Genomic DNA, 117,562 nt, shown 5'->3' on the forward strand with positions numbered 1-117,562 from the left:
ACTGCTTAAAAAAAAATTAAAATCCACTGTGTCACAGTTTTGGAACTCTGTTCTTGGTGATAGCATATGACCCAAGAAAAGGCTTTAGTTCTTAAAATTCAGAGAGAAGAAAATGACCAGCTGAGTAAACCTGCCATGGTTTCATTTTAGTTTTAAATTTTAAAACAAACAAACAAACAAGTCAAACAGAAACCCTCAGTCAGTGCTTGTTGTTTTATTCTAGTTTTGCTGTAATTTGTCTTTGGTATTAGGATACCTAGATTGATTAGATCATCTCAGATCATTTAACAGTGAAGCGGATCTATTTATTTATTTTGAAGCGGTCGTTTACTTCCTTTTTTTTCTGTTCTTCAGATTTATGTTCTGACCTTCCTCAGCTAAAGGTGTTGGATGCTTTCGCTTAAGTTCTCTGAGGAATTTTTTTATATTAGTTTTTGTATCAAAGGCAATGCCAGAGAATTCAAATCACTTTTATTTCAAAGACTTTTAACCTAGCTAAAACATTACATTAGGTACATGAGAACACATGGCATTCATGTGTTTGTCCCTCCCCTCCTCCCTCCCCAGGCAATATTTCTGTTATACTGATATAAATGAAGATACACTGTAAACGTATAAAGATATATTTTTTGTACCATTGTCTCACAATGCACTTTAATGCATAGATTTAGCAGAGAAAATGGGAACAAAATAGCTGGGTGGTCATCATTCTTTCTGCCATTAGCAGAGTACCTTTGCACAGGTCTCAAACACAAGTGCCTCACCCCCCAGCTTGGGTGCTGCAGCCCCACGCACACCCTGCTGCTGGACCAGCTCCGAGTGCTGCAACGGCTTCCCCAGGGCAAAGCCCCCTCCAGGCTCAGCTAACAACCATTAATGACTGTGCACAGCTGTGTGACTGCAGCTCTTGTCTCAAGAAAATGTCTGGGAAAAGTTTTTCATTTTTCTCAATGAATCAGTGATCATTTCTGTTCCCTCCATTTAGAAGATGAGGATTAAGAGGAACATCATACCACAGTAATTATTAGACAAAAACAATGGATATTAAGCCATTATTTGTGCATTAGCAAATTTTCCCCAGGTAGGCTCTATCATTTCAAGACATTTTGTTTTGTGTTGTTCTTCTTTTTTTTGTCGAATCACCTCTAAAATTATGAACACTCCAAGAATAAAACATCCTGAATAGTAAAGCAGTTTGAAATATTCATAACTAAGAATGCAACTGGTAATGCTCATAAACAAAGTTGTTTGGAGACCCCTTTATTAATTTTTAATTTATTTTCAGTCAATTCCTTATTACTTCCAAATTCCTGTAGGGGATTCTGTTAATTAGTCATGTGTAAAATATTCATTAAAAACAGCTTCCTATTTTCTTCTTTTATTGCAAATTTACATTTCTAATCTTATAACCAAAATAAATGCCATTGGGTAGAGAGACCACATTAATTTTGATCAAACCATTGAAATAGAAACCCAGAGAACAAAAGATATGGTAATAAAATCATAGTTATATTGTGCTTTCAACTCACTAGAACAGGTATGCATATTTTAAACTGGTGTCTTCTTCAGATATAAACAACAGATATTTTAGATTATTTTAGGACTTCTTGTTAGGGGAGACAAAAAACATCAAAAAGCAAATGGGAAATCACAGTCTTCCACTGGCACTTTCCATGGGCACTTACCTTTCTGAATTTGATAAAGGTACTGTTTTTGAAATCTGGCCCCAAAATGGAAGGAAAAACATTTTCAAACAAATTGAAGTTTTTCTTCAATCTCACTTTTTATCTAACGATTAAATAGAGGAAATGTGCTCTTGAGATTTAGTTGGATCTCAGAGGTCTGAAATCAATTTTTATTCTGATATATAGTCACTGCCTGGCAACTGCATCCCTCTGGACCTCAATTCTCTCCGTGTAAACCCTGACTCATATTTCTGGCCTTGTGAGTTCTTAGGTCTTATACTCACCTTTAAATATGTGATGAGTGGAAAGGTTTGATTACTGTTAGTAGTAGGAATTAAACCTTTGCACAAATGTTTCTGGGTCAGAATCTTTGTGCTCTCTGTTCCAGTGGGTAGGAAAAGGAGATGTTTGTCTTAAACTGTATCAAGAAATGTGAACTCCACCGTGTTTGAACCATGATCTTGTAATATTGTGTTTCTATTACATTATTGCATTTACATTATGGTATGCTATGATATAGGTCCCTTCTGTGGAAGTAAGGCTAAACCAATATTTCTTCTTTTTCCCATCTACTTTGGTCTCTGTCAGCATAAGCATAGAGGAATAATTCCAACAAACCTGTGAGCATCAATAAATGTTCTGTGTGCAGATCAGAAGCCAACCCCATAGCCTGGCATAGATCTCCATAAAATCAGGGGCTATTATTTCCTCTCAATGGGGCACATCTCCCACTGATATAAGGCATATGGTTAATTTACTAAAATAAAGCCAACTTGGTTTCTTTCTCTTTTGTTGTCAGGATGGCTGACACTCCAAAAAAATGTTAGTATTTTTCTTCATTTTCCTGGCAAATAGACACTAAAAAAGCAGGGGAAAATACTCTGGAAATAGTACCTACTGTTGAGAAGAAAACTCTGTGAGATAAATAATGGCAAAATATTGTCCAAAGTCACCATCTTGACTCTTTAATCTCTTTTTACACTAAACACAGAGAAGCTGATGCAGTTTCCTGCCAGGAAGTGGAGTCAGGAAAAAGTAAAAACACATCCTGCTAGAGGTGTGGGAATACAAAATTTTGTATATATAAAGGAAAAATCAAGAAAACATTGAACAACAAAGACTATTATTCCAGTTCCAGCAGATCTGGACTGGAACTGAAATGACTGATTTCTGAATGAGCATACTGAGGCAAATCAGCATAACTGCTACTGCCAGCATTTCTGGGTTTGAAATCTTTCTTCCCCCATGAAACCAATCCAGTGGTAAGAAAGTAGGGCTGATACAGAGTGTTCATAAGGTGATCAGTGTCTCTCGAGCTGTTATCCATTCTTCTACAAGTATCCTGAACACCTGAAAGGTGACTAGCATGGGAAATAGTAAGACAAACAGTCCAGAGGCTGTTCCCTACCTGTGGAGAAGCAGCTAAGTCTCAGTGCAGCACTAAAAATGCCAGGGCTGTTGAACCTTCCCCCTACCCAACTGCAAATTAATTATTTCAGTCTCCAAGTAGTAATGTACTTTCCTCTTCTCTAAATCCTAGCCTGGGCAATAAAGTGGAGGACAAAGAATAGGGCTGTGTGGAATGGTGCTGCTGGCATGCAAAGTGGAGCCTTTGTAAGACTGTTGTGGAGAAGGAGGCTCAATGGCATCTGGACTAGGGAAATCTGCATTTCATGTTAAATTTCCATTTCATGAACCACTTCTCCCATGTGATGTCATTCACAAAAAATCTACAGGACATAGAATGCATATTTTGTGGTATTCTAAATGTAATTGAGGCCATTTAGAATTGCTTTGAAGCTTCTTTCTGAATTGGGAATGCTGCTGACCTGAATTCTCTGCTCAGTACCACACACAGTCTGTCACACTCCTGGAAGCGGTGAGGAACTGCAAGTGCTTCTGCTTGGTGGTGTTTTGTACTCAGCTCAAGCTGAGAACACATTACTATGCAAGAAGCATAGCTTATGTCCTTCTGTACTGATCCCAGGAGGAAACTGGCTTTTCAATGGCCATTTCATGTGTATTCTTTCCCTTCTTTACTCACTGCTTTTCCCCCATCACTATATTTGTAATCATTTTCTAAGCAACACTTAAAAAATTGTTTTATAAACTGTGACTCACCATCTCTTCCATTCCTTGACATAAGAGTTCATAACTGCTGCTCCATCAATACCCAGGGTCCCTCTCAGATGCTTTTAATGTATATAACAGTAACTCTAAGGAAATATTTATTGCTGCTCCCAATTCCAGCAATAGATTTGACCAAGACCAAATTAATCACTGCTTTAAAATCACTAGAGATTATGTAGTACGTTGCTGGCTGAGCTGAACCATGACTCCGCCTGATAATACTCTATCTGAAAACTAATCACTATCCACCATATCATCATCTTGAGCCAGAAATTCATCTCCATTATCTCAGTGGCTCTTCTGATTGCAACTAGATCAAAACATCTTGCTGCAGTCCAGATTAATTTTACCTCATTCTTTTTTGCTCAATTCAGTATGTGGAAAAAGTCGATCGGTAATGTTAGCCTGAGTTCAGCAAACACAAGCTGATTCTGCTGAGATGCTTTCCACTCCATCAGTTCTCATAAATTAATTCCTCTGTGATCCTTTCAAGTTCTTCACCTGGAACAAAAGCCAGGTTAAAAGTTTACATGTCCCGGTCATTCATTATTTCCTCTCTGTTTAAACTCAAGAGCTACATTTTGTTTAACTTTTGGGTGGTGGAGCCTGATCTGCAAAATCTGTCAGATGCCCCCTGCTATCGTCTCTGCTAGTTGCTTGTCCCCAAGTAGCAAACCCCTTCAGATCCTGAAATCTCCTTTGGTTAACTTAAATATATGTTTACATTCCCTTCACTGAAGATCAGTTTTATCTTTTTCCTTTGTTTTCTTCGATTTTGCATCCAATACTTCTTTGTTTCTGATTAATTCCTATTATAAGTGTGAAGAGAAGTGTTTACACAGTAGTTTTGCCATGCCTAAGTCCTTGGTGATAGTTTCTCCTTCTCTCTTATCCAAAAATCTTACCCAGTCTTTTGTTTTTCTTTCCCCTGGATGTTTTTGAAAATTCTGTTCTTTTTTCTTTAATATTAGAGCACAGGAGTTCATCATATTTTGAAGCATCTCATTTTCCTCCTTCAGTTCTTGACTGCTAGCAGGTATTTTAGGTGTTGTGGGGGCATTTTTAATCATGCTCTCTCTCTCTTAAGAAGTCTTATTCAAATCTGTTCTGTACTTAATACTCTTCTGTTCTGAAGGAGAAGGTTTTTAATGTTTCAGTTGAAATTCTTCAAATACAAAATCTACAATACAAAAATGTTAAATAATAAAAAGTGTGACTTTACATCTCAGCAAAAGTTTTAACAAGGGACTTCCATAGGTCTAAATGAAATAATTAAGAAAGGAGCCATGAAATATATTATTCCTTTGGCAAAGTTGCAGAGTACATCTCTTTGGAGACATTGTGTACGTATTTGCACAGAAACCGAGACAAGTTCCAATTAGGCTCACATTTTGATTCCTTTGCCCTTTTAATCTGGTCAGCCAGTACAGGGACAATTTGGTAGGGTTGAGAGCAAGAATGGCTGTTTTAATTCTCTGTTTGGGGTTTGGTGAAGATTTTCTATTTTTCAGTGTTTTCTCTGTATTGATGTTTCCTTTTACCTACCTCTTTATTTATTCTTCATTTCATACTAGTGTGCTAGGAGGATAATTGTGCTGGGAATTTTATACAAAACACATGTTAATTTTTTTCAAGGATATTGTGCATATGCTGTAGGCTATAATTGTTTTGGAAGATTGCACTGAATTAGAAAGAGTACTTCGATTCAAAATGAGACAATATTGTGCCCTCTAGGACTCTCAAGATGTATATTTAGATCCTGCCTTGACAAAGACTTTGTACATAACCTTGGCATGTCCCCTCATCTCTCTGTTCTTCATGTTTCCTGCTACCCAGCCAAGACAGAAACACCCCCCACCTCTCATCTCTTTGGGGTAGACTGCAGCATGCTTTGGTGTTTTGCACAATTTTTTCCCCAGAACAATCATTTTGATTTTAGTGGGATATCTTCGGTACATGAAAGCTCTGCCAAAGGCATTTTTTTTTTCTAGCACTGGACCTCATCAGATGCTTAAGAGGTTTATAAAGCTTTATCCAAAATAATTTTAGTGCTATATGACATATGCTCTCTCCAAGAAAATATTAAATAAATTTGTAACTAATGTGTCTTAATTAAAAGGTTTAATTTAATGATGTTACACTCTGAAATGAAAACTATCCAACAATTTTCTTATGAAAAGGCAAATTTTGAGCTTTTCCCGTGTAAGCTTGAATCCTTTCCCTTAGCTCATAACATCACTGTCCAGTTGTTTTCTTTCACAAGTGTATATCCCTGTCATGAGAAGGCATGTTATTTCTATCCAAAGTGCTTAATATACCATATTGTAAAAACTTTCCCAAAAGAATCAATCTTCAGCCTTAAAGGTTATTTCACTTTAGTGTGCAATATACCCCAATTTCTGCTGTTTGATCTGTTTGAGCCAGGGAGTTGGTAAGATTATACATGGTTTGTACTGCATGGATTTTTAATGTTTCACACATTAGCTTTTAAAAATTGCCTTCGTATTCCCTGTATTGATTTTTGTGGCTCCCAACATACAGCACCCGCTGAGTGGCTTTGCCAAACTCTCCTGATGAAAAGATGATATAGGAATCCTCAGCAGGGGCAAAGACAACCATAGATTAAAAAACCTAGCATCCAGTTGACCATTTTTCTTAAGCCTCATTGTAAGCTTTTTCTATTTTTTTTTCTTCTTTTTATGATGGCATGCACACTATAACTGCCTAAGGGCATGCTTATTATAGACTGTATTTTAAAGCTGATTAAAAATAAATTCTCCATGCCTGTCTGAAACTTATTCCACAGAGAATCTTGTTTCATATCAGACGAGTAAAAGGATCTGTTGCTTATGTTCACCTTTTACCTCAGCCCACATTTAAAAACTGATATCAAGTTTCCATTACACTTTGTTTATTATCCAGTCTTTCTACTTTTATCAGAGAAAGCATTATAATGACTGTGACTTTGAAAACTTTTATAATTAATGTGCGCATGTGTACATTTATATTTATATATTATTATATTTTATTTATACTCCATATAAAAATTAGGCTATCAAGTCTGACAGAAAGATCTTGGTACCATAATAAACAGACCTCTCTTCACAATCATTCTGCAGCACACAGGACTTGGCAAACTGTCAGATGGCAGGATGAAGAGGTAAAGCGCAGAATCTGCAAATTCTGGCTGTGCACATGGGAATAGGTTCTGGGCTTTCCAAGAACTTGTGGAGAAAATGAAACTTGGCAGGATCAATTCGGAAATTCATTTCATCTGTTTTCATTTTACACTGTCTGTCATCTAGTTTTTGATCACTAAATGAAAAAGAAAAATGAAGTTCTGCCATATGCATTCTATAAATTTCAATTTAGCTATCAGGTGTCACACCTGCCACAATTTTGCTTTTTGCTGCATTTCAGACAACAGACATAATCATTTGTTTGTGTTACCGATGTTGGTTCAGGAAAGTTTATTTATGGTGGTATTTGCAGTAAATCTGCTCATTTCCAACCATTGCTGTATAAAACTACCACTTGAAATATAGACAGTTATGTCAGCCTGTATAGGAAACATATTGTACAGTGTAAATTAAAGGGCACGATTTGTGATCTCTGCTCCTCCACTGAAATGCCCTGAACCCTGAAACTGGCCGCTATGACATTTTGAACAAAGCCACACTCTACAAGTTTCAGGCCCATTTCCTCTGCACGGGGAGGAGTGGTTCACATGTCCCATGTCTGCTCTGTCTGTCTGCACCAAGCATGCATTGCCCTGCAAGGACAGGTGACAGCCCGGTTTGCTGCCCTCCAGGGGACTCCTTTTCCCTGACCCCACAGGGTTTGTTTGGGTGAGGTCACTGATGGGCTCTTGGGTGTGGCCATTCCAAATTTCATGTTGCTGCAGTTGCTCTGCAGAAACATTGGCTGGAGCCTTCCCCACATCATCCCCCTCAGGTGCCACAGCCCCACCATGGCTTTGGGCTCTGCTCCCTGTGATGCTGCCCGCACCCACCCCACACCCACAAAGCCTCAATGCACCTGCATTGTAGCAAGTCACTCACTTTTTATTTAATATATCCAAACTTGACTGTTCATACCTTAGAAGGCGGACTCTGTGCAGGGTAAATTTATTCTGTTATTAGCCAGCAGGATTAATAGCAGGAAGTTATCTCTGCATGAGCTAATATATTTGTGCTGGAACTTCTTGACCAGTTGTGGTTGCTTTTTTCTATAGAAAAACATAAAAACTAAAGTTGAAAAATTCATAAATAAATTAATCTCCTTGCCAAGTATCAGGAGAAAGCTAGGGGCAGGTAAATTTTTGTTGGAAAACTCTGATTGGGTGGCAATGAATTTTTCCTTGGCTCCATTTCAATTTCTCTGAATTGTTAGGGTCAAGAAGAGATTGATGGAAATTTAAATAAAAACTGAAATAGAAGTTAAAGTGCTTTGCTCTGATTCAATATCTTGATATTCCAGTATTCCAAATTGAAAGGATTTTCTGCTTGAAGATTTTTTCCTTTACTATTTTAATTTTTAAACTGCTATCTTATGTTTTCAGGTAGTTCATGCTTTCTCATTCTGACTCAGGTGGTTTGGAATTGTTTTGGGCTTTTTGGAATTGCTGGAAAATCAGAAAAGGTTCAAATGGTTCTACACAGAGTAGAAACATAAGCCTATTGATTTAACTTTTTTTATTTTCTCTTTTCATATTCTCTTCTTTAAAGAATAAATATCTGAGCCATAATGTGAGATCAGGTATACAATGCAAAATGCAATATCTATTAAATATTATTCCAGTAATAAAACACGAGCCATATAGCTGTCTTATTAATGAAACAGTGTGATACCATGTGTCATGCTGTACACCTGAGTATTGTTATGTTGGACTGTAGGACCATGAAGTCTTTTTTTTTTTTTTTTAAAGTTTGGAGGTAGGAGGGAAGATTAGCAAAAGAATTCTAGTTCAGCTTTAACCATAATTTTTAATGACATTTCACTGCAGGGTTTTATACTTTCCCTTGGATAGGTAAGGAATATAAAAACCCTCAGTTAACTACAGTAATTTTGCTAAGTTCCAATTTATGTTCTGATAAATTTTGGTCCAGGATTTCAGAAAAATGGAATGCACATTGAGGAAGTAAGACAGAGGATTCATAGGGTGACAGTGCATATCTGTAGAGAGACTTACTGGATATATAATTTTGAAACTAACCTACTTGAGTTATAATGAGAAAGCAGCTGTGGGGGAAGTTGGCACATTAAGCATTAAGTTGAGCATACTGATAAGCAGAGGGGCTGACACCCTCCTCACACACATACACCCATACATTCTGTCATACTCATCTAAAGGGGAGCCCACCTCTCAGTGCAGGATTTATAAATCTGTTAGCTTCTTAGAGCAGAAATTTGGGAAAATGGCGATGAAATTAAAACAGCAATTAGCGTAAGGGAGTGGCATTTTTTTTCTTATTCTTTCTCTTTGATTTCCTGGTATTTTACAGCCTGTGTTTATTACAATTTATTGTAATTTCTTTCATAGAGCAATGGCAGACCTCTACATGTCGCTGGTATGGAGTGACTGTCAGCCCCAGTGCTGCTGCTGCCCAGCTCTGCAGCCTCGGCAGCTCAGCTGTGCCGGCAGTGCCAGCGCCCCACGGACAGGCACGTTCCTGCTCACCTTGTGAGTCACACTCTGCCGTGTGCCTTTCCTAGGAAATCTGCTCAAGTGTAAAAATATACAGTGTGTTATACCTGCACCTCTAAGGAAGCTGGAGCACCATATAGCTATTAATAAAACTGTTGGGAGTCAAGTATATCAGAGCGTGTTTCTCTGGCTTTTTTAGAAACTGACAGATTTAATCAATTAAACTCCAATGCTCTATTCATAGCTCAGGTTTTTTATGGTACAAAGATTTGCATTCCAATTAGTGCTTGCAAAAAGTTTTCATGTTAACCTGATCAGTAGTATTTTCCCCTCCCTGGTGTCTATCTTATTCCATTGAGACTGCAGCGATATGTCAGACAGAGCATCTCTGTTACCTTCTGATTGAACAAAACTCTCTTAGGGTTCCTTTGAAATCTTGAGGGCTTGTCACTTGAGGCATTATTTTTTTAAGCATGAACAAATCTTGTCAGCCTAAGCTGAGAAATAAGCTGTATTTTATCAGTACTTTGGGATCAAACTTCACGTTCAGTATTCAGCACTGGGTGCTGTGTGTGAGACAAAACTAGAGGTTACACTGTGCTTTAGGAAGACCACCTCTGGTGACAGGGGGATCAGTTTATTACTGTTTCCAGAACACGTTTACAAAAAAAAAAAAACCTCAAATACTTTTGCTAGTGTGCTATATAAAATGCTTAATATCTTTCAACACTTGCTTATTTATGTAGGCATATTATGTTGAATTAGCTGCAGCTTCTTTGACTTAAAGTACCTTGAATTCACACACAACTTTTTAAAGAGAATTAATTGGCATCATAGGTCTCTTGTAATTAATCCTCCTTAAGACTGAGGTAATGCTGCTTTGCAGCAGGTCTATCACTTACCCAATTACTCACTGATTGCTGTGCACTCTAGTCTTCCATCTGGACATCTGGAGAGCTCTGGGACTCAAATAGATGCTTGTTCAGTCCCATCTGGAAGGGTGTCACAAAAGCAAATGTCTACAAGATGTTGTTGGAGTAAATAAAACTGAGATGGTAATTCCTGCTCCTAGTCCATGTGCCAAGTCAAAGGAAAAATATTCTGTGGTAGTGACTGAAGACAAGATAGGACCAAGCCTCAGTCAGTGCTCCAACACCTTCCTGTTTTCTTGGAAAACAGAGAGCACTTTGGCAAGATGTTCTATTGCTGTACACTTCCAGTGTGCTTACCAACATGCTGGAAAATTTCTCAAAAATTGTTGTAGCCAAACAGGAACCCAAGAAAAGGTGACCAGTTCCCAAGATACCATAATGAGAGAAAAACATCCTTTCTACATAAATGCTGAGATCTAACCAGGAGGAAACTTTCCACAATGATCATAAACTATATGACCTTGCAGACAAGTGAGAGCTCTTCATGCACATCATTTCTGTGTCTGTATTGTGATGGTTGATAATGTCAGGGCTGGAATTTCACACCCAAGACTGAGCTGTGAATCACTGCTATAGTGCAGAGAGAGAGCACTGGGGCTGAAACTCTGCATTGATGGGCTAGTGCTTGAAGTAGGAGCACTTCTTAAGAAATTGTAATAATTTTAGAACATTCTTTATACTGAGGGTGTAAAGTGAGATGTGTGGGAGTGGGTGTCATGAAGGACAGCTCATGGCAAAACAGAGAGTCTGTTTTAGCATACTTATTTCAAGACAGGTGTTATGCATTGTCCAGGTCTTCCTCCATTTATGAGGCAGTCATTTCTCACCCAGGGGCAGCACAGCATGTTACAGACCTAGGCAAATGTCCTTAATGTCTGTAGGGGACATCCATGATACCCAGTACATTCCCCAGTTGTTGCTGCTGCTTTTCAAGCTTTTCCTTTTTCAGTATTTTAGGCAAGAAGGGTATTAAACTATAAGGAGATAAAAGTTTTCATGTGGATATTCTGTACCTTCTAATGAGCACCAAACAGCTTAGTAGGATCATCACCTTCTCCGGCATAAAATTCTTCAGCAGTGCTTTTCCTCCCAGGAATTCATCTTACCAGACATTGACAGCTTGCCAAGGAAAGCAGCAACGTTGCAGTTTCTGAAGGTATTTGCAGAGAGAGGCCTCCAAAGAAAAAATGAAAAAAAAAAAAGACAAAAAAAGGACAAAAAACAAATGCAAAAACAAAAACACAAACAAACAAAACTCAAAACTACCAAAAACACAACAAACTGCACACTGCTTTTTAGTTCATCCTCCAGAGCTCTTCCTTCTGAAATCACAATGTTGCTCCTCCAAAGCTACAAAGCCAAATCCATCTGACTGCATGAGTGCCAGTACAAGACATTATCTTGTTTATATTAAAGACTGCTGTAAGTGAGCAGTGTGTCTTCCAGGCTGCTCTCATGGCAGTTTAGAAATGGAGCTGGCAAAACACAGCTGAGTTATGGGAAAAGCATCATGGCAGTTTAACACAGACAGTCTCAGGCCTACTGCCAGTTGTAGGAGGCATCTCATAAAGCACGGTGAGAAAAATCACAAAGCTGACATGCAAAAGTTTGCACTGGGTTCCTAGCCAAAATTGCCAACTATGAAGTCAAAAAAACAGAATCTGTAAATGAAATGGTTAACATGGGAATTTCTGTAAATCAGCTCTAGGAAGTGGAGTGGAAGCCCCGCTTCCGTTTAACATAGTCTAGCACTGACTTCTTTGCCTCGTTCTAAAATTCCCATGTAGGCAAACCCAACATGCTAAAAAAATACCAAGAAAGCTTAAAGTTTAGAAGGCATTATTTTTATGTAGAGTAGCTTAAATCAGTTTCTTTTGGCCTTCTATACCTTACACCAGAGGGCAAGAAATAACAAAAAATTGTTATTTCATCTAGTATCTTGAACACACAGATAAATATATCTTTTAAATATATGCTTAAAACATTTTTTTCTTATAATGTAGACCATTGTGAGAACCCTGTGAAAAGAATAAATTACAAGCATGCATAACAACCACATGTCAGTTTAAAAACCATGCAATAGTCAAGCATGAAGGGGGGAATTAAAGGATTATATGTGGAAGAAGTAACTCTAAAATTGATATTATTCTAGGTTTAAGTCCCACCATTATAATTGTTTTTAGTGGTGTTTTTATATGCCGTTGAGTAATAGTTTGTCCACACCCTGGCTTTTATGTAAGGAACTGCTTGCACAGCAATTGTGCTGATAATAACCTCTAATACAGCTGTGGTCACTTAATTAAACAATTTGGAAGCTTATTTTAGGTGACATTTAAAATTGAAATTTCAAGTACGTTATTCTATCATGTTCTCTCTTGGTATTGTTCAGTAAAATACTGTATTCAAGGAAATCCATGAAATTACAATTCAAAGACTGTGATAAGAGTGGATTATTTTTGTACCATTTTTAGCTCTCATTACAATTTTTGTTGCAAGACTAAGTCTACAGATTGAGTATAAAGTATATCAAGCTTTAAATTCAGTGATAAGTCATTGTTAGGACAGAGAATTTTGTGATAACACAGGCAGTAGATTAATCCACTCTGATGACAGCCTTGCTAGTCTATGAGGAACAGAACACAGAGCAAGATTTATCCATTGCATTGACAAGGACAGTGAGGGGAATGGGAAATGGAACAAAATTAGTCCATTTGCATGACAGCCTAAGACTATAATCATATGGTTCCACTCAAATCCTACAGTAATGGAACATAAAGAAAAAAGCATGAACAAGGCACATCATTTTAAACTATATTGTACTCATCAACCTTTCCAGTGTCTGCAGAAAACATAATCAGGGAAGAAAAATTAATTTCAGTCTGCTAAATTGCACTGTAAATACAGAGGGGATACAACAGAATTGTTCAAACTTATTCATGTGGCTTTCATAAGTTTGGATAAATGCTTTCTGCTCTGTATTCACTAAGATGAGACTATCAGACTAAATCCCCAGCTTGCATAAAGCAGCATCGTTCCCTTGACTTCAGTGAACTCAAAATCTCAAAATCTCCAAGGAGACCCTCTTCTTGATAGGGAGGCTTCAAAAATACTGAAATAAAAGATAGTTCAAGATACCTAGGGGAGAATTTTTTAAAATGAAGATTGACAAACAATGTGAAATATAGAATAGCAAATGTATATGTTCATCTTCCACAACCCTGTAGCTCTCTGAAACACACTGAAACTTCTCACGGTCATCTATTTATGCAACCAGGTGTTTCTAGGATCATGGCTTTGAGGCTGTAGGGAAGGGCTTTGTGAGCTGAAGTCCAGCATATCATCATTTGAACTAATTAAAGCAACTGTGACGAGTGTAAGGGTTATAACATATCTACTATATAATGCATGTAGTGTAAATCTATAGTTGGTTTATTCTTTAAGAAATTAAACTGCAAACTAAAGCATAGGCACCAAGTAATTATGATGTCATTATTGGAAAGCTCTTAAATGCTTTGTCTGAAGGTCGAAGTCACAATTACATTAATTTAGTCATGAACCTTTGCACTTTCTCATCTAAACAATGGAATCTCATTTTAATTTCCTTTCTTTTTCCACTTTAAATACAGGCATTTCTGTGAAGGAAGTTGCATATGACTATCTGCACGTCTCCTTTCCTGAAATCTTATGAAAAAAGCTGTATCATATGGTGGAATCAGCACTGACTGTGCCACATACATACAGCAGCAGTATGTTTTGAAAATATTTTAAATATTTAATCTGAAAACATCTGATTTAGTAAGTGAAGACTTCAGTGTACTGGTGAAAGCAGTTCATGAATAGACTTATCGTATTCCAGTTCTTTTAAAGAACAACTCCTATAGTCATGCGTGAGCAAAATTTCCACTAAATTTAGCTTGCAGGCAGGAGTTTATTCAGGAAATGCCTGCCACACCTGGGTGTTCACACACAGAACTGCATATGACTGAGGCAAACACATATTTCTTGCTCTTTAAGTACTGCAAAATATTCCATCCTGGTTTTGTCATTATACTAATGTGTGGAGCAGACCTTCAAACAGTTTAGGCTGATCACCCAAAAGGCCAAATTGTCCACTGTGAGTGTGTGTGTGTGACATTGTGTTCACGTGAAGCTAAATGCAGAACACGGATTTGAATTTACTGAAGAGGCTCTTTTCCTTATATATACATTTAACAGAGCATTGATACCATTTTAAAAGAATAAGGAATAAAGGATGGGGGCAATCAAATTAAACTGCTCACCAGATACCTCCATTCTACCTCCTCTTGGCATTTGGCAGAAAAATCAATTTAACCACTTGGCTACAACATTTCTCATGCACTGTGTCACAGTACTGCAGATTCCCTGCCTCATTCACAAGCCTTGCTTCTGTTTCTCTCTTTTTAGCATCTACATGGATTCCAAAGATAACCTTGATCTAGGTTAGCGCTGCTGTGCAACCCATAACAGAATTTCTAACAGACTGGATGGGTTCTTAACTGCTATTATAAAAATAGCTCATTCTTTTATGGTCTTGATTTATGATACATCTCATTATGTTGTTTCAGAAATGCACAGGGTAATGTTTAAAAAGGAGCTGTGCTTGATGTAAGCAGTGCAACCTCTGCTGTATGGGTGAGGGAGGCTCTTGCTTCTTGAAATGGTGAAGGTGGCCAGGGACCCACGAGGGGTGGAGACCTGCCCAAAGTTTTGTCTGGGTGTGCAGCTGCTGAGCAGAGCAGGGCCCATGGCCAGCAGCCTGCACATGGCTCAGCTGACCATGGCCAGGCAGGACCAATGCTGGCAGCGAGTCCATGATGCCCTACCACACAGGACTGGACCAGGATGCCAGGATGCATGGAATAGCCAATCCATAAGCCAAACTAGCTGGAAATATGGTCAGGAGCCCATGCAGATGGCAACAGAAGGCTGGTTGGGTCTGCAGGTCTTTGCTTGGAGCTGGGTGAATGCCAGTGCAGATGTTGAATGGGATGTGTCAAAAATGCAGTTCTCTCCTTATTTGCCTTGTGTCAGATTGTCTCTTCATGAGAAAGGGATAGGTCTTTCAGAATATACTCTTAGCTTCTGGGATTCTGTCCCCTCTCCAGAGATATCTCCTCTACTCCTGAAACATGAATTTTGTCTAGAAATTTGCAGGTGGAGATTTTTGGAGGGATTATTTGCATATGGGAATAAAATGTGAATCTTCTGTATGCATTCACACTAGTAAAGCTTTAGCACTCAGTTGTTTGCAGAAAGTGAACAAGGGCTAGTCACGAATGCTGTGGAAATGGAATTTGCTTTTAACTTCAAATGAATATTCATGAATAATTTCCTCCGCTATTTGCTCACCAGTCATATTTAATGATATGGGAAATTGAATGAATAACAAGGTGCTGAAATTTGCTGACAATACACAATTATCTAAGTTAATATAAACCAAGGAGCAAAGTAAGGAATTTCAGGAGGAGCTAGTAAAACCTGAGTGACTGACTAACAAGATACCAGATGAAGTTCACTGCAGACAGGTACAAGATAATGAGCACTGTAAGAAATCATTTAAACTCCTTATTTGTATTGATGGGGTCTGAATTAGCTCTAACCTCTGGGTTAGGATGGATGCACAATCCAGCAGCAGTGAGGAAGGAAAAGTGCTGTAAGCCAGGGGGGAGGGTAAGTCCAGATCAGAAATATCTCTTCAGTCTTACTGCAGCCATGAGCAGGGCTCATGTAAAATAGAAATAGTGACCTCTAGACCTGTATGAAGAATTCCAAGCTAAGAAAAAAATAATAATGGCTATGATTATTTATAATTATTTATTTATAATTAACTTCTCATTTTGGGGAGGAAATTACATCAATTTAAGCTAAAAGGCAACTCTGAAAGGACAGAGTCAAACAACTCCAGATGAAATGGCAGGCACATGTGAGAAGGGGTCTGAAGGATGCAAGTTAAACTTGCAAGTTTACTTTCAAAGGCAAGAGAGCATCAAGAGCACCAGTGTGCTCAAAATATGCGATTCTGTGAGGGGCCTATTTTGAGTTTCTTCAAGACATGCTACAATCCAATGCGTAGCATGAAAGAACAGACAGAGAGGTTTAGCAATGAGTTATTAGGCTTATATTAAGGTGTTAACCCTTTCAGCATACTTTAAGCTTTAATTTTAAACTGCTTCAACAGGACTTGCCCACGCTCAGCCATCAGTGCCCCAACACCAGAGAAATGTGACCCTGTACCATGAGTGAGGGAGAACATGGCTCTAAGCCACTGGCTCAAACAAAAAAGTCTGAACTTTTCCATTGCTGTTCCTAACTCTCTGCTGTGAGTACTGGGGTCCAGAGAAAGCCCTTTCTGGAGTCAGTTCACATGAAGAACATGCCTAACCAAGTGACTGGTAAGACAGAAAAGCAGGGTTGCCTGAGGACCTGTTCCTCATGTTCATGCTCTTTCTCAAAGCATTATCTATGCTGTCATTGAATGGAGAGGCTTCACTTTGTGCTACAGCCAACTTTTCTCCAAACATTACAACTTCCCAGCAAATTCCCATGTTCCTGAAGGCTTCAAGGAAGGAGATGATATCACAGAGAAGGACTGTTACAGAATAATTGTTTTATTGGCCCATGCACCACAGAGTACTTTCTGCCTAGGAAGGGGTATTGCAAAAAGTCAGCAATTATATGATTGTTGTTTGTAATGCAGATGTTTGGGTTTGACTTAAAGCACTCTTGGCAGCTCATAGGATGAACTTTTCACTCTCAGTCCTAAATGATCATTCATTGTTTTCCTCTTCTGAGTATTATTTCATCTCCTGTCATGGTGCTCAAGCATTTTTCCTTCTGCAAGGGTTCTCAGATAGGAAATGCACAAATTCTTGAGGAGTCACTGGGAGAAAGGATGAAGGAATACAGCTGGAGTAAAGTGGTAAGGAAGGAAAGAGGGCAGGGGGAAGAGGGCCCTGGCCTTGGCAGGACTGTGAGAAGTGAGGCAGAACGTGACAGCAGCAGAGCGCCAGAAATTTTATGAGCTGTTATCCAGGACATCTGTAACTGTGAGGGACTGAGAGGATGGAAAAGAGCATCTTCTTTCCAGTATTGAGTATACCTCATTTTGACCACAGTCCTGTCCATCCCTGTGGCCAGATCTAGCTGGCAACACCTCCTCCTCTGGTCCCTTTGACCCTCGTTTCTGCAAGATACAACCCCAAGGCACACCAAGGTTCCTGGGAAGTGCAGGACCAAATCCTGATATCCTCTTTTAGACTCTAGTCATTCTTCAATAGACATGGAGGTTAATTGGTAAGGACCCAAACCCGTGTCATAATTTAAACATTTTTCAGAGTGTTACATGAAGAGAAAAAATTCAATGTGTCTTTTGTGGGATATTGCTCTGCTGGGAGATTGACTGTAGTGTTTTGAGGGTAAACACCCGGACAGATCAGGACAGGGACTGCCAGTCTAGGACTCTGTGGTAGGCAAATGAGAAGTGTCAGAACTCTTCTCCAATGTGAAAAACACAAAGATGTAATTGTGGGCCTGTAGGTCCCAGTCTGGTTTCCTGCTGGTTAAGATGTTATCCCTGTAAGAGCCCTTCACTTCTGATGCTCTGGTATAAAATGAGTGCCTTAAAAGAAACTGGTAGTCTGGCATTTCATTGGTGCAATTATTCAGGGAGTTCACTCTACCCCTCCTGCAGAGATGTGACTATTGTTACAATTTCACTGTAGCATGACCAGGAGAACACAAACAGACATAGAAACTGAATTACTTTATCCATTTTAGCTGGGGGGATCTTTATACTCAATGTGTATATCTCTGCTGTATTTTAGCAGATGCAGAAACAGAGCCCAATTTCAGGGCAGTTAATCTGGCTTTCAGAAACATTGTTTTCACTTTAAATTCCCTTATTTCATGACTTCATCCAAGGTGAAACAAAAAGAAGAAAGGAACTGGCTCTGAGCACTGAAATGTGCCATTTCCTTCAGATGGACCTAGCTACGCAGATTTAGGAGGATGTGTGCATGCATATGTTTATGTGAGTTTGTGTGTTTATTGCTTCAAAATTGCCTAGAGTTACATCATCCCAAGAGATCTATTCAGCCCTGTATGCTCAGATGGAATATGATGTTTGCACATAAAATGATAAGGATTTGTAAAGCACTCAGACAGGAAGGTGAGGTGAGACAGATATAAAACAGATGCTGACACTACTTTTGAGCTGGAATCCTCTGAGATAGGCTGCCCTGTGATTGACTAGTTTGTGTTTGACAAATACTTTCCATGGATTTTTTTATTTGAAAATAATTTTAACCAATAATGGAAATTCATTATTTTGCTCTGACATTTAAGTACATTTTCAATTGTATCCAGATTTCAGTGACTAGAAAGAAAAAACCCTATAATTGTTCTAGTGACAAGGATAAATGAAACGTTTCTGAAGTATTATAAAGACCATCTAAATTCTTGAAGTGATAGGACTTGATTTGAAACCAATAAATAAATTTGATATAAAAAACCACAGCAAGCATGACAGAAAAAACTTTATCCAATGCATTTGTGCATCTTCTGTCTGTTTTACATCATAGTTTTCTTTTGGCAGAAAACTTGATGACTGAAGAGAACAGTCATTTGTAAAAAAAAAAGCAAAGACTGAAAGATCATGATCATAATTTTATTATTGGCATTAAATATTTATTATCCCAATTCGGTAACTGATACATCTAGGTGCTTATGTGATAGATAAATATGTGTGTGCATGCACATGCCTTTAGCTGTTCTGCACATACAGGGTGGATTATACCACAGCACACTGTGATGGGTGAGATACTGGCATTTGAGGGTGCTGAAAATACACAGAACACACCACCAAGGAGGCTGAAGATGTATAAACCCTATCCAGAGCATTCAGGATCTCTCAGTCTGATACACCCTCTCACCATCTCCTTTAGGATGACCTGTTGTGGTCTGAAAGTGGGGCCAGCAACCTACGGCAAACTGCAAATTTGGTGAGATTCTTTCCTGTATATTCAGCTAGCAGTCCAAATTTGATCACGCCAAGCTAATCAATATCTTTAAAACAGTAGATCATGCTTCTGCTCATTTAAAAAAACACACCTGACACTAGTACTGTTCAGTTTTTGCTCCTTTGTTGGCACTATAGGCAGTTTCTGGAATGAAAGCAGTGCTCTGTATTTATCTATATTTATCTTTTAAAAGCTACCTACGACTGAGCTCTAGGAAGCCATCAACTGGGCATGTTAGTTTCATAACATTGTTTGCACAATCAACATCCCAATTACCTTTAAAAAATGAATAAATATGTTTTTTCATGATGCAAAGCTTGGAAAATATCCAATAATTTATAAAAGCAGGCTGATGTCTTCCTATCAGGTCACCAGCAAAAAAACAAACTTGAGAATTCTACAGTCACACTTAAGATGTTGTAATCACAGTGATCAATAATCAGAAATGTGTGGTTTGAAGTCAAGCATGTTAACCTGTGTTATTCATTTACTTATATCCATTTACTTAAGTCTTCCTAACTCAGTCTTGCAAAGATAAATGAGCTCATTTATAAAATGAGTAACGCATCTAAGTATAGAACTGGGGCTTTGCTCTCCATATATAAGAATGCAAAGACTGCCTTTTGAAATATTTCCACAAACCATTTATTTTTACTGTTTCTTAATGAGGGATTCTGCAGTACTGACATTCCACATCCTGGTCCCCATTTTACTTAGTTTAGACATATTCTCCACTCTCTCAGGAATATGCACATTTGTGCATATCCCTCCTCCCTGCCTATAAAGACAGGCACCCATCAATACTTCATCTTTGTGACACCTCAATATTTTTTTCTCAGCATTTTTTGAAATTTTTGACAGCACAAATTTGAAAGTGTCTGCTTTTTCATGTGTTCACCTGCTCATCTCCACTTGTTTAACTCCCATCCCTGTATGCCAATAGATATTATCAATAAATCCTCCTGGTTTAATCTCCAAAATGTTTCAGAAATCTCTTCGTTCCTCTTCATTCTCCCCATAAAATCTTTGTCAAGTCCATCCTTCTTCACATCCATTCCTATTGCGACCTTGCTGTCTTCAGCCTCTAAATGACACTCACATTAGCCAGTTTTTAAAGTAGTGTAATGCAAAAGTAATCCACTGCTCTCAGTATTGAGATCTCATTAAGATATTCCTAAATCCCTCTTCTTCACTGTCTCCCTATTGCCTTCTAAATCTGATCGAAGCTGCTCTTATCACCCAGAGTTGCTCTTCACCTAGCCTACCTTCTCCTGTCCTTGCTCTGTTCTTCCACATCTTTCTTCTTTATGTGCTCCCTCCTCACCCATTGCCAGTCACAGTGTAAACCACTTGCCAGTTAGACCTGTGCACTGCCTTCCATGTCATCCATGATACCTGTGAGTGCAGTGAGTGGTTCAACAGCACCATTCCAGATGGAAAATATCCTGATGGGATTGGCATAGACCCCTTTATAAGTTTGAGTCAATGACTAGTGAAAAGGTGTTATCAAGTGCTTTTCTAGCAAAAAGAAAAGGAGGCATTTGTCTTCCAATAATAAGATTATGCTGTTTCTTTCTGAGTCATCCACAATGTCTTCTGTGTCCTTAGGCCTTGAATCAGAAAAGGAATTAAAGTTTTTACGATAAGTTTACTTTCACTGATGTTGCAAAATTGCTCTCCAACCAGCCTATCTGGACACCCCTCGCAGAAAGCTGATGTTTAGACAAATTTGAAATATATATATCTGACGTTTAAAAAATATGTTTCCTGCTCTTAAGACCTGAATCTTAGGTTGTAACTTCTTGCTTTCTTGCTTACTGTTGAAATCTTTTTGTGGCTTTTGTCGAGGCAGAGATAAAAGCACACACTAGTTGTAATCCATAGTCGAGAGAGGTAGAAAGATTTTTTATTTTCTCTACTCCTATACCTCTTCACAATGACTGTGGCCTAATTGAGATTGGCTGCTTAGCAAACAATGACAAGGCTGTCTAAGAAACAATGACCACTCAAGCAGTAAAACAATCAGCTATACAAGCAAAAGTATAGTTGCTACATATTATCCACAAGTTCTTCCTTGTGCACTCTTAATGTCCCATAAGAAGAATATCCTCCCCTTGTGTCGAGAACATCTTCTCTTGTTGATTATCTTGGCCTTCTCTGTGGGTTTCACTGAAGCTGCAAAATATCACTGCAACATTCTCACAGGTAAATTCTGACTGGTTTCAGGTCTGACTCTGTGAGACCCCCAGACCAGCTGTCAGTCTCATCATCTTTTATCTTGATTTTGGGGAGTAAAAAGATATGGAACAATGACATATTTTCTGCATTATAGGTTTTCAGCCCCTATTAGTCTGCTGAAGTTTAGCAGCAGGATCTGTAAGTTATTACACACCAGCTGAGCTTACAGTACAGCACATGCCAGCACAAGGGCAGGACATGCAGATCAAAGTTGTCCTCAGGTCATCTGATTTTCTGTTCCTCTGTGTCTCCATGCATTAGATTATGGGAAAACTTAACAAAACAAACTGATTCCTGGTCCCTTCCTCTCTTACCCTTTAAGTCCTCCCCCCATCACAAAGTCAAACAGAAGGGAAAAAGGTCTTCCTACACCTGGACCCTTTGTTCATTATTCTGCAGTTCATCAGAAATTAACATCCGGTTCCTGGAGCTTCCTCTCTCTTTGCCAAGGTGCTCCGGAGGTACTTTGTGCCAACCAGACACCTACGTGCTATTTCTACATGCCTCACACCTCTCTGGCTTGAGTAGATTAACCCACTGAACTTCAGCCAGCAGTGATCATGAGGCTGGAAAATGGTGGTGAGCAAATAGATCCTAAAAAGTTTACAAAAAAATGTTGCCACATCTAGAGATAATTCCCAAGAGCAGACTGACGCTTTCCCATCACCAAAATCCCAGCCTCAAAACATTTTAGTCAGACATGATATGTTTTGTCATAGTGACATTCCACAGCCTCATGTGTTTTATTTACCTTAGAGAGATTCTCCACTCTCCCAGCAGCATGGCTGTTAGTGCATGTCCCTCAGCTTGCATCTGTAAGGACAGGCACACATCATTGTTTGTTTTACAGTGCTTCAACATGAGAGTCATCACCTCCAGGAAGCTGGGAAATGGCTGTAGGCACATTGTCCATGGCAAGATTAGAGGAAATATTGCCATATCAAGCATGATATTATAAGTACATGCTGAAGTGTCATTAGGATGTCATAATGAGAATAAAACTGCTCTCACATTAAGCACAAAGACATGCCAAATGCTATATTGAATATGTCCTATTACGCAACCCATGAACTCATGGAAATTTGGTCTCCTTCAGTTCCCGAGTTTCCTGCCTCTTTCCTCCCTGTCTATGTCTTTGTTTTCCTCACAAAGCCGAGTTCAGAGATTTCCTGTACCTCCCTCACATCCCATTACCCTTAAAGCAACATTGCTTGACTGTAGTAAAGATCCATCTCAAAACTGAAGAAAGCAGTAAGAGCAACAGAAGTTAGCCAAGACTGATTCCAAACAAAGAGTCTCAGGGCTAACATATACTCATGTCAGCAGGAAGAAGGTGGAAGGAAACATGTAGACCGTTACCTCTGAGCTCATAAACGCTGAGCAAGTTACTATTCTCCTCCACCTCTTCCTCACCCTCCCTCATCTGCTCCACCTGCTCCCTTCTGCTGCTGCTCCTGTACTGCCAGCAGGCTGCAGTCACCCCTTCCAGCTGCACCCTCCCCCTGCCCCAGCCACTTCCCAAACATCTCCATGCTCCTCTAACCTCCTCACCCCTGAATCCTCTGATATCCTCTGCAAGACGCAGCCTCTTGCTTCCCTTTTACTTTCTCATTGTTTTCCCATTTGCCAGAAGACCAGGTCCTCAGCCTCTCCTGACCCTTCCTGTCCTGCCTGTGAGCCTCAGGAACTTTTGGAAGCGTGAAGCTTGGGACGAAGGGCAGTGTCAGGGCTGCCCCTGCACCAGGACACCACTTTCCTGATAGGCATATGTGCGTATTTTGCACACGGTCAGATATTTTAAAGCGGGAAGGTTTTTCTGTGACACAGGGGCTCTGCACCAGGCACAGCACAGCAACAGCATCACCAATGAAACTGCTTCCATTCCTAGGTAGGTGAAATCTCTGTCTCTGGGGAGCATGTGGCTGGTGAGAATGGAGTGGGATCTGGCAGGGAGAAATTATTATATCGGGGATGGTTGAAAGCTGCTGGATACACAGGACTGGAAGTCCCTGTAGCTTTGATCAGTTCTGCTACAGTTGGATTTGGTAATTGCATGGTTAGTACCATCCCACAACCAAACCCCAAAACACCTGTCTTTATCTCACTGTGGCTTTTGTACTGAAAAAGACAGAAACATTGTGGGTTTCTGTGCATTTGGTTTTGGGGTTTTTTTCCTTATCTCTCTCCATCTGCTTGGGAAATTTTCGGATTTCACATGCTGAAAACAGTAAAATGACAACAGAATCCCACAAGTTTCTGTTTTAATCCCTGTGGAAGAAGATCTCTCTTCTCAGAAACATAGAGAAAATGTGAAATTTGTTGACCACTAAATTGACTTGGATTATATATAATTATTTTTAAATTGTCTGTAATTTTCAATCTTTTGAATTTTTCATGAAGTCTTAATTTGTCCAAGAAAACAGCATCTCAGTGAGATTTCATGAGGCAATGAAACTGTAACATTAGGCTAGCAAATATCCAGAAGAACATTTAGGTAGGGAAAAGCAGAACTACAGGAGACAATAGCATCCAGTAGGATCTCTGTGTTCTGCAACTTTCACTACGTTCTGCTAAAAATTTATAAACTACAAAGTAAAAAACTTACTTTCCCTTCTGAGTTAAATGCCTCATATCTTATCTGTTGGGTGTGTGTGATAGTACGGTGATCTGTAAGCTTTCTCAAAATAAGAGATTCCTTTTTTTCTTTGTATTGAAAACCATATACATTCATACAATGGGAAAGTAGTTATGGTCTTTTAAGAGATTAAATTTAAATAATTTGCCACACCATAAATAACTTTTAAACTGAGCTTTCATAATGCTGTAAATATGTGATATTTCATCTTAATCTACCAGACCATGCCTGTGTGTTAGCTACAGAACTATGGAAGTGTTTATAAAAATAAAAAGTCTGCTATGGGAAACCCTCTTTGGTATTTTTCCCTCGGAGGTGTAGGACAGTTTGGATTATGCTCAATACATAATTCAGAGTGCAAATAAATGCTTGTGCTTTACTGGAAACTACTAGAGAGCTTTGAAAGCCATCCAACTGTTTCCCCTAGATCACTGAGTAACTTCTAAGCTGTTTACCAATTTTATACTGGTTAAGAACACACTAGAGTTCTTTATCTACGGTGTCTGGTGTTTTACCACAGAAGCCCCTGTAGCTGGTGGCTCTTCCCTATCATGCAGTACAGCTGAGTCTGTGATGTTAAGTTATTGGAATACACCCATTTTGTGGAAACCTTTGGCTCAGAGCTCAGAATAAAGTTTTTAGACAATGAAAATAAGTCTGATTTTCCTTCGCTGCAGTTCTGATTTCCAGTCTGCTGGACTATGGCTGCACTTCTCCAAGCTGCAACATGACGTGCCACAAAGACGCCAGGTGTGAAGTTCAGGGTGGGACAACAGGCTGCTATTGTTCCCAAGGATACACAGGAAATGGCATAACAGTGTGTAAAGGTAAACAGATTGTACCTATATGTTTTTTTGTTATATGCTCGCTTGGAAAACTTACTCAAGAGCCCACTAGTTCAAGGATTAAACTTTATGTCACAACAGTGTCGTACACTAACATGCTTTCAAAGACAAAAACGTTACCATTTTCTGAGAAGTTGTCCAAATTACTCTCAGCCTACTGTTTTGATACAGCATGCCATGCATCTCAGTTGTGCGTGACCTGCTTTCCAGCTTTCCTTTTCCATGAGAGTTGATAATGCATCTTTGCTGATTTACCTTCAGCAATTTCCCCTGTAACTCAGGATTTCTGAAGCTTACAGCTGTTGTGGTGGCTACTGTACAGCCCTCAGCTCCCTGCCCCACACACACAGCACTTGGCCACTCTTCCCAGCAGCTGATCACCATCAAATAACAGCTCCTGGGCTGCTCTAGAAACCCAAGGAGGTGTGTATGCCACAGAGACATGCCAGTGTTGATTTTTCTACTACAGCTTCTTGCAAGAGAAATATGCCAGAAATCCTATTAAGGGATCTGCTTTTGGATGACTCTATCTCTCATCCAAAGAAAAGGATGTTTTTCCTGCCTTCATTTTTGAGTTTTCTTCTACTATGAATATCTCTAATACTTATTTTCACTGTTAGGTATGGTTATGTCCAGCTGCAGACAGGCTGAAATTCATATGAATCTTGTCAGTTTTCAGTACCCTGAGAAGTAGTTATGAGTAGCAACCATCTACCAGGTCAGTTTTTGTGTTTCAAGTGTTTTGGGAAATTTAGCAGTTACTGCTTAGCAGGAACATTTTGGTTTGGTATGAGTGCAGGAAAGCAGCCCACAGGTATTTGGGATTTTTATAGCACATTTGCCATGCTTTGCTTGGAAGTATGTTTAGGAAAATTTAGAAATTCAAAGGCACTTTTCTAAGAAACATGTCTATCCTTTTATGAGGTGGTAATGTTTAAACAGAAATATAGATGGCTAAAATAATAAAAAATAAGAAATCAAAAAATCATAGAATAATTTAGTTTGGAAGAGACTTCTGGAGGTCATCTCATCCAGCTCCCCTCTCAGAGCAGATTAAACTTAGAGCAGGTGTCTTAGAGCTTTGGCCGGCTGAGTTTTGAGTACCTCCAAGGATGAAACCTGCACGTCTCTGGGCCATTGTTTCAGTGTCTCACCACCATAATTGTGAAAACATTTTTTCTGATGTCTGGTTGAGGTTTTTCTGTTTGCAGCTTGTAAATGTTCCTTCCCATGTGCACTTACCACATTTCTAATAATAGTTTAGCTTCATCTCCTCCATAAGCCCTCGTGACCTCCCATTAGATAGTGTAGGCAGCATTATTATTTGCCCTTTGCCTTCCCTTCTAAAGTCTGAACAAACACTGTTCTGTCAGTTTCTTATTTGCATCAAGTTTGATGTAGTTTCTAAACATATTTCTTGAATTTAGTGTTATCTTTGCCCTGATAGGTTAATCATTATTTGTCTATCAAGCTGTTCAAAAGAAATTAAGAAATGGCCTTCACAACACTGGTTTTGCTCTTGCACTAGTTCAATTTTAGTACCATGAAAAAGTCAGCTGATTTGAACGATAAGTGCACATCATGTTTGCAGAGTCAAGGGCCTACATTTGTGAATAATGCAGAGAAAGGAGAAAACCAAGTCAATTTTAGCAATACTACCTGGAATAAATCAAACTAGCATTTACTTACCTAGCATCATCTGGTACCCACTACATTGTCTGTACTGGTCTAGAAAGTCTTTGATCATGAACCATCAATTAAATTTGCAGTAAATATACCTGTTTTTCTCACTGCCATGACTGATGTTGTTGAATCCCTCCATTATATATGTACCCATTATAATGTTATTAAATCCAAATTTGTGAGCACAGATTTATCTTACCTTCCATGCTCTTTTTTTCTCATACAGTACTTTTTCCTTACTTTCTCTTTTACCTGTATTTTCTTATGGAAATCTACATTCAAATTTCATAAAAACATTTATTGAGCACTTAAAGAAAATTCAGTGCAGTGAAATATGCATTCACAAATCTTGTTAATCCATTAATTTTTTATTAATAATTATACCCAGTGTTTGAAAACTCAGTCTTTAAAATAAAATTTCCAATGTCAGTCCAGGCAAACAAGATACTAGATGTATTTGTGGCGCTTTGCAGTTAAGTGGCAATGGTTTGAAGCAAGCCTCATGTCAGGAGACCAACATTTTCTCTGGTAAAATACCTCAACAGCCACAAAAGTCACTTACCCTCCAGCAAAGCAGCAAAGTTTATATCAGAACTGTGTGGCTGCTGGCCCTGAAAGAGAGACAATGTTTCTCTAGGGCAGCATGTAACACGGTGCATTATTAATATTGTGCAGTAGTCCTCTAATAGCATAAAAAAGTAACCAGAATTTTAATTGGGTAGGTTCTATAAAGGATTAGAAATATAGGCTACACCCTATCATAAATAGTTTAAAGCTGTGAAAACGTAAAGCAAAGCCTCAGTTGTTTAATGATGTATGAGATCTTGCTGTTCTGTGTGGCGAAAGCAGCAGGTGTATCTGCTGTTCTAGAGATAGCTACCCATTTTTATTCAGTTAATAATCTTGGGCTTTTACAATGATAGTGCAGTCACCTTCAAAGGAGATCATCAATTATGTGCTAATACAGGCATTTTCTAAAGAGCCTATATAGTGCATTGTGTTTACATATTTGCCCTTTTAGTTATTTAGCTGGGTTGTCAGAGTCATAATTGCTGCCAAAAACATTAGTAATTTTGCACAACTTAGATCCAGCTTCTTCATTGTGCTTATCCTGGTAGACAATTAAAGCAGAATAGTCATTGTTTTGGGACTTTATTCAGAAACAAGCAATTCAAATTCTTTCTCCTTATAAACGCGTTGAACAGCAAGTGTTAGTTTTCAGGTTAGTCCTCTTAAACTTTCATAGTTGAGAAACTCTTCATTTTTATTTATAGCTATATTCTTACAGTTTTTGAAAGGTTTACATTTGTTTCTCTATTTTCACTTGCTTGTAACACCTCTTAAATACTTGTAAAAGTTATTTCTTTGCTAGCCCTGTGTTTTCAATGTGACACACTTAGACATTTTCCCTTGAGTTTTCTGTGCTGCAAAAGGCAATAATGCCCTCTTACATTTATTTCCTAGCACCATTATTGATGAATCATGAATCACTGATGTCAACATACCTTAGGAATGGGGTTTGTTAGTTTTGACTTTGCTCCCTTTGCCAGCTGGCTAAGTGACTGCAGAGAGCTCAAGATTATTGGATTTGCTGTGTGTAGATAAAGACACATAGATATGAATTTAATTTCCTGGTGTCAAAGTCATGGCTTTTAAAATAATTATCCTCTTACAATCTTTCCCACAAGATTTCAACCACTTTAAATTAGGTCATGTTTTGGACTTTCTGAAGGCATACTTTGGCCACTCTAACAAAAAGCTAATCCTCTTCATAATCTCATTGTCTTCAGCAAGAATATGTGCAGGAATGCACATAGTCAGGAGAATAACTGATTGTGGCATCTGGCCTCTTTTATATATTGGAATTATAGCCTACATAGCAATAAATTCCCTCTGTACAGGATCTTCCAGAAAGCCATAAATGAGTCACCTTGTCAAGCTTTACACCTCTGAGGTACAAAATACTATCCCAGTCTTTCTACATTTTCTTTTGTATTTATATTCCTTGCTTTATGTAGTATTAGATGAGAGAGAATGACCTCTGTTAGCACATCTATTTGCTTTTTAGGACTGTTCTTGGGCAGATGTGTATTCTGTACGTAATGCATGAGGCTTTAGCTTGACAATACCACACACCTAATTGAAGTAACATGGGCTAAAGCTCTTGGCATAAAAAATAAAGATATACCCAGAAACAACTGTTTTATAGACAAGTTAACTTCCTCTCATGCAAAAATGCCACAGATTTTTTACAGATAAATAGAATATATTTGCCATAGTTGTAAATGCATTTCTTTATATAAAAAGAGTTGAACATATAAATTAGGTGTTGTTCATAATTCCAGCTTTCTTCCAAAAGAAAATTAAGGAAACAAACAAAATTTCAGATCCTTTAGAAAAGATAGGGGTAGAAGTAAAACTTCATAGAAGCCAATATTTTATTTTTAAAACAAAGGGGAAAATGAGTTGGCATCAGTGATGCTTTCCTAAGCAGCTCTGCTGTTTCAATGCTGGCTGCTTCTTGATTGCTGACTGCCAATTTGCTGCTTTGCTGGCACACTGCAGGAAATTAAAGTAAACAGTGTGATCACAGTGTTTACTTTAACTTTGTAAAATACGGAAGGAAAATGAAGCAGTGCTGTTTGTTCCAGGAGGGTAGGCAGGCAAGCAGGAAAAGCCTGAACACAATATCCCTCCCAGATATCCCTACACAATATTCCCTTGTAAATGTCACTTGCAAATTACACTGCAAGATTAATCAGTCTTACTTGTAAAATAGTTACAGCTCTTCCAGAAATATTGAGCAGGGTCTTAGGCTGTCAGAGAAACTTTCTGTTGGAGTAAGGCAGTAGCTCTGTTTCTAAAGTGCAGTGTGGGAGGATTTATCATTGTACAGAGGTAAAAAATACCTCGGTGCAAAGTGGTATTTTGTATCAAAATACAAAATCCCTGTTAGAACACAGGGCAATTTGTATAAATCCAGCTGAATCAAATTGAAAGCATGCTCAATATCTGAACACAAACATATTTTCTTGTTTTATGGAGGATCAGACAACCAACTCTCTGGCTTTTGCCAGCTATAAAAAGGAGTTTTCCTGTGAGACCTCAGTTCATTTTTCTAACGTGATATTGCTGAGTCCCACCATTGACTTTTATTGCAGTCACTGAATTTGTTTGGATTCACTGGTGTCACTGTTACCATCCTGCAGCACCCAATTTGTGTATTGTTTTGAGGGATTTTTGCTTTCAAATTAAAATGACCCTGTAAAGCCACTGTGTATAATCATTTTATTCTACCCAGAAGTGCTCTTCAATAGAAAATTATCTAATTCAAGTGCTGGTTCACCAAAGGAGAATTTTTTTTTTTTTTTTTTTTTTTTTTTTTTTTTTTTTTTTTTTTGTTACCAGCAGGCATACATCACTGGATGTCACTTCTGTGTTTACCAAATAATCTGAAATCACTGATATGGAAGATCCAATCCACACACTTCCTAAATTTATTTCACCGCTATCAGTTACCACAAGCTATAAAAAGGCAAATTGCAGCTGCTCTAACATAGCACAGCAGGAGAAAGATATGCCTTAGCCAAATGCTAATAACAGGGCTCAACTCAGCATGTGACAGCTTGGAAAACTTGGAATGTGCTATACAGGGGGCCAAAGATGACCACTAATTCCCAGCCCTTCTGACATACTCCTTACCATTTTTCCTTTCCCCTTCTCCTCCTGCATCTCCTAATCTCTTCTTCTTTGCCTCTATATTCTGCTGGGGCTTTTACGTGGTTTCAGGGTGGAGCATGGTAAAAACAGTGTGGGCTGTGTGAAAGAGCAGGAGTCACCTTTGAATTCAGAATTCCTACTGCAGGTTTAGGTGTCTGGCATTTTGGTTATCCCAAGATTTGTTAGGAGGCACCTCCCTGTTTGTTGCATATTTAGATATTATATTTAACTAAGCCTGTGGGTTCAGGGTTCCTCTTCAGGGGACAGAATGTTTTCTTCCCTTATGTCTTCTTTGGTGATAATGTAGCTGGATGTTTTTTCACTTTTCTTGAAGTGCAGAGATTGACTGCTGAGCTGTGAGATGTTACCCAGCTGAGTTATCTCAATTTCACATTCCAGATTAAAACTGTAGGCAAATCATGGAATTGAAATTCTGGACAAATTAACTGGGAGGATTTGATTTGCTGGTGCATGACAGTCCACTTGCCTAGGAAAGTGCTGGTGTTAATGTTAACTCAGTAGGTTCCTGGCCATTTGGGGACCTACAGCTTTATGTATGGTTTTTGCCTTTTCATGTGCAAGATGTCACACTTTTCTTGGAGTTTGGGAAGGGCTTGATGTCTGTGATGTCTGTAGGCTGCAGGGGACTAAGCAGCTGCTGTATGGTTGCCTTCCAGCCACAAAGGATGGAGTTATGTTTATGTTCCTGAAAATAGCCATACCCTTGGCTACTAGCATTAGTCAAAACAGCTTCTGTAGCCTTGAATTTACTTTTAATAGCTACTATTTAAATTATATTTTACTTGAATTTTTTGAGAGTAGTTCAGGCCTTTGAAAGGGGAGCATGTGTTACAACAGTGCCTGGTGATGCGTGAGAACATGAGTCAGAAAGAAAGCAGTGCAGGATGTCTGCAGTCATACAACCCTGTTGAATAAGGCATGGTGGAGGCTGTCTCACTCCAGTTGTCTTACTTCTGTACATGGCTGAGTCCAAGACATTTTGACTCAAAACATTTTTTGCATCCAAAGTGTCAAATCCGGTTTTCTCTCTCACATGAAAAAATCCCCAGTTTCCCACCCAAATGAGAGAGGATCTTCAGAGGGTTAGCTCTTCTCCCTACTGCCAGAAAATACAGTTCACCTGGGCTGAAGACACAGCCCACAATAACCATTTGTAAGATTGACACTGACTTTAAGAAGCCTTAGACAAAGTCCATTTCAGGGACTTTTTAGATAGACTCATTACACTCACAGATTGGAGCCAAACAAAAAAAGACCCCTCTATTTTTTTCATGTCTTCTGTTTACATTTTCTTGAAATGGTACTTTGAGCATGACTAAAATGCAGTAATGCATTTTTGAAAGGACCAGAAAGAAACAAAACTTCTTTTTGTTATATCTTTAATGGTATCCAGACTCTCTTTTCAATTAGTCCTGTTAGTATCTAAAAAGAGTTTTTTAAGTGTGTGTAGATGATGTAGTAGAAAAAAGTTATTTGTCTCTCTCAAAAATTTACCCAAACTTTTAGACTGATCGTCTGCACTTGGATGGTTTCTTACTTGTTTAATTCAAAATATGTTTTAACCCTTGCCAAATAATGCTGATTTCCTTTCTTGAGAAAATACTCCTTTCATCCTGCTTTATGTACTAGGAATCAATATGTTACAAGTTTAGAGGATGTGGGAAAATTCATTTAAGGAGCTTTAAACTTATTATGTCAGAGTTTGCTTACTCTGTGTTTACCAGAGATATGATTCCCTTCCTGTGTCTCTAACATCTGAAGTATTCCCAGGAGGTCCAACAGTAACAATATGTTCTTCTCACTTGCTGGTTTGAAGTAAAAGGATGAAAAGTATTTCCTGAACATGTATACTCATACATGTATATTAAATACACAAGGCCATGTACACAGGGAGCTGTGTATAGGTAGGCATGTGAATAAAAAGCAGACTTTTCTATGAAAAAAATGTAAGGCAATCTCAAAATTGTCAGTTTTACTCATTCTGTGGTTGTATAGACAAAATTAGCTTTTCCTAAGGAAAGACCAGGACTTACTGTAAAGAAATTGCTTCCATGCATTCCATTTCCTTGAGACTTCTCAATCCAGACTTGCCCATGGTAGCGGCTGCTGCAGCCATCAGACTCTGAGCTGCCTTTGGGGCTATGAAGTCAGTGTCACCCACAGAGCAAGGGATGTATCATCAGGAATTAAACTCATAAAAGATTATGTCATTTCTGCACAGCTATGCTGATTAACATATAATATCCCACTAATCTTGTACACTCATTTAACTTTTTTCTCTCTGACTCTATATTGAAGTCATAGAGTTCAATTGCAGAAAAGTGTTCCACTTAGGATTTTGGGGTTTTTGCCTTTTTTTAAATTGTTGTTTTTTATTTTCTTCTGCCAGAACATACTAGTCAGGAATGGTGAAGTTGTATGTAACCACATTTGAAATGTGTAATTTATCCAGGATGATATGCTGGTGCACAATTTTTCTGTGTATGACTGTGAAAAATTGCCGACTGAGCTGTTGGCAGACAGAATATCAAACCCAGCTCAGCCCTGTGTGTATGAAAGAGTTTAAGAAGGTAATTGACACTTTGGGCCTCTATTTGCCAAAGAAAGAGATAATGACGTTCTCCAAGAAGATTAGAATCTAACCAAACATTGTGCTCTAAATATAGAGCACAAAGACAGGGGATGTGTGTGAAAATGCTGCTGGGCTGCAGGAGAAGGAGGGGGATGAAGGACTTCAATTTTGTACTGTATATTTTTTAGGTACACAGATTTAATTTAGAGATTGTGGCTTGAAAATGAAATTTACAGTATGTGTGTTTTTCGGCGATAAGAAATTGATTTTGTGACCTTGGTACACACTAATTGAAATATCTGGCACTGTGTTTTGCTGGGGTCAAAGAAAGCCATATATGCCTGGAACCACATTCTTCTTTCACCTTGAACTGTGCGGTTAATCACAGCCCCAATCACAGGCAGGAAGGAAGCTGCAGTTCCACTGGGGTACAAGGAAGCTGAATAATCTCTGCTCATTGTCTAAGGGATAGCTTGTTGTGTGATTACTTCTGGCTGGGTTTAGGAGATTCACAATTGCTTTAAAATGGAGAATTCTGGTGGAATTAACATTCAGGGAGCACCAGAGGCCAAGAGCCTCACCAGCTGCAGTACCACAGCCAGAGCAGACACACTGAGGCGCAGAGGGTTCTCCTTCCACCTGCCCATCATAAACCTGGCTGCTCCTTTAGGGCTGAGACAGCTCTGTCCTGTGCTCGTTGCCACTGTGCCAGGATGGGAAATAGGGAAAAGCTTCTCTGGCTGTGCTCTGCTGTGTGCTGTTCCAGCAGCAGGGACCGCTCTGCCCCCGGACTGCTCCTCCTGTGTATCCTCCTGCTCAAAAGGCAGGTTGCAGCATTAAGGAACAGCAGTGATGTCCCAAGGGACTCCACTGGTGGGGTTTTAATATGTCTGCTTCATTTAACTGGGTTTTTGTCTTAGCTTGGACATGTACAGCTGTGACACTCTGAGGTTGTCTATAAACTAGTCTGGCAGGGTGTCCCTTTATTTTGCTTACTACTTAATGTTACACATTTGGTAGGTTGGCACAGGACCTTGTTTTTCAAAAGGGAAAATGAAAGCTCCTGAAAAGCCTTGACAATAAATGGTTATTTGTTCAGAACAGCCAAGTCTAATCTTTGTTTATGTTACTAGGCTTTGTGTAATGTTGTTGCAATAAAGAAAAATAGTTCTTCAGGATATGCACCAGCTTTTATGTTTTATTTGTAATGAAAGCTATGCACATAGGCAGCAATCTACATAAGTTACAGTGACGGAGAACATAAGCTTGGGTGGTGACTTGCATGTTTATATATTTGCATTTTATTTGCAGCAAAGTGTCTGAATCTCAATTTTAAAAAATGTGAAATTAGTCTGAGGTATTGCAGGTTTCATTCGCAGAATTTTACCAGTGGAAGACTAAGAGAAAAGGTGAGTTCATCCTGCACTAGGAGACCACTGCTTCTCTCCTGCCCCATCTGTGCAGATGAGCTGTGGGTCCATTCCCACAACCATTGTCCTGTCTTCTCATGTTCAGTCCCCAGCTGGGAAAGGGTACAGTAATCTTCACTGCCCTCCAACATTATAGTGGGTTTTGTGTATCCCCAAAGCTCAAAAGGGCTGAGGGTAACACAGCTTTGTCTCACAGTTTGCATCAGGAGTGTCATGGGGGGCAGGGAGCTACGGCCGCAATAATCTATGCATCCCATGACAGTCTTCATCACTGATCCCTGTAACATCAGAGGCCCTAAAGACATGCCAGAGAAACTTCAAGATGTTGGCATGGACTGAAAGAGAAGTTCAGCTAAGTTCTGCAAGCCAAAATAGGAACTCTGAGTCCTGCATTTGTTCCTTTTGGTGATGGGAAAGGAGTAGGTGGAAAATTGTATTATGATGAAGGCTTTGCCTTACTTTTTCTCTTGAATAAATCATTTTCATGGGTAATATTGATCCTGAGGAAGCTCTACCTTTCCAAAATCAGCCTGTAAGGAGTTCAGAAGGGAGAAGAAGCTGGAGGTAGTCAGACGAACAGTTTCAGGCCCTTTGTTCCTATCCAAAGTGTTCCATTATTTAGAGCTATGATGAAGCATGCATCAATTCATAAATATGACCACTGTGCAATATAAAAATATCAGTATTTCTCTCCCATTGTGTAAGGGATATCTGGTGCATACAGAAAGACTTTCGTCTCCTTAGCTACCACAGAGAAAATGGGAAAGGCAAATAGCCTTCAAAAGTGACTTGAAAACACAGATGAGAAGTTTCTAAAACTTAACACAGCTTTTCATCTGAGCAGATCAAAATAGAAACTGTGCAGGGTGACAGTTGTAAATGATGCAGAACTACAATTTGGCTTCTTTTTCAGTGTTGTCATGCAAATCTTGGTATGGTGATTCCATAACTCTTTCATCATACTCAGCTCCATGTTTAAGACCTAGGAAACTCTTAGTAAAGCTGTCTTTAGAAAATGAGGTCACTTCAGGGATGTACTATATGGCACCACTGGTCTCACAGAAGTCAAATATTCAGTCCTAGGTGTGTCAGGACACAGCAGTGGGGTACACAAGTGTTGAGCTCCATTGGTATCATTTTGCACACAAGGCCTGAGATTTAAGTGGATGTCAAAGGAGAGACTGGGATAATATTTACACAGCTGTAGACTGCAGAAAAAAAAGAACTGCTAACTGAACTTTTTGTATTTCCTCTTGAATAAACAGGTAGTATGTTAATACCACCAAATGCTTCTTGTTTGAGTGGAGGGATGTGCTAAAAAAACCTCTGGGCTTTATTCTCTGTTCTCAGAGAAAGATACTGCAGCTTCGTTAGCTCCAAACTGCTCTTGAAACTCAAGTTTTGGTCTTAGACTGATAACCATTAAGAAAACTTTTAGCCTGGCAATGGCACGTTACCCTCAAGGAATGCCATGCAGACAGCAACATTCCATTTTGAGCTTGATATTCAAGCTAGTAAGGAGTCTGTGCTGCAATATGGGCATCTGGCTTTGAGTGCTGCAAGAGACATCCAAGAGCACAGCTATTGCTGCTGTCACTGGCAGCATGGTAAAAACAGACCTGCTGCCTGTGTTCTTGCAGCAGCAAGCAGTGGCAAGAGCACAGATGAGTACAGTAAGGTATTTTATTATAGTTTCCTGCAGAAGGGGTGATGCTGATGACATTCCTCCAACAGGGAGGTAGGTGACTTACGTTTGGGTCTTTCTAGTCACAATGGCTGTAGGACACAAAGCCACAGTTAGGGATGGATTTTCCAAAGAAATATGTGTTGAGCACTTTTGAACTGTCTGGCACTATCGGAGGTGCCTAAAGGAGGACTGGGTTGTTTCAAAAGAATACTCCCAGCTGTGGATGCCAAGCAATTGAAAATCTGTCCCTGAAGTGCCTTTTATTTTCCTATCATCTGATGGCAGTTTGGGCTTTTGATTGATTTATTTCTTTATTTTTAACTGTAAAGACCTTTTAATTAGGGAGAGGAGCTATGTGAATGAGCTGGAGCTGCTGGTGGTAGCAGCTCCTTGCCATTAGAGATTGGGTCATTAAATAAGTAGATAATATCCTCCTTATTGAGAAGATTTAGAAAATCATAAGGACTTTGCATTATTACAGTGTTTAGCATTCACAAATGGACTAAAAAACCCCATAATGGCAATTTTCATTAGCTGCAATGCATGTGGAGGCTTCTTTTCTTTCTTTGAACAGCCAAGCACTAAACAATTCCTAAATCCCTCCTTGTTACTTATGTTTTCTTCTTGGTGGTTAAAAACCCCATAAAGCAGAAATTGAAGACTTGCTATTAGAATACTTGCTGACAGCTCCATTCAAAACATCCTTTCAAATAGTGCTATATCACATTGTGATTCATCTGCTATTCTGATAGAGTTGCTTTAACTAGTACCTTCCTTCTTAGTTAGGGCCCATCTCTTTTTACTGGAAAATTCTTCCTTTAAACACTTTACTGACTCTCTGCTGTAAACAAGCCTCTTTCTGGTGCGGTACTGTTTGTGCTGCAGAACACATGTAACCCCTAAAAAACATGGTGACAGGCTTATTGGGGATGAAAAAGGACAAAACAATAAGAGAAAGAAACCCTTTTCCCCCTCCTCACCTGTGTTGTATGGGTGTGAGCGCCCTGTGCAATTAGCACAAGTCAGGGTTTCTGGCTCAGCATCATGTCCCCACATCCCTGTGTCCCCAGGAGGGCACACGGCCCTGCAGGGCTGCCACACCTCCTGGCACTGCCTCTGCCAGGGCCAGACCCTGTAAAGCAGCACCCCTGCAGCACCAGTATGCAGCCTCCACCAGCTGAAGACCAAACCTAGGAACATCCTGGGGATAAGTGGTCCCCAGTGGAGCGGGGTGAATTTCACTGTTGAAGTTAGAATTATTTACAGTCACTTTAACAGGACAACAGCTGCTCTTTACCTAGAGATGAGCCAAGAGCACTGAAAGAATTTGGATCTGAATTGCAGATGGATGGATTTCAATTTGATTCAAGTAGCTGGACTGCACAATTCTGTACTGTAAGCTCTCAAAGTCAGAGCTTGAGAGAAAAATCATTAATTTGGAAGCTGATACCCTGAAAGACTTTTATGAAGCAATAAATTTTCATAGCAGACACAGATCAATTTAAAAGTAGTAATCAAGAGCCATGTGCTACGTGTTCACAGACAAAAAATGTAGGGAATCCAGCCAGAGCCAGACACTTAACATTCAGAGCATTCAGACTAGCACTGAAGATATTGCCTCTATGGAAAATAGTAGGGTTCAGAATTAAAGTATTGTGAATTTGTGAGATAATCACAGTGCTGTGCAGATATAAAGATGCTGCTGGATTGCTGCCAGAAACTAGCTCAACGTAACTTTTCTAGGTAAATTTGGGTTTAACTTCTGTAGAAACTTTGGAGCAAGGAAGAGTCTCTGCAAATATTCCACCGAAAAGATGTGTTAAACTCTCGAGACAAGAGAGAAAATTATAATATAACAGGACCCATCAAAAACACTTTTTATCATATTTGAAAGGCATTCTCTAAATTCAAAGTTACTACACAAGCTTTCACCAAATGAGATTTAGGCGCAGGGATTTTTCCCTTGCCAGTCCTAAGAATTTTTAGGTGTAACATTCCATTAAAAAATAAAGCATCCACACATTAGTGCTTTGTGTCACACAAGTAATTGCATTGTACAAAATCAAAAATTTATATTTACTTGGATGGTACTACAACTAAACTTCTCCTGGAAATTTTTAACCTTGCTTCCTAAGTAGTCTCTTTGGCAATACTTACAGGAAAAAAATAGTAGCCACTAGCAGTAGTAGGTATTTCAAAAGGTGGATTAAAATGATCTCTTATCACATTTTCAAACATTCAGGATTTGTACTTGGAGCCAGGCATGGTTTTCACTCGTCTGCTGAAGTCATCCTCTGTCATGACTTAACACAACCTGAAGAGACTTTTGTGTGTGTTACTTACACTTTCTTAGGTTGATTTGGCTCCAGTTTACCATGTCAGTCGTTACCAGTCAGGAAGGAAAGTAGGGAATAACATCATCTTTAATGGATACCTTTGTTTTAGCTGACATGTTAAGGCTTTTTGTGTGTCATGGTTTAACTCCAGCCAGTGACTCAGCCCCACACAGCTGCTGCTTTGCCTTCCCCAGTGGGGTGGGGGAGAGAATCAGAAAAGTAAAAGTACAGCAAAAGCTGTGCACACAAGAAAAGCAAAACAGGGCTTTCATTCACCACTGCCATGAGCAGGCAGGTGTTCAGCCATTCCAGGACAGCAGGGCTTCATCATCTGTAACTAGGGAAAACAAAAGCCATCACTCAGAATGTCCCTTCTTCCTCCTTCTTCCTCCAGTTATATGTGCTGAGCAAGACACAATCTGTTATGGAAAAGTATGGTGTAGTTAAGCACTCTGCACATTTTGTCATTAAACTAGATAAGGACAGTGGCATATTTTCATGGGTGTTTCCATAGCACACAGAGCACAGTGCTAGGAAAAAAACTTATTTTTCATGAGGAGCCTGGTCTAGTGAAAGGTACCCCTGCTCATCGCTGAGCCGTTCGAACTAGATCCTTCAAACCCGAACCATTCTCTGATGGTTCTATGATTCTGTAACATAAGACCTATTGGGCACATGCAGAATTTATTTTTGCTTTTATAACTCTAGACAGATTCCATTTGGGTGGATTATTTTGCTCGTGGAGAGTGAAATTCCTAAAAGGGCTTATCGCTTCTGTCAATTTTTATTACTTCTGTTCTCATCATGTTGATAGTACATTCAAAGAAGTCATGAAAAGAAAATGGTGAGATTTTTACCACTGACTTCTCCCCAGAAAAGAGACATTATAAATTGATATGAAGACACATGGCTTTGTATTACATTGCTACATGCCACTTTGTAGTATGAAACTACACAAAATCTTAGAAAACCCCAAACATTGAAATTTATTGAGATTAGAAAATGAGCTATCTGGGATCTTTGGGAGAAATATTATAATTAATAATTACCTCCTAGCTGATTTTAATGTTATTTCTCTGCTTCAGCCTTTGACAGACCAGAGGCAAACTGATTTTGGCTGGACTGTCAGTGGCCTTCCATTATTATGAGTTGGGACATAAAACCCCTCCTCACATATTTGTATAGGTGAGGCTGGTCACAGACTGTTCCTGTTCCCATCCTCTCTGCTTTCCCTCTATAGAATAACTCTGTCCTGATTGATATGAAAAGCATCTAGTAATTTAGTATCACCCATGAATTTAGTTCTCAGAATGATCATCTCTTTTTCCAGGGCATTAATAAATATGTTAAATGAAACTGGGCTTAACAGGAGCTCCTGGGGAACCCCAACTGGATACCCCTTCACAGCTCAGTGGAGTGCTGTTTGTCATGACCCACTATCCTTTGTTTACATTCCTGCAGCCAGTTTGCAATCCCCATGACAGCACTCTTATCCAAGACATTGTAAGATATTTTTCTAATAAGATTTTGTGAGCCTCTGTATCAAATGCTATGCTGCATCCCAGATATATTGTACTCTCAGCCATTGCTGAGGTTCACAGCTAAGGTTTTCAGGCAAAGGGGGTGGTAAATCCCAACTCATACTTCAGCAATGGTAATTTCATATGGGCAGTGCCACCCAAAAATGAGGAAAGGCAGAGAGATGGGACTAGCTACAATTTAGGAGATGCAGTCAGAAGGAAAGGACAGAATGATATGGTGTAGCTGATAGCAGGGGGAGGTCTGAACAGAAGAAAGGAGAAGGGCAAGCCAAAGAGAGTCTCAGAACTGAGAATCAACTTGATGGGGGAATTCTGGACCTGTCAGCTCTAAAGGAGGATCTCTAAGCTGTCATTAATTCAGTGGTTTTGTTTGATTCTGTTCAAACCAGGAGCCATGCCTTACTCTCTTTCATAGTGATCCTTCTGATGCTGCTGTTTGCATCACATGCCACTTGTGGATTTGGGAAACAATTTGAAAAGTATCCAGCAATTCTCTGCATGAATTCAGATGGAGGCATCCTTTGTGTGCATTGTGCAGTTTGTATCTGTAGGACATCTCATGCCATCGAGGCCATGTGGATTGGTGGGGCCAGGAGCTTTTGCTCTCATAGCCCCATGTTTGGGGCTTGTCCCTTACTCAAAACAGAAATACATGGACAGACCTAGCACTGGCTTTACCAAGAGCTATTCCTGCCTGAGAATGGCAAGATCACACTGAGGATCAAATCCTCTTTCTGAAGGGATTACATTTCCTGCCAAATATGTGACATGGTTCAGTTTCAAGCACATACAAAATAAATCTCCATCAAGACAGACATTTAACAGTGGCTTAGTATCCAGGACTGTCATGGGAGACAGCTCTCAGCATCCAATCTAACAGGATCTTCTGGCCAATGTCTGCAAGACCTTGGGCTCTACCTCTCTTTAATTTATAGGGATAGTAGCTAATTAAGCTTTTGTATTAATTTATATGTACTGCACAAGTGTGGATAAGAAGAGTTAAATTTTTGGGGGAGATGACTTCTGAGAAGCCACTTCAAAAGACACTAGTTTTCCTTCCTGACAGCTCTTGTCACTGCTTGCAAATCTTCACTCTCTTCTTTGTGTCACTTACCCATGTTCATCCTTGGACTTTAAAATGCATTCATCAAAGAGATAACAGGTTTCATTTTGTACATCACCAAGGATTATCCTGTGAAAACAATGCTGCTGACAATATGTGATGGCTGATTTTTAAGGAATGTGTGGACACTTTGTGCATATTACAAAAATTTTAGTCCAGCTCCTGGAAAAAAAAAAAGAAGCAGTATAATCTCGCTCAAGAGATTCCTGTTTCTGGCAATGCTGGGTGCCTGTTCTGAGAGCTCCCAAAAGTCATACTTCCTGTGCTGGGACAATCAGAGGCAGATGTTGTTATTTCCACTCTGGAAACTAACTGCTAATATCACTAATACTCTGCTCAGAATACTCACTTAGGAAAGTATGGGTAGTAGTTTAATGAGATTTTTTTTCCTTATGAAAATATGCAAAAACAAAAGAAGAAAGAAAAAAAAATATATAAGGATGTTTTAAACCAGATATGGCAGCCTTTAAAATTTTGCACCACCTTCTTCCTCTCAAAATAAAGAATGTGTAAAGCAGACTAACTTGGGGTGTGTTGGTATGGTTATGTGATCCCAAGATCCAATCCATACTTCAGGATTGCACTGATTGGAAAAATGCTCTCATGAATAAAATAATGCAGGATAAAGAGTTGTTTATGATTTCTTTTCTCAGCAGATTAGCTATGTACATCTTGTAACACAGGCTGGCTCTGTGGAACATCAAACACTTCAAGAAACCTGTTAAAAAATGAATTACATTATCCAGCCAAAGCAATATCAGAAACATCCCAGAGTCTACACTATCTTAATGTTGATTTAAAATCATATATTCATATTACCTTTTTATGTCTAGTAAAGCAATGTGATGGAGCCTTTCTTTTGCCAAAGTTGTATTATCTCATTTCTCTGAGTTAGGTAAACTGTAATGTGTCTGCTTTACAGATGGGTAAACTTAGCATAAAGAGAGGGAAGGCACTGTTTTGAGTCAAGAAAGCCTAAATGTAAGCACTTTCATCTATATTGGTCAGCCATAGTGGCAGTGGCTCCTAAAATGAGCCTCTTTCCATTCATTCATTTATATGACAGATTATTTTACTTTAAACAATTCTTGGATAAAATACGTTAGGCATCCCTAGGGCAGGAACGTGAAATCAAGACTGGCACAGGAGACATTAACTGCCCAGCTGGAGAGATGCACTCCTGTGCTCAGGGTGATTGAACTGCTCTTGCCAACTGAAGTAGCCTCAATAAGAAGGATTGGGTGAAGTTCTGCCAGCAGCTGGGTGATTAGGGTGTTTTTCAGGACTAGAGGAGGGCAGGTTTGTTTAGGACTGCCTCAAAACTTCTTCATGCTAAAACACTGTCACTGAAGAGCACATTGCCGCTACCTACATGTCTTCTTTTCTTCTTCCTGTGTTTCAATAAAAGTGACTGCAGCTGTGTTGATCATAGCACAAGCTCCCATAGGTGTTTATAGGACCTCAACCCCTTGTCAAAGAGTTCCCAGTGGAACTGAGGCATCATTACAAAATAAAGACTGGTCTCCTTATTGTTGGCAGGGCCAAGACAGTCCTGAGCATATCAAGAAGCACGACACAGGCATTTGTCAAAGTGCTTTTGGTGCCAAAATCATTTTTTCAAGTTGTGATTAAAGAAGTAGTCACAGAGAAAGGAATTAGAGTACCCCAGTCAGTAGCCAGTCTTTTCCAGCCAGCATTTTGAGAAATGTTGTATAAATTATAGTATAGTATAAATTATAGGCATGTAAATTACAACTAGTATCATGAAACATTGGACCTGCTGGGGGTTTTAGCCTGCATATATGGAATAGTCAACATACTGTTTCCATCATTTTAATAACCTATATGGAGCAGGTGGCTGATGCAGTTAATGCTGGCATCATTTTTCTTTCCCTATGTGATGACAGTTCTGTCATTTCATTTTGACTATTTAAGGCTATTAGGAAGCATTTTTAGGCAATCATCTAGCATAGTTATTTTCAAGCATGCCTAAAGCATATAGGGTGTCACCACCTTTCCCACTGCATATTTCTAAATAAGTATATAATATATTCTGTGTTAATCTATGAAAAAACTATGGACAAGATCACCAGCTGTGATAAACTGCCTAGCTTCATTTAGTTAGATGGAGTTATACTCTTTTGTTCCAGATGGAGATCAAGTCCAACATTGTACAATTGCAAAGATTTCAAAGAAGTGAAACATTTCTAAGATCATTGAAATATATATTTTGCATTTCAAAGATAAAATACCAATATGTCATCAAACCATTTAATTTTCTTCCAAGTCTGAAAGTAAATTGACGAGAGATCAGCAATTGGCAGGAAAACAAATGAAACATATTGAAAGAGCCAATTTGGTGATGTCGAGGGAGGCAGATGTGTCAGTTTTACATCTGCTTGAGCAAAGTCCTTGTTGTTGTTGTTTTTCTCCCTCCACCTTTCAAAAAATATTTCATTACCTAAAGGTTTCATTATTAGATAATTGAATAATCCTTGATAAGTGGCCAAGTAGCACTCTGTTCATTTAAGAGCCCCTTTCATTGCCATGCTGTGATTCAGGCAGTTGCAGTTCATTTGTGGAAGTTTCTGATTTTTTTTCTCAGAACTCATCACACCTGACACACATGAGATTTCAATTGCAGATGAGTAGTTTCCTGGGCCCCAATATTCCAGATGCCAATCTACTACCTCTTTCCTGAACTAGTTGTTAAATGAGAAGGAAGTGGAAACAGCACTGAGATTTCCACTGACAGTCTGTTTCAGGGTATAGGCAGACAGCATGGCAGGGAGCAGCAGCAGCAGAAGGAACAAAAAAAGCAGGAAGGGTAAGTGCTTCCATGTTTTTAAATACAGACAGCAAGGTGGGACCCTTAGACTGTTATTTTCTCTGTGAAGCAGGTAGACAGACATGAGCTAAGCCTGTCAGTAGGTGTTAGTCAGAGCTGCAAGTCTGAAGTGTGTCAGAAGCTGTTTGAAGAAATATGTACGGATAATGAAATGAGTGATTCCCTGCCACTGACTTTTGCTCGGTTATTTGCTGGTCTCTGCCTTCTTTATTGTTAATTTATAATTTGTTACATTTGTTTTGAGGAGGTTTTCAAAAATGCATCAACAAAAAAAGGAGGCATTATTTAACTCAATATTTTATTAATTTTCAAGAGACCTGATAGGTGGTATGCTCAGGATGTGTCTGCAAAATTGAAAAACCAAATTTCATCAGAGAAATAGTAGGACCACTGGATTTGTAGAACCTTTTTGCCAAGTTATGTATCTGTGAATCAGACCTCATGTATGCATTATCCTACAAAACAGGAAAGTGGAACCATGAAAATACTTGACTTTCTTTTACTTAGATTAAAATTTCTGTTGCCAGTAGCTGATGATACTTTTAAGTATTAGAGTTGTTAATGTGATTTCAGAGCTAAAGCTTTAAGTAAAAAAAAATACTGACTATTGTAAAAGTATTCATTTCATATACTGGAGGCATTTCTAAAGACTGAGCACTTTGGCCTTGAGGCGCCCATTGATGCATAAAAATAACAAGAAATTCTGCTCAAAACAGACTATCACAGCCCTCTTTTTGTCTGCAATTTTGACCTTGAATTCTACATTAGAACATTTTTTCCATAGGAGAAGGAACTTTTCTTTAGAGCAGGGTTTAATCTGCTTGAGAAGGTTACTACAGGGAGGCATCTGTTGACTGGGCTAGAGGACCTCACCTCTGTGTCTGCAGATCATCTCCAGTGCTCAACAAGGGAAACAACAGTACAGGGCTTAGAGACAAGCATGAGCAACGTGTAACTTCTCTCCAATATCAAAAGGGTATTCAAGGTTAAACCTCCCAGCCACTCAAATCCATGACAGAATTTCTTTTTTAGCTCTGCTTTTTAATGGGGTAATAAGGTACCTTTCTAACTATGCAACTTAATCTTGCACCATCCTTCGCTCAAAGTAAAAACATTCTGGAGAGCAGTGTTTGAAAGGAAGTTTCAGTTTGTTTCATTTCTTAGGATTCATTATGTGGTTTAGGCTTACCCAAACAAGATCAAGGTGCCAAATGAGTTCATATTGCTATCAAAGCAAATGTGACCTTTAAGGGTTTGAGCTTGTTTTGTTTAAATCAAAACAGACAAGGTAAATGAAAGGATTTTGTAGGTGGGGAACTGAGACAAAGGCAGGCTAAGTGATTCCACAGGCTTCCACAGGCTTCCACCCACAGTCTATAGGAAAGTCAATAAATGAAAATGAAATCTGTAAGTCTCTTAAGGTCACACAATCAAGGGCACAACCAGCTCACAACCTCCGGTTGTGGAGGTGGCTTCAGGAGGATGTATGGTGGTTGAAAATCTGGAAAGGAGACTGCTGTGGGAAGGAAGTAATGTACCTTTTGCATCTGGGAATTACTTAGGGGCTGGAGGCTGGGGAGGTGGAGGCATAGCAGGGAGAGGTGTCATTATGTCAGGGCTGTTGGACTGAGCATCAGTCGAAATGCCTCGACTCCCTAGTGGCTCATGACATGTGTGGAATTATGAAGCTCAACAGAGATGCTGGTATTTGCCAGAACAGTTTACACCTGCTTACTTTGCTCTTTGTTATCAGGGGCAACCCCTTGCTGAGTAGCCACCAAAGATGAGATTTCCTGATGGGTTAATGACTTTTAATTTTGCTGTTCCTTTTATCATTCCAACAACATCCCCCATCACAAAGCGGTGTGCTAGAGCCCTGCTGGCGTAAAAGGTGTGGACAGTATTTGTCATGCAGTCCACTGGAGAGTCCAGAGCACTTCCCTGTGCTTAGTATAGATGGGAAGTCTTCAGTAGCAGTAGGCAAATGTTGAATTATTAAATTATGTCTACAGCACTTCATATAATTTTTGCCCAAGTGAGAGATAAGCGAGATAAGCCTGGTGTCGACAAGCAGACTTTTCCACCTTCGGAGTTTGGTTAACAGGCTGGCTATTTTGAAATTCAAGAAAAGTCCACTCTCTCAGGAAGAATTTAAATAGAAAATTAAATGGGTTTGCATATTGCTCTGCATGTCAGATTCTTTAGCTAGCCTTCAAAGTCTGCATGATCTAACCAAGCATGTGGAAGCAAGATACATATTTCTGAGTGCTATAATTGTTGTTATTGTGAAAAATTATTAAAGGTAAGCAGTTACCCCAAATGTTATTTCAATTCACTAAATATTCTGTGGATTAATAATGCTGTATGGAACAGGAATGGCTGAAATCATTTTTGGGTGGCTTCTCAGCTGGCTGCTTTCAGAGGCAATTCACTCTCTGGTGGTCTTTCCTTCCTCAAGAAAAACTATTTAGACATGAGATGACTCCACAATTATGTCTTGGCTAGAAATTACTGTGGCAGAAACTCTGTTTGCTCTTCCCATTCCTTTCTGATAAAGTGCCATTAGCACATCCCTTGACTCACTCTGTGAGATGTTTGTGGGCAGGGGTGTTGTGAGGGAACATAAGCTGCTACCACAGCCATTCTCTAAACATGCAGCTGGAAAGGACAGCTCTGCTCTGGTGACAGAAAACATCAAAGCAACAAAACATGCTATTTTATCTGATGGGGGTAACAATATCTCAGTTAATAAAATGGCTGTCATCCCTGTCTATTGTATAGATAAGGAAGCTGAGGACTTTGGGATGCTCTTTGTTGGTATGCCAAGTTGCAATTATCCTATGACAGAGCCCTTCTGGACTATGATTGATGAAACATTTTGAGGGGAAAGCACCTCAATAAGTGAATTTCATTGGATTTGATGATGACATTGCTTGCACAATGGCTGGCAAAAACATTTTGAGTGGAACTAGGAAAATGTGGCCTTATTTAATCTGCCTGAGATGTCCTTGCCACATTCATTTATTTGTATTTTATGTTGGATGTAAACAAGTCTAATTCTGAAGTTCTTATGTTGACCTTTTCTGGCATTGAGATCAAAGTACTGTCTGCAATAAAGATGAGAAGACTTTAAAGACTTCGGTGGCTTGTCAGAGTAGGGTACATTTAAACATAAAATATCACAACACAGCAGCCGTTGGCTAAAACAGGCACCAAATGAAGTTCTAAAGAAATGTGTTGCTCCTCAAAAAACCCATCGTTATCTTGCAGTTTAATGGCCTAAAAGTGGGGCCTGCTTAGAAAACAATTTTTACTTCTTGCCTGAGCCTTAACTCACAGCGTGACTCTGCCAGTTGTCTCCACCAGCTGTAACGTGGATGTCACCAGTTAAGAGGAAAAGCACGCCCTTTCTTTACTCAAATTCCTACCTAGATTTTAGGACTCCTCTGAACAATAGGCAGCCCTCTGTAAAATATCAGCCTTCCCAAAGCATGGCATGCTGTCCAATCCCCAACATGCCCTTTTCCCTGGCTCCAGCTGTTCTGTATCCCAGATCTTTCAGTGAGTCTCTGGAAGAGGTCCTGGAGGTTAACTTTACAGTGGCTGATCTGGAGCCAATGCAGCTGGTGTAAGAATTTGAACTCTAATACATTATTTTCTTATATAACAGCCTGACCATTTGAAAATAAATGTCTTTTTAAACATTGCTTTTTGTGTCCATAGTCTGAATTTAGATTTGAGATGTAAACCTACTCCAAGTGAAATGTTTAATGCTTACAATAACATAAAATTTGCAAAAATTCCAAGCACAGAGAACCTTTCCTAACAAATTGAAACTGGGATTTTCAGTACTTTGACTGTGCTAGGACTTTTGGAGCAAAACTGAGGATATCCTATAGAACCACCTGTGCTGGTGCATTCACATACGGGTGCAGAGGACCAAAGGCAATGACTTCTTTTGATGAATAAAACATTTGATACATGATATAATAGTTTCCCTGGATTGAAAACAAAGTAACCATCTTTACTGCAGCTTGCAGCAGTGCGCCACATTTCTAATAGATGGCCCAATTTTCAGGAATACTTAACATGCTGTAGAAATCTACCCAATGTTTCCACAAGTTCAGTTGATTCGGTAATTGAAATATTTATCTTGATTGTTTTTGCTTGAACTTAGTTTTAGGCACTTACTTTAATGGGTTTATTTCAATATGTAAAGGGAAGGTTCTTTTTGTATTTTTGAGTGATTTTCTAGGGAAGCAAGTTTTTAGCCTCTCCAACTGAGAACTTTGCAGCTGCATAATACTCAAAGAACAATACTAGTGAAAGTTTCTGCAGTGCCTCCCTCTCGGATGGAACCTCAGCATGGCAGTCTGTGGAAATCTGTTGTGTTCTGTACGCATTTATTCAGTACCTTATGACAATCCTCCTTTTGTGTCATCTTAGTGTGTAAATTATACCCCTCACCTTACTCAGTGGCAGCAGTGTTTTCTCTGTGCTTTGTAACTGGGACTTTGTCTCCAAGTGTCTGCTGCGCTGACAGAGTGCAGTGCTGGATAAACCAAGTGAAGCGACAGCGAGCAGTGTTGTGGCTGTGCTGTGATGGCCTGGCTAACAGAGACTGGATTTCAGGGGCTAATTAACCTGGCTAGACAGTGGCATTACTGTAGCATCACTGCCTGCAGTAGGACACACCTCTGAGCTCTTGAAGCCCTTCAGTGTGGCATACAGCACATCTCCTGTTGCCAAAAGATACACAGCATTTATACAACACATTCACACCCTCCCGCCTGTCTGTATTCCCAGACATAAAATGCACATAATAACACTTTATGTGGGAGGTTGTATTATGGCAGACAAACTTAAAAGTGTTTTCATCTCTGACTTGTGCTGCATTTCAACTTTTTTCCATGGTATAAGTATTACTTCTGTCCAAACTAGATATGTTTTTAATGGAATGTTGTATTTTTGCCTACTGTTTTGTTTCTTTGGGATAGCAAAGTCCTTAACCCTTGTTTCTAAGAATAAAAACCTTCACTAGAAAATGATAAATTTATGTAGACAACAGTGATTATGAATAAACAGAATATTTCAACCTAGGATGTATTAACTAATGAAGAGTAGGGTTGTTGGTGTAGTCAGCAAGGGAAAAGCCGCTTTAGATTGATTTAGGATGCTATGTACTCCCCTCACACTCAAAATTCATTAAGAGACCTGAGTAGGTTAATTCATTCTGCTGTTTGACATGAAACTAAAGTTTTACAGATTTTATGCCTTAGAAAAAAGGGTCCAGAAAGAGCTACCCAGACTATTTGGCATGAGGAGACTATGGGTTCCATCACTTCAAAGCTGTAAGTTTCAGGAGGGAGAGATGAAATTTGGCCTTAAGACCAGTCTGGTTTTTGGAAGAGGTTGCTGCAGAAAGGAGGAGGGCTAGATGCTTTTCAAATTAACAAATTCCACTAAGATGATATTTGGCTACTATATGGGAAAACTATTATAATCATCCAAAAACCTGCAACCTTTCAACTGAGCCAAGCAGCACCACAGACCTAACTTCTGAGTTTTATAACCTCCCGTTCCACTTGCATCATTACATTTAGCTTTAATTCACATCAAAAGATAAAAAAAAGGGGAGGCAGTGGGGAGTACACAACATCAAAACCTGTATGATTTTATAGTGATCCCCTGGGGTCAGTCTCTGAGAATATCACTGTTGGTAGTTAAGAGGTTTTCACCATGGAGTTAAATACTTGCAGCATTGACAGTAGCTGGAAATACTTCAGTGGTTATTGTTGTAGTCGTTAGTCCAGCTGAAATAATGCTGGCATGTTTTCCCTCTGGGTAGAATTCCTCAGCCTAATTGTCTCCTCCTTGCCAGACCATATTTGATATCTTCAGGTTTGGAGACTGGATGTTTTCCAGCAATTAATGGCTTTTCTCTGTTATAGATTGAAATTATTTCCTTTTGTGATTTAGTCTATTATCCAGAAGTGAAGCTATTGAATTCCAGAACACTTAAATGGGATAACTCACAAATAGGGCTAATATAAAAAGCACAGTCATCAAGCCACACAAAAGCTGTGTGGGACACTGTACAAGATGGATATTTCACATGTCATTTTTTACTTTAAAAATAAAATAAATAAATCCATTCTTTACTATTGTGGTATCTTCTTCTAATGACTTAACCTTAGTATTAGCTTAGAGCAGTATAGGTTCAAGTGTCTCATAGGGCAGGATTATTAGGTCACCTCATCTAACCTCCTGAAGTGTACTGGCAATCAAATTTCATTAAGATACTCCTGTTTTTAGTACTGTAACTTGGGTTTGACAAAAGTACATAGTGATCTCTGTGTCTCTGATGCCCAGACCACACTCCTTAAGGTACTTTGTCCACTCAGAGCATAATTAGCCTGTGGTTTCAGAAATCAATGAACACTGTTCCACAATGGAAAAAAAAAATAGCTTCTGTAGTCACTGTTTTATGGCCTTCCATGTTATTTGAGCTATTACTTCTCTCAAAGAAATTTTACCACATCTTTTATTGAATTTTTCTTTTTAGATCCGAAATGGAACATACTACACATCTCAAAAGCAAGAAATGTTTTTAATACTGTTTCAGATATGTTACAGGAAATTATCTGCAATAAATTTGTCCTTTGGAAAATAATGTAACACAAATGACACCTGGGCTTCATAAAGTACTACCTCTTTTTAAGCAGCAGATTCAAAAGCATAAAGAATTGTCCTTTCTACATGTCTAGCTGTCCTTGTTGCCCAAATAAAGTCTTCATGCTACGGTTCTCGAATTAGGATTTAACAAAAACCTTCTCAGTAAAATTCAGTTCTTTTCTCTTCCAAAAATGTTGGTAAAATGGTAAATGTAAACTGACAGAGTTTATCTCCCCAGGACCAGGAAGGTAGTCTGGAAATGTGAGATGCAGGAATTCGTGTTCACCCCAACCTCCAGCTTTGTGTTTCACTTGCTGTTAGATGGGCCATTGTTGAGGAAGCTAGAGAGATCTCTGCCTCTGACTGATACCCTCGTGTAACTGTCCATAGGAGACATCCATCTAGTAGCTTTTGGGATTTAGATGTGAACAGAGTAATCCTGATATGGTTATACTGTCTTTCTTTAAATGCATTTAACATCTGTTGCAGGCAGATCCGATAGATCACAAGATTTGGTGCATGGTAATGTTACAACATCTTTGCAGCTACTGGAGAGCTATGTCCTCTACAAGAGCGTTTATGGCTCTGATGTATCATGCAAAAAATTGTGTCATACTGTTTATGTGTTTCAGAAAGTTCTGTAACAGAGTTTTGAGAAATTAGTGTTGGAAATAACAAGAACCAGGTGCATTGGTAATTTAACAACTTTGAGACTTATTTTCTTTAATACCAGTATACAGTGCCTGCTGGAGTATTGGACAGATATGTGTACACAGAATAAATAAACACACATTATTTATATGAACTGAAGAAAGAGATAGTGTAATCAAGACTGCACTCTCACATTCTCATACATCGACTTTCATGGGTGGTGCTGATTCTATGCCATCATTATAGGAAACGGAAAATGCAATGGGAAATCTGCAAGAAATTACAATGCAAATATTGTCTGGCTGTAGTTTGTTTGGAGTTTGGTTGGATTTCTGGTTTTGTTTGTTAGTTCTTTTAATGCAGTTTTATTTGCTGAAGTGCTGAAACAGAACTTCTACTTGGACTTCCATTTAGTTCCGCAGAGGGGGCATAGCTACATGCTGGCAAATCCCTCTTAGTAGGGGACTGCGGTGTGCTGCTCACTTTCCTTTAAGCAAAAATATTTTGATTGTGCATGTGCTGTTTTACTCTTCAGTTAAAGGATGATTTTCAGTGAAAACAAGCAAATTATCAACAAAAATGAAAGCTAGATTGGAAATTATGTAATTTAATAACAGTGAAGTTTCTAAAACACTTCTGCTGGTAGTGTTCAGAAAAACATTGACACCTGCACACTGCCAGCAGTTCAAATCCAGCATATCCCCATTCAGCTGCATTTCACCTTGTGTTAATTCCTTGTTTTTGAAGGAGGCAAACCAAGAAATTAATGACATGTCTCAATTGCATTCTGTGTAATCCTGAAGCAGCAAGCTTGACACAGGGTTCTGCCAGGATGTTGAGGTTGGGTTCTGTAATTAGATCAGTGTGGGGTGAGGAAAGGAAGAGCAACGTGATCTTCATTCTTGACTTCTGCTCTTGGCAGGTTTTGCCCCTTTGCTCCTATAACAGCAAAGGTGTAGGTTAATGGGAGTCACTCCTTGGGCATTCATGTGTTTGAGGTCAGGCTCTTTTACAGAAACAGACTTTTCATACACACAAGCATGTTCACTTGGAAATAAATGCAGAAACAGTCCTGGTACTTCTGAGCCTGCCACAAGGAGCAATGGAGCAAGTCAGCTAGGGGAAAGCCTGCTTCAGAATTAGATACAAACCTGAGCTTGTCTTTCACTTCAAACACACCTGTCTTCCCACTCTAGGGAGGAATTCCTCAACCAGGTCTTAACTTCTGGCTCCCAAACATATAATATGAACCACCCCAAACAAATGACAGTCAAGGAATCCCATCAGCTCCAATTAAAAGTACCTTTAACAACTAGCTCTGTGCTTTAGCAGTTATTTCATGAATCATTGCAGAGCCCCACATACTTACTCATTTTTGTCCATCACTGTGTGCCACCTGTGCAATGAGCTCACACGCCTTGCAGTGTCACTGATATTAAATATTTGATACTGCCCTTTGTGCTTTGCAGAGGCTCCCAGGGCAGCACAGGTGCATCTGGGTTCTGCTTCCAGCCCCAGCTGCCTGGCACAGAGGGAACACAGTGCTGCTGCTTCCATATGACATTCCAGACCCCAGGATGTAGTTGTGTGTGACTGAAGGAGGATAAGCCCATATCCTGACATAGAACAGCACAATTTCTTATCATAGCCTTTGCTGCATGTTTGTAGTGAGTTTGATAAAGCTCATCAGATAATGCTCCGTTTTCCCCTACCTCAGTCAAGCTGCATTGTCTCTCACTTACACCTTCTTCACATCTTGCTCACCCATACCATGATGGCCCCACTCTGGATTTCATGTATAACATGTAAAGCGCTGATGCATTTCCTGGCTGTGTTTTCTGAATAAATATCTTCCTTTTTTTGTTTTGAAATTTAGGAAAGTGTTGCCTGGAAGCCTTTCTTCCCCCTTAATCAGACTGTTTCCTAAGCTGTTTTCCTTCTGTCTAATCTCTTGCATGGGACCAAAATGTTTAGATTTGAATGGCGACATCTCACTCATTCACATCCTGTCAGATGGGACCATTGTGTTGTTTGAGTTCACAGTATAGACAACCAGGAGCTGCATGTGACTGGTACTGAAATTTGGATGATTTTTTATCCACTCCTATTCAGTATCTATTAGGTAATTTTCCAAATAATTCACCTAGTCACAACTTCTCACCTCAAAAGGCAGTCTTGGAACTCCAACAGACCATCTTCAGCCTGTTTTGGGGCTTTTTCCCGCCGTACTATCGCTGACATTACTCTGCTACAATCTCTCTCCTTCTTTAGCTTTGCATTTTAACAGCTCATCAGGCCAGTTTCTCAGCTGGTAAATTAGTGCCATGTTCTTAGGAGAAAGGCAGAAGGGGGTCCTGGAGTGGTCCAGATACAGGGAGGTCATGGTCTGCTACCCTGAAAAGTGAGTGGAAGCTTCTCCTCCGTTGTGCCTGAGCTGCCACTTGGGCTGGGCTCTACACCCACACACTGACAGGCACCTGGGACTCTGCTCTCCACAGTCAGGGGTTGCCTGACCAGCTCTGAGAATTACCTGCCGTAGAAAGGGTGAATCTTCATAGCACTCCCAGCTCTTCCCCTCATGACCTGGTCAGGGAAGGGGTGTCAGTCAGATAATAAATAACTAATTTTTGGTTTGGACACCCAAACTGATGCTCTCCACTTGCAGCGCTGAAGCTTTCTTGCTGAGTGGCTGTTGGTCAAGGCAGCAATAAGGTCTCTTCTGGGACAGTGGTGGGGTGTTGATGCACTGCACATAGACTTCTGCTCTCCAGAGATGCAGGGGAGGCAGTGATGGGGAAAAGGTGGGACAAGAGCACTCAATATTTATTCCCTCCTTCAACTATTTATTCCCCACTTTTACTTTTGTTTCACTAATTTGAGCACCTTGTTCCTTTTTATTCTCAAATTCTTGCACATGCTTCTCTGGGTAAATGGTTCGTTTCCAGTCAAGGACTAGTAACTTTAATGATATATACCCCACCACAACCCCCTTCTTCACATATGAGTGATCACAAATTATATATTTCCTTTTTCTGATATTTCACAAGTGTTGAAAAGGCAGGACATTCTGCGTGGCTAAACAAATTTCATCACTGGCTCTTACCCGATAATAAATGCTGTTCATGTTTAATTTATAATGTCTGGAAATATCAGCAAGAGATGAGGGAAACAGTTTAGATAATATATTAACCTCTCCAAACCTTTTCAGTTCTCTGAAACTCAACCTGAGGGTGACTTTAATATGTAGGAAACTTTCCATTCCTTCTTCTTTTAGACTGTTCTGTCCTGTTCCTTAAACTGAGACCAAGAGAATTTTTCTTTTTGAGGCCCTTTAGTTCCTCCAGACATGAAAGAAATGCTGATCTGAAATCATCTCTGTATATATGGATAGCCTGTGAAGAATGTGAGAGAGAGTATTTGTATGCTGGGGTAAGACTTTATAGGAGACCAGCTAATTGCAGAGCCACCAAGTTAAAACCAGTTAAAAATTCCTGCCAAGCTACAAAAACAGCCTGAGAAGGCATTGTGAAAAGCTCTTGAAGAGGGTAGGGAAATGTGAAATTTTAACAAAGCAGAGTTTGCAGTGGCAAGATTTCCTATGCAGCAACTGCATGGTTCCCTGCCCAGGTGTAGGACAAAGATGAATCAGGCCCATTATGAAAGCAATTCATATTTAAATGAGATTTCCAGCCCAGTTTCTACAGTCTCGAGTGGTTATTCTAAGCATCTGCTCTTTCATGCTGATTTAGACCAAGCTCGAATGCTGAATCTTTGGAGAATCATAAACAAATTGTGTTAAATTGCCATTAACAGAAACAAATCACAAGAAAGGAAAGGCAAGGTTGTTAATGGTATCGCTGTTCTTAGCTCAGGCTTTGATGGCAGTAGATGCAGTCCTGCAGCACAGAAATAATGTATGTAAGATCACCCACTGCTCTGAGACCTCCAGACAAGCTAAGCACAGCAGGGTGAGTAGCATTGGAATTTGTTTTACAGGAAGCCTTTCATTTCCTTGCTTTTGAGGGGTTAAGTGAGGCACTTCAAGCCCTGCTTTCCCATGAGGGTTACACTAGGGAAGGGTAGTTTTCGTTTCCCCAGGGGCTCCATAGCAGCTCTAGCAGCAGAGGCTACTGTCAGAAGAGAACAGCCGGATGCAATGAATCAATGTATTCCCCAGCCACCCCGGCTGCATTTCCTTCCTACCCACTGCTGCCCACCTCTAAGACTGCTCTGTCCGAGAAATACAGTGTCCATCTTGACAGATGGGTATGCCCCAGAGGCCTCCAACTTTGATTTCCACAGATAGGGCTGGATTGGGGCAAAATTAATTGTTGATATTTTAATTGCATTAACTTTATTTCATACGGGGAATGCACTAAATAGGATGTGCATATATTACACACAATGTAGGGTAGGAGATGCTTGTAGTCCTTAGTAACATCAGGCTTCATTAAACTTATGAAAATCACACTATTGGGCCTATGCTTGTTACAGTGTGCTTTTGGGAAAACTTAGGTTATCAAATTCAAGCTCTGGTTTGGAGTCCTTAATTCAATACAATTCTTCTATTCTCTTCACTTCTACAAAAATCTCATTTTGCATGGATTGGGGAGGACTGAAAGTGCACAAATCATTCTGTTTAACTTTGGGGACTTCCACCTCGTTTGTTTGTTTGTTACTTGAAGTGAAGGAAGGAACAATTTATTTCAAAATTTATAAGAAGGAAAACAAGAAAACTTCTGTGTGTTTGTGAATCAATATGACACCCCAAAACTAGCTCTTCATATTATATGTCATCATAATATCAAAAGTCTATCACGGAGATGTGCCATGAAAATGCAATGAAATTAGTGCAATGAAAGTCTTTCATAGCTGTTTGATAAATCCATTACCATAAGACTTTTCCATGTGACATTTTTCATGTAAAATACACAAACAGCATTACAAAAATCTTCTATCCAAAACCGATAACTCAAAGAATTTTCCAGTGCTTGTCACAAAAATAACAAATTTTGTAATTTTGTAGCTCTTTTCCAATTGTAGGTTATAATTTCATAATCACACATTATTAAAATACCATAAATGACATGGTAAATCTTGCACTTTAATAAGGATACAGAATACAACAAAAGAAATGTTCCAGGTTGTTTTTTTCCCCCTATAGTCTTATCAGATTCCTCTATCTTCCAACTGCACCATGGCCCTAAAGTCCACAAATCATTCTTCCTGTCTGTGTTGTGTTTTAAAGTTTCTAAAAGAATTTAATTATCTCTATACAAAAATGTACTCATATTAATGAGCACAAGTGTTTTAATACAGGATTAACTCAAATCAAGCTCAAAATATTAGCTCAAATCAAAATGGAGCTCTATAGGGGTATATCAGTTTTTCACTTTTTTCTTTTTTTTTCTTTTGAAAATCCTTAATACATTCTCAAGAGACTAGTAGAGTCACTACATGTGGCTTCTAGTTGATTCTATCTAACCATAATGACATTTATGTACAGTAAAATACATTCTAGCTGTAATTTTAAGGTAAAAATGGAAAATGGATTTTATTATACTGCCCCATATAAACACCCTACCAGTATTCAGGTACACATTCCTATATCCTCCACATATCTTTGAGTTACTTAACACAAATTTCCTTGGAAATTATTTATAACCTTCCTTACATTTTGATTGGTAATGACGAGATTTTAGAGCAAACCAAATCATAGAACTGCAGTGTAAAAAATAACTAACCAAAAATGGAAGGTGACCCAAAAAAAACCCCAAGCCTACCATCCCAAACAACCTGCTCCCCACTGGCATTTCTCAAGATAGTGAAGCTGTTCAGGAAATGCCTTGTGTATCAAGGAGTCTTGAATGCAGCATTTATTTAGCCATGATAATTAACCTTGTCATTTGGCCAGTCCTGTCTCTAAAGTCTCCAAATTTTTCATAATTTACTGGAGACAAAAAATCTTTAAAGAAATGTTTATTCCCAACATAGTGCCTGCAGTGTTCAATGAGTATCTATGAGCATTGAACACACATGCTGTAATTAAATTAGGTAGCAACAAAGCAGGTGGATTATATGAGTGCTGTCATTTAAAGTATCCTTTCTGCATAGGCAGAAAATTTTGTTAAAAAAACAACATTTTTTCATCTATAAATCCCTTTTTTTTTTTTCCTGACATCCTTTAAATCACAAATTCAATGATATTATAAATCATGTAAAATTTGGAATATTGCTTTAAGCCCCTGGGCTTCTCATTGGAGTGCTGTCTGAACAAAAAATTCAGGTTGTTTACACAGAACTCGATAATATTTTTGCCATCATTTTTTATCTTGTAGGATATTTTGTGTAAAAAATACATTTAGATAGACTGTACATGAAAATCCTTTCTGTTTTTTTCAAACCTCTTCTCTTGCCTTTCTCATTAACCTAGTAGTTTTCCATAGCCTACTTACGTCAGTAACTTTTTCATCATTAATTTCAATGGAAGCAGGATGTGGTCCAGTAAATTATCCCCCAGCATGGTCTGCTCAGTATTACATTAGACCATGGGAATAGTGAAAAGAAACTCCATATGAATTTAACCCTTTAAAATATTCATTCCTGTGTTTCCAATGTAAGTTACTGCTGTTTTTCAATGTTCAAAATTTTTCTCTAATGATCTGAAAGATCCCTCAATAAGCAAGCTCACTAAGGCCATATAGTCACCGTTAAATCCCTTGCAGACATCATAAATATTGAGGAAAAACACCAATAATCCAGTGAAGTTATTTTAGCATAATTGTAGAGAATTTATTGATAACCACTGTATGAGTCATTTTAATATTGTTTATAAATCCTTTGGACCACCTGAAAAAGGTAATATTGTTGGATATCGAGGACTATAGCTGAACTCCTAGAAAAAAAATCCCAAAGTTCTTGTATGTAGCCTTTAGACTCCTTAGCTCTGTTATTCCTCTGCTTTAAATCAAGCCGTGCCATCATCAGTGACCTTCTACTTCTCATCTTCCAAGACTACTATCCCATGAGCTTTCCAAAGTCAACACATACTCTTTTCTAGAATCTGTAATATTTTCCCAAGACCAAATTTACTTTACAACAGTAATAGGGTAGTCCACTCTTTTTTTGTTGTCATTAAATGCTAGAGTCTGGGAGCAAATTTGGGTTACAAAGGAGTCAGACACACACAAATTACATTAGAAGTGGACCTTGTTATCAAGATTTGCTAAGTTTTCTGGGACCTGGTCTCTGCAATGCTACGTGACAAACCAGATTTTTCATATTCTCATGCTTTTCTTTTGAACTTGGATCAACACCACACTTTTTCCTCCCTATCATAATTCCACTTAGGCTAATTAGGTTTTACTTTGGCATTCTTTAAGATCCAAAGCATACACATTCTCTGCTGTATTCTCATGAATACCAAAGCTGTAGAATAAATATTGTTGACGTGTGTTGGCAAAGTGCTTTTATACTTGGATTCCTCATTAAATTACATTAAATTTTAGTTTTAATGAGCATAATCCATTTTATAATGTTGACCCAAATTCCCCTGAGGAAAACTGCAGCTCTGAATTGATATTTGCATGTTTGAGTCAACTGAGTCACATTCAAAATCATGTCAGAATTTAAATCTAAAAAAATATCTTGTTCAAGTTATGCTGGGGGTTGTGGCTCAGTTATATCCCAGAAATGTATTCCTACAAGGCTTTATGGCTCTTGCTGTACTTTAATCTTGTCACTGCCCAAGCTTACGTGACACTTTCCTTATCTGCACCCTATCTCTGTAAACAGCTTATGAGAACACTGACCATCAGGAAGCAGGAGCACCTTTCTAAAGCTCATCCTTGGCTGTCTTTTCTGAAATCATATTTCTTCTCCCTGTCATGCTCCTTAATCATTTCTCTTCTGCAATAAATTGTTATTTCTCTCCCTGTTAGAATTCTTTCCTGTCATTCATCATGTTAGGAGTACATTTTGCTTGAGAACAGGAACAAAATCCCAGTACACTTCAGGAAGTCTTTAACTCTTTTCCTTTCTCATGATGCAGAAAATGGAGAATTCCACTCAGAGAGTCTCCTTCTTTGGGAGACTTTCATTGATTTCTTTGTTTCAAAGTTTTAAGGTACTTTAAAAAAAATGGGCTATTGGAAAGATGGATTTATCAGTATTGTGAGTTTCTCTCAGTTTGATAAGTAGTGTGCCTGGATAAGAAAGCTTTTGAAATTTTTTTCAAGTTTGGTCTGAAAATTATTTAATAAACAACAGAAACCTTGAAGATTTTGAAGAGGAAATGGTTTTATTGAGTCATTGCAGGACATCAACTGTGCAGTTCAAAGCATGAGCTTATGATTTTGTTTGACCTTTGATTAAGACAGCTGGATCCCCATGCCCATAATGACAGCACATGCTGAGGCTCTGCAGAGATTACATAGTCTCAAACTTGTGTATGTCATTCCTTTTCACTGTATCATTGGAGGCCTGGGATTAGCCCTGCAAAATTGTTTGTGTGAATTTGCAGGTACAAAAATGATGACTTGCAGAGCAATTGCTGAGAAGTAAGGCTCGAGACATGAATCTTTCTCATCTCTTTGTCAAGATCTTTGAGATAACTAAGAAAAAACAAAATGCTTGAAGACTCAGGCCAGTCAGTAGGATGAATTTGCAATTTTTTTTCCCAGTAATGCTGAGAAATACCACATAAGGTCTTTTAAAACAGGCCATAAAAAATGTGCAGTTAGCTATAGTGCTTCTGCTTTGATGTTAGAGAATGAAAGGGGTAATGTCTTTATATTCTTTTGACCTCTGTTTTTTATAATTCTGAATTCCCTGACACATCCTCAGAGTGACTTTCCACCTGTAGATTTTTGGACAGGAAAAAACTCTTATTTAGTACAACCATGGCAGAACATGTGTTTGCCTCACTCCTTTATTCCAAGTGTATATCCAATTAAACCATTAATTTCAGTATCCCACTGATTCTCTCACTTGTTGATTCACACAGGATGAGGACAGAGTGCTGCTGAACACCTGATTACATCCTTGGCAATGGGAAAACTATATAGACAAACACCAAGAGTGCCAGCTCAGCATTCCAAATTTATACAAGTGAAATACCAGAGCCAAATTAAGCTTATACGATACTGTTTTCTTCAATCGTCAAATATAAATATATTTCTCCATAATTTATGTCTTGGCAGATGATAATGAGTGTGAAAATGCTACTCAGCCTTGTGGAGAGCATGCCAATTGCACTAACACAGAGGGAAGTTATTACTGCACGTGTATGCCTGGTTTCAAACCCAGCAATGGTCAACAAATTTTTGTTCCTAATGATGGAACCTCCTGCGTGGGTAAGTTATTACTGTCTGCTAGATATCTTTACATTGTCACTCTTTTCCTATTGCTTCTCTTAATTATAGAAATCTAGCAAAATGCATTCATAATTTTGAAGTTTGGAGTCTGGGTATAAAATTCCTACAATTTGGACTGGAACAAGCTTACTTAATGTTCCAGCTCAGGCCCACACTTCTCCCTGACAACAGAGCAGCTGTCATTGCTTTCAGTAACACTGCAACCTTGACTCTGCTTGCAATACATTTAAATCCACATGTCACAGATTTACACAATAAATATATATTTAAGGCAACATTGGAAATCACCAATTCACTCACTTATGCCACTGTTTCACTGATCTGTGAGCAAGGTGGTGATATTCTCAAAAAAAAAAAAGTGACAAAATAGTCTGCATTCAGATCTGGATCAACAAAATTCTCTGTACATTTGACCTAGTATACTTCAAATATCTTTTGTTTGGAAACTTGGTTGGGATATTTTGGTAATTTTTCAAGTCTGATCAAAAACAATGAGCAAGATCAGTGGTTCTCCTACCCCCTGTGCCATTCATCAGCCTCTGTTTCTGAACATGTTCAAGATTACAGGGGAGGAAAAGTTCTCTGGAAAAAAGTTATTTCTGAACAACCATGCAATCCTTTAGGATTTCCTCTGAATGGAAGAACTTTAACTATTTCTCTTTTTTTCAAACTCCTGGTAATTTTCTCTGTATGTTGCAAAAGTCCTCAGGGAATGGGAAAATGAGAAATAAATCTATTGCCCTCTACACCTTTATGCTGACTGTGTCTCATTCTAGGTATGTCTCCTGTGAGTCTGTGAGTGCTGACAACCTCTCTTCTTACTGCTCTTAATATCAGCAGAGTGGTTGCATATTAAGCCAGAAAGTGATCTAATCGACATTTCTTGCCCATTGCTCACATCCATCTAAAAGTGCTCTGCTTTATCCAGCTGCTATGAATCATTCTTAAATTAGCTGGGATGGAGACAGTTAGCACATTGAGCTGTAAATATTCGCACCATTTCTGCTCCAGGTTTTGATTTTTACGTTATGATATTTCCTCAGCTTCAGAAGTTTGTCTTCAAAGTTATTTCTCTGACTGGTTTTGTGTCACTTTAACTTCTTATCATTAGCTTGATAATTTCTCTTTTTTTCCCTCTTTACTGGGCATATTGATCTTTTTTTATCCTCTACTAGGGTTTAGTTTAGTACTTCTTCTTTTTGAAAATCCACATGGAGGAGCGAAGAGCTTTCAAAACTCACACTGAAATAAAAAAATTACCTGTGGGCACCTTTTCTCATTAAACAAGTGTACCAATTACTTTACCAAGATGTGAGTCCTAAAGACAACCTTTTGATCCACAATTAATTTTTGGCTTTATCCATCAGGGAAACCATAATAGGGTATTTTGTACCCAATGATCTGCTGCTGCGGGTAGCAGATATGACTTGCACAAAAGCAGCCGAGAGTTGTGTATTCAGGCTGACAGCTGAAGCAAATGCCAACATTTCATCGTAAATACAGTGCAAGTTATTCAGTACAAATCACAGAACAGAACTACCAGGTACCCATCCTAAACAAGTTTATAGGGCCCCACAATATATTTTCAGACTCTGCAAAGTCTTAAATCTTCTTTTTAATGTATGTATCTATGTACATGGCAGGAACTTTAAAAAAACAATGTTTGAATTTTGGAGAGTATGCCATTATGAGCCCTCTTTGTTTACTCCCTCAAACCTATCTGGATTTTCCAGTAGTGCAAGTTTGGTACACAACTCTGTGTGTGTGAGTCCCTTTCAAAGTCCATGCACATACATGCATGTTCTCTTTTTGGAAACTACAGTAAGCTCCCAAGTAAAAAGTGATAATGTTCCTCAAGGCAGTAGATTAAAAGAAAGCTTGGGACAATGGCTTTGAGAAAGGTTGGTTCACCCTTAATCCAGTCAGAATGTTGAGTTTTGAGTTGAGGGTCAAAAGTATTTCACACATGTTATCAGGTAGAATTGGTGAAGAAATGACAAAGAAACATGCAGACAGAGAAGGAACTGGAGGGAAGGAAGGGGAAAAGAGGAGAATAGAAGAATAAAGGAAATGGAGAAGAAAAAATAGGAATGTAGAAATGTTACATTTCTGAAGACATTTTTCTGCTGTCCTGAAAGTGAGTTATTAAAATCTATTGTTTGATTTGTGTAAAAGCCATACTTTTCCCTAGACTTCACATTTTATTGAATGTTCAGCTGCAGACAAAAAAGTGAAATATAAATCTACTTTTTTCACCCCAGTCAACAGAGTAAAAACATGAAAATGGCCATCTGTGAAATGAAAGTGACATCCACGCCACTCTGCCTTTTCTGGGAACATGCTATTAGTTCTCTTCAGGTATTTCTGAGAGCACTGGGAAGGCACCCATTCTCCATCTCATCCTTTGCTGTGACAAGGGAGCTGTACAGTGGATGGAATCTGGCATTGGGCCACATTGCTAACTTTTCTTTTACCTTTGCCATTCATAGCTTTTTACATTTCTACTTTGTGTGTGCTGCTGCCTTCCACAGTATGGAGACACGGGGAGGGAACATCTAGTCCTTTGCAATTGGACTTTTCAATCACTTGCAAGCTACTAATAAGCAGAAGGTATAATGTAGACATCAAGCTGTCTTGACTGGCTGGTGAAGAATCAAAGCGATGTAGGTACAATCCTGTAATTGGCAAGACTGAACATAATAACTGTTCTCAGTACTTTTAATTTAATTGGAATTTCCTTGCCTGCTGCAGTAAATGAGGAGTGACAAAGCACAGAAATAAAATAAAAGGTTATAAATCTATTTTCACACTAGCCTAAGTGGTGTTGTACATACTATTTTTCTGATCGCACCTTTTATAAAAGCATCAAAGTTCAGCTCCAGGATTTGTTTTGGATATTTACTGAAGGGCCAGAGATTTTTTTACAGAGCTATGGCAAATGCTCATCTGTTTAAAAAGCTGCTGTTCCTCAACCTTTGCTCGGGAATGCTGTCTGTGAAGACTGCTCACACAGGCCTTGGCACCCCACTCCTGTTCCCACAGCACACTGAGGAGAGTTTGGGACCTCACCCCAAAGCTCCACTAAAATTGGATTGCTGAAAGCACTAGCAAGCTGTTGTCCATGTGTGGTCCAACAATTGCATATTTGGTTAAAAAGGCATAACTACAAAATATAAAGAAACAAAAGCCTACAGCTACTGCACACAGCATTTCAAAGCAGGAACTTAAAAGCTGCATTCTTGCAACTGTCACAAACTGTTGGCTGCCCCTGAAAATCTCATTGATTTAAAAGGGAGAGGAAGCTGATTAGTACCTTGCAAGATCAGGCATATTGCCTTTTAATTTTGTTATCCAGGAGTTGTTTTTTTTCTTCTGGAAACAGTAAATTAAATAGGCGTGATATGGACTCATTCCATATGGACAACTCAACTGCAGAAAATCTATTTGCATATACTCAACAGGGTGTCTCTATCAGACTTTAAATAGCAGTTTGGCTGCCAGAGATGTGCCAAAATACTTGAATTTCTGCTGTTGTTTTGGATAATCCTGTCTTCTCATTAAAATCTCCATTACACTTAATATCTGATATAATTACAAAAGGAATTTGCATGACTGCCCAATAATCACAAATGAATGATTTACTGATCTAAAAGTCTATGATAAGAAAAATGGCATTACAGTTTTGAAATACTTGTATCAGTAAACCATATGGAAACCTGATACCTAGTAACAGTATTCTGAAAAGCATTCAAATATTATTTTTTTTGCTTATAGGTTATTGTAAGTTTTGGCAAAGACTGTTGTCAGTTGCTGGTGTTTTAGCACTCCATTACACGATGAATGGCTTGTTCAGATGTACATGTCTTCCATGTAGTTGACAAGGCCAAAGAAATCTTTGGTCTAAGGGTGATGTGTTTTCTTGTTAGACAAACTGGCTTTGTCATGATTTTCACCCTTGCCACTTCAATTCATTCAAAGTCTCTCTCTCTCTTACACAGAGTCAAACAACAAGGCACTGACAGACACCCACTTGTTTCAAACAGCTTTATAATTTACTGATGTGAGAGGTTATTTAAATGCCAAGAGTAAGAACTTTAGCCTTATTTCTTTAAATGACAGCATTTAATTATGAGGTATCCTGTGTGCAGCACTACATCACACTATTTTCCTTCCCTTTTGCCAGGTTGGTTCATGTATAAGGTAGTTAGGTCCGTGACTATGAATACTGAGGTCACAGAAACCATACAAATACCGATAATGCAGAACTCAGTTCCTTAAAGAGAAACATTTAGGTCATTAAATATGGAAATAAACTATTGCCCTAATGCAGACAATCATAATTTAACCTTCTGCTTTAAACTTCCATGCTGGCACCAAGCCATTCAAACACATTGCCTTCTTGGTGGCTCTTCCTGCAGAAGAGTGGTGGTTGTGCTGGGGAAGGCAAATGCACCTCCAGCCCCACATCTCCTTCCTGCCTGTGTAGGAGTCTGAACAGCTTTTCCGTGGGAGCTTCTGAACCTCAGGCTTAAAACACAGCCTATCAGAGCTGATGGCTCATTGAGAAAAATAGATATATGAGTGAGGTGGGACTTCAGCCTTGAATCCCAGGGAGACCTCTGTCCAAATAGACACATGGCCCCCCAGGTATCCTTCAGGTATTTTTTTGAGTTCCCTCAATATATCCATATGCATGCAGTATATCTTTCCATTTTTTAATAATAACCTTATTTCACAGGCATTATTGCTCCTTTTTGTGGTCCTTTTTTTGAAAAGCACCAAGATTCTTGTATCAAAAGCAGAGTGCAAAACTAGTTCCTATATGCTAATAGTGTATTTCCAGCCACCCCGTATCTGCTTTCTGTTTGTTCTTAACACCCATCTGGCTGAGAGGAGGCTTCCTATCAATTCAGATAGCTCTTCTCGTCCACTGATCAATTAATCACTGCTTTTTTCCACCAATTTCCTTCCAAAATTAAGCATCATACCAGTTCTTGACAGGAGCTGTCATCCTCTCTCCTCCATTCCCTCTGCTATCTTTCCTTTCCTTCAGTTTGGTTCTCAGGCTGTTACTTTAAACCTGCTCATGTACCACTTCATTTTTCAGATATACCTGTCCCAAAGCTGTTCACTTTTTTCTCCTTTCCAGCACTTCACAGTCCATTACTTCATTCTCCAGAATTATTTGGTATAGTTCCCAGTTTGCTTTCTCCACTGAGTTATTTGATCTTTATCCTTAGCCAACCAAATAATGCAAAATAATCTGTACTTTAGCCAGGGAGTTAGTACCCAGCTCTCCTAAATTAATCAATTCATGGATTCCCTTACTGGAACTCATTGGTTTTACTTTTGGACTGTGCCCCACCCAGTTACTGAACTTGTCTACCTAATGGCAATTTATTTAGAAGCACAAAAGACATTTTAGGCAAATGTAATTTAAATGTGGATTAAAAAAAAAAGGATATGCCGAGCACTTTAAAGGGCACAGAGTTTAATTCTTAGATTAACAAGATGGACAGAGTGAGTCTTGCAGCATCTTTTTTAAAGCTGCAATTTAAAAGACAAGTCTGCAGGTTGTTTTTTTCTTTTTCTAACTGAGCTGCGAAAATCTATTTAGTCTAATCTCTGAAAAATGGATTTCAGATGATTTGCATCATGCCAACCATTTTGTTATGATAGAATTAATATGGTTTTAAAACACAAGCAATGTAGTATTATATAGTAATAAAAGTGGTGGTATAAAAATATGATCAATTATGATTTAGCCTTCTAATCCCTAAGTATTATAATTGGCAGGGGTTTTGCCATTAAGATTGCAGGTTTATTTTTTGCTTTTTTTTATTATATGAAATTTTATTATGAAACTGCTTGTAGTGTGTGGGGCTATTATCAACAAAGCAGCAAGGTGTTAGTCTGTAAATACTTAATAAAAATTCAATTTCTCACAATATTTGCAGATGTAGATGAGTGCAGCAATGAAGGAACTCTTGCCTGTGGAGATCATGCAAAATGTGAAAACGTGGATGGAGGCTTTAACTGCTCCTGTAAGGAAGGTTATCAACCATCCACAGGAAAATTGCAGTTTAAGCCAAATGATGGCACTTCCTGCCAAGGTACATGATATTATAAAGGTTTATGTGTTATTATAGAGATACATCTTCTGAGAAACCCACCAGTGCCAATTTATCTTCAGTTAGAATAATCAGCAAGACATGAGAAAGAGGCAAGGCTGTGGCATCTACAATTCCTGAGAATAGAATAATTTTGTAAATATATTTTTGCTAAACAGTGTGATGAAATCCATTTGAAATAATGGTTACCCCCTCATAGTTGTCAGATCTGTTCTCCTCTCTGTAAATTCAAGCTGTCTCTACTCCACCTGTGGAAGTCCCATAAAAGGGACCAAGCTCTCCACCTGAATAAAACAGCTCATTCAATGCTATAACTTTGACCAAGATAAAGCCTTTGAAGTTTGAGAATGGTGTGCTGTGATTTATGCACATAAATTCAGAATGCTGGGGGTTTGGAGAATGACCTAGACAAGAGATTTTGCTATTAGTATATATTGAATATTGATTGAACTGCAATGTAGAATTAGTTTCCTTTTTATTTCTACAGAAAATCCAAAGGCCAAGTGCGAGTTATTCAGAGACTGTATAGCTGAACATATTAATAGAACTTTAGCCAGAGTAAGTAACATTGGTTTGTAGATTAATTTTCAAACCCTTTAATTGTTTCTGTTTGAAACTGCTATTTCAATTATAATAGTTCTTAAACAGCTTTTAACAAAGGCTTGAAGCATACAATTGAACTTAAGCATGTTTACAGAAGTCTTTTTAATAATTTCAAATTATTTGAACTGGATTGTATGTTCTAATCATGATAATAACTTGCTGGGAATATACGTGTTCTCTTTCCAGCAAAGTGAGTCATGATGCATGAAAAATTCAGAAGTGTGGTAATCACTCAGATGTTTCTGTAATTTCTGGAGTTACACACTGCTGCATTTACTGATGTGCAATTATTTGCTTGTTCAGAAGGAAAGGCAGCAAGATAGCTTACAAAAGTAATGTCAACAAGTGACTAAATAGAAAACGGAGCCATAACATCTTGGTACGCTGGTTTATTTACTCCTCAAAGGAGAGTGTGTAAAGTGATACAGGATTTATAGAAACAAATACTCTGGACTCCATTTTTTTTCACCAGAAACAGAGATTCCTGAAGAAAATTACAAATATGTTAATGAATGCACTATTCATTATTCTACAGCTACGGTGTTGTCTAATTTTAAAGGATAAATGAAGCACAAGCATAAATAAATTAAAAACAATTGTATATGTTTGCATCTGATATTAAGCAGTTTGATTGTTACTAGATTCAAAATTTAAAGAATCCTATTAACCTAGTGTTATATATACATTGTGTTAACATACTTTTTATGTTTACCTGCAATGCAATACATTATATCAAATATAATACCTGCTTATCACACTTAGGTGAAAATGTTACAGTAGAATCTTAGAGTGAGATTTTTTAAAATATGTACTCAAACTAAAATTAAAGAGTCAAAATACTTTCATGTAAATAACTGTCAGATTTTTAGCCTGTTTTCCAGTTCTATTCAGTTGCAGTCAAAGACAAAGTAAGCCCCATAAAAGCTGTTCAACAGTAGAGAGTAGAGATCATACAAAATCAAATGTTGGGTGTTTTCTTAATTAGATTTCAATACTGTGAAGTAAGAATTCTTTTCTTATTCAGCCATGAGACTGAAATGTGGAAGCTCAATCTTCATGTCAGCCTCTCCTGCCTATATTTTTAAACTAGCTGTTTTATGTAAGTGCATTTAGCAGTTTATAAGCTGAAGCACTGAAGGAGAAATAGGCAGTACAGTTCACTCAACTACATGCTTTATAATTTGCATTTGAGAAAAAACAACTTAAAAATATACAAATACTTCCCATCTGTTCCCACCTCTTCAGATAAAATTTAAAAGAGAAGTCAATAGATTAATACAGAAGCAGAATAATCATATCACTGAAACTTAATTAGTTTTGTGGAATATTTACTAGTTCACTTTGGATCATCAGGATAAATAAAACTGAGCTGCTGTAGGGAAAAAATGCATAATGATAGCACATGACATCTTTTAATTATGGTTGCTTGTTAAGGTTATACTAGACATGTTTAACATCAATACTTTATAGGTTAACCAGTTGATTGAGTAGGGGTGTTTATGCACAAGTGTCTTATAAACCAGTATGTTAATTAGCAGAAATCTGTGGTTTGTATTGGATTGATTTTCACCTGCAGAAATATGTGTTTACTTGTTTCATTAAGATATGAGTTCTGGCATTTTTCAGATTAGTCATTTAAAAACACCTCTGGAGAAGTTGCAAGAAATTAATAAAAATACTTTGGGGCCACTTTTACCTGTAGAAGTTGTTTCATATGTTGAAGCACTGTCCTATTCATCGTGGAACACCATGAGTGACTCTGACAATGAAGCCCTTCAAAACACCACCATTAATGTGAGTGGATCAAGCCTTGGAGGTGTTTACCCTTATTCCAAAGATAGCATATGACTCTTCTCAAGCACGTGCTTTTACTTACAGGTCTTGGTCAACACTGTGAACAATTTTTTACAAAAAGACAAAATTACAGTCTGGGAAGCTTTACCTGTAGATAACCAAAGGCAGAGCCTGACTAAGCTGCTGCACACTGCAGAGCAGGCGACACTTGTCATGTCACACAGCTTCAAAAAGACAACCCAGCTGGATGCTAATGCAAGTGACATAGGTAAGATAAAGAAAATTAATCTAAGATATACTTTAGATGTGGATTAAACTGAGGAATTTTTCAGCACAATTATGAAGATTAGAAATGGTGTTATGTGAAAGACACAGGTGTTAATTTGTATGATTTTCATAACTAACACCTGACTTTCAGTGTAGGTATCATAATTTTCAGAGACTAAACACTTGAGTCTAGAGCACAAAAATAAATTGAAAGTCTGTGGGAACTTGTTTTCAGATTCTCTTTAAATCTCTCAGTATGGCCATACTTACACAATCTGGATTCATTTTATAAGCACAAAATTATCCTATTCATCTTATGTGCATAAAAAACACCAGTGGAACAAAATATGGACTTGCTCTCTGCAGATTTTTTTTTATCTCTTTTAGATTCAGTGAAGTTATTATAAATGAACTTGGAATAAGAATTGTTCCTAGTGAATTCTGTCTTGAGTGGCTTTAACTCAACAGGAATTTCTCATTTTAAGAGGAATTCCCCAGGAGGACAATTGGTTAGTCTCAACTGTCCCATTTTGCTCTCCTACCTTCTCCCTGTGTCCTGGTGTCTTCCCACCAATACCTGCTGATTTTACTGTGGTAATAACAGTTTTACCATTCCTTCACTGAGAGTAGGGTAAGGCTAACACCAGCCACTTTTGAAAATCCCAATAAAGCATGGCTGATTCCTTTGTCAATGGCCACCCTTTCATCTTTATTTTTCTGAATGTCCCCAGACTGCATGTGATCTGATTTCTTATTTTAGATTTAGTACAGTCAGTATTGCTCACTGGCTTGCTGTTTCATATGATGACTTGATGTGAAAGATTCCTACTGTGATCTCAAGGCAGGTCAAACTTCCTGTACTTCTCCCACCTTTCCTAAAGTAAATTAGACAGAGTGACGGAAAAGTAGGGAGGGATTTGTTCTGTGACCTAGACTCTGTAGGATCATTTACATTATTGCAGAGCACCTCTGGGTCTGCAGCAGGTCCAGAGCAGTGCCAGGTGCTGTCTGTAAAGCCCTTGTGCCCCATTCCCCATACCTCCCTTGTTTGAAAGCAGAGGCTCTCATGGCCACAGAGCTGAGGCCATGAAAGTCAAGAAAAGAGGATTTGGGTTCAGTCTCCAGTGGAACTGCAGATATCAGTCACCAAGGTGACAGAAAAAGCTGATAAAGAGAACAGAGAGGAATTCCCATGTTGAAAGGTTAATGATTATATTCCTTGGTTTTGTTCTAAAATGGTAAACTGTACGAGCTCATTTCCAGATTGGACCCAAACACTAAAATTTTTTATTATTGTTTCTCAGCATGAATAAATTTTTCACAGGTCTCACATGTGCCACACACAACTATTTTGGGACAAGACCTACAACATCATCCCTCTCTCTCTACTGCTTCTTTTGGTGCAAGCTCTTGAACTATGAGCTTTTCAGAACTCTAGCCAAAGAAAACTATTTCTTATGCCCTGACAAATATTTTCTGACAGCTGGTCTACTGAATAGCTTATATTATTTTTGTGTGCTGTGCTATAAGCAATGCAGATGGTCTAGCTTAGTGATATTCCTCCATCAGTCTAGTTTTACATTTGTTTGCTCTTGTTTTGTTTTGTTTTTTTTTAAAAAAAAGCCTGATTGACTTATTTTTGTTCCCATCCTGGGTGATTGAAACTCAGCACCGTAATGAAGCAAGTAAAGAGCTCAATAGACTCTAATGTAGTTTTTGTCCTAAGGGGTGATGCTTGTTTGTTTGCTTTTTGACAAGACACATCATTAGTTCATAGTGCAATGTGTATTTGGTAGTGTGGATAGATAACCATAAAATATATATTTCTAAAATTGGCTTTTATCAAATGTTACTATTCAGTGGAGAATTTTATGCTTTCCTTTTTATAATTGTGATTTGTTGCTCCTTTCAGAAATACATTTTTAATAAAGCAATAGCTCTTCCCAAAGTAAACTACATTGTTTTTCCCAGTACCTAATTTAAGGCAAGGTAAATAAGAGACTATATTTTTCATGGAAAGAGTAGAAAGTATGAAAGCAAAATGTATGCATGAAAATAGCAAAACATAGACATTTAAACAAACATGTTATATTAATGACATCTTTCTTGAAATATTTTGCCTGATGATAGAGTCTTAAAACTCACAGTAATTATGCAATCCAGTAGCACATTTATTAACCCCACTCTAAATTGTAGTAGGCCATAATGGAGTTGTGATTTGTACAGTATTTTTCTTCTTTTACAGCACTCAAGGTCTTTGCTTTTGATTCACACCACATGAAACACATCCACCCTCATGTATACACAGGGGGAGATTACATAAAGATCTCTCCAAAGAAGAGAAGGGAACCTCATCCAAATGGTAAGAAACAAAGGCTGGAGAGTAGGTGGGTTAATAAACACCTTGGATAGACTTGTACCCACTAGAACACAGCTAAATGTCACATTCATCAAGGCTGAATTCCACACTAACTACAAAGGATCAAGGTATTTTATCACCCTTTCCCCTTTATTGTCCCAAGACTAATATTTGTAACATATCCAGCAGCACAGTGAGTATCCAATGAGTTTTCACATTGGATATTGGTACCACAGACCTGAGCTTTAGCCTTTTCTAAGACACAGGTCTGCTTTATGACTTTGGACTGGCCCTTTCAACCTTTAGTGCTACTTCAAAAACTGGTGCATCTTTTCCATTCAGAGAGTAGCTCACTGGGGCAAGAACATGAAATCTTTAGTACCAAATCTTTAGTGCCAAAACCAGGACCCAGATGTACCTGAGAGTGCTACAGAAAGGACTAAAACTACTGTCATCACTAAGTATAAACACATGTGTATAAACAGCTCTGGAATTAAACCACATAATTTAATAAACATGGAAAAGATTTTTTAAATCCTCACCTTCCATCTAGTCTGTATCTCACCACCTATCAGTATCTAAAAATTTGGTTTATTTGGTACCAGGGAGAAAGTCACTATATTTTTTAAGATCAGCACTGAATCCTAAAATACCTTTTTCTTTTTCCCTACTTGTATTCTATCCTGGGTCTGCTGTAATGGAAATCAAAGCAAGCCAGGTACTTCAGAAAGGCCCAGTATTTACTTCAGGTCTGACACATTTTACTTTATAAGACTTGACACCATGTCTGTAACCAGTTGCAGAACAGCAGCAAGCATATATTGTTCTAGGAAAAATATATATGTAAATATCTAATTAATATTGCCAGTGCGAACCCACATTTTTATTTCTAATTCCAATTACATTATTTTAAATAAAGCTATCTTTCATTGACTCTAAAACATTTTTTATAAGTATTCACAAAGACTCCATCTGTTTTGCATATTTTATACAATAGCAGCAATAATGTCTATTGTTTATTGTTTCCTTAATGTCTTCAATTTTGTTCCTCTATAAAACCCCCAAACTCCTAACCATGGCCTGTTTGATTGATAGGCACTGTTGCAGTTGTCTTTCTGCGGTACAGCAATATCGGTTCTCTTCTTTCATCGCCTCAAAACCGCTCCTCCAAAGATCCTTCAGAGCAGAGGCAGACAGTAAGCTCAGCAGTTATAGCTGTTGCAATTAGCTCAAATCCACCTACACTTTATGAGCTTGAGAAAATAACATTTACCCTAAAGTATGCCAAGGTAAGGGGGTTTTTTATTATCAGCTTCAAGTAAAACAAAACCTTAGCTAATCATTTTATGTGATGTAAGCATACCTGCAGCATATGATAAACTAAGACATAATTCTGTTGTTTGCTGATGTGAGGTTACCATTTATTACTCTAATAAGATTAATCTCAAATGTGACATCCTAAGTGCAACATACTAAATATGATACAGAGGAAAATTGCTGTGGGATAAAACAAGGGCAATAATGCCGTCTTTGCTGGGTTGTAGCATGGATAAAATGTAGATGCCTGAACCAGAGCATATTACAGGATCTTGATTGTTTTGTACTTAGGTGGGGATTTTTCTGGAAGTTTATCAGACAGTTAAGCATGCATACTAAAAAAAAGGGAAGAAATGCTTCAAGGTTAATGTGAAAAGGTGACCTGGAATTAGGGGATAATAGCAGAACCTATAGTTTTGAAGCTTTGTTATTTCTGAAATCTGAACACATTTATTTAAAACTGAGGTTTACTTCCAGCAAACACAGATTTTTGCTGGCTTCACTCATATGTAGACAATCACCTTACTTGGCACAAAGAATCATCAGAAACACAACAAGAAAGCAGCTCTGTAGAGAGGTGAGCAACGGGACAAGGTTCTAACCTGGGTTACATAGCTTTTAAATTTGTTACTTCCTTTCTGAGTTAGAAATCACCTTTATATAAATTTCCATATATTTAAAAAGCCTATAGTACAGTGGAGACTTAATCTTTGACTAGATTTAGTAAGCACTAACTGTACTAAATAATACTAACAGTCTTACTCTTCACTGTTGTGTAGCAGGTGATATAGCAGGTGTGATATGACCTTGGCTTTATCCCAGATTGCTTTGTAAAATGCACAGAATAAGTCTCAGTTCTTGAACTGCTCATTTGGAATGGATAAGCAATGTGGCTGTAACCTTGGAGTCCAGTCCATGTTCAGCAGGTGCAAGTGTATATATAACAATGTTTTCAATAGGTAAAAATTCCAACATCTTTGCAAGTGCCAAAAGGGTTCAGTAATCTGATTAGACTACATGTTTGGTGGGGTTTTAGCTGTGTGGATAAATTGCTTCCATCCTCAGCCATGTTTTAATTGCTTGGAAAAGGCCTTGCAGAATGTGTTTTTCATTTCTCAACCTTCCAAAGATAACAAGCAATTTTTAATGAATTGCGCAGTCTAGCGTAAGAAAGGTCTCTTGATGGGAAATATCCTGCCTTTTGCCACCAGTAAAACATCTTGTTTCTGTTCCAGACTGCAGATAAAGACATTAAATGTGCATTTTGGAACTACTCAGACACAATGAATGGCAACTGGGCTACAGAAGGCTGTGAGCTGACACATTCCAACTCCACTCATATCTCATGCAAATGTAATCATCTGACTCATTTTGCTGTTTTGATGTCCTCAGGTGGCTCTGTTGTAAGTGCTATTTTAATTTAGTGTTTTACCTGATACTTTCTTCTGTTTTCATTCCTTATGTTCCTATTTTAGTGCCATCTACACGCTTACCCCCCTTTAGGTTGTCCTGGTTTTGTTCAGCAAACACACAATTTATTGTGCACAAAGCAAACAAAATTCCTCCCATATGTGTTTGAATTTCCTTATGTCCTTTCTGCAGTATTACAGAGCAGTGATGCAGCAAAGTATCTTGTTCCAAAAACACAGTCTGTTGTGCTTATTTTTGGAGCATTGCTTTTCATTTTAAATCTCACTTTAAGACTGCTGTGGGATTTATCTGCCATTCATTGGTGGTCAGTAAACATATGGCCCTGAATTTCTGTCTCACAATACTTTGCCACCCATTTGTCTAACCTTGGCATCTAAAAATCTGCTTTAAATTCTCTCTGGAGAGTTTGCAGCAGCATAATCAATCTGAAGTTTATGACTATTAAACATGGACACTCACGACCAGCACAAAATTGGGAGAATGGCCATTCAATTTATGTCCTTCTTATATTAAGAAGTCCCATAGATTTCCAGAGTCTCAGTGGGGATCTGCAGGAGCTCAGGTCCTGCCTCAGGAGGCAGCTTTATAAGGTATCAGAACTGACAGCAAGCAGAATATTAGCATGAATATACTGTATTGAGACAGTTCTCTCACACTGTGAATTTCATGCTGATAGAGGCTGTTTCCTGGTTGCTAAATAGCATCCTAAGTCTTCAGTTCAAATTTAAAACCTTTGCAGGTACTTATATAGTTATTTTGAAAAGAAAGGCTGGGAGATGAATAATCTCTTATCCTTTATTTAGTAAAAAAATACTTAGATACATTTTATGGTCAGCTGAATACTATCCTTTTGCTGATGTACAGTCATCTATTTCAGAGTTACTTTGTTCAAATAGCAAACAGCAAAAGAAATTGTATTCTTATACAGAAAATATTCACATCCGGTATTGAAATATCTTGTGTTTCTTTGAAGAAAGTTCATGTTACATATCTGGAATAGCATTTGCTTGAAGTGATTGTTATTTCAGAGTCTTGTTTTGATCATGTTGCAAATTCAGTAAGACAGTTATTCAGTTTGCTTATCTAAGTCACTGCTGTGATAAGTCCTTTTATATTAGAAAATGTTCATGTCATATTAATATATGTCCTACTGCCAGTGTATTTGTCATTCACTAAAATAATCTGATTTTGAAAATCTCATTAGGAGATACTGATGTTAATAAAAAGTTTTGTTAAGAAATATCAGAAAATGCAAGAGCAGGAATATATAGAGTTTATTACTAATTTCCCCTAGAATTATATCTGTCTCACAAAAACCCAATACTTTTTAGATTATCCAAAGTGTACATTTCTAGTGAAACTCTACAAACATTTTTGATTAATATTTTGTCTAAAAGAAGAAAAGAGCTGTATTATAGAATGAGGTTTTTCTTGAGAAGGTACAAAGCTGTTCTTTTAAATACTATATTATAATTTTCCCCCAGGGTGTTACAAATTATAGCATTCTTACAAGAATCACTCAGCTAGGAATAATTATTTCGTTGATTTGCCTCTCCATGTGCATTTTCACATTCTGGTTCTTCAGTGAAATTCAAAGCACTAGAACAACAATTCACAAAAACCTCTGCTGCAGCCTTTTCCTGGCGGAACTTATTTTTCTGATTGGAATTAATATGAACAATAATAAGGTGGGTAGCTTTCACTTGTGTCTTGATTTTGTATTGCAAAGTAAATATGCAGTGTAAGATATGATTTTCCTTCTACCCCCCACATTTCCTACCTACAACAGTGACCCTGACTTCCCAGTACAGTTACAGGAAATACAAAATGGTCATCTAAAGAAGCAGGGCCTTCGTCTGAGCTGCTGTGTATTGACTTTGCTCCATGGGTTTCATTTAAAATTTGTCACCTTTACCGAGACTGTGATCCCAATGTGTTTAGCATTTTCACTTCTCAAATCCCCTAGGAAGCTGTACAAAGCCACATTGGTGGCTCACAGGGTAACAGTTTTCCCTAAAATCCAGGCCAGAGCTGCTATCTCAAGCTGACATCTGAGACGCTGAGCTGCTAGCTGGAGGACCACATTGCTTCCTGTATGTGAGGTCTTCACCTGTCCCTTTTGCTTTTCAGAAAGCTAGGCTTGCGAATTTTGCATCTCAGATTAGTTTTAGGAAATAAAACTATGTATAAATTATCAAAATAGCCTACTATAATAGCTGAATAGGATTTAAAATCACTTGAAAAAATATGAGCTGCTCTCCCTGAGGTAGCACTCCAGTACTGACAGATTGAAAAATATCATTTTGCAAACACTTTGTATAACAAAAGCTATTTCAAAAATGATTCCTCATGATGCCTAATTACAATGTTATCAAAAACATAAATATGTAGATCAAGCATGTAGACTACTCAGCTATAATAGGACCAACTTTGTCAAACCATTTTTACAGTTTTTCTGGGAAGACACACACCAATTTTAAAAGTTGAATGTAGTCTATTTTACCATTTGCTACAGAAAACACTAATGAACGAATGTGCAAATGGGTGTTGTTAACTAACATTACAGCTAGGCTGAATCACCACTTTAGAGTCACTCAGTTGCTGTGCATGTACTGTTATATTATAATATATATAGACTAAGGCCTATTAATAGAATTATGACTCTTGCTTTCTCTGCTTGAATTTCTAGCTCTTCTGTTCAATTACTGCTGGACTACTCCATTATTTCCTTCTAGCTGCTTTTGCATGGATGTGCATTGAAGGTATTCACCTCTACCTTATAGTTGTGGGAGTCATCTACAACAAGGGTTTCTTGCACAAGAATTTCTATGTCTTTGGCTATGTCAGCCCAGCTGTGGTCGTTGGAATCTCTGCTGCACTGGGATACAAGTACTATGGCACCACAGAAGTGTAAGTCACTATTTCTGTGTCCAAATCATAGTACAGAAGGAGACAGTAATTGAAAAAGCACATTTCAAGGCATTTTCTGCTGTTTAATTTTCAGATGTTGGCTCAGCACTAAGAATAACTTTATATGGAGTTTTATAGGACCAGCATGTCTAATAATTCTTGTAAGTATAATTTTAATTTTTTATTGTAGTACATAAAGCCAATAATAAAAGGTGTTTAATAATCACCCACCCACTGCCAGCATAGCTGTGAGTGCTAATTATAGGGCAGAATCGACTAATTTAGACCTTTTTATAGTACCTCTAAATTATTTATATGCTGTACATCTAAATACTTTACTAGTCTGAAAAATGAATGTTTGACAAAAAAGTTCAATATAATATCAGAGGGGTTTTTTTCTTACTCTCCTTCTTTTATCCCAATGGTTTGAGAAATTCTGTGAAGCATTTCTGGTTTTTACAAAGCATCTCTGTATGTCACTGGCATCTCAGCATGGCTCAGCAGGAGGTGTACACAGACACCATCCCAGCAGACAGATAATCTGGTTTTTCAAATGTTGTGTGACTTAATCTCTTATCAGTGATCGGTCATCTTTGTAAGATTAGACTGTCATCTTTGTGGTTTTATCATTCGCATGTACCCTGTCATCATCAAAGCCATTTTAAACTAAATTGCGACGTCAGAGAAAAGAACCCGCTATTTCACATGGGCAGACAAGTCAAGTATTGATAGCCCTATTTCAGCTGTGAAGAGGGCCTTTTTAATTCTTATTGGAAGTGGTTTCAAACCACAAATTTGGCAGGTATTATATGTTCAATTCTGAATCGAAATGTTTTTGGTGTCTCAAGAGCATTTCTAAGTGCTATAAAGTTTAAGGAACCATTCTAGCTGTAATGGGGCTTTATTGTGTATGACTGTGTTGACAGTGATAGTTGGAGCTAACAGAAGGAGAAGGTGCAATAGTGAGGCCTCACAACATCTATGGTCAAGTCAGTTACAACTGTGTTGCTTTTTAAGCTGTTTGGTAATAATGTGAGGATTTGTAAAAAAGAAGTGGAAGATCGTAACACATAAAACTTGGTAGTGGAACAGTTTTATTTCAAGGCATTATCCATTTCAAAGCTTAATAAACTATCAGGTATAATTCTGGTCAAATTCCACCCCAAATTCCCGCTGCATATTGGGTACAGCTGGAAACAACCTGCCAGATACAACTGCAAGGTGATGCCTCCCATCTCACCCTTCTCGTGAGCACAGCAGATTTTGAGAAGCAAAGCACCGTGACCTCCCTTCACACAGTGCTTCTGGGGTCAGATAGCCCTGGTGTCTGACAGGTTACCAAGATGGAACAAAATCATGGGGAGACATCATCCTTTACTAGGAAATTCTTACAATTCTTAGGTTTAAGTTTACAATTTCCTATTTCCTCTGGACCTTATCTCTTTCTTCCATGGTGGCAGCACGGCTGGGGTTTTGTTGTTGTTTCTCTCATACCTGTTCCTCATCTGCCTTCAAGTAAAGATTTATGCACAGTGGTATATCTCTACACTGTTAGCACATGAAAATCTCATTATCAAAACATACAAAATGCCCCAAGTGTAGGCATCTGTGACCTTGTTTTCAGCTCCAGCTGAGCTGTACCTAATGGGGATCTCAGGTACGCAGCGTGGAGGCAGAGCAGGTCTGCAGTGGCTTTGCTGTAAATCTGGCAGGCTGCAGAAGCAAATCTGGCAAGCTGGGCTCTGAGGCCTGTAGACATTCTTTGAGCACTCCAGATCTTCCATCATTCCCTGCAAATTAAAAGGAAAAAGGGAGATGCTAGAAGTTGATCCAGGCTTGTGTGCCAGTGCAGCCTTCCTACAGGTGAGTGGAGCAGCCAGTGAGTTTCTTTTCCTCTCACTCCTTTGCCTAAGTGAAGCCATGCCAAAGACCTGTAGCTGGACAGCAAAGAACCCCGTGGTTGTTCAGCTACTTTTTGTGTGTTATAGGAATATTTTGTGCTAACCTGTTTTCACAGTATTCACATACCTTTATTTAGTGTCTCTTCATAATCATGCTCCACTAGACCGAGGGGGAAAGGCAACCCACTGTCAGCAAGGTGCTTCAGCTGCTCCAGGGTTTTTTTGAGGGTTTGGACAGCTTGCTTTGATGAAGTGATAGCAAACTGAAGCATGATCTGCAAGAGGGTTTTCTAAGGGTGCAGGGAGCTAAGTAATTTGCTCATTCTCTATCCAGATAATAAAGGGAAATACGGAAAGCCCTATGAAAATAGGCACTGACGCTAGAAGATGAAGCTGGTGCCAGATGTCTTCACTGTGGAAGGCACATTGGTGGTGGTAATTCTGTTTCCATTGTCCAGCCTTCCTCTTGAGGGCACTGCATGGGCTCCAACATGACAAAGATTAAACTCTTTCCAAAGTAGTGCCACCCAGGAAGTTCTTTTAATGGCAGGAGCCAATCTTTTCCCAATATTTCCATTCTGCCCACAGCTAATTAAAGAGAAAGAGGAAAAAAAATGCTAATTAAGGACTCTGAGAAGAAAATGTCACTTTTGTTCTGGAATAACCAGGTAGGGCACTGCAACCCTCATACTGAAAGCTGAAAAATCTGGCAGCTTCAAGTTTACCTTTAATCCTGAGCTTCATCTACAAATAGCATTGAATTTTCAGGTTTTCAAAGATAGTCTGGAGAGTGTGGATAGCAATTCTCTGGAGGGCTACTCACCACAAAATTCTTGCACAAAAGCATTAAAATTATTGTCATGACAAATGCCCATGTACCCAATGGTGTTTTCCATTTCTGTGAGTGGGGGCCCAGGAGATTTGTGGTTTGGATTATACTGTAATCTGCCTTTGAGACAGCATGTAAATGATGAGAACAGAACCATTCCTGTACCAGTGGGTTATCTGTCTCAGGGCACATTGTTTCAAACATGCTCTTGGGCTGTAAATCTGCAGTAATAATGAAGCATAGGGAGCTCAAGTGTTTATCAGGAGTACAAATTAAGTTCTCCTCTGATTGCCTAAGCAGAAACACTGCTTCTGAAGGTGTTTGCTTATTAAAATTAAGGTTCTATTAGAAGTCTTAAGTGCAAAGCAATGGCCTTATTGATCCCATCTAAAAATTATTATTATTATTATTAGATTGGTGACTGTACATGAAAAGAAGTGGGACAGAAGCTCTTTAGATGGACTTAGCAAAGAAAGAGCATTTTAAACCTTTATAAAGCAAGCTGCAAACTGAAGATAATTTCTACAACTTATTTCTTCCTCCTAATATTTGTAATCTTTAGAACCACAACCATTTTAACTAAAACTATGCAGTAGATTAGATCAAAGCATACAAGTATGGAGAAATTATTTATAACAAGTATTTAAACTTTTTAATAGAAAAGTGAGTTTATCTCAAGCTTTAAGGGACAAACATTAACACACACCGCAACCCAAGCCTGATTGAGGCAAAGACAAATATAAACCCCAGAGATAAAAGTATGAAAATGGGGGGGGAGGGGGGAGGAGAATAAAAAGAAGCCCTAGAAGGCTTTCTTTTCTATTGTAATACAGTCTTAAAATAATAATCTCCCTGTAATAAGTGTGCAGAATGGAAATGACTATTTGCCGCCGGGTGACGTGGCTGCAGTTTTGATTAGCATGTAATGTCAGTCAATAACAAACTCCTTCCCACTGAGGAGGATCTCAGCATGGCTTTCCCCACCTCTGGCATCATAGCTTTTTGAGCGGGAGCTGACCTATGTAAGGGCTTTATTCTGCATCCCTGGTGTTTTTGGAAACTTCATCTTTTAAACTCTGTGGACACAGCATAAGTCCTTCCACTTGTACCTATTTTGAGGGCCAGCTATATATTAGTTATCCAAGTGGGAATAGAAATGATGTCTGGAAGGGTTAGCCAAAGGCTATTAACACTGTAGTTATGAAAATGTACGAGACATTAAAAGGAAAATTTGGAAAATAATCACTGCTACTCCAAGTGCAGCTATAGCCAACCCCTCTTATATACCTGTCTCTCACAATGTTCTCCCATCAAATCTGTTCAGCTGGGCTTTGTTCAGCAAGTTCAAAGTCACCCATGAAAACATGATTTGTACCTTTACAGTATCGACAGAGTCACACAAACTTGACTGTTGTACCTACTGCCACTGCCACAATAAATTGGCACACCTCTGTGAGGAACCAGGACTCAGAAGTGTGATGTGTTGTAACATTAATAGGTGCAATTTGCCATTTGACAGTATAAATCTATCAGTATCATTTGTTGAGATCACCTCCGTAATAACAAAATACAGACTTGCTCTTTGACGTTGGAACATTTCCAAAATTGAACATCATCCAGATAATCCTCTCTGTGTCTTTTATCCAAACATCCCAGTGCCATGCAGTGAGAAGGTAGCTTCTGTATGCTATTCCTTGTTTTACTCTTCTAATGAATGTTTTTAGGGACATCGAAGGTGTCTGGCTTGGCTTCAAGTTCCGGTTTCTTGAAACAATTGGTAATTGTAGTGTTTACAACGATAAAAATGGCCTAAACACAAACCCTGCAATTTTCAGAGCATTCTTGTGCACTTGACTTGGAGCATACAAGCCAAGAATAATTCTTGGGAGCAGTGTCCCCAGAAAATCGAAGCCCTTTTTAAAAAATGTAATGGATAATCAACTGTAAAGCAAAAATATTCTAAGAACTTCAGTGATTGATTAACCATACTGTTTTGAACCTTTCTTGTGTAAATGAATGGGTAAATGAATAAAATATACAGATTGCAGTTGCAAAATACAAAAAAGTGACATATGAGTGATGAAAGCAGGCTAACAGTAGAGTAATGCTTTTCATTAAGGAACTGCCTGCATATTCATTAGAGCTAGTCGATTACTTAAAAAATACATTCATCAGATAATTTATTTGATGGATTTTTACCATTATTTGTCAAATAATTTATTCAACAAAAAAAGGTAAAATTAATGGAGTAGTGCATTTATCAAATCTTAATGGACAGCTCTAATACTTATTCAGTTCTGTACATTTAGGCTGATTCAGGATTAGTAATACTGCTGCAATCAATGCAGAAAAATTTCTTGGCAAATCCATTACTCTGCTGTTTTCTCATATACTCACAAATTTCATGTACTTAATCTAGGCTATTCAAACTGAACACCTTATAGAAAAAAAATTCAAAGAATCTAAGATATTACATTTTCCCAAGCTTTGATAAAGAACATGGTCTGACAGATCATTGTTACCATTTAAAAATAAAAATAAAAAAAAAGAAAGAAAAAGGAAAAAGCAGCCCCTCTGAGGTGAGTCACATCACACTGGTGTCAAGTCCACTGCCTATTTGGGCTTCCTCACTTTATTATCCCTGCTCTTCAGTGAAATGTTCAGTGCATGTTCAGTATTCCTGACATTTCTTGATATTCTAAGAATTTTTAGCAATTTTAGCAAAAAAATTGCTTGACCTCTGACTTCTACCACAACAAAACATAACACCATCTCACTTTTTTTTTTGTGAATATTTATGCTTTGAAAAACTCAGTGGGTTTTTTATAACTAAGCAAATGCTTAGTTATGCTTCTTAGATAGATGTGAAAGATATACTCTACCATCTACTGTATATTTTTCAGAAAATAGCTGTTTTAAACAATTTTTACATCTACTGTTATTCCTCAGTCTGCCTTTTTAGTGGAAATAAATTCCTACAGGGACTAGAAATGCCTTTATTATTCTTTATTAAAGAGTAATAGTCCCCTTTTCATTAGCCCCTCTGTGGCTTCAGTTGAAGGTGTCTCCATGGCATTTCTTATGCCATAGTGGATAAAGTGGAGAGAATTAATTACATAGTGGCATTAAAGACTGAGTCTGCAACTTTGCTTGAAACAGATTAGTTCAAAGCACAGTGCTGTTCAGCAACAACAATACCTGCTGTGCTAAATAATAACTGAGTCACAAAATATTTGCCCTGTTCAGTGGACAGGATCAGCTTAAATCTCCAAGCCACAGCTTCCATATTGACATACTCAACAAATGTAATTTCTCAGCAAGACCAGAACTTTCACATGAATTAAGGTTTTATCTTCCTTTTCTCTGACATTAAAGCTCCAATTCTAAGGTCCCTGGAAATACTTTGAAAAAAAGAGGGTGTGGCCATTAGTCTACAACGTGAAAATTACTTATCTTATGTTATTACAGAGTAACAAATTCATCACATAAGGCTGAAGGGTCCTTGAAGGACGTTCCAAGTAAAAGTGTTTGGTTTTTTTAAAAATCAACTTAGTAGTTCTGTAAGAAAAAGTATATTAAGTTCTCCCTTTCAGTCACTGAAAGGACATTAGACTTGAAACTCAAGCATGTCCTCTGTCACCCAGAGTGAACCAAGCAGAAACAGCAGGTGAGGGAGTACAGGTGGATGTCAAGGGAAAGAGGGGGAACACCTGCAGGTGCCAGCTGGCTGTGCAGATTTCCTGAGGTGGTCCACAGCTCAGTGCAGATTAATGTCTCACACATCCTCCTTCAATTCTAGGAAGATAAACAGTGCCCATTCTTTTAATGGATCCACGTATAATCCGCTTCTATGGATGTTTTTTTTCAGGAAAGCCACACAACTGACTGAAATAGGTTGGGGTTTTTGTTTTTTATTTTTAGGGTTTTTTAATTGTTTAATATCTTCTTGGTGATTCTGTAAATTTCCTTATTATAAGCACATTTACTATAAACATATATGCTTACCCTAAATTGTTCATTGAAAGGACAACATAGGTTTGCTTTAGGTAGTTAACATGGACTGATGATGTCTTTTGGACTTTCTTAGCAATTATGTAGTGACTTCATCCACATGACATATTTTCTGACTCAAATCAGATTTTCTTCCACTATTCTACTGCCCTTTTGATTCATCCCTGACAGGCATTTAGAGAGGCAAATTTAAATTCACAGTAGTAATTGCACAGGAATACTCTGCTTGGAAATCTCACTTGGTCACTGAAAGAGGCTTTTGTGGTTTTGAATAAATCGCGCCATGGGATTTTGCGACCATGTCCACAGCAGAATTGTGGATATTTCTGAAAAAGCAAAAAGCCAAATCCTCAAGAGGATTTGGCAAATTGTGGAAGGTATGGATATCTTTCTGCCAAGTATTCACACCTCCAAAATGGAAAATACAGCTTGTTCTCAGACTTGACATCTCAGTCATGCTCCTGATGCTTCCTCCTTCCAGGCAGCTCATCCATTCACTGAAACTAGTTGTGCTAAAAGATAATATTCAGCTATTTCACTCCTCTTTGCCATGCAAAACTCCTTCTGCAGGACTCCTGTATAAGGCTCCAGATGCACCCTAAGAAAGGTTTCCATCTATGCAAAGAAACCATAGGACAGGAGCAATGTGTAGTCTGAACTTTTTGATGCACCTTGAATCAGTTCATTAAACAGCCTGATTTATGTCACTCCCAACACACCTTCCCAAAAGCTTCTTGGAAAAGGAGAAGAGTAAACCTAGCAATTATTCACACTGCAAGCAGAATAGACCCCAGTCCTACCACTGGATCTAACTGGGCTAATAATTCTGGCTGAGGTCAGGTGCAGATCAATTGGTTCATTCCTCCTGCCCTTGGCTGCAGAACTGAGGGTAAATAATGTGTTTAGTTTTGCAATCCAATAAGAAACAACACTGAATCCATAAGTCTGAAAAGCTGTTTACCCTGATGAAAAGCATAGAAACTTCATTTATTTATTTATTTATTTACATCTTCTTATAAGCGTTCTAAAAACATAAAGGAAACACTTAATTGAGTCTAAATCTATAGCTTGAAGTATGCAAAGGAAATCTTTGAAGTATTCATAAATAAAAAGCAATCCTATGTGAACATTTTTTATTTCCTGAGTCAGAATTTGAAATAAACCCATTTGGCTGTGTTTTAACTTTTAAAACAAGGGAAATCATTAAAATCTTAGAACTATAAGATTCTACCCCTGAATAATGGAAAATATTTCCCAAAAATACAGCCTAAAGGGGGTTCATTAATGTTTTTGTTCCATTTCCTACTCCCAGGTAAGACTGCTGTTGTATACTTAAAGCATTCAAGAAGATATATTCACTGGGGACATGGTAATGAGATAAATCAGTCAGGAGACAAACCCTGACTGTTTGACTGCCAGCTTGTGTCCAATTTTATGCAATTAATATAGCATACATTTTCATTTTGAAGCTTAAACTGTTGTATTGTTAATCGCTTAATTCCGTTCTCCCCTGACTGAAATAATGATGACCCACTGAATGTTGTCATTTTACCCAGCCATTAGCTATCCAGCCAGAAAGACAGAAATGTATTGCTCTCTGTGGCAGAACTCAGACCATCACAAGCTCATTAATTCAAACACTCATAATGAGGGTCATTGTACAGACTGATACAGATACAGCTGCTCTGAACTTCAGACATTTTTTGAAAGAGCCAAATTCAATATGATATATGTAAAAAATTCAAGTATATGCCTAAGAGAGCAGCAGGAGAAATTTTCTCATTCTTTTTTGTGAGATCTGACATCAGCATATAGATGGTTTCATCAATTATTGAGCCAGAGACTAAGAAAGGAAAAGGGAATGATTTGGGGGTTTCGTTTTTGAAGTTTGAATGTAAAGTGCTCAGACTGAATCAGAACTAGTATGTCTGAGTCTTTAGAATTAGCTACCTCTTTCTTATACCTTCTCTTCTTTGTAACACTAGAGAGCCTTTAAAGGCTGGTATTTGAAATGTTTTAATAACTTTTGAAAGGCTGGGGTGTATCTTTTGCACAAAGGTATCCTACATGAAATTACCAATTCCTTTTTCATTCTATAAATAATGTGTATTGGAAATAGCCTCAAAACCTCAGTCTCGTATTAAACAATTACAGCAGTGTTTAAAAAACAAAACTGTCTTTAGATAATTCCTGGATGAGGAACTGGAGGGTGAGGGAAATCCAGGTCTCTCTGCTCCAGTGAATATTTAATTATTTATATGGCATGGAATAGATCCATCAGTAGCAGTGAATGGAGAGAATTCAGAGCCTGGAGAAACCAAGGGTCACAGCCTAGTCTGAATATTAAGGAAAACAGAAAATTGTGCCCCATGTCTCCAACATCCTATACAAATGCACTGTCCACGGGGATTTTCATTGCTCAGGAGTGTCCTTTCTGGTTTTATTCAGAAAAGCTATCCTAGTCAGGAAGCATTTCCTGGTGAAAACATAGTCTAAAACAGTAAATGTCTTTTAGTGCTAATGAACTGACATTTTTCAAGAAAAAAAGTATTAGACAAAATTTTTTTTGAATGCCCTGTCCTGATCCATTTCATTTCACCAGAAGTCCAGGTGCTAACTGAGCTACTGCCATGAAAGACACACCATTCCCCTCTGAGCTTTCAAGTGCTCTTTGTCTTGCTTTAAAAAAGGAAGCAGGGCGGGGGGAGAAGGAAAAAAGATGTCTTAGTTGTCAAATTTGACAGCTGTCAGCTATCTTGATGGGGCAAAATGATGATAGATCACTTCACTCAGTGTCTTACAATTTAATTGTAATTAATTATGAAAGAAATTACAGCTCTTCAACTTGAGTGCAAATATTTTTATTTGCAAGTTTTATTAAATTTTGTGTAGTTCATCCTATTCAGTGTTCAACAATAACTATCATTCTGTATCTACACAGAGGGAGTTCCATGCAGTGTGAAGCACTAACATGATATTTACTTGAGGGCAGAACACTATGTTACTCCTCCAGTATGTCAAATACGCACCTTTAAGACTGGAACTAAGGACCTATTTTAAATATAGCAGTTGCTAGGCATTGTGCCATTAGCAGAACTCCAGGAGCCTGGAACACTTAGAATTTTAGGATCTATATGCTCATTTTTATATTATTACTAGCTTTCCAAAATACAGTTAGCAATCAGCAGAGAAGTTTGTAATTTGCTTAGACAATAGATGAGATTGTTCCTCAGTGCTCTCTGCTGGGGCAGTCCCAGACCTGGGAGGAGTAGAAGCCAGAGCAGCAGTGTCTTGCTCTGCCCATGCCCAGCTTTCCTTCCTTGCAGAAGCACCTGTTCAGGTAACCATGGCAGTAGGGACAGAGAGGGAGGGATGCAAATCTGCAGATTTCCAGAGCCATCCAAGATGTAGATGAAGGTAGGTTAACTCCACACACTGCTTTTCCCATCTTATTCTAAAACACATATGATTGATTGAACAAAGCTCCCCAGGCTAATTCCTTTGGCAAAGCCTCCTTATTGTTGACAAGATGATTAGGAGAGCACCAGGAAATTTCTTTGAATTCTCAATTACTTTTTCTCTCCTACAAGAGGAAATTATCGAGAGCAATGCTGTGGGTCAGATCTGGTCCTAGGAGTTGTACCACTCCAGATAGCTCTGAACTCTTCCTTGTGTGCCTGCTGGACCTAACCCACCAACATCACAATTCTGAACGTGGGAACTGTATCATGGAGATCCCCAAAACAGCTGCAGGGCAATTTCACTGTCCATACCACAGTATGCATCCATGACACACCTAAGTGCTAATCTGCAGAGCAAAACCTGCACCAGTGTCCACTGTTGCCTGTGAATCCCTTGGGATTGCCATTCTCTGTGGTGTGTAGTGATAAAGCTTTGACAGTGCTGGTGGCAGTGGGAGTTTTACTATTTAACTGGAGTTCTGCATATTGGTTTAATGGGGCCAGAAGCCACCCCAAAACCTTAAATCCTTCTGGCACTTTTCATATGTGATCTCCCAGAGAGAAATGTACCAAACACTTACCATCCTTCCTTTAAACTCCATCTTGGGTGTACAATAAAACCCAGCTCGTGCAGATTTGTGTCTCCTCAGAGATTATCCAGGGTTACACAGCTACATAAATGTAGTTGCCCATATCTACAGAGTCCTGATTTTATGGCATCCTAATAATTGCTTTTATTCAATGTCTATTTCACAGAAATATATTTTAAGTTTTTCATTTGTTCATAAATATACCACAACATTTCAAGAATTTAAGAAGGCTAAAAATACTTTTACAAATATCTTTAAGGAGACTTGATTCCCTGAAGATGTTGTGAGTGGAGGCTTTTTCTGTATCAGTCCTTGACTTTGATTAACCACTTAAAAAAAAAAAAAAAAAGGAATAGATTAATTATTAAAATTAGTCCTGTAGTGCACCAGAGCAATGATGAGTGAAACATGATTCCCACTGAATTGCAGAGGAGGCAGGGTTGAGGATTCTCAGCACTTCAGAGAATTGGGCTGGTGGGGAGAAAGAGGTTTCCTTTGTAAAATGGTGAGGACCGAGTGCACTGTTTGCCCAATAACAGTTTGGGGTGGTTTGTTAAATAAATAAAATACAAAAAATTATTCAGTTCAGGGCTTGGATCAATGCAATTCCCCTCTAGTCTATTAGACTTGCCGAGAAGCCCCTCTCAGGACATGCAGCAGTTTCTCTGACTGCTCAGCCATGTAATAGCACTGAAAACAAAGGCACCAGAACTTGCTGTGTCACACTGTAACATCGTTATTCACTTGATAAAACTGTGGCCATGCCACAGCATTTCACGCTCTGGGTTTGCCCCAAGCTGCAGTGTAACTCTGCTCATTATTCAGGTAACTGGTCCCCAGGCTGGCCCTTCCCAGCCCTGTGCAGAGCCTGTCCTGAGCTCGACTTCACAGCTGCCTGCACATCCTGCTCTGCTCCAGCTTGCTCCCTCTCCGGAGACAGCATGCCTTATGTTTGCCATTTCATTCTCATTCACCTTGCCTGTCACCTTAAGGCAGTCTTAATTATAATATCATTGAAGGTTTATTCAACAAGATCTTAAGACCGTGGTTTAATTACAAAAATGAAAACACATGATTACAACTAAAGCAAGAATAAAACAATATTTGGCTGTAAGTAGCTGTTGAAACTTTTTAGATGTTTCAGTGTCTCTCATCCAGAAGCTCCTCTGCTTGATCCAGGATTTCTTGTGTATATCTATATTTTAGATTACTTTTACAGCCTACCACCTCCATTTCTGCTCATTTGAAACTCAGTTTTGGATACAAATTCAATGTCTTAAATGTTTGTATCTTTGGCCAGGCATTTTAAGTGATTTGACTTCCCATACCATTTGCTGGAACACATATGGCTCTTTGGGGATATCAGTTCTATTTCCTCTTTAGTCCTAATAAATCCAACTTATTAGTGTTCCTAACTCAGTCCTGCCATCCAACATGAACTTTTTACTTTCCATTTCCCAGAAATAGTTGAGGCCATTGGTATGTTCATAGCAAAGAACATGCAGAGTATCAGGTTGAACCAGAATGCATCAATTTTTGGATACCTTTTGGGATTCCTTTTGGATTACCATTTTTCTCCAAAGGCCACACTTGACACATTGTTTACATTAGCTGGTCTTTTCTTCGGGATTTACCCATGAATTCATGCTGTTGTTTTCCTGCAAGTTTTGCTTCACTTCCATGTCTCAGGATAGTTACTAATACTTTGTTTTTATCCATTTCATCCCCCCTCAAAGGACAAAATGCTGTTCCAGAGGCTTCCAGCTTTGGTTGAAGCATTGTGTAAAGCCAGACTATGCACTTTTGCTTCGCTATAGAAATTTTTTTATTGATGGAGTGCTTCAAAATGGGGCGAAGACTGACTTAAGATTTTAATAAATCTTGGAAATGACCAGGTGTTTCAGAAGTTAAGTTCACCCTCATTACCCTGTAACACTACCTCCTGTGAGGCTACCTGAGACATATTGTACAGTAATTGTGTTCTGGCAGCTGACTCTGAGAAGCCAGTGTTAACCTCTCCTGTTCCCCTGATACATACAGATTATTCCCATTAGAATGGGCTGGTGAATGAAAAGATCATAGTTAATGGGTATTACTTTAATGCAGAAGGCCAAATCCTATTATCCTGTGCAACGGACAGTGCAAATAGTATTTGTGTAAAGGAGCTCCACTGGGACAAGGAGAAATGGAGCCTGCTGCCCGCGCCATCCTTGCTCAGCACAGCCTTGCCAGTTCTGCAGCTGTTATTGTGAGTAAGGGGGGGTTGGCCCATAGAGCTTCTCACAGAACCTATTTCTGGCAATAGGAAGGTGCTCACTGACATTAGTAATCCTACTGAGGGGCTGGCACAGAGGAAGGCTGGCTGCATGGTTTGTGCTGCCGTCTCCAGTGCCGTTTCTGAGGAAGTAGCAGTGTGCACTCCATGCTCACGGTACTTTGATCACATTTCCCGCTACCTTTTTCAAATTAATAAGTACATTAGGTGGGTTATGCAGATTAAAATGTGTGCACAAACTTATTTGATATATTACTCACCAACAAATATAAGATAAAAAGTAAGTCTGCATATAATTATCCACAACTGCTGACTGACTTATAATTAACTTTGAAAAATTGTTGGTTTAGGAGATATCATAGATTACAATTTTAAATATAAGGAGCTTCAGAATAGCTCTCACGATCAGCACTAGTACAAGGTATTCAATGAAGGACTAATTCCCTAAACTGTTAATCAACTCTATCTCCTGTCCTTATCAAATTGTAAATATATTATGCTTCATTAAACTATGAGCATGCAGCTAATTAAAGCAGAGCCTGCTTTAATATCAGATACTCCCCCCTTGACACAACAAAAATGTTCTAAGGACATACCTAATGAGTGTTAACAAATGAAAATTATTCCTTTTCAAGTGATGCTGTGCTCCAACAGCTTTTGGTTTTCATTTCAGAGATTTTTTTTTTTAGTTTGGTTTGGATTTTGGGTTTGGTTTGGTTTTTTTAAATAAAAAGAAGCAGGGGAAAAAACATACAGTCTTTCTGGAGAAACAACTTGGGGAAGGAATTAATTCTATTCATTCTACATCTGGAAGCCCACAGGAACTGACCAAGGGATCGCAACCAAAAGTTTACAAACAGTACCTGAATGACACAGAGCTAAAATTTAGTTCATTCACTAACATTTTAAAGATTCTGATGTTAAATGCTACAAAGTAAGAAAGAAACCATCCACATTTTTAAAGGAATGCGGTATAAATTTAAATGAAAGATCAGTGAAGCCTAGCCAAGCACAGAGAGGATCAGAACCACAATTGAGCATCATTTGCAAAACTGCTTCTTTTAGTTACTTTTCTTTGTTTCAAACTCAAATAAAGCAATGCCATTTTACAAAAATCAAGGAAAAAAATACCAAAATTATTCATCTGTGACGAAAAACCATAAAATATAAGAGAGAATATGCAGCAAGGAGCCTTTCAACAGAAGCTAGATTTTTTTAAATTATTTGTGTAAGCCTCTAAGACTTTTGTGTCACTTGAAAGTCTTCACACCCCAAAGTCCTCATAACAAATGATGTTATTAATGTTATTCAGCAACAAAAGACACACGTTTCAAGATCAACATGATACATTACAATAGAAAACCCATAGGGTACAGGGTTTTTCGGCAGTTTCTCCATTTCCCTTTCTTTTCTCTTAATTCTTTCCCTTTCCCTTTCCTTTTCCTTTTCATTCCTTTCCTTTCTGTTCCTTCATCTCTACTTAGGAAAAATAATCTCAGCAGGAAATCGAAGAGATTTACCGATAAAATCAATAAACATTTGCAGACTGTTGGTAGTGATACTGTTGAGATAAGGTAGGGTTACATCCCTGTTTGATCAATGTTTATTTCAGGGCTCATATTTTTTAATAGAAGTGAATCAGAACAGGGTGGGTTTTTTCCCCTCCTGGCACGGGATTCTGTAAGTTTCAGATACCCAGAAACTCTATCTGACTTGTTTTATTTAAATGTTTAACAGTTATTGGCATTCAAGAGCATCCTGGTTTGAACTAAAAGTTCCTTTCTTTGCTCCCCTCAGGTTAATTTGTTGGCTTTTGGAGTGATTATTTATAAAGTATTTCGACACACTGCAATGTTAAAGCCAGAAGTCAGTTGTTATGAAAATATAAGGTAAGTTTGCCATTCAATACAAATTCTACCTTCTGTAGGTTTAAATACCAACAGAGATGATAGTGACTATTCAAAAATAACTGTTTAATCTCCTGAGATTTGTAGAAAAATAAAGATTTTTTTTTTCTGTTATTACCCTTACCTATATTTTCCCGTTGAGCAATACCTTGTAGGCTGGGGTGTGTGTGAGAGGTGTACAAGGAAAACAAGTGGGCCATATCAACCAGAGGGTGAAGGCTGATGGCAAAGTTAAAGAAGAAATTGTCCTTTTTTCTGAAGTATTTTCCAGAGCCTCTATGCAAGCCAAAACAGGTTTCAAAACTTACTCCTGAAATGGGACCAAAATATTTGCCTTGAAGTAACAAATAATTCGGTGATAAGAGATTGGAGGCATTCGTGTTGCTTGGGAAAAGTCTGCAGTAGGACGTTGTGTTTCTGTGGCACTGGGGGGATGGAGTGGATTCTCTCCAGAATTTTACTTTGCATGCTGCTATGATTTTTCCATCAACTCACTCTCTTTAAAACTGATTTATAGGGACCTTGAAAACCATTTGTGCAGGAAAAGCTGAAGTGTACTACAGGGAACATTGAAAACAACTTACTGTTTGTGTTGCTTAGGAACACTCCTGCAGTTTCAATGCATTGCACTAGATTTATAGTCAGGATTTAGCAATTGTTTGATTGATTACTTTCTCTTATTCCTCACCTTTCATAGCTTCATGTGGTGACCTGTTTCTAATGAAGTTGAAAATTATTCATTTTCAGGGGAACAGTACTAAAAATTTCTGCTGTACAAAGGAAGTCCTGCAATGACTGAGCTGAGAATGAATAAGAAAGTAATCAGTGGCTTCATTTCCAAGACAACATGCTGTAATTTGCTCAACCCTGTGTACAGTGCTCTGCAGCATCTTGGAAAAAAAATTTTAGCCCATCAGTTCCTACAATTTTAGTGCATCAATATGCTGACCCAGGAACTATTTGAGAGTACTTGTGCTCTAAAAACAATTTCTTGGGGTTCTTTTAAGAGAAAGAATTTTAAAAGAATCTGATTTTACAACTGGCACCATCCTCTGCAGTGAACCTGAGAGGCAGCCTGGGAATCCTTTGATGTCATGCACATGCACTGACCTAAGAGCATACTGAACATTTTTCTGGTTATTTTTTTTGAGGAAGATAAGGGGGAGGAGGAAAATTGGGGGAATGCTTCATAACAGACATATGTTTTTCCTTGGGGAATTACACTAACAGTAGATTTAAATCAAATCATATGGTGCTGCAGTACACTAGAGAAAACATATTTGAAGATTAAAGAAGCCAGTGTTTTAAGGCCCTCCAGTTTTACTCCTTTCCTCTTCCAAAGTGATTATGTGAGTTTGTTCATGCTACAGTGCTACAGCACACCCTGAAGAGCAGTCCTTGCATTTGCACTTCTCAGGCCTTTGCAGCTCTGAAAAACTTTCCAAGGCAGCATTCACCACTCAAAGTGGAGAAGAAAGGGGAATAGCATGTGCCTGCATGTTGGTCACAACGTTTTCTTCCTGTCTAGATCCTGTGCTCGAGGTGCCCTTGCTCTCCTGTTTCTCCTTGGAGCTACCTGGATTTTCGGGGTCCTCCATGTGGTCCAGGGATCTGTGGTTACTGCCTATCTTTTTACAATCTTCAATGCATTCCAGGGGATGTTCATCTTCATATTTCTTTGTGTATTGTCTAGGAAGGTAAGTGTCCTACTTCTTGTGGGAAATGACTGAGTCTCATGTCCCTACACAGTCAGTTGCCCAGCCCTGAAATTGAGATTTTGCCTTCAGTGGTGGCAGAGCCACTTTCCAGCTTTTATGTTCTCACATATTACCTCCAGTTTTGAAACTGAGGCATGAAACATGGAAAAATGGGGCTTTTTAACTGTAAAACTGGTTATAGTGTCATTAACCTGAGGAAATAATACAATGTGTGTAATAAAATTTCCTTCCAGTCTTTTCAATTAGCAGCAAGATTCACCCACACTACCCTTGGATGATACTTTCTTCAGTGTTCTGTTCTAAAGAAAAATTCAGCCCCACCTTAAAACAGGAGCAGTACAAAATGAATTCAAATACATATAGATCTATCAATAAATCTATTTCATAATTAAATTCAATCTTTTTATTTCAGATTCAGGAGGAGTATTACAGATTGTTCAAAAATGTTCCTTGCTGTTTCGGCTGCTTGAGATAAAGGGAACGAAAACACCCAAAAGCATCTCAGCAGAAGAAGGAAGCAACCTACATGCTGTTGTTATGGATAATACTGCAAAATATGGTATTGTGAAAGTATGAAATGACCCAGTGAGCAGGCATATCTCTTAGCTGAATTACTGGTTTTGTACATACATGTGCATTTGTGCAGAACATCTATTTTATTCTGTATAAAAACCGTATACAAAACAAACTGGATCATTGCAAAACAAATATTAATAAAGACAAGGGAAAGCAGCAAATTTCTAAAGAACCTCAAGACTTTGTGACTGAGGTTTTGTTTCTTGAAAAGTTCTTGAAAGCAAGATACCAAGAACCAACTGGCACAGCAGATTTTATGAAGTGTTTTGCTAGTGGAAACATGTTCACCATCCTTTTGTAGTAATGAACTTCTTACATTAAGTTGGATGTGACCATCTGCAGGGAATGGGTTCCATTAAAGAGTCAATAGATAAAGATCTGCTTCAGCCTAGTCTTTTGAAAACATTTCTTTTAATTTAAAGTAGATTAAAAAAGGGATTTGTTTAATATTATTCTCTTATCACTCTGAAATATATATTTGTTTATTAATCAATCCTTTATTTTTATAACTTCTAAAGAATTGTTTAGATCTAAAGAGCTGAGGTCAGATCTGATACAAGAATGGTGGGACAGTCATTTTATTACTGAATGATTATTTTGTGAATACTTTGAAACAGATCTGGTTCTTGTTTTATTTAATTGCCAAAAAGACTGAGATCTGCTTAACTGGCACTATGATTTTGGAGGCTGTGGGAAGAAGATGCTTTCACAGGTTTGTCACTTCATAGAGATACTTGGAATCCAGGCCTTGTAGGACCAAATTAAAATGATAGGAATCACCCACACAGAAGGATACAGATTTAAATTCAAGGTAATGTGCCTCTACATTGTGTAAAATTGCAATTACAACAGTTTTCTCTACTCATAGCATCTTTGAGTCAAGCAGTTGTCTTCCTCTGAGGCTCCTGGGTTTTAAATAATCCTGCACTTAACCTTAGGAGTATGTACAGAACTACTGAAATCAAAGGGAGGATCGAGGTGCAAGTTTGGCAGAGCAGAGCATAAACGCATTGCAACAACCATTCCACCTATGGCATCTGACTTATTTGAAAAGTATGCTTTAATTTCACCCTTTTAGCACCTAAATTGTGTGAAGTGCTGAGCAATCTCCTGTCCATGTTGCTTTCTCAGGAAGTGTCTAGGATCTCAGATGAAGCCCAGTATTTTTACCAGTGAGACACTGTAAATATGTAGTTGTTAATAAATCCCATTGTTGTGTTGTCTGTTAAAATAAAGCACTATTCTGAATTTTATTTATATTATAGGAAATCTGGTTTTAGTAATGGTCAACTTTGGTTTTTATCTTTTTTCCATGTACACAAGGTTTTCATTGTATGCACTGCAATGACAGACTTCATTAAGTATATTCCATGCCTCTGTCAAGTTTTTTGAAAAAAGACGAGTCTATTTTTCAAAAAAATACTAAAGAAATCGCCTGATCTTTTGAATGTAAAATATGTGAATAAACTGGAGTGCTTTGCTTCCACATTTTGACATTTCCATTCATTTAAATAAATACAGTGGTAAAAGTTCTCATTGTTACATATCATTTGCCTTCAATTATTTGCTGCATTTCCTTTGCTGTTGTATATTTTGTTCTAAGGTTGGGAAATGCAGATACATATTACTTAAAAGAGTATTTTTAGAAGGATATCTACCAGCCCATCATTTTTAATCTCCTGCAGAACTGTAACCTATAGTAAGCTGATCTGGACAAAGCATCTCTAGTAACTATATAATGACTTCAGCATGCTCAGGGAGATTGAAAAAATTTCCTTGGAAAGAAAATATATCATAAATGTTTAGCTTACAATAGTCTTTGTAATGAAAGAACATCTTTTATAGGAATACTGCTCTCCTGTCTCTGGGTCAGATCTTCATTGAAACTCTGTTTTCCTTACATACAAGGATGAGTTTTCATCTTTTAAAACAGCACATAAAGAGCAGAATTTTTTTTTTTAGATTCCCTGCCTCAGACCCTGAAGGATATTGCAATTGTCCTTCCTACTGCATGCAGATGTACTGACAAGAAATTAAAGCATTTATTTGTCACAGCCCTTAGTTACACAAGCCCCAACCTAGCAGAGTGAGGAGAGACATTGGACATAAATTGAAAAGGAGAGGTTTCAGCAAGATGTGAGGAAAAACCTTTTCACCATGAGGACAGTCAAGTATTGGAAAGGGTTGCCCAGAGATCTTGTGTGGTTGTGTCAAAATCTTTGGAGGTTTTTAAGACTGGATAAAGTTCCCAGCAACCTGATCTCATACCTGACCCTGCCTTGAGCAGGAAGGTGGATGAGATGACCGTCTGAGATCCCTTCCATCCTTGATTGTTCTGTGACTCTGTGATATCAAATCAGAAAATAATAATCAGGCATTAGTTACAATTTTGTTATGCAAACTTGCACTCAAGTGCTATGCAAACTGTTTTTCCAAAAGTAAATTAATGTAATCTAATTATCAGATAAACTAGGTGACTGGTTTGAAAACTAAGAATTTTGTTCAACACTTTTTAAGATTACACACTTTTTGAAGGCATATGACATGTCCAGTGGGGCCAACAGGAAAAATTAAAAAGTAAAAACATCAGGGATTGACCAGCGAGATAAAAAATAAAATGTTATGGTTTCACTCTGAAAGTAAATGCTTGATGAAGAAATTTTTTCCATTAAACCAAACAGAAACATGTGTTCAGTGTTGCATTTCAAGGTGTACTTCAGAATACAACAAATAAGGTAAAGACTCGTCTATTCTGAAATAAATATTCCCTCAAAGAATTAGAGTTATATTTCAAAGAAACTGCAATATTATCACCATAGCCTTTGGGAGGTTCAGTCTGCTGAAGCTGTGCTAATAAACAGATCATCTGTTTACCTATGGAATGAAGCAGGTAGTCATTTAAAACAAGATAAATACAGTGCAAATTTATCTCAGACTTTTCTGTAGCCTCCTGTTGTCACAGACATTCAACTCAGAACATGGTGATGCTCTGAAGCCAGGAATTTGGAGACTTGTGCACCTTGTTGACCACACATATAAAACAACTCTGCACATGATTATGTGAAGCAGAACAAATATTTTCAGGGCTTATTCCTCCAGCTGCTACACCTCCAGCATCACTTTTCTCATCACTAATATCACTTTTTATATCTTTATCATAATAGTTCCTTAAAGCCCAGTTCATAATCACACTCTTGCAATGTGCCAGTTAATCCCAGGAGAAGCCCTACCTCCTTCTTTGAAATCTGTGGAGATGAGATAAAAAAGTCAAAACCCATGAAGAAAATTAAAACTTTCTTTCCTCTGGGAAAAGAGGTGGTAGGAGGAGGGCCCAGCCAACAACTTGCTCCAGCCTGTGTCACTCTCTTCCCTTTATTCTCATACATTCAGTGCTGTGCTGTGAGATTACAGGAGTGACGATGCCACCTCACCAAAGTCACCCCCCCATACAATTTTTCTATAAAATTAAGCCTTTAAGATGGATGCAGACTTGAAAACAGCTGATCATCAGTGCACTGATGGTCCATTTAAACACAACCAAATTGTCAAGTGCAAACGTGCTGAAGCATTTTCACAAGTTGCCTGGCTCCCTGCCAGCTCAGCCCTCACGGCCATTGCTGTGGGCAGCCTGTCCACAGAGATGCAGTCACAGAAGGACAGGACTGCTGTTTTTAAACCCTGCATTTCCATGACAACCTGCCTGAACAACCTTAAGGAGAGGCAAGAGCCCTTGACATATCCAGACTTTGCCAGGAGTCAGATCCATGGCTACACATGGAACCTGGAGGCCCTGGAACTGCTGTTTCAAAACAAGCTGCAAGATGTGACTCATATGAAGTACAATAATTCTATCAGCTTTACTGCTACACAGCAATATTGACAGCAGCAATTCTACTGGGTCAGAAGAACAGAAAGTATGAAAAAAAATCCATACCCAACAAAAAGTAACAGTAAAACTGACTGTTGAGAATGAACTCTTTTTTCCAAGTGGAACAAAAAAAAAAATGCTTAAAAAGCACACTGAAATTATGATGAAATATAAATATAAATTATGACTGATTCTATTTATGATAACAATTATGTTTTGTAAAGACCTTTACATCTTCCCAATGCAGGGTTGCACTTTTCCCAGAATTCCTTTTCCAGAACTATCCCTTTAAAATTGGCAGAAGCTTTAGATCTACAGATGTTGTTTTACAGCTTTTTGGTTTTTTCTTGTCTTGCTGGTAAGTACTCAAATTTTATTGTATTTACTCTTCTGGATTCCCAAGGAAAAATTGTATTTTCATCAAATTTCACAACATAGGGGAGCTCCTCTGTTTCCCGAAGCATTGCCAAATATTCTAATTAAAACTAGCTCCAAGACTGACCATCAGTCTTCAGTGCAGTCCAATAGGCACCTCCCTCCAATGTAAGCCTTTGTATTTATTTTACCTATTTATATAAATGCTGCAGTCAGCTCTGAATCCCCATAAACCTAACACCATTTAAATTAATTTTGTAAGACTTTTGTGAGACACTGCTGAATAATTTAGCCGAATCCAAGTTGATTATAAACTGTTCTTCTTTATAATAAGTTTGAAAACCATGTTTTTAAGAGACAATCCAGTTTACTTTGTTAAAATCAGTTCCATTTTAATCTGGGCAGGGACATTTTCCTCCTGTGCCTGGCCCACCATTATTTGGTCTAATGGATTGAGTTAAAGGCAACAATCTTCAAAATCCCTTTCCTCTCTCTCTTTGAATGTTTCTGCACTATCTAGACTTCTGGCATCACCTTGGCTTCTGTTGGGTTTCAGAAATAATTGTTGATGATACAGTAAATTTGTTTTCTCTCCCTTGTGTTTAAATCCCAGTCTTACAAACACTCATGTATTTGCTCAGTTTTATGCACGACTAAGTCTTTGGCGTTAATGAGGCTGCTCATGTGCATAAAGTTAAGCATATGTGCAAGTGTTGTATGATCAGGGTCTTAGGATGCCAATTTGCAGTAATAACAGATTTGCATAAACTCACGATCCCAAGCACTGGGCTTCCTGCTCATTATCAGTAGTGGAATTCATTTAGCTGTTTTTCATTCCATGATGTTTATGAGCCTTTTCCTTTTTTTTTTTTTTTTTTTTTTAGTGAACTTCAAGTTGTTTTTCTTACCACTCCTCAGCCATTTTTAATTTTGTCTGTCACTTAATATATGTGAGGGTTTTCCCTCCACTTACAAATACCCACCTTAGCTGTGTTAGTATGAGCTCATTTATGCTCAAGATGAAAGACTGGGTCACATTCCTTAAGCTGAAAATATGCTCCTCACTGTGTAAGAGAGCTGCAGAAATACCAATTGCAAATACCCAGGTAGGACTCATCAAAATCCTGTGCACAAGTCATGGCTTCTGTTGTCAAGGGGTTAGGCCCTAAATGAGGTGGGTAGTAGCTGTAACCCATTTAATATAGATGCCAGCTAAGGGAGAGGCAGCTTGTACTCCTCTCTGGCAGGTGGGTCGCATTGAAGCAGAAAAAAGACAAGTATATCCTCACTGAAATTACAAGGCCTGTCCTACTGAAGGATAATCTCTCTTCTGATGCTCAGCTCTGCTTTGTCTTCATCACAATTGACACTTAATACCTATAATACAACTCCTAAAGACGCTGGGGTTTGATGCCTTGTTCTCAGAAGCAGTGGTGCATACACTCTCTGTCCAAATGAATGGGGCAGGACCAGGCGTCCATCCTCCCCTGGCAGGTACTGATGAGGACACACCTACCCAGAGACCTTCCCTCTGGAATGCACCCAGCACCCACAGCTGACCTTCAGTTGCCTTCCAGTCTAAGCCACCAGCACAGCTGAGAAGGCTGGAGTGTGATATTTGGCTTTGGAGTGAGCAAGGGATATAGGAAAACAAGGGTAAAAACAGTGATATTTGGTGAGTAGCAAAACAAAGGCATGAATGCATCCTAACCCTAATATATAAGGTTTTCAAACCCGGGAAAAAAAGATGAAAGAATAATTTCTGGGACAAAATTGATAGTTGAGAGCTATAATTTAGAGAACATCACGGTTCCCTCCATGAATAACTGTATTTGCCAAAAGGAAAGGGGAGTAGTGCTGGGGGAGAGGAGGTGTTAGCACTCAAAGGAGGCTCAGGATCTGGGGGCAGCACAGGTTACGGATTATTGGGAAAATGAGAGTAGTATCAAATGGTAATTTTGCAAGGATATCTTCCCTGAAGCTAAAAAAGTGAAAAAAAAACCAAACTGATTCTTGAAGAAACTTTGAACTATACCCTATATGTAATCTTTTTAATGAATGACTTGTGTGCAACATTTCTAGACTAAAAATATGACACATTACTGAATCAGACAGCATAATCTTGCAGGAACATCAGGAAGACGTTTACAGTAAGAGAGAAAAAGGGAAAGACCCTGTGGTTCTGCACAGCTTTCATGAGACCACGTGAGCCTGGGAGATCTGCTTATACTGTTGCACGGTGTGAATGGTCTTGTTTAGTTGTTTTTGCTCCTTTAAAACTACTGTTTTCTTCAGAAAGACACTGTGTGTATGGAATACATGTTCTGTGAGCTAGAAATGAGTAGCATCCTTCTGGATCTGGCAACCTTAGGCTGCATCCATCGTTGGATCATTGTATGTCTGTGCAGGAAGGATGGACAGAAACATGCTCTCTGGTCATGCACAGGGTACAATAGTTACATAAAACCATGTTTTAAAGTAAGCTATCCTTTCAAGTGGTCAATGTTATCTTAACTACTTGAATGACCAAAAAGTTAGATTCTCTTTACTATATACCCTCTACTTCAAGCCCATTCACATATATTCCTATGTTTTGCTTTGGTTTTGGTCTGAGAGGAGGCCTAAAGTAGCCACAATACTAATGGAGGATGGTCCAAGTGACCAAGTATCAAGTCCCTTCTATGCACAAAAGATGCTGGTGAAGAGCTGTGTGTGATGACAATGAAGCAATAATCTCTTCTCCAAGCCCTGTACAGTGCCAGTGCAGGCTGACCTCAGAGGCTTTACCTGTCAGGTTCTGCATACAAGTGGTATGGGCTGGTTGACAAAGCAAATGTCCTATCCAGGAGTGCAGCCACGTTTCAGGTCTCCCCTTTCTATTTCAGGAAAAGAAGATGGGAGTTTGTAACAAAGGCATGCTCCAGAGGTGGTTCTCAAGTGTGCTGCGTGGAGAGGATGAAAAATTCTGTCCACTTTCAAGACGAAAGCAGTGGCTGAGATGTGTTCTGGTTCAGGTTATTTTAGATGCCTGTTGTAATAATTGTACTGGAATAGGAGGGCTGATTCCAGGAAAGAATCAGTGCCTGGCTCTGGCTGGGGCAGGCGGCTGGGGCTGTGCCATCAGGACAGAGGGAAGCCTGAGGGATGCAGCTCAGGACACAGTGCTGCCAGGCCCGTTCCCAGTGTGCAGCAAGGCACTGTGCTGTGGGGCTCTGAGGGAGCAGCAAAAGCCAAGAGGGAGGCTCCCAGGGAAAGCTGCGCTGGAACTCTGTGACAAAGTGGAGGCGGGAAAGGAAAGTAGTGTTGGTAATAAAGCCCCGTGTTCAGCATTACATGAGGGCATGTTTTCTGTGTGTGATCTGTACCCTGGCACAGTTAAGAGTGCTTCTGTGGGTTCCTGGGATTTCACAATTCTTTACTTTAGGGACCCTACATTTCAAATTGTAACTCCCACATCTGTCACTAATGAGGACAGCAAAACTTTGGAGATTTCTGAAAGCCAGCTGGAGCCACAGAGAGAAGTATCTCTGGAGGCCAGCCCAGGAGGAAGGTATTAACCCTCTTAGCGCTGGTGGAGAAGCAGGAAAGCCAGTTAATGGTACTAAATAAATGAGTCTCTCTGTGTCTCAAAGTCTTAACTACAATTATTTTCAGTACAGCATGCTTTCTTTACCAGCCCAGGGCCCTTGAACACACAGTCACAAGGAGTGCACAAAGAGGCTTCGCTGTCTCTTTGCAGCTGCTGCAGAGTGGAGGGTCTGGAGCACAGGTCTGCCAGGGCCAGAAACGGCAGCAAGGAGCATCCCATTGTGTCCTGTCTTTTGCCAGGCAGGAACTCCCCTTTCTTAAACAGCTTTGTTCCCCTAGCAGGAGATGCTCTCTGAGGCTGCAACTGATTGTAGTTTCCAAGTTCTGGCTTGACTCTTGCAGACGCTATTCCTGTAACAGACAAGCCTGCTACTCTGCCACGTATTTGTTTAAACGGGTTCAAAAGTTCTCAGCTTCCTGACAGCTTTTTTTTCTGCCTTTGTTTTATACCAATCAGTTAATTTGCTAACATCACCCTCCATATCTTCTGATCTTAGGCAAGCTGGCTGGGTTTACTGGTGCTTTATCGCCACATTACAGCCAGCAGTGAGGAATGCAGGTCAGAAGGGAAATAAGAAGGGACGGCTCTTTTGAAATGGGGAGGAACAAGGTCAGGGTTGTGGGGCAAACAGGAGAGGGTGGAAGTGTAGAAAAGGGATGTACTTTAAAAACAAACTCATGCTGCACTAATCCGACTGCTATTCAGCTTTATCCCCCTCTGCTCATACATTGCTAGAAATCTCTTTTTATCTTTGCCTTTTTTTCTTATGCTATTATAAAGTCTTCACGAAACCACCTATTTTTCTTATACATTTTATAAAATGCTCCAAGTATTTCACAACATGCTTTTATTAACTTCTGATCAAAAAGTCTGTTTCAAACAAAAATATTAGAACTGATCAGCAATGGGAACATTTTTCACAAAAGATGATGGTTTTTGTTTTGAGAACACTTTACTTTTTAGTCAGAATTTTTGTCCTAGCCAACAAAGAGCTTTTTTATCTCTTTTCCAGTTACTCCAGATTTACAAGAGTGAGAATGAAAACAGACTGCAATTTTAGCCCTCATTACAAAAGGAATAGAGATTTAGAAGAAAAAGATTCATTGAGCAGTTATATTAAAATAAAATTGTGCTGTTTGGCTTTGGTAGCTTTGTGCTTGTTTATATCAGCGGAATGATCAGAGACACTCATATTTTGTTTTTTCCACTGCTCTGCATGTCCTTGGTGAACAGGACAGTCCTGCTTTATCTCTCACAATGTTCTTCCAGGTCATGGTTGAGCACAGAGGCATGACCATGAGGAAACTTGCCTTTACTTCTGCCAATCACATACCAGTCGATAAAGAGAAATCCATTTTCTTTCTACCTAGCACTAAAGTGAGAGAAGAAAGAAAGGTTCTCTCTTCTTTTTTCCCTTTTTTTTTTTTTTTGTGTGTGTGTGCGTGCAGCAAAGCAAACAAAAGCTTAAAGTAAACTTTTTCAAATAACTCTTTTTCCTGGCAGAACTTTCTCTGCCTTCTGCTGGCTGAAGGGCATTGTAATTCATGCAATAAAAGGGGAAAAGATCTGCTGCTAGAGATTGTTTACTTTAAACTCCTGTTTGTTTTGCCTCCACTCTGGGAAAGAATGCAATATTCCTATGAAGCTCTGTTAATTTTTTTTTTCTTCCTTTGACTGACTTGAGCACTGGAGAAAGCACCCGATCAACAAACAGGAAACCAAAGGACTTTCCATCCCTGTAGGACAGAGATAGCATGCACTGCAAGCTGCTTTTAACTGATCCTCTTTGTGAGTGAATGGATGTTACCTGGTAATAACCCATATATTTGGGTCAAAATTTTCAAACCAGTCTCCTAAGCTCAAGCACCCCACTGAAATCTGTGGTGGAGCTACTAAACCACTTCAGGTAATAGTTTTTAAGTAAAATAAGGTACATAAGGACCAAAATGTGGGTGTAATTAGCAGGTCACCATTCGTGGAAATACTGTCAGTTTGAAAGCTGGGTTTCAGATCTGGTTTCCAGGCTGACAGACCAGACATGCAGATCTAGGAGCTGGTCCTCACACAGGAGCAGATGTCCATCAGAGGCCAAAGTCCCACGGTGGTTGCAGACCTCTAGCATTGGTTTGAGGTGCCTCATCCCTTTGTGGGCAGCAGCTCAAAAGTTGCCCACCCTAAAGCAACCAGAAACTGAGTTTCCCTTTTCCCTTGTCACTTGCTGTGGACTCTGTGTGTGTGTGTTTTCTTTCCTCCTTACTGAAAGACATCGAGGCTGAGAACATGGAAAGGGTCATGTGGATAAAATGCTCAGTCCAGAGTGATGTTTTTCAGGGTGATGTGGTATCTGATACACTGTATTTTTTTCTCACATATACCAACTAGATTAGAAAAAGAGGAGCACAGGGTTAGTCTGTCCTTTTAACACAAATGTGAATACTAGGAAGGCAATTGCTGGCATTGTGTGCTAGATCCAGCATTTCTGGGAGATGTAACCTACATCCAGTTGCATAATAACAGAGAAAGGGTTGTTTTTATATTCATAGCCAGCTGCAATGGTGACACTGATCCACTTATCCTGAAGTGCCTAGCAACTGGGAGCAGTGGGTCCGGGTAGTATATGCTCCAGCTCCTGTTAGGGTTCAAATCTACATCTCTGACTTTTTGGGAGTGTTTGCCAGAAACCTGCCCATGAGCTGCTACTCAGCACAGTAGGGGTATGTTTTCCTGACAAATATCAGCTGCTGAAGCAAGAAATCGTGGGCCCAAGAGGGGCCCGAATGTCTCTCCCTTTGGAAGTGCCTGAGACAGTAGGTGGAAGCCAGTGCTCTGACAGCTCCTTCCAAAACTTCCCCCACCCCACCCCCCACCTCGTCATTTATCACTGCTACGGGTGAGCAGGAAAAGAACAGGAAGAGCAACCGAACAAAAATAGCCCTGAGACTGGAGACCAGGAGTCAGGGCTCCTTCTTGCTGCTTTCTCAACTGTGCAGCTTTACTGACAGTAAGGTGCTCTGGCTTTCTTACCCACAAAGATGTGTCAGAGAAGGGACAAGCAATTCTTCTGCTTCCCTTTCTCTTTCTGCTCGAAGGGTAAAGTTGACACTATGATGTTTTTGAGGCACTCTGCGCTGATGGTCAGAGGTGTTCACTGCCCCCCCCCCCCCAAAGAGGGCCAGGCAGGGGACTTGAGTGTCACTCAGTCACACATCCCCATCTACCTGCTCTGCTCTGTGCAAATGTATGCCTGCACAGCTTGGATTCAGGCAGGGAGATACCTGGGGTTGCAAGAAGAATGCTGAGAGCAGATTTGGTGGTCTTACTGCCCATATTGGCAGTTGGTCTTTAAAAATCTTGATTTGCCTAAAGCTTCTGTAAGATCGGACCCTAAAAATTGATCTAGAAAGTGTCAGATTTATTTCAGCAATATGGGCTCCATCCCCAGGATGTTCAGGAACATAGATCTTCAGAGCCAGAAAGGATTAAAAATTTCAACTCCTATGTAATGAAAAACTAAGACCCTTATCCGAAAATGTCTGCCTCGAGCTTGCAGCTTGTGACAAGATATTGCAAGACTCTTAAAATTCCAGGATCTCAAGAATTCTTGCCCATTCAGCCCCTTTCTCTTTCTCCAGTCTGCCGCAGTTCTTGAATAAAAAGCTCCTGAAAATATGTATGTAAATGCAGGGCATTTTACAACATGCTTGCAAGGCAAGCAAACGGGTCAGGCCTTTGAGGAAGCATGAATAGGTTAGGATTATAATTCATTGTAATGTCATGGCAAGCTGCAGTTTCAAAGGCCTAAGTTCTCCAATTTTAGTCAATAAAAAATTTAAAGGGACAAAAACCCAATTTGTTTTATAATCAATAAAATGTACAACTTCTTTATCTTTTTAGAAGAGGCTGTCAGTTGCAGTCAACCATTGTCAACAGGCTGTTTGATCTATCAGTAAAACAAATCATTACAAGGAACACAGCACTGCTGCTGTGGCTTTTGTGGTGTTTTTAATGAGGACTGGCAATACTTCTATTTCATTACAAGATTTGAAAGTGAATTTGTTGGAGACACACCCGGGCTTAAGGTATGAGCGTGAGGTTTAAAAATAATTAACTCTGCTGTTCCAAATAACTTGATAGATTAAGGATTCATTCACAATAAAGCAATTCCCTGTCTCTATGATTGGTATTTAAATCTGGGGTGGCATTAAGAGCTGGTCTGCTTCAGCCTAACCTTGGGACTGCACAGGATTAGAGGGCATGCATGGCTGCTCTCGCATGGGGTAGCTGAGAGGAATGAAGTGTCTGAGCACTGAACAAAATGAGAAAGGAAAGAGGAGAAAATATGACTGAATGGGAGGGGCTGAGGGGCTGTTTGGCAGTTGTTTCACACCATGGTTGTGGTCATGCCTGTACACAGTGGCCCTGGAGCTCATGCTGTCACCCAGCACCATCTCATCCCTGAGGTGTGTAAGCTGGACACCCCTGGAAAGGGGACCCTTCCCTACCATGCATGCACTGCTGCCTCAGGCCCTCCACAGCTGTCCTCTGTGTTTCTCTGTTCTCCTCCCTGTAGGTGCTGGGTCATATAATAAGGTGGTGAAGGTAAGATAGGGCAGGCTGAAGCTATGGACATGGCTTCCTTAGACATGTTTCCCCATTAGGATCTCCCCCAACTCCATGGCATCCCTCCTATGGCACCATGGCTACTCACCACATTCAGCTGCTGAGAGATAAGGGTCAGGACAGGATTTCCTTCCTTTCAGACATGAGGGAAAATGTGCAGCCTTGAGAGAAGGGATTCTTTGGGATTAAAACAGATCTGAGGTTGAGATGATAAATGTGGGACAAAAGCTCCTGTGAAAGCCACCTTCCTAATTCGAAGGTAATGCTAATGGAAGTCATACCCTTAGGTCACATAATTCCTGAAATAATCTACAGAGTAGCCCAGTAAGTCAAGGAGAACTGATTTGAAGCTCCTCCTCCACCTCAGACTGCTTTTTTAGGCACTTAACTCATAAGAAAAAAATCTCATCCACGTGGCAAAATGCAGGGGGCTGGGAACCGCAGCACCTCTGACGAGTCTTGCCTGCAGTCTTTGCTTTGGGGTGGGAGTGCACCCCAAACAGAACAGATAACTCTGCCCCCAGGAAAAGGGATGTCCTGGGAAGTGACTGTGGACAGTCAGCAATGCCCTGGCCACGTCTTCCTGAATAGCCAGGTTTGGGATCCCCCTCTGAAGCCTTTGGAGCTGCTTCAGAAGCTGCTTGAATCTGGATGGGACCCAGAATTGTCAACAAGCTGAGTAGCCTCTCACAGTCCTGCTGTGAGCTGATTATCACATCTAACAAAATAATGTTCTGGAACAAATAACACTTCAGGCTCTGTTGTTTCAGGTGAAACTCAGTCCTACTAAGTATAAATTTATAGTAAGAGCCACAGCACTATGAGTTTCCCAACAGTCAGCTTTAATTCAAATGCATAATTCAGACCCTTACGGGGACACTCTCATCTTTGTACGCTGGAATTTGGGGATTTACACACATAATTCCCATTAACACGAGTAGGAGTTACAGTATGCATATATATATTCCCCTCTCGACGCAGGCATTTCCTCCTGGGGATAATAACCGTGCTTTAAATTCCCCTTCCGTGAGGGTTTGCAGTGATGCTGCATATGCTCAGCCGTGAGCCTCCGCTCCCTCCGGGAAGGGCGCACACGCCTCGGGCTGTCCCCGGCAGCGCGGCGTGACCTCCCCCGGCACACGGCCGGCTCGCCCGCGGGACGCTCCCGACAGAGGCTGCTGTCGGCGACTTAAGCCCAGAAGGCGCCGCTCCGCCCGTCCCGGCGCTGCAGAGGCGTCCGCAGGCGCCCCGTCCCCTGCGCCCCGAGGCGCGGAGCCCGAGTGCCACCTGCCGGGGACCGCCGCAGCTGGAAACCGCTGGCGCAGCTGGGCGCGGGGGGCCCGGCCGAAAACCCAGCCCGAGACCGAGGGCCGTAAGGTTTGGGGCTGGAGCAATGGAAGTGGGGTAGCATCGGGAGGATGCTTGGTGGGAGAGGAAGAAGATAACACATATTCCCTCTAATTCCAGGCAGAGTTCATGCGCGTGGAAAAAAACTGGGAGTAGGGTTGTTGGAGTAGTTAGCTGAAAGAAAATGAGAGCTGACCTTATTCTGTTTCCTGACAATTTTTTTTTTTGCAGTCATTATGAGCACTGCTGCAAAACCTCTACAAGGCACTTCACTTAAAAAGGATTTAACCTGATGTTTAAACAAGCTGCCCAATCAAGGCCTGGAGCATCCCAGAATATCCTCTCTGGAAGTGTACTCATTATACTCTGTTGCATTTGTAATGTTTTGCAAATGCCTGCTTGTCTAACGAGATCTAGTCACATAAAATGAATCTGTAGCATAACTGTGGTGGGGAAGAAAGGCCATAAATATTGTACCGTGCTTGACCAAAATATATTCATTGTGTTCTGTTCCCTTTTTAGTAAGTTTGAAGTTGACTCTGTTGAATTTAATAGGCTGATGCCCTTACAAAGCATGCGTGACAGATAAACTGGATTATGCAGAGGTTGACGGGGCAGTTGCTTTTGAGAGAGTTTTTGGAGTTGTTTTTTGATGCTGAAAGCTTCAGTGATATTCAGTGCATTGGTAGCTGCAGTGCTCCTCTCACAGGCCCACTTTGCTGTCAGAGTCAGAGCAGGCTGGTCCCAGCTTGCACAGCGTGGAAGAGCTGAAGGCAGAGTCTCACTGATCCAGACAGCCCTGCATTGTGTGTAAAGCTGAGATGGTGACACAACCTTTGTAGCACCCTGATTGCTGAACTAGTCTTAGCCACAGCTCTTTCATGAACTCAGAAATATAATTCTGTTGTGTGTATGGATTACTAATAAGAATTTACCATAACTCCATATGTAAAAGGCATGACCCAAATTTATCTGGCAACAGAATGTGGAATGCCCATATCGCCTTCTTTAGTAGTTGTGCTTTAACCTAAACAGAACTGTAAAGCTACAACCATTTTGTCAGGTTTTTCTGGCATCTTTGAAGATCTGTTCTCATAGAACTACCAAGTGGTACATGGAAAAGATGTGTCCCCATGTGCAGACACACAGCCCACCCCAGAATTCACCCCTTCTTCACACACTAGGCTTCACTTCTTCATGAAAGCTAAAAATTTGGCTTTCCGTATAATTCTCTATCTGCAAACAGAAAATCGTTGTTAATAAATCTCTTCTATATGCTGTGAAATGCTGGAGGATCTCACAGCTCATTGCAATTATGTGTATTTTAGATCAGAGAAGTGATGGCTTATACTTAGAGGCTCTGCAGAGAGTGTTGCATGTTATGCTAGCAACACAGCTTTGGCCACAGGCCCTGATCCAAAGCCAGTTGCAATCAAACGGTCAAAGGTCATGTCTCCACAACAGAAAGAAGTTGTAATTGTAGCTTGCCCCAGGATTACCCTTGGTAGTTTAAGCCTGCCATCCTGAGAAGTAATAACACAAGCAAATGTGTAGTTGAGAGCTACCAGAATACAAAGGTCTCTAATGTGGGTTGGTGGTGCCTCCTGGAGCCCATCTCCCTACACTTGCAGAAACAGTCCAGGTCTGTGACCAGTCCGGTCACCAGCGCACCCTGGCACCTCCGTACCCCACGTGCCAGCCCTGCTCACAGGGGCATCAGGACCTCCTGCCACCACCCTGCTTCCAGGACACTGTGGCCAGGACCCACTTCCTCCCTGCCCCAGCCTCCACTGCAATCCCCTGTGAATCACACAAGGCCATGAGTGCCAGAACAGGTGTCCCAACTGCCCTTTGCCTCCAGATCAGGATAAGGTTGTCCACATACTAGCAAGGTAGCTGCTGAAATGTGATGATTGGTGCCAGCTGCCATTAGAGAGGAGAAAAGGCTAATCTCCATAGCCTGGGGGAGGGGCGGAGCTTGAGAACGTGAATGAATTTTCAGAAAAAGACAAAGCAGGTCCTTAAAAAGAATTTTAAAATGTATTATTCATATAAAGATATATGTGTAATATATATAGATGTCTCTATAAATATTTTTCAGAATTTGAATGATTTTTTTAACATCCATAATTTAGGGTTCCAAATCATTATTTCAAACACACCTAGTTTTAGCAGGATGGGATGTCTTCTTCCAATAGTGAGAAGTAGAAAAAAAAAGTTGGTGAGCTACACTCTTCCCATTCCAGTGTCCAAACTTGTCCTCTTGAAAGAAAGTTTCTTATTACCATATCTCTAAGTAGTTGATGTTCAGAGTGTATTTTATTGCAATATATTAAGGAAATGGCCATGGATCTTTATATCATTATGCAAAAGCAAGGGAATCTCATACTACTACTTTAAAAATGCAGAAAAATCATATATTTCTGCAGTATCTGCCTTAGAAATGGTTTGCTATGAACAAAGTCACTGACTTAGCTCAATATCTATGAATGCTGATGGGTCACCCTGAAATTTAGGAGAGTGATGGGAAGGAAAGAAAACAAAGGTAGAAGAAAAGAAAGGGAAAGAAGCTTTGCATTGCTGCCCTTTCTTGAAGGCAGACATTCAGCAGATCACTTTGACCTGTCTCCTGTCTACCTGTCAAAATGATTATTTGTTCTTTCACAGTGCCTAGAACAACTGCAGGGTAAGGGTTTGTTTACTCTTTTGCATCATATTGAAATCATTTACTTTTATAATTGTGGACAGCTGGAAAAGGAGTTAGGGAATCAGATCGGGACAAAAATTAGGAGGACTGGCAAGAAGGTGAAGGATTTTAAGACAGGGCACCAACCAATTTTAATGCTTGAGATGACATAACAAAATTCTTATTGAGCACCAAAGACCAACATACAACTTCCATAGCTGAAAAGTGAACGACAGTTTTAATCAAATATCTTTCTCTCACTAGAACAGTAATAAACATGAGCAGATATGTTTATCTTTTACCCACACCTTTATTAGAATCAAAAAACTCAGAGCAAGGAAAGTTACTATCATTTGTCCTTGATGTAAAACATGTATCTATTAAGTAAACTTCTGAGAAGCTCATTTAAATGCTCTGGTCTCTGCTATTAGCCATTATGTGTGTTCAGTCTCATGCAAACCCTTGCAAAGCAAAACAAGAGCTCCTTTGCAAAGCCTCCTCTCCATTTCCCAGAGTTGGTTTTTTCTAAAGCCATTGTTTTTTCTCCTGTGTATAATATCATTGTTTTTATCTTGTTGCACTGTTTCGTAGCATATGTTTTAAGAACAATAACAAAACATTTAGGAATAATAACTCCCCTATCTCACGTTGGCACTGCTGCTCTTACTCACAAAGCCACATGTACTGTCTGTAGCTAAAAGACAATACCTTAGAATGAGCTTCAGAAAATAGCAGGTATTTATATTTTGTCAGTGTTGTCACCAGGGGCATTGGGTCTTTTTTGATCCAAGTGGGAATAGCTCCGTATTAGCCTTAATAGCAATTTGTTTCAGAAGATTTCCAATTATTCATGGAAATTTTTCCATGTTGTGCTTAGTGATACACTCAGTACAGAGGAATCTCCTTTTGTTATGAAACTGCTGTTTGCACTTTTGTTTGATTTGCCCCAGTTTTCTTATTAGAATACAAAGTGAGCCATTGTTTCCAATTGGTACCTAATCTGTCCATAATTACAAAACAGTCAGGTTGGTTAATGGCTTTGTTTTTTACTGGAAAAACAAAATTCCCCCATAATATCCTTACAATTAGAATGCCAAGAGAACTTTTTTTCACAATTTTCTATGCCTGTATAGATATAACTGGGATATATGCTTATATTTGAACAGTTTTCTATGCTGCTTCTTTAGTTTAGTCAGAATTACCTGCTCACAAGGGTCCAGCATCAGAGAGTGCAATACTAACTTATGCCAAATTAATCTTTCAAGATTTTTTATAAGTGTTCATTGATATTTAGGTTGATTTTCCTTTTCCTCCCCTTAGAAGAGAAGACTTTGCAGCTCCTATGCATACAATGCTGCTTGTCTGTAGTCCCCTCCTTAGAGCTTCTGACATGTTCCAATTTCTGGTTGGGCCCTTTAAAAAGGATCACAAAAGTCTGTGAAAATATTTCATTTTCTTTATTCACAGAGCAGGTATATGAGAACACTAAAGCTATATGCCCTTATTGATTGGGGTTTAGTGAAATCAGAGTAGAAATTCATGTACCAGCTGATTTTCAGACAGCCACTACCACAGAGCAATTCACTGATGGATGTCACCAAACAGGAGGTCACACCATAGCATATGCACTTGGTTGTGCTGTGCAGTGACTTCATTTGTATGCAGCAGGGACAGTGAAGCATGGGGCTGCCTCTGGAGGGAACAGTCAATTCTGCAAACATTTATGACACTGCAGACTAGTCCAGGGAAGTTTACCTTGCCCTTGTCTTTGTAAAATGTTTTGTCGATCAAGGTTATCTGGTCAGAGCTTTCCAGGAGTCTCAGCACAACCAGTTCAAGGAGCAAAGGGGTGGAGGGACATTAGAGAGAGTCTTTATAGTGTGTCTGGTGGAATATTTTTCAGAAAAGCCACTGTAGCAGGACTTGGGATTTCTGGTCCCATTTTCCAGGGATTGCTTTGGACAAACAAGAAAACTTTAGCTTTTCTGTGTCTTGTCACATTTTAAGAACAGGATGCAGATCTTCTCTCTCCACCATGTAAGGTCACCTCATTAATTCCTCCTGGTGTGTGTGGGACCCTGATTGCAACTTGGGTCTATAGATATAATTTTATATCATGTTGAATAATGAACATGTAAATAAACTCTTATTGAATGCTTGTCTGAATAAATTGCATGAGGACAGGAAAGGAAAGGTAGATTCATGTCTGTACTGCAGCTTTGGTAGAGGGGAAATCTAAGCCGTGGTTTCCCACAACCTAGATTTTTTCCTGCTCCATTTTGTGAAAGGTGCCAACATTATTTGTTCTTCTCTTTCTTCTATTTTAGTAGTGCTGCTTAAATGCCTATGAGTCAATCCCTTTATTTTGAAGCACTTATTTTATTTTCTAAGATCTCAGAGAATACCTCAAATCAAAGCTTAAAAAATAATTCAGATAAAACAAACATTTTTATTTAATCCCAGGCCATATCTGTTTCAATTTTGGATAATCCTAGGAAAAAAAAATTAGGTTCAGGTGGACATCCAACTTGTTGGGGACTTTTACGAAATTTCATTGGTGAATCAGAAAAATGAGTTATTTCACAACTCTTTTCTTAGATCTTTATTCATACAACCTACAGGTCTGTCATTCATTTCTCTGCCTCTTTCCTTTTTTTTTCTTTTTTTGTACTTCTTCATCTTCTCCAGGATCATTTGTGAGAAGAGTCATCTCAGGTTTGCATTTTCATATATATTGCTTGTTATCTTACAATCTGCAAACAAATAGTCTTTTGTATCTCCTCTATCCCACTGAGGTCAAATGTTCAAGAAACAAGGCCACAGCAGCTTCTCTTAAATATAGTTTTAATGGCAAAGGGGGATCTACCTATTTGCCTTTTCATTTATTGTTTTCCTGAGGAAATAAAGAAACTGTTTGCTAAGTTTCATTGGGTTTTGGTCACAAAAAATGGCTTTTTTTAATGAAGGACATTCAGATTTGGTTGGTTGGTTGGTTGGTGAGATTTTTGTAAGCCAGCAATATTTTTCTTGTTGTTGTACAAAGTGTTATAACCAGGCACACCGAAAACCATGATGAAACTGAGATAGAAATAAGTGTGTCCAGAGAGCCCAGGGGGTTCACCCAAGCCATTCCTGGGTGAAGCCTGCTCTTATCCAACCTGAGGTGTGCAGAGCTGTGTGTGGGTACAGGTTGCTGCATACAGAGACAACAAATTTGGCTGGAGAGGAACCAAAACAGAAAAAGGCACATGCATATCCATGCTTATGTGGAGAATCAGAGACAAAATAAAAGCTGGTAAAGAAGAAAAATGTCCTTAAGGACAGGTGGCTTTCAAGAGAGGAGTCAGCAGCAGTGAGGAGAAGGACATGCCAGTGAGAAGTTTCATTAGTGACTGAGGGCCAGCCAGGACAGCAGAGTTTGATGAGTTTTCCTCCACAACAGCTCCGGCTTCACAAGTTAGGCTGAAGTCCACATTCACAGCTTTCATTTTCTCCCTATGAATTTTGTGGGCACACGGTTACCCTGAGTCTGGGCATTTGGATGTCTGCCTGACCAGTGCTGTGTGTTTATTTCTCATTTGGGAATAGAAGCACAGGGTTTGCTCATGGAAAGAAGTGAATGAACTCATTTGCAGGTGCAATCTTAATGTATTCCTAAAGGGCTGGCCTCTTTGCCTTTCCCAGTTCATTTTTATAGGGCTGGTCTGGGGTTGGTGTTTTTTTTGGTTTTTTTTTTTGGTTGGGTTATTTAACAAAAATAAGTAGTCCAAAATGTTTCCTAACAGAAATCTCTTTAATCTCCCAGAATCTTTTTAACTGGACTGGCCCAATGCTTAACAATGATAGAGAAAAGAGGAGTGCAGAGAAGAAAGGTGCAAGGATCATTAGACCATTGGCATTTGGTTCTGAACTTCAGAGTAAATGTCTATATTCTTTCTGGTAACATAACTTTCCAATCATGTAAAGTACAGCACGCCAGAAAACTTTGCAGCAGTTAATTCATTTCTGTGGAGCTCCCTACTGCCAAAAGTTAAGGGAGCAAACAAGAACATAGTGTAAGCCACAGTTCACATGGCTGTGCTATAGACCACAGAGACAGCTGATTGATGCAGTGTGAGTTTACCCTCCAGGATACAGCTGAGGTTATTGGTGGGACAAGGAACTGAAGATTGTGTTGCAGCTATTGGCTTCATTCATGAATTGTTAATGTAGAAGAATAAAAGAATTCACTCAAGGCAATCAATTTCCCTTTAAAAATACAACAATTCACCCCAAAAGAGTGAAAGAAGGCTTAAGTGATAAATTGCAGGAATATTGCTTTCACATTTGACACCCATTAGACCTGTTTTATATTGGGAAAGTAGCATCATTAAGCAAAGTAGACAGTGCTTTACAACTATTAGCTTATGAAAAGATACAGCTACTACATAAAGATAACTGTTATTAAATAAGATCATTTTGCGAAACCTTTAAAGAATAAGAAGCGAGAATAGTTGTCTTTGGTAGTATAAGTCTTTTCCTACATGCTTTCACCAAAAAAAAAAAGGCAGAACAATTGGAGCTATTTGAGTTGAGAGGCACTTAATGGGAAGCTAGATTCCCCTAGCAATAAATACAAGTGCAGGTATAAACTAAAGGAAGTTTCTGTCATCCTCCAAAAACACTAGAGTGAAGTAATCACTGTGTGCTGAAATCCCCCCAAGGAGTGGTAGCAACTACTGCTCCTCCCCAGGGGAGCCATGGAGCAGATGTAGGGTGGTCAGCATCCATTTCTCCCGGGTTCAGAGCCCTAAACAGTGCCTCCTTCATCGTTGCCAGCCTTTCAGACATAAGCTGAAACCATTCACCAGCAACTTACATCCCATAGTCCTTTTCCAACACAGATTATAAACACTCACTCAATCTTATAATACACTATCTTGTAAGCTGTTAAACAAAAATATGTGACTGAGTTTCAAAAACCCTGCCAAACTTTCCTCCTAATGTCCAGAAACTGCTGTCCTTTCTGTCTCCATGTCTAATTTGAAGCAGATAAAACCAACTTCTCACTGTGTTTTAACCATCTGTAACATGTCTTCCCACCACATTATACCCCAAATGTCCCTTAGAGAAGCAAGAATATAACACTGATAGAGAGGGGGCAGTTCATTTTCTAACTTATGCCATCTCTCTTCAGAACAAAAAGCATACATATCTTCTGAAACCATTAGTCCTCATCCCATGTGCCAGGTTATGTCCTAGAAGCAATTCACAATGATACTGCAGATGGAGGGATTTTTGAAAGGAAAGGATGAGAGAAGTAGGGTGGCGAGGTCTGAATGAAGCATCAAACACAGGAACAAGGTGACGGGAATTCAAAGCAAGGGTTAGTTTTTGCCCTGAATGTTGGCTAGATAAAAAAGAGGCTTAGAGCTCTCATCCTTGATTGCTTATGCTTTCTCCATGCTTCCTGAACTCTGGATACTTCAGTACATACCAAGTTGGGTTTTTTTCCCTTAATAATTAGCCCTATATTTGGGTTATTTTTGAGGTGAAAGCAACATTTTCTAATTCCCTGAGAACTTTCTGTTTTAGCTAGTGCCAGATGGTGAAGTGGAAAGCACTTGGGATAAGCCCTTCACCATCTGCAGACCAGAATATCTCCACCAGTTCATTTTCTTCCATCAGCTCCTCCTTCTTTCTGTTTTCCCTCACATCTCTGGTTCGTTTTCTTCTTTGCCAGCCTTCTTGATCTTTATCAGCAAGCAGGAGCTGTCTGCACCCAACACAGCTAAGTGCAGAAGAAAATCTGTGTACCCAATCTCACATCTGAGATAAGCTCCAGCAACCAGGGGAAGTTGGGGAAAGACAGAAATATTTAGTTTTGTTATTGATCAATGTTTCTAATATAGGAATACCTCAGCCTCTCAGTCAAAGATAGATATTTCTTTGAGGGAGATGCCGAGTCTTCACCTAGTGAGAGATTTTCCCTGCCTTAAAATGTTTATAGTCCAACAGGCATGACATACTACCCACATTTCGTATTAACTGTGATTTGCCACAAGACCAACATGGATCCATAAATTGAAACCAGTTCTTCTCAGGCTTTATCTACTGCCTCAACCACAAAACCAAGTTTTCTGACTCATGCAGGCCATTTAGCAATTGGAACTCAGAAATATTTCACAGTTTCTTTTTCTTAGTAGC

At 39.0% G+C, this 117,562-nt stretch overlaps 1 protein-coding gene across 2 annotated transcripts; it reads left to right on the top strand.

Moving 5' to 3' along the window:
* The first annotated feature begins 22,920 nt into the window (after positions 1-22,920).
* ADGRL4 (adhesion G protein-coupled receptor L4) lies at positions 22,921-96,423 on the top strand. 2 transcript variants are annotated; one of them, XM_069023052.1, is made up of 17 exons: positions 22,921-23,003; positions 23,301-23,558; positions 24,983-25,132; positions 60,638-60,790; positions 66,769-66,924; positions 67,430-67,500; positions 69,172-69,339; positions 69,424-69,607; positions 71,852-71,968; positions 73,061-73,254; positions 74,518-74,685; positions 76,198-76,401; positions 77,403-77,623; positions 77,718-77,784; positions 92,488-92,579; positions 94,126-94,294; positions 94,728-96,423. In XM_069023052.1, exons 2-17 carry the CDS (start codon positions 23,438-23,440, stop codon positions 94,788-94,790), a joined length of 2,298 nt encoding a protein of 765 aa, XP_068879153.1. In that variant the 5' UTR covers positions 22,921-23,003; positions 23,301-23,437; the 3' UTR covers positions 94,791-96,423. The 2 variants fall into 2 exon arrangements, with proteins under 2 accessions (XP_068879153.1, XP_068879152.1); XM_069023051.1 differs by lacking the exon at positions 22,921-23,003 and having other exon boundaries at positions 23,032-23,558.
* The last annotated feature ends 21,139 nt before the right edge of the window (positions 96,424-117,562 follow it).

This window comes from Aphelocoma coerulescens, chromosome 8, assembly GCF_041296385.1.
Source record: "Aphelocoma coerulescens isolate FSJ_1873_10779 chromosome 8, UR_Acoe_1.0, whole genome shotgun sequence".
In the NCBI taxonomy this organism is placed as follows: domain Eukaryota; kingdom Metazoa; phylum Chordata; class Aves; order Passeriformes; family Corvidae; genus Aphelocoma; species Aphelocoma coerulescens.

Excerpts from the sequence above, each read along its gene's own strand:
- ADGRL4 (XM_069023052.1), top strand. The coding sequence starts at position 23,438 with ATGTGCGTATTTTGCACACGGTCAGATATTTTAAAGCGGGAAGGTTTT. Across the intron at positions 66,925-67,429 it reads TGATGGCACTTCCTGCCAAG|AAAATCCAAAGGCCAAGTGC; the intron begins GTACATGATATT and ends TTATTTCTACAG. Across the intron at positions 67,501-69,171 it reads TTAATAGAACTTTAGCCAGA|ATTAGTCATTTAAAAACACC; the intron begins GTAAGTAACATT and ends GGCATTTTTCAG.